General features: G+C 44.0%; 3 protein-coding genes and 1 long non-coding RNA gene across 5 annotated transcripts in view; 2 read left to right on the plus strand and 2 right to left on the minus strand.

The window, feature by feature from the left end:
* Positions 1-2,139: 2,139 nt before the first annotated feature.
* On the plus strand, positions 2,140-28,287 carry snap25a (synaptosome associated protein 25a; the record flags this gene model as incomplete). Of its 2 annotated transcripts, none has more annotated exons than XM_083643695.1 (7): positions 2,140-2,211; positions 6,824-6,865; positions 15,563-15,611; positions 18,944-19,061; positions 24,215-24,334; positions 26,179-26,323; positions 28,219-28,287. In XM_083643695.1, 7 exons carry the CDS (start codon positions 2,140-2,142, stop codon positions 28,285-28,287), a joined length of 615 nt encoding a protein of 204 aa, XP_083499821.1. The 2 variants fall into 2 exon arrangements, with proteins under 2 accessions (XP_083499821.1, XP_083499820.1); XM_083643694.1 differs by lacking the exon at positions 18,944-19,061 and adding an exon at positions 19,312-19,429.
* A 14,317-nt stretch (positions 28,288-42,604) lies between these two features.
* Positions 42,605-57,486, minus strand: LOC310782499 (saccharopine dehydrogenase-like oxidoreductase; the record flags this gene model as incomplete). Its single annotated transcript, XM_083643174.1, has 12 exons — positions 42,605-43,001; positions 43,152-43,233; positions 43,611-43,722; positions 46,502-46,558; positions 47,935-48,054; positions 51,377-51,494; positions 53,213-53,343; positions 54,917-54,966; positions 55,414-55,543; positions 55,763-55,843; positions 56,622-56,734; positions 57,294-57,486. The coding sequence occupies 12 exons, from the start codon at positions 57,484-57,486 to the stop codon at positions 42,902-42,904; spliced, it is 1,287 nt and encodes a 428-aa protein (XP_083499300.1). The 3' UTR covers positions 42,605-42,901.
* Positions 57,487-138,220: 80,734 nt separating this feature from the next.
* On the minus strand, positions 138,221-139,243 carry LOC310782296 (integrase/recombinase xerD homolog; the record flags this gene model as incomplete). The annotated part of the gene is made up of 1 exon (XM_083642972.1): positions 138,221-139,243. The coding sequence occupies one exon, from the start codon at positions 139,241-139,243 to the stop codon at positions 138,221-138,223; it is 1,023 nt and encodes a 340-aa protein (XP_083499098.1).
* A 3,701-nt stretch (positions 139,244-142,944) lies between these two features.
* Positions 142,945-144,179, plus strand: part of LOC310782826 — a 5,276-nt gene continuing 4,041 nt past the window's right edge. The window contains exon 1 of the long non-coding RNA XR_014553048.1: positions 142,945-143,141. This is a non-coding gene — a long non-coding RNA (uncharacterized lncRNA). The remainder of the gene's footprint in view (positions 143,142-144,179) is intronic.

Consider the following 144,179-nt stretch of genomic DNA (forward strand, 5'->3'; position numbering starts at 1 on the left):
TTGTGAAGCATCAGGGCTACAGGGCTAACAGGTGGTTTGTGAAGCATCATGCAGCTACAGGGCTAACAGGTGGTTTGTGAAGCATCATGCAGCTACAGGGCTAACATGTGGTTTGTGAAGCATCAGGGCTACAGGGCTAACAGGTGGTTTGTGAAGCATCATGGCTACAGGGCTAACAGGTGGTTTGTGAATCATGGCTACAGGGCTAACAGGTGGTTTGTGAAGCATCATGCAGCTACAGGGCTAACGGGTGGTTTGTGAAGCATCATGGCTACAGGGCTAACAGGTGGTTTGTGAAGCAGCATGCAGCTACAGGGCTAACAGGCGGTTTGTGAAGCATCAGGGCTACAGGGCTAACAGGTGGTTTGTGAAGCATCAGGGCTACAGGGCTAACAGGTGGTTTGTGAAGCATCATGCAGCTACAGGGCTAACAGGTGGTTTGTGAAGCATCATGCAGCTACAGGGCTAACATGTGGTTTGTGAAGCACCAGGGCTACAGGGCTAACAGGTGGTTTGTGAAGCATCAGGGCTACAGGGCTAACAGATGGTTTGTGAAGCATCATGCAGCTACAGGGCTAACAGGCGGTTTGTGAAGCATCATGGCTACAGGGCTAACAGGTGGTTTATGAAGCATCATGCAGCTACAGGGCTAACAGGTGGTTTGTGAAGCATCAAGGCTACAGGGCTAACAGGCGGTTTGTGAAGCATCAAGGCTACAGGGCTAACAGGTGGTTTGTGAAGCATCATGCAGCTACAGGGCTAACAGGTGGTTTGTGAAGCATCATGCAGCTACAGGGCTAACAAGTGGTTTGTGAAGCATCATGGCTACAGGGCTAACAGGCGGTTTGTGAAGCATCATGGCTACAGGGCTAACAGGCGGTTTATGTGTCTCTGTGGCTAATCCTCTAAACTCCCAGTCAACCCGCCTGTCTGAGACCGCCTGGCATTTCTCTGCCTGCAAACATCAATCGCCTGCTCTCTTCTCATTCACTCCCAAACAAACACTGCTGCTGCTGCTGCTTCCTAATCCTCCATTCTACCAGCTGCAACTGCAAACAAAGGCGAGGGAGACACGCAGCTCCCTATTGGATATAAAGGCGAGGGAGACACGCAGCTCCCTATTGGATATAAAGGCGAGGGTGACACGCAGCTCCCTATTGGATGTCCTGCTTTGCTTTGCTTTTCAAAGTGGGACTCCCCGGAGATCCCAGAGGCTCAGCACCATACTAAATAGTCCATGGGTTTAAATACGGCTTCACAAATGTCCCATTTGTCGCATGTCACTAATTCTCCCATCGTTGTCGTTACTCTGCAGGAGTGAATTTTATATTTCACATTTCCATGTGTAAGGGTTTAGCACCTTGCTCAAGGGCACTTCAACAGGACACATGACGGTTATTGTTATTATTGTTGGGGGGGGATAGGAAGTGACAATTCAGAAATGAGAGAGTCCCTCTAATCGCAAGGCCAACTTCTGCAGAATGCATGTGACCAACAACCCATAGATAGAAAGCCTCCTGTTAGACCCAGGCCAGTAGTTTACTGGTAATGAGGCAATTTGTTGAAATGTCATTTCAATGTCAATAAGGAAGAGTTTTCTTAGTGTAGAATTAGACTGAATTGGACTAGAACAAGTCTCAAGGTATCAGCCTGCGCTCTCTCGATGTAGAACAATGTGCGTCCTCTTCATCGTTAAGCTCATAAATTCTCAGCCAACTCTGGCCCGTCTGAGGCGCACATTCTTCTGCAAACATCAGACGACTGCTTCCCTTCTCATTCAGACCAAGACAAACGCTGCTGCTAATGCGTCTAAATCCTCTGTCTGTAAAGCATCCCTGTGGATCAGAGGACTGCGGTGCAGTAATCATGATGTTGCGGGTTTGAATCCTGCACTTGATCTTTGGTGCATGTCACTCTCTTTGCTCCTGTGTAGCGCTGCACTGCCAGGGTTATAGGGACTTTGATTCCCATATTTACTGTATGTTTGAAAGCTATGTTTGTTGGCTTTGTTGTTTGTGACTAAAAGTGTTGTTGTTGTTGTTGTGTTGTCTCTTTCCCTGTTTCCAGTCCTCCCCGGATTCCCATTAGGATCTTCTCTTCCCTGTTGGAGACCAGCTCCACCCCCCACATCCAGCAGCCATGGCAGAAGACGCAGACATGCGCAATGAGCTGTCGGATATGCAGCAACGTGCGGACCAGCTGGCCGATGAGGTAAGAACAAGCCATTCTGATCGCAGCAGTTTGAGTTTTGATGGCATGCTCTTGCACAGCTGCACAGCTGCACAGCACACACACACACACACACACACACACACACACACACACACACACACACACACACACACACACACACACACACACACACACACACACAATACAAAGTAAGAATCACTCAAAAATTAGGGAACAAAAAGACTAATGGCGGCTGTTCCTTACCAATTATGAGGCTATATTGAAAATATGAGTGAAAGGGAGGGTAAATGCGATATATCTGTCCCCAAGGACATAATTAATCTCCTCCGCAGCCAGGCAGACAAAGATTCATCCAGACCATTTCTGTATTGTCAACTGTTTTCTACAAATAAAAACTGATTATATTCAAATGTTTCACACACAAACTGTCTCATACTCTACTTTCAGCACCGAAAATGGCTGTTGTCATTTCCAAATTCATGCTTTGCTGTATTACATTACATTCACGGAACAGCAGTCCAAAGTGTTGGTTTATTTATCGCAGCTCTGCCACCTGTGTCCTATTTCTGCTCGGTCTTAAAACTATATTTTACTCCAATAAGAGCAGGGAAACACGGAAGTAGCATCATTATCATATGACATTAGCACATTAGCACACACCATTACCGCAGCACATTTTAACCTTTCCACAAGACTCTGCTTCAAAACATGCTGGAATACATAACAATAGACATTTCACACGGCTATTAGCCAGAGTTTGTGTCAGTGTAGCAGTCCTAAAGTAGCAGGTTTATTTTCACGCAGCGTTTCACTTCAGGGTGGGTATAACCAAAACAACAAACAAAAGAGCTACAGAAGCTAAGCTAACTTGCTTAAAGAGGAAAAACAAAGGAACATAGGCAGTTAACCTAACTCCCTAATAACTAGGGATGTTCATTTTGAAAAATTTCCATAATCGAAAATCTGGAAAATTAACGATCAATTATCGATTAATCGATTATCGATAGCGTAATAATAATAATAATATATATATATATATATATTTTTTTTTACTCTGGTCTGGTAATAACGTTGCGCGTTCTTGGCCAGCTATAATGGCGATGCCGCTGTGTAGTAAGAATATCAGACACTAGCACTGTGGCCAGGTAAACAAACATGTTACATGTCAGGTTACATTATGTAAGGCAATCAGCGTCTTCCAGCTTAGCTGACAGCACAAGAGTCAAATCAACAGGCCTGAGCCTCACTGAGGTCCGCAGACCGCCGTTTGTTTGTGTACCCGGCGCATGCCGGTGTGAATTCCCCATGTTTAAAACAGTTTTGTTGGCACAAAGGCCCATGCCCAGCCAGAAAACTAGAGACTATATGAAGCTCCACCTCAAGTTAGTCGGCTGTGCAATGGAGTGGGGCGAGGAGGAACGAATTCCACCCAAACCTAGTCCGCAAAAAAAAAAAAAAAATTTTTTTTTTAATAATAACAATGATCGATTAAATTCCTTAACGATCAATTATCGATTTTCGATAATTGATGAACATCAACCTATCCCTAACACAAACAGGAGAAAACAAGGCGTACAAAAAAGGCTACCCACCCCTACAGACTGCGAGCTGCTAGATATGTATTACATTATGTACACTGGCACAAATACTGGAGCCTACAAGGTCAAAAAAGTCTGGTTGGGAGCGAGATTGAGTATCTGCCAACATTAGGCTGTGAAAAAGAGGAGCGGATCCGTCAGGTCCGTAAGAAACTCTGCAAGTGATGTGATCCATTCTTCTGTTGATTTATTGTATGCTAGAAGAATGCTTGCGCTGTAAAGTGGAGACTCGTGGGTACCCATGCTAGAACCCATTTTCATTCGGACATCTTGAGGTGAGAGGTCAAGAGACCCCTTTGAAAATGGCTTTCTCACCAAAATTAACCTACATTTTGAGCATTATTTAGCCCCCTTCCTGACAAGCTAGCATGACAGGGTTGGCACCAACGGATGCCTCTTAGGTCTTATAGTGTCATATACCAGAAACTTCACTCTGGCATTCAAACTCAGCCTGCTGCAGCCATTTGATGAGGAGCACAGCGGGAGAAATGGTTAAAAAGAGCCTTGGCAGGTATAGAAGAAGAGCGAGCCCATGGCACCAGCTGTCCTCAGGGCTTTTATCCCAGAAGCTGGCATCCACTGACCAACCAGCTCCCAGGACACGCCCCTCCAATCACCTGTCTGACGAAACCCCACCTGGAAGCAATCACATACTCCAGAGAGGGCACAGGCAGGGAGACAGAGAGACCTGCCAACACACAGACACTCCAAAATACACATATGTCCCCACTGGGTCATAACAGTGTGTCTCTCTGTGTAGGAGACACACAAGCTATACTGCTGTGTGTGTGTGTGTGTGTGTGTGTGTGTGTGTGTGTGTGTGTGTGTGTGTGTGTGTGTGTGTGTGTGTGTGTGTGTGCACGTGCACGTGCATGTGTGTGTGCAAGAGAGCCTCAGCGGCCTGGAGGAGTCCAGCCCACACCCCTTCAGTGTCACATATGACTCACACTGGCAGGGCTGAGCAGAATATTAAACAGAGACATGCAAACATGGGGGTTGCACAAGATGGTGGCGTCAGAACAACAGTTTCCCCTATGCTCCACTGATTTATGCTGCGTTCCATTTGCCTCAGAACTTGGAAGTCTCAGCTGGGACGTCACACTGGAGTTGACCGTGCTCCAGTAACACAGTCGGAAAACCAGCCAGGCTTAGCTGTAGCCAGGCATTGTTAGCAATAACAGTTGATAACAATGCATTGCTTGGTAGTTTGCGCATACAAACATGAGATCATGAGATCAGATCACACGACACAAAACCATTTGTCAGCGTCAGATTAGGTGAGGTTGCCCCGACTGTCAAAATAGGAAATCTGAGTTCAGGTGACGTGTCCGTGAACTGGGAAATTCCCAGTTCCTAGTGCAAATGCTTTTGACTCTAAGTTGGACCATAATTTACTAAATGAACTACTGCATTGAAGAAGACTTGAAACTACAGCAATTGAGACCATAAACTCATTAGGAAAGTGTTTACCGGTAATAAATCAAGTGAGAAGTCGGATAAGTACCATTACTTCTACAATGGGACTTATGTTTGCAGCCATATATAAAAATTCATCCCCAGTACAGTTGCCATGAACAGTGAAATTATAGACCAAAACCGTTTTGGAACCAGGCTGTAAACATGTTTATTCCGGCTGTAAAGTCAGGCATTTTAACATGGGGGTGAATGGGGAATGACTCCCTTTTGCAGCCAGCCTCAAGTGGCCATTCGAGGAACTACAGTTTTTGATACTTCCGCGTTGGCCTCACTTTTCAGAACAGAAGGTTGGGACTTGTTCCTCCCTCATTCGAATCCGACCCCCTCCCCTCCCCCCTCTCCAGGCCCCCCTCCCCCCTCCCCTCCAGCGGGCCACAGTGAGCCGTGGACATGACGTCCTCACAGTGTCCCTGCGTGAGGGCCGAGACATCACGGAGCGCCGTCCCCGCCAGCAGGCTGAGCTCTGCAGCTTCACCCTTCTTTAAAGGGGGAGTTGGAACCGAACGTGCAGCTTTCTAAGAACAGCTGCCCGCCGCACAGTCTACTACAGAGTAGAGACAGGATCAAAGAGTGGCTTTATTACGAGGATGTATTTTATTGGCAGTGTCCTTGGTGAATTATTAGATGTTGAAATGTGTTGCAAGGCGCTTTTGATCCCAAAATATCGTCATGTACTGTAGTAGCCTTGATTATGGTGACTGCTAACATAATGTGTCGTCAGCTTGTTTTATCCTCTCACAAATCACTCACTGTTATTGCTACTTTAAAGACTCCTGCACCGCAAGGACGGCCAGAACAGTACAGACAGTCTGGCTGCTGGAGTTCACGCTGAGTTCATGTCAATAAATGTTAGATATTGATCCTTCTGTGTCCCGGTGATTGTTCAAATCGGTTCCAATTTGTTGTGATACCCGCTTGCCTGTACACAATATCATGAACAACATGCATAAACTGACACGCTGACACACTGACACACTCACACAATGAATCAAATTTGAACTGATTGATGAATTTGTGAGTTTTTATGGTATCTAAACTCCAGGAAGACTGTCACCTCAATGAACACAATAGGAATTTGAATAAACATAAACTTCTCACAGAATTCAAAGCCTACAAAACCAATAGCCTACATTTACAGATTTTGTGTTATACAGTGGTTGTCAAGTGGCGAGGATATAAACATGTTATTGATGCACCGATATGAACATTTTGGCCGATATGATAACCAATATTAACATTGCTGTTAACCGATATTTACCTATGTCAATATGATCTGTATAAAAAACAGATCATCATTTCTATGATCATCAAATTGTGCACATACTGAAAAACTCATGTAAACACAGTGAATTTGAAAAAGTAATGTCTTTCTTTATTTCCAAAACATTTGGAAAGGCCCATAAATCATAGATTTACCCCAATGTTTGCTCTCAATATGACTTTTTTTGCTAATAATTTCATGATGACTGCCACTGTTTGTCATATACGTTTTCAGAATGTGTCCTTTGTGCACTAATAATAATAATGTTAATGTATCCTCTCTTATTTCTCCACAGTCACTGGAGAGCACTCGTCGTATGCTGCAGCTGGTGGAAGAGGTAAGAGAAACACAGAACATTTCCAATTCTGCTTGTTCTTTACAGTTTGATTAGATAACATTAAATATGACACAAGATGTGACACAGCAGGGATGTGAACTTAATGAGCGTGAAAGTCTATCATTAACGGATACACTCAGATACAAGTGTTTTTTTTATTAAAAAAAAGGCCCTATCTTAATGAGCATCCGGGAATAGCTGCAATACATTCTGTCAGTGGCAGTGCAGTTGTAGACACACACGTTTATATTACAACAGGAGCAGCTCCATGATTCAAATGATTGTAACGACTGGACAGTGAGAAAATGTAACAAAATGTGACACATCTGAGTCTGCGGTATCCAATAGAACGATCATTCCCCTCATTTTGAGAATAATCGAGGAATTATTGAAAGGAGAAAACGGCACCCAGTCTATCAATCAATTTCTCACACTTTTTTTTATACTTACAGTATAACTCATAATTTGCATGTATTATTTAATGTTGTTGCTGTCTTTAAATTGAAAGGTTTGTTCCAAATTAAGGTATGCAACTAAAACAAATGTACAGTACTTTGCCATGGCTAGTTGGTAATCTGTAACCTTGCTTGCAAGATGGATAACCTCGCGAGATCAAAAGAGATTCTCTCGACGTAATGGTTTAGTGAAACGTAATGTGAAGCTAAACCGTCCATCTGGCAGCGTCAGGTTAGGTAATCTGAGTCCTTGGTTGAGAAAAAATATATACTCTGCAGACTGAATCCTTGACATGTTAGAAATACTGAATTATCAGATAATGATATTTTCCTTAAAAAATAATAAGAAAAAATAAATGCATTGTTTTGTAGTATAACTACTCATTTACACTGTAATTATAGAAATAAGGGAGCTATTCATAGTTACTGTACAATGTCCCCAGTGTTTGCTGTCCAACAAAGAACACCATGCAATGCGGTCAAACCTGCAGTTCACAATGGCTGCTTCAAAGCAGAGCCTAACACTGCAGCAACATGCATGAAACATACAAGGGCAACACAGAGTTCTCCTCACAGGGGCGGACTGAGTCTGTCCTGTTGCACAAAGGACAGCACAAGGTCCTTATTGTCTCGGGATACATGGTTGCACTACAGTAATCTGTAAAATATTTAACATGGACTAAAAATAATTTTAACCTTTACCTCACACTGAGCTATGACACAGAATGAGATTTGGCACAGATGAGTCCTTCTTTCATCTCATCTGTTTGTGACTAAGCTGATAATATTCTGCACACCAGGGATTTAGAGACTTGAAACAAGGCAGAGTGGGGTGATTTGACTGCTTTCGTGCTTTGTTTAGGCCCACTGACAAACCAGTGATGGAACTGGCTAAGAGATTTATACCGTATAAATTATGAGACAATAATTACAGTTAAAACTAGAAGACAGCAAACCTCTTGACAATGTTGAACAATTGTCAACAACTCGCTGTTACACCCAAATACGTCATTCCTACCACTTAAATTGTAAGTTGATAAGTTGACTTGATTCGTAGACCCTGCAAACAAACCTTGAGGATCTGTGTCTATCTCTGACACTTTCAGCCTGTCCTGGAAAATGACAAGATGGGTCAATTTTCAAGGTGGTTAAAACAACCGATGTTCAGGAAATGCTGCCTTTTGCGGTCGTGTGAGTAAATGAATGCGAGTCGGAACTCGGGAGCTGTAGTAACCAGGAAGTAGCAGCGACCTCTGGCGGTCTTTAACCTAACGGCAAGTATTTTTAACCGTAACCCAAACCCAAACCCAAAAGCTAACCGTAACCAAGTTGTTTTACTTGCCTAAACATAATCAGAAAAACGCGGCTTCATTTTCAACCAGGAAATGCCGTTGAGCCACTTTACACCGACCCTCTCCCGCTGTCACCACCTCAAAAAATTATGAAAAGACACGGGGACACATCATATATCGTTTTGGGAATCATTGGAAAATGACTTATTCTGTTGTTTCGGTAAATTCATACTTATGGCTAAAATGAATAAAAACGCTAATCGTCAAATGGCAGAAATCCCAGATCCAGATCATCCAAGACAGACAGACAGACAGACAGACAGTCAGACAGACAGTTAGACAGACAGACAGACAGTCAGACCGACAGAGAGACAGACAGACAGACAGACCGACAGACAGTCAGACAGACAGTTAGACAGACAGACAGACAGTCAGACCGACAGAGAGACAGACAGACAGACCGACAGAGAGACAGACAGACAGACAGACAGACAGACAGACAGACAGACAGACAGACAGACAGACGGACAGACGGACGGACGGACGGACGGACGGACGGACGGACGGACGGACGGACGGGACAGACAGACAGACAGACAGACAGACAGACAGACAGACAGACAGTGTTGGGTCAGGTGACAGAGGACTGGTCACCCTCTTCCATCCATTAGTCTGGCAGGAGGAAGCCAGGCATGAGTCAACCGAAAGATGCTGTGAATCACACATCAAAGGAAATGATGCAATCCCTGACTGAACTGCTCACGTCAGAGGGACACACACGCATGCACTCACACACACATGCACGCACACAAACACACACACACACACACACACACACACACACATGCACGCACGCAGGCACACAGACACACACAGACACACACTAACACGCGCAGATGCACGCACATACACACACAAAATATTGACTGTAATTCATTTTTTTCTGCTTGCGTATAATGAAATCCTATTGCAATCTAGAAGCTCTGGCAATATTGCTCATGTAATATTCATGGCAATAAAGTATACTGTCTTGAAGTGAGATACAGAGAGAGAGAGAGGGAGAGAGAGAGAGAGAGAGAGAGAGAGAGAGAGAGAGAGAGAGACAGAAGAGGCAGTGCATCTATAGTCAGACAGACTGGCAGATGAACTGCGCTGAATTCGAGAGAGAGAGAGAGAGAGAGAGAGAGAGAGAGAGACACCGCATGAGACAGGCCAGTGAGCGATGGAGGAAAAGGAGAGAAAGAAAGAAAGAAAGAAAGAGAGGGAGGGATAGAAGGAGCGCAGTAGTGAGAACAGCTGGCGGGGAGGGCTGACAGGCTCCTGGCGCAGATCTCAAGGTCATATCGATCATCAGTCGGCATCTCTCACCGCCCGGCTCCGCCCAGACCACTCCCACAGACGGCCAGGAACGCAGAGGGAGAGACGCAGAGGGACAGAGAGAGAGACAGAGGGGGACAGAAAGAGGGACAGAAAGAGGGACAGAGAAAGGGACAGAGAGAGAGACAGAGAGAGGGACAGAGAGAGAGACAGAGAGAGAGGGACAGAGAAAGGGACAGAGAGACAAAGAGAGGGTCAGAAAGAGGGACAGAGAAAGGGACAGAGAGGGAGACAGAGAGAGGGACAGAGAGAGAGACAGAGAGAGAGGGACAGAGACAGAGAGACAAAGAGAGGGTCAGAAAGAGGGACAGAGAAAGGGACAGAGAGAGAGACAGAGAGAGGGACAGAGAGAGAGACAGAGAGAGAGGGACAGAGAAACGGACAGAGAGACAAAGAGAGGGTCAGAAAGAGGGACAGAGAAAGGGACAGAGAGAGAGACAGAGAGAGGGACAGAGAGAGAGACAGAGAGAGAGGGACAGAGAAAGGGACAGAGAGACAAAGAGAGGGTCAGAAAGAGGGACAGAGAAAGGGACAGAGAGAGAGACAGAGAGAGAGGGACAGAGAAAGGGACAAAGAAAGGGTCAGAAAGAGGGACAGAGAGAGATTTCAGATTTCAGATTTCTTTTATTCACACACTTGAAAAAATATACAACTTGAGAAATGAGTGTAAACCAGAGTGTGCAAATGGGAACCCCGAGGAAGCTCTCTGAGCTTTTGGTGGGGACCCACAAGAAACATAAATTATGACATTAAATAAACAATTATCATACAATACAGGACAAACAAACAAAACAAAACAAGACAGGGTTCTGGCCTAATACCCCCACAACATATGATACAAGACATAAGACAGACAAGACAATTCCCAGTCAGTTTCAAATCAAATATGTGTAAAAGAGGAGACATTTTTATGGTTTCATCGAGCTCGTTCCAGATCTGCGGGCCCCTACACGCAACGCCAAGACTGGTACATTTCAATTTCCTAGGTTTACCAAGGATTCAATGTTTTTTCCTGGTGTCGTGTGCATGTAGAGGCAAGCAGACTGGAAGAGACAGACAGAGAGAGAGGGACAGAGAAAGGGACAGACAGAGACGGACAGAAAGAGGGACAGAGAGAGAGAGACAGGGGGAAGGAGAGAGGGTGAGGAGGAGCATAAGAGAGAAGGGTGAGACGAACTTTGGGTAGAGGACGGAGACAGGCGACAGGCAGCTGAGAGTGAAAACAACACGGGGTGAGAAAATGGAGGATAGAGGGTGAAGAGAGAGAGGAACAGAGTGAGAGAGATGAGAGAGGTTTGACTTGATCAGCCCAATGATTGACGATCATCTCCTGTCAAAAACTAAAAGCCCGCAAACTGGCCGCCCATCTGCAAATTATGGCAGAATGATCAAGGTATGCAGGGCCATGGGATTTGCATCAGGAAGCCACAATGAACCAACCATCTGCTGTTCTCAATGTGGGATCCGGGGGCGACCAGAGATCCTTGAGGGGGTTCCAGGGGGTCCCCAGCAAATCAATACAATGTTAAACTGCACCATTATTTAATTTACAAGAAGTGAACACAATTAGAGAATGGAGAAGAATGAATGTTTTGATTGCATAGTTGCACTGTTACCTCTCTATAATACAGGCAGTCATGGAATTCTGAACGAAATCCTATCTAACAATAAAAGGTCTGAGAGACAACATGTCATCAATTGTGGGTCCGTGTCTCTGATGTGGACTAAATTAGGGGTCCTTGATATGAAAAAGGCTGAGAGTCACTGCTGCATGGCATGCTCCTGGCTGATTATTCCTGGGAGTTTCCCCCTGGGACACATTTCAGCTACCGTGGGATCCCTCAGCTACTGTGGGATCCCTCAGCTACCGTGGAATCCCTCAGCTACCGTGGGATCCCTCAGCTACCGTGGGATCCCTGTTGGAATGAGACATGCTAAATTGCAGAATTAATTCATACACTGCAGAGTTTCCTCTCAAACATCAATGCTGGCTTTCCTCCTAAACTGCTGAGGCGGCGCGGGGTGTGCAGAGGTGCGTTCGTGCATTCAAGGGTGTGTGTGTATATGTGTGTGTGTGTGTGTGTTTGTGTGTATATGCACTGACACACACACACACACACACACACACTATAATCCTTTTTATTCCTATCAGGCCGAACCAGGTGCCACGTCTTAGCGGTGCAGTATGCTGCTGTACTGTATTTCTAAGACTTGTGTATGGGCTGGTTTCGCTATCCTCCCCCCTCTTCATACACTCTTTCTACCCAGCGTCAATACCCTACACCACCTAATACATAGTCTGTCATTGGCGAATAGCTTTACTGTTGAATGGCCATGCAGAGCTGTTCAGTTGTTTCGCAGTCATGGAGTAATTCAAGTGAGTTTTGTTTTTAATGCTCAAGAGGTACCGCAAGGAGAAACAACAGCCTATCGCCCCACTACATCCCATATAGAAATCAAAAATAAATTCTGCGTTGCTTACAAGATAAACGCATTAATAATCCACTATGCAGAGGTCTAATAAATGCTGAGAAAGGTCTTCAGTTAAAGGTTAAACTGACTTCAAAAGATTTAGATACTGTGTTATTAATGGTGTCAAGGAAATCCAAAGGCAGTGTTTTTATTATTATGAGGAAACCTTCCTTTGGTGTCAGCGTTATTATTGTTAACCCCTTGAGGGCTATTTGCCATGTTTTGTGCTTAGGCTTTAATAGCCAGGATGACCTTTGACCTTCTAATCAATACCGAGCCACATGCTCATATTGGGGGAGCAACATCCTCTAATGCAGAGGTTCTCAAATGTTTTTCATCCAAGGACCCCTTATAACAGGGGTGTCAGACTCATATTAGGTCGAGGGCCGGATTTGTTCAACTGAGACCTCATGGGGGCCGGATTTTTTTTTTTTTACTAAAATCAATTCGACTCATTTACCCATTTACTTCACAAAATAAATACTGCTCTTTCCATTTCTCTTGAAACTGCCTGCATTCCGTGTCAACCTTTCTCTTTTTCGACAGCATCTTGTTGATTCCTTTGTTTTTTGGTAGGTAGCCGAATGCGCGATTCAATTCCAGCGTGGCATCATGGCGGCTTTGTTTACACCTGATGACCTACTGACATACTTCCTTGTAGTGCAGGTTAATTAACTTATGAATGAACTCTTAGCTTGCTTATTAGCCACACGTAGTTCATGATAATGGGGTGCGAATTTAATAACAATAATAATAAAAAAATAAATAAAAATAAAATAAAAAATAAAAATAATAATAATATTCCAAAACATCTCGCGGGCCGGATGTCTGACATCCCTGACCTAGATTATTATTGGGGATGGGAGGGAGGGTTTCGTTTTACTTTTTTGTGTTTTTCTATGTGGATGTTTTGTTGGTTCAATGAACAAAAACCAATAAACACAGAAAAAAGTATACAACTATCTCATATTAGTCTATAGGCAACACTTAGAGAGCTATCATGTCTTTTTAATAGACTTGCCAGCAATATTGTACAAAAATATCACTGGTGGTTTTTATGCCCCGTGTTTATCATGTTTCACTGATGTCATCTTAGGTTGTGGTATCATTCCTGAGACGACCAAACAAAGCTTACATTTCATGGAAATAACAGATCAATCACAAAGCTTGAATTTCTAAACACACGAGTCGTTATGTTACAGTTTTGTAATTCTCTACCTGGACCACACAGTGCAGGACTCCAACAACATGTTTTATATCACGGAAAGGCGTGCTATCATTTACCATGGATTTTGAATCAATTTCATGTTTGCAACTTTTCTCCTGTTGCCAAACAATATGACATCTGCAGCAGGGGCGGTTCTAGGCCGTTTTTGGGTGGGCTTTAGCCCACCCAAAAATAGTCTCAGCCCACCCAAAAAAATAGAGGCAAAAAAAAAGTTTTTTTTTTTTTTTTTTTTCCTCTCCAAATCCATGGTGGTCATTAGTAGCAGTTTCTGACTACACTCAATGCGCTGTGTGCGTGTTTCCCCCCCCCCCCCCTCTATGTTCTTAGGGTGGGCTGAGACAAACATTTAGGGGGGTTCAGCCCACCCGAAAAGTTTCTAGAACCGCGGCTGCGCAGGCGCTCCCTCCTCCATCTATCTGCCTAATCCCACATCACTTCACACAGGTCACACACAGTACAGCAGCGAACTGGTCCTCCACAGTCCACACAATCGTTCTCCCCACTCATGATCAATGAAACTGTGAGGTGAGCATTGAGCAGAGTCGTTAGTAGTTACTTAATTAGCGCATATTGATATGCAAATTAGCGCGTAACGTTGTTTCGTAGGCTAAACAAAAGAACTTGTGGCTGTGCCTGCCAGACAAACAGGTGGACTGGAGGAAGGTAGGTAGGCTACCATGGCACCAGCCAGCCATGTCATGCTAGCTTGCAGTAAAGTGGGTGTAAATGGATGCAATGTTTTTTGAGAAACATATGGGCATAAGTGACAAACATATTTTCAAACGGGTCCCTTGTTATCTGAATGAAATTAAGCCCTTCAGAATCGCAAGTGGCTCCTTTACACAGCCTGTCTGATGTGATGATGATGATAGCTTAACATGCGTGCATGGCATGCTATTCCCTTTTCTTTCCTTCTTTCCCTATTTTTGCACGCTGTGGTGGTGGTAGCCTACCAACTTCCAACCAGTCAGATCTTGTTTTTTCCCACAATAATTTCATAATACCATTTGTAATGCCACCGTTGTAGTGCTGTTGTTCAAAATTAAAGTACATTTTCTCAGATTTATTGGTGTCTTTCTAGTCACACAATTTAATAGTCAGTGTTTCCCATACACTGATCTATTTGTGGTGGTACACCCTACATAGATTTTGACCCCCACAAATACTGCCACATATTAATTTCAACTAGTTGACTGCAAACTCCTGCTTTAGTGCTTACAGTATATTATTATCTTGTCGGAATATTATTCCAGCCAATAAGTTAGGAAGTTCCCTTTTGATATAATTTTACTTTTGTTTTGCCTACAAAGCAAAATGTTACTTTACTTGAAACTCCCCTGAAGTGATTTTGGTATTATTTATGCAAGCATAATTCTACCATATAGAACCTGTATGCAGAATATATATAGTATATATAGGGAAACAATTATTTTTTCATCGCTGTAAAACCACAGAACGGTAAAGAAGATATTGATGTGTGTAGTTCTTCATAGATCTAGTCTCTTCATTTTGATCTCAAAGTGCGCCAGTTTGATCCATTTTTACTTGAAACTGTACAAAATTTTCTTCCGGGGGGGCATGCCCCCGGACCCCCCTAGGGGTTCAGCGGTCCATCACCTTTGGGTGGGCTGAGCCCACCCAAAGCTCTGATGCTAAAACCGCCCCTGATCTGCAGTGAGAAAGCAAAGGTTCTCAATTATCCAATCAGATTTGATAATGTTAAAAAGTGGAAAGGGCAAATGGCAACACATATTTTGGCCAGGGTGATTCTCCATGTTGTTGTATCCCTTACTGATCTGTGTTTCGTTCTCTTCCTCCTTCCTCTTCCTTGACTCCGCCCCTCCTTTCTTCCCGGTGGTTTTTGGGGGACTAGAGCAAAGATGCCGGCATCAGGACTTTGGTTATGTTGGACGAGCAGGGAGGTAAGTCTACAAGAGGGGAGATGGCATTGAAAACATATAGCTGTTCATAATGAAGCTCTTCATGCAAAACAACATTGGTATGATGATTCTAAAATCAGAAATAAGTAATAAAACCTTATGTATTTTAGAGCAAAGCAATGACATTTATTTATAGATAGAAATGTTGGTGTTAAGAAACGTATGGTATCAAAACATTTGTGAATGGATGGATTGTTTCATGTGCAGTTGCTTGTATTCATTTAAATGCATTTCCAAACTAATTCATTTTTCCCCCTGATTCCCCCCCTTTAAGTAATTGACAATTTGGATTCTTATTTAATGCATGGTTTCTTTTTAGTATCCTTTGGTGAAGGGCGCCAGTTCAGCTAACACTTTGAGAAAGTTATTTTCGTTTCACACTTTCTTTCAGCTAAACTTCTTTCCTTTAACCTTTGTTTCCTTTGTTTCCCTGCTAACATTTTTCTTTTTTTGGTTCGCCTAACCACATGTTTCATTTGCCAGCAGCTTTTTATTTTTTATTTGCTAACAGCTTCCTTTGCCAAAGACCAAAAAAAAAAATCTGTCCAAATCTTGAAGTGCCAAATTAACATTAACAGATCCACTGAAGAATAATTAATGCCAGCCACTGCAGTGCCAAAACAGCTCAACATCAACATCAATTAAATTATTTCTTGTCCATAAAAAGGTTAGGGTGGCTAGTTTGTCACTATGACAACCAATGGCAGGGTGACTTTTATAGCCTGATCCTGGATCTGTTTGTGCTGCGAATCACTGAGTAAAACAGTTCAGGCATTTGATTTTTTTTTATTGCAGCCATGTTTGTGCCACAATCTGGCCCCATAAACATTACTAAGTAACCTTGAATGCGATGCCAACAGCTCTTTAACGTTTGGGCCCTTCACCTTAGTGCATGTTTTGCAGGGCGGAGCTTTAATAATCATTCATTCCAAATGAGTGGCAACAACATGGCTCTCTATAATATGGTTCTGGTCAAAACATTATTTCTATAGATAAATGGCACGCCCAAACAGGTCTGAGAACAGCCAGACAGTCTTTCTTTAGATGAAGGGCACGCCCCAAACAGGTCTGAGAACAGCCAGACAGTCACCACCGCCCAGCTGACATGCCATATAGATATGGAAGAGGTGGATAAAACAAAACGATCGATTTAGCTGGTAACGACAAAACATTCACTCACTCTCCTATCAATCCATGATGAGTTACGTTTTGTACAATCCCTGGTTTGATGCAGTTTGCTGATGGGCATGAATTGTTGATATAAGCCTACAACCCATACAGTATTCCACAACATGGTCTACATTCATTGAACGCAACACATTGGTTGCACTGCTGCTGTTTTGGTTGGTTGTCGTGGAAACGTGGGGAAGGTGTTAATTGCACCAGCACTGCTGTTGCCCCAGGGGGATGAAAGCTCTATACCTTGTCCGCCCCTGTATCTTCTGCTCATCCATCTATCCCTCCATCCCCCCCTCCTCCGCAGTTCTAAAGGATCACCACTCCAAAGTCAATCGCAACGGCTGACTGGACAGGTGGCTGCAAGGCTCAGCTGACCTGTAACCCAGCTGTATTGACTCTTGTGCAGGCAGAAAAGGCCTGTAGGTGTAGACCACTTGAGGCTGGATAGTTATTGAAGTTAAAAGTGTGTGTAGATTTACGTTGAATGAAATAAGGAAGCAGTCCGAAACAAATACCTTTTTAGCTTCACTGACCGGGTCTCTTTTGTTACAAAGACTTCTTAAGGAGCGCAACAGCGGCGCTACCCCACTTGACTGGTGCTTGTATGTAATTATAACACAACAGACTCATGCATAGACGATTTCTTGGTTGAATATATTTACATAAATGCATGCTAACCAGGGATTCTACAAATCTGAAAAAAGTCAATGAACTAGTTTATGAATCCGCCCCATATTTGACTGCGCCACATCTTTTTCCACACTGCTTGCTCTATATCTCCTCAACCACAAAAAATAGGGAAATGATAGTGTTCCATACAGTATAACACTAGTTTCCCTTCCACCAACCCACCATCCACCACCTCAGCATGACAAAGGCCCTGCCGCTCACACACCAGGATCCAATCATACTTCAAGTCCTTTCAATTGCTTTGAACATTTTGCTACTGCAAAGCCATACAGGTTTTTTCCTCAATTTTTTGCGGGCCAGTTTTGTGTCAGGCAAGTTTAGTAGATCACCGAAAATGGTACTTGAAAGAATTTTAAGTATACGGTAGTCTCTTGACTTTTAAAAAGGTACATTCACAATGCTCATGTCTTAATCCATAGCCCATACTGACCATGTCGCAGCTCAGCAGTCTTTCTCACTTCTAGTCCTGTTTGGTTTCAACCAAGGACGAACATGAACGATCCCACTAATCGATGTGGTTTTGCAGACTCGCTGAGCTATTGAGTCATTTTGTGCTAGGGGCTCGGTCAGAGATGAACAGATTTGAGGTCGTCGCACAGTGAGGTAAAGTTGGTCATTTTTAATGTGGGTGCTGTTTCAACACAGACTAAAAATGACCATGAACAAAAGCTGAGAGTCTGTTCTTTTGCCTCAAGATCATCTTAAAATACACTAGATGACTTGAAAGCAAAAGCAAAAAGTAGCTCACTGTCCTAAAACGTCTTTGTAAAGTTTTGCATGATGCCAAGTAATGCCAGCGCAAACGAGTCCCAAGGGAGATTCTTTATCAAATTATTCTACCCGGGGGAATTTAGCGACGATTGCTAAATTATGAATACACAGTCAACAAGGATTTTTAACTGCAAAGCAACAATCTCTTCTTTTCTCATTCCCAACACTTTGACCCTCAGCAAGTGTCACAAGGCGAGGCACGAGCAAAATCACTAAATGTCAACATTGAAAGATTTCTATTAACTGAATTCACCTTCAATTTATTACATCGTATTGAAAAGTGATTTCGCCGCTATCTTCATTATTTTGATTCTGTGCTCATACACCATTCTCAGGCCTAAAGATCCAGTGAGTACACACAATTGTATTGCAGCATACCAAATCGATGCACACACACTCGATAGAAATTCACTTTAGTTCACGCCACAGACACACAACAGGCACACGGCACACACCCACACCCACACACACACACACACACACACACACACACACACACACACACACACACACACACACACACACACACACACACACGCACGCACGCACACACACACACACACACACACACACACACACACACACACGACTCAATGACTGCTCATCATAACTCATATTTCTGTCAATCAAGTCAATGAAATTCATTCCACTACTGTCATCTTTGTCCTGACCAGAGCAACTCGATCGTGTTGAAGATGGCATGAACCATATCAACCAAGACATGAAGGAAGCCGAGAAAAATTTAAAAGATTTAGGGAAATGCTGTGGGCTTTTCATATGTCCATGTCACAAGTAGGTACTGACCACGTGCCCCAAAGGTTCTTTGCATATGTGGTGGCGTCCAGTTTTTCTTTTTTGTCCCCTTTCTTTTCCCCCTTTCTTTCGTCACAGTGAGTGTCTGAAGTTGTTGTCTTCTCTCCTTTGTCCTCTCTCTCTCTCTCTCTCTCTCTCTCTCTCTCTCTTCCTCTCCTCTCCTCTTCCTCCCTCTCTCTCTCTTCTCGTGCATCGTTCTGTGGGGGATAAATGACTTGTGTTTAATCAGAGCAACTGGAGCGCATCGAGGAGGGAATGGACCAAATCAATAAGGACATGAAGGATGCAGAAAAGAATTTGAACGATCTAGGGAAATTCTGTGGTCTTTGCTCCTGTCCATGTAACAAGTAGGTCATTTAGTGCTTAGTCAACTGCTTGCCTGCCTGCCTGCCTGCCATTCAAAATAAGACAAAAGTAATATCTTGGAAAAAAAAACCCATCTAAACGAGGTAGAAGTGACATCACGATGGCCATCAGCCAATAGTCCGCTCTGCTCCAGCTGCAGCTACACAACTGACTCCGCCCTCTTTCACATTCACACACATGGGAGACCATGATGTGCTCTTATATATGTTCCCCATTGCTAATATGTAAATGAAGACACCCAGACACATACAGTAGATAACTGTGGGCACACACATGCAGCCTTGGGTTCTTATGGTGCTTGCTCTACTGGACTGACCTCAAGCCATATCCCAGAGTCGTCAGCTCCACGCCTGGCCTGGGCATCCCGTGGGTCAGAGCCGTCACTAAAATGACTGGCGTCTGACAAGTAGCACGGATGCTTCCAAATGTCAATCTGCACCTAAGCTTATTTACTCTATAAACCTCAACCTGAACATAGTGTAGCATTCCCTTCCCAGTTGATATCGCCTTTACACAGGCAAAGCAGATATACAGACTGGGAAGACCCGAATCTAATAAACCCAAGCTCAAAAAGACCAGTCCTCCACACAAGCTTTCCTCCACTCAGCCAAGGCCGTAGCTCATCAACAAGTGCCTCTCGAAACACCCTTCTACCAAGTGCCCTATTCTCTAAGCCTCCACTTCTCCACACCCCTTTACAACGGGAGTCATCTTCATACAGGTGTAGCCATCATAGAAGTCCCACTTTCTTACCCTTCTCCACCCCGAATAGGACTTTGAGATTCTTCAATATTAATGGGGGGGCCATTGCAGGGGGATGGAGGGCGGACTTCTACAATGGATACCCCTGTAGCTTATCTCCCCTCGTCTGATGTTCAAAAACACAACAACAACAACAACAACAACAACAACAACAAAAGTTTAAACTAAGAAAAGAGCAGGGCCAGGCTTCCCAAAGCATCTTGGCACTCAGATCATCTCAGCACGCTGACTCACAGAGGGGAAATGCACTCAGATCTTCTCAGCACGCTGTCTCAGAGAGGGAAACGCAATGATCTTGGGCCTAAAATGCCTTTTGGGAAGCCTGGTCCAGGACTGTTTGACACTTCTCCTCATCTGCATGATCTCTACTACCACCACGCCGCTCTAACATCCAGTAGATCCTCACACCTTCTGCAGGAAACGAGACCTTTTTGTTTCCCCCTCAACAACACCCCCCTCCCCCCACCCCCATTTTTGAACCACCAAGTGCCAATGACATGGAATGACTGGCGAGCATGACCCTTTGAATGCTCATGCATGCATGACGGTGCAACTCATAATAGCAATGCTACACATGATGACATATATATGCTAAGATCATGATGCTGGTACTATTAACGATTATGATGGTGATGGTGATGATGGTCAAATACCTTTGTGTTTCATTTAACATGAGCAATACAGAGCACTTTTTCTGGTAAACTGAATAACTGGGTTTAAAATTTATCATTTTTTAAATTATTTTAAAATAATCTCAATTACAGTCAAATCTCTCTGAAACCAAACGTTGAAAACAAAACAATAGTGAAAGCTGGGTCAGGTTAAAAGTACTGTAGATGCATTTTCAAAAAAGGTAATAATTTTTATTAAGATAAGTGTGATGTAAAAGTGTCCGTTATAAATATGTATACCGTTATAAAGGGGGGGTGTTGTATATCTGGTATAAGTATATGTAAACCACACTGGATTGTGAACAATATATATATTGGCTATGAGTCAGATATTTTTTTACCGATCTATATAAGTGAAACATATGGGGCAAGTCACAGTCAAAAGGAAAAGTTAGACAATAATTGAACAAAAATTAATGGAAAATAACTAAACAATACAAACATACATTAAATAAACGAACAGAACAAAAGTTGCAGAGACGTGAGGATCGGGAGAGCAACAAGCCCGAGTATAACGGGCCCAGGGGCACTCCCTCAGCCTAACGACCCGAAAACCACCAGGCTCCTGCAGGGCCAGGAGAGTGGGAAGTCCTCACATACTATCAGTAGAAAAATCAAGACTCGCATGGACATTTTGCTGTGTGCATCACTTTTACGCTGATTACAGCCACGATTTGGCATCATGACTGATTTTCCAGATTGGACAGAATCCATGCTATCAATAGCCCATAAAGAGAGACAAAGAAAATAAATTGCAGTCCTACTGATTTGATAAAAGAAAAATAAGATAAAAACAACAGCAAGCAGGAAGATGAAAGACAGATCACTAGTCTGATGCTAGAAGGAGACAAAAATGAGGGACACTCAGTTCTTCACGCACTTAGGAAGCCAAAGAGAAAAATGGAGGAGTGGAAACAAAACAGGAGTGAGCCGTGTTGTGAGAAAGAGCTGGAAATTGGGTTATTAAGACACGATGTGGTCCCATTCATTCTGTAAAAAAACGGGGGAACACGGTGCCTCTGCTGCGCAGGCACAGTACTGCAGTGTCCCCTCGCCTCCCTCCGCGTGACGACACGGCCCACTGCTGCTTTGTTTTGCTCTCTGGTTCCTGCAGCACCACTAAATTAGCCATTATCCTGCACCGGCTCCTCCACACTTACTTACTGTTAGCTAACCTCCCTCTCCCCTGAGGGAACTCACTCACATGTAGGTCAGCCATATCAGACAGAGGCACGATAGCCTGCCGGGAGTGTTGACTCAAACTGAACGCACAGATATAGATGGATGCGAGAGGGATCTTTCTCCCCACTTCTCACTAATTGAGATGTTATTCCCCCTCTAGACTCTCTCTCTTTGGCACTAATGCCTTCGTCGTCCCGGCCTGCTGTCCATCAGAATTTGCTGACTCCTGGCTTTTTTTTTTGGTCTTAATGCCTTCGGATTACGGCTGTCTGTATGCCCGGTGTTACCGGATTTTGAATGGTGGATAGATCAACTCGCAGGTCGCTCTTGGAATGAATTACCGAAGATGGGATGAGTTCATTCGCATCGGCGAGATCCGTATAATCTAATCACATCATCATCTCAGTTCAATCACAGGAAAGCTGATTAGAGAAAAGCGCATTACTGTATCTCCATTCTGAGACCGCAGAGAAGCAAATAGCACGGCATAACAAACTGAGTCTCAAACGGGAGGAGAGGTGAGAGGAGAACAGGGGAGGACTCAGACAAGAGGAGCGTGTGTGTGTGTGTGTGTGTGTGTGTGTGTGTCTGTGTGTCTGTGTGTCTGTGTGTCAGTGGGGACGGGGGAGCTAAGCGAAGCCTTGCCTGAGTCCATTTCTAATAATAAATCCAGTGTAGGAGGCTGAGCCATCCCTGATTACAGCCAGCCAGAACACATTCTCACAGCTCTCCAAGGTTACACCAAACTCAGCAGCCGATGCAACAATGCAGGCAAAGAAAATATAGAATATCCTTGAATGGACGTGTGTGTGTGTGTGTGTGTGTATGTGTGGGTGTGTGTGTGTGTGTGTGTGTGTGTGTGTGCGTGTGTGGGTGTGTGGGTGTGTGTGTGTGGGTGGGTGGATGGGGGGGGGGGGGGGGGGGTGGTAGAGAAACAAATATCTAGTCAAGGTCCTGCCTGTTTCCATTTTGACTGGAAATACTATATGACTCTGCAGGAACGTCAGTGTTAGATTGACAGGTGGAAAGTATAGTTTTGAGTCACATGACTGTATGGCTGGGCAGAGCTCAGTAGTTTCAGTTTCCCCAGGTGGTGTGAGCTGGCATTTACAAAGCCGTGTAGCGGAGCGGCGGTTACAGATCATGTTGGCACAGCTGTATTTGTCAGTACGTGCGTTCTTCTCCGCCTCAGATAGAGGCTAAAGATTAATCTCATGCTTTGGAACTGGCAAAATCCTCATCGTACTTTCCACTCCTCTGCCTTACCGCTCGACAGCCCGGTTTGTCCAGAACTGATCGTTTAAAACTTTAAAAATATTTAACAAAAACAAAAAACGAAACAAAAAAAAACAGGGGGGCGTTACTATAGTAACAGTAATAGTTAAGTTAACCATGGTGTTATTCTCCGTTGACTCTTTCCAGTTTCATGTTTTGTTTCCTTTTTATATTTTCGCAGTTTGTTCTTCGCATTAATCGTCGTCCCTCCTAATGGTGTGACAGTCCTGTACACTCTGTGTTGTGTGTCTGCCAAAGAGCTTGTCTCCTCTCTGTTTTCTGTCACACGGGACATTTAACAGTGGATGGGGGGGGGGGGGGTCGGGTTTACATTGTAATAACACAGAAGTGCCAGCAGGTTGGTAAAAAAAAAAAGGAAAAAGAAAACGAGGGCGGGGGGGGGGGGGCGCATAGTCACACACTGAGTCATCTCAACTGTTGCAGCTATCATGCTTAGATTATACAAAAAGAAAGAAAAAGATTCCTGCTTGAGAAAGGTATGTGATTTAGCATACAAGGCTTCACCAGTATGTTATATACCTACGAGATATAACATCGCACATAATTACTATTGTGAATTGATATCAACAGAATGAACCTACCCAACCAATCCATGCCTGCTATGCTTTGCTTGACTTAGTCTTAGTCCCCACTGTTACTCATATATTGATGTGCTGGATGCATGATACCAAAGAGCACCTTTGTGTCAGCTGATATATGCTATAATACGCTATATTGACATAATGCTGCTGCTGTACCTCAAGTCCAAGGCTCTTTGTAGATCTCACTAATGGGAAGCCAGCCTGGTTGAGGTAAATGATGACTCGTATGGTTCAACTGTTGAGTAACGTCTTCCCCGTGGTTGCCGGTGGCCAGGATGAAGACCGGAGGCAGCAAGGCCTGGGGGAACAACCAGGACGGGGTGGTGGCCAGCCAGCCCGCCCGCGTGGTGGACGAGCGCGAACAGATGGCCATCAGCGGAGGCTTCATCCGCAGGTGAGAGGGGGATGAGAGGATGAGGGGAGACCCGGGCTTCATGCAGGTAAATACAAGCCTGAAATGGAGAATGGTGGGAGGAAGAAACAACGAAGTGTGTGTGTGAGGAAATACTGTATGAGTGACCCTGTGGGGAGGTGAAGACATTTTCGGGTGTAAGGGAAGCATGGAGCTAGGACCAGCGGCAAGTAGGAAGACAGAAGCAAGGTTGTACCAAAAGTAACTACATCTTGCGCCAACATGGAGATCCAGTGGTTAATTCGCTGTCCACAAATAATGTCTCAATATTGAAGAACCAGGCTAGAAAAAGAGAGGTATCTGATGAGAAGACTGTTGGCCTATAAGCCTGCACCGTGGCTCCTGCTTTACATCGCTGGCTTGATGGGGAAGCTGAGCAGGGCTGACTGGTTAGTCCTTCGATGGGAGACTGCATGGTGCTGGGAGTGATGTTGGAGAACCAGGAAGTGCTCTTCCCTTTGGTCTCATGAATAATATCCCCAATGCCCCAGGGCAGAGACAGGGACTCTGTTCTGTGAGTGAGCACCATCTTTTGGATGAGACGTTAAACCGACGTCCTGACTCTCTGTGGTCGAAAAAGATCCCTAATAATAATAATAATAATAATAATAATAATGGTAATAATAATAATAATAATAATAATAGTTGGTGTGGGTGTAGGTCAATTCAGTAATGTTAAAGTGAATATGGAATATTTATTTCCAAATGTAGGTACCTTGGGCAAATATCTTCATCAGGTTATGCCCCTCTCAGCCAGCAGGCCAATTGAGCAAAGCAACCAATGTTAATATGAAACTACTAGCCGCGCTAACGCATTTGCATGTACGAGGTTACTACAATTGCTAGTGGACAAATTAGATGCGTTTATGAGAAGGCAGTGAGTGTTAGCTGCAAGCAAACAAGCCGACATTATCTGGACACAAAATCGATAAGATGTATCAGTGGGGGAATTATTAGTTCCCAGTGAAAACGGCACATCAATTAAGCATGATTATTGAAATCTTTTGAGACAAACATACATTTAGAATCGCAATCGTTTGTGGTGCTGAGCTGAGCATGTAAGAATAAAGTGGAGATTTTTTTTACCTAACAATTACAGAATACAGAATATATGAATACTCAATGTACCTGGACATATACAGTGTCTGGCCACTCTGGATCTGACCCTGCAGTCCGTACTTTTGGTTGGGGAAACGGTGGAATCACTGTAATGCAAATTCTGTTACAGTGTTGAATAAAGTTTATTAGGGATATTATGCAACAAGGGTCTTCGCAGCGGCTATGGTCAGATTCGGAGGTGAAATATGGATGAGAATGGGGCAACATGGCAATATGTGGTGTGTGTGTGTGTGTGGGGGGGGGGGGGGGGGGGGGGGGGCAGGGGGACAGGGGCGCTTATGTCCACACCATCTAAATCAGTCAATCTCAACCTTTCTCATATCAAGGACCCTCATTTAGTTTGCATTAGAGCCACAGATCCGCATTTGTGTCTCAGACCCAAATCTTTTTATTGCTAGATATGATTTTGTGAAGAGTCCCATGACTGTATTGTAGGTAGAGCGATAACAGTGAAACTATGATCAAAATAGTCGTTCTTCTACATTCTCTAATTGTGCTCACTTCTTGTAAATGAAATAACGGTGAAGTTTAACAAATCATCCGTTTGCTGGGGGACCCCCCTCAAGGACCCCCGGTTGGTCCCTGTACGCCACATTGAGAACCACTAGTCTAAATCTACCTGTGTGTGTGTGTTTGTGTGTGTGTGTGTGTGTGTGTGTGTGTGTGTGTGTGTGTGTGTGTGTGTGTGTGTGTGTGTGTGTGTGTAGGGTAACAGACGATGCCCGGGAAAATGAGATGGACGAGAACCTGGAGCAGGTGGGCGGCATCATCGGTAACCTGCGTCACATGGCCCTGGACATGGGCAACGAGATCGACACCCAGAACCGCCAGATCGACAGGATCATGGACAAGGTACACACACACACACACACACACACACACACGCATGCACGCACGTATGCACACGAGGCAAGACCTATATACTTATATTTATATAGCTTTATTTGGGCCACCCTTTACTAAACAGAACATTTTATGGCATTTTAGTTTTATTATACGTAAGGTTAATCATGGATTTTGCTAATAAAAGCAAGAAAACAAGCAGTTTCCTTGAGGTTGAATGGGGATGTTTGGACCAAAAACTAAAATTAGAGGATAAGTTTTGAGGGAATAAGAGTACCCTTAGGGGCCGTGTCCACAGAAAGCTGCCGGTGCCTTTCTGCAAATCATTTTCTATGGTAAAGGTGCGCTAGGAGCACTCCTCTTCCCAGCATGGCACCTGGTGTAAAGATGTGCTAGGAGCACTCCTCTTCCCAGCATGGCACCTGGTGTAAAGATGTGCTAGGAGCACTCCTCTTCCCAGCATGGCACCTGGTGTAAAGATGACTAGGAGCACTCCTCTTCCCAGCATGGCACCTGGTGTAAAGATGTGCTAGGAGCACTCCTCTTCCCAGCATGGCACCTGGTGTAAAGATGTGCTAGGAGCACTCCTCTTCCCAGCATGGCACCTGGTGTAAAGATGACTAGGAGCACTCCTCTTCCCAGCATGGCACCTGGTGTAAAGATGTGCTAGGAGCACTCCTCTTCCCAGCATGGCACCTGGTGTAAAGATGTGCTAGGAGCACTCCTCTTCCCAGCATGGCACCTGGTGTAAAGATGTGCTAGGAGCACTCCTCTTCCCAGCATGGCACCTGGTGTAAAGGTGCGCTAGGAGCACTCCTCTTCCCAGCACGACACCTGGTGTAAAGATGTGCTAGGAGCACTCCTCTTCCCAGCACGACACCTGGTGTAAAGGTGTGCTAGCAGCACTCCTCTTCCCAGCATGGCACCTGGTGTAAAGATGTGCTAGGAGCACTCCTCTTCCCAGCATGACACCTGGTGTAAAGATGTGCTAGGAGCACTCCTCTTCCCAGCACGGCACCTGGAAGATGTGCTAGGAGCACTCCTCTTCCCAGCATGGCACCTGGTGTAAAGGTGCGCTAGGAGCACTCCTCTTCCCAGCATGGCACCTGGTGTAAAGGTGTGCTAGGAGCACTCCTCTTCCCAGCACGGCACCTGGTGTAAAGATGTGCTAGAAGCACTCCTCTTCCCAGCACGGCACCTGGTGTAAAGATGTGCTAGGAGCACTCCTCTTCCCAGCACGACACCTGGTGTAAAGATGTGCTAGGACCACTCCTCTTCCCAGCACGGCACCTGGTGTTTCAGTGCTCTCGGCAACTGGCATTTTTTTTGGCAGAGTGCTCTGGGCGCCTCAAGCAGAAAAAAGTCCAACTTTTGTCACTTTTTTCGACCGATCAATCAAAATCGAGGAAGAGGCGGGACTGCACGTCTGTGCACTTTGGAAGTGCTCAGGGCATTCCTATTTTCGATATCCAAAGAGCTCCGCCATGAAAAACAAAAAACAAAACACTTGGACATGTGGACATGCACGGTTAAGGAGATTTATAATCTCAGTGGCACTACATGGTGAAGTAAAATAACATGAAAACACTTTTAGCCAATGTGAAACCAAATCACATCTTTTAGGAATGGTGGCATCTGCTCTCTTAAGCTCATGGCACACCAATCAAACATTCTCCAACAACTGCCAACATTGTTGTTGCCAGTTGTTGGAGAATGTTTGATTTGTGTGCCATGAGCTTTATTCAAAGCTACAAGGAACAAGGCTATACAAAACAACCCACAATCAAACTGTTCCAGGCTGTTTTTTATATGCTATTACTGTATGCTGGCTAAAACGAAAGCCAACTAACGCTCTCCCCCCCCCCCCCCCCCCCCCCCCCCCACACACTCTTTCCTCCACCCAGGCTGATTCCAACAAGACCAGGATTGATGAGGCCAACCAGCGCGCCACAAAGATGCTGGGCAGTGGCTAAACTCAGAGCCCAAATCCCCCCTGGCCCCGCCCCGCCCCCCCCCCCCCCCCCCCCCCCCCCCCCCCCCCCCCCCCCCCCCCCCCCCCGCGCCGCACGTCAACAGGCGCCCACATGCTTTCATCATGGTATTGACCTTCTAGGTTTGCACACATGCACATATCACCTCCTCTCCCCATTGTAAATGTTGTTCTGTGTCGTCTGTCGAGCTTTTTCAAGATGATTGTCCTCGTAAAAAGATGATTTCTTATACTCCGTATATCATTCTTTCCAAAGGTTGTATATAGTGCTGACTTGATGGCTCTCTAGCTCACCTGTGAAGTTTTTATTCTCTTTATCGAAAAATATATATATCATATATTATAATATATCATATATAATATATATATATAAAAGTACACTGCTCTGGATGACAAGTATATCATAGGAATGCTATACAAGCTGTTTGTTTTTGTTATTTTTTTTCCCCTTTTCAGTATCTCAGTATCGTCTTAGTAAAACTGTGTCATTCCATTTAGGCTACTGTCATGCTCCTTATTTTGATGTTGTCATGACAAAGGGAGAAGACTGATGGAAAAACATGAATAAATTATATATCAAGGTATACAGAGGAATGGGATTGCAAAGAGCACTTACAATCAAAATGGCAGTCTTTGGTTCATTTTTCTTCATCGCAATCATAATGAGTTACTGTTTAGACAATGTGCAACTTAGACTCTCTGTAGCTGTATTAGACATTGCATTCCAAGTGATGTGAATTGTGCGTTCTCTGCATGACAAATGGTAGATTTTAGAGTCTTATAAATAAAACCTGTCTGAAAAATATATCTAAAAAAAATGATAACATGGCAGTAGCAAATTGACAAAGCGCATGCTCAGTATTAGGACACAGTTGATCGTTCCATATTCCTGCAAGTTTGCAATAGTCACTCTTTCTGTCTCGATATATTTACCGACTGTGACCATCTCGTTGTAAAGTAATGCAAAAGGGATCAAAAAACCGAAGCGATAAAGATGAAAAAAAATGAGGACTTGGGGGTTATATTGCAAAAAAATAACCTGTTTTCTAAATGATTATGCAGTTCAGTGATGAAGATGTTGATTACGTGCTGAAAGGTGGGGACTGGTTGTGTACTGTAACATAGGTTTTGGATGCTCTGAAAAAAATAAAAATAAACGTTTGCAATGTAAAGCAAAGACGCATATTTCTGAGAGACCTTACTTTTATAAGAAGACTGTACCTGTAAGTTTATTCTCCCCGTGTGGTTTGTTATTGGTAAAAAGAAAAATAACAATGATAACTATACTCTGAAACACACAAAAATACATACAAAAGGGTTTTTTGTTGCTTCTGTACTTTAGAGCTATGCACACCAAATCGCCAAAATGTCGAGTAGTTAGAGTACGATGAATAAATACCTAAACCTGAATGACACAATAGGTTAAACTGTGAGATTGATGTCCTCAACGCATGTAATATTAAAGACTCCCTCTCTGTATCCTGTCAGTGTGTGAAGTGGTGGACATTTTGTAGCTAGCTGAATTGATTAAAAGTAATAAACCCTAGTCGCACCCGTGTCTGTCTTTATTTGGTCCAGTCTCCAGTCTATCCGTATTTCAATAATGAGAGACTAGAGACAGGTAGAAGGTACAGATAAACTTTTAATGATAGTAATTAGATTTGGCGAATGGCTCCATGATATGATGACGGATCTTCCTGAGATGAGCGGAAGACGTCAGCGATTTATAGGATAGAGAATTCCCCCATAGGGAATTAATCAGGAGCCATGACAATGGTGGTGATCAGGGGAGGAGGTGGGGCGAAACACTGCTTCGATGAGGTTCAGCAACTGAGAGGTGACAGCACATAGGTGAGTTACAACACAGTGAGATACATGGGCATCTTTATACAACTCATTCAGATGATTGGCCAACAGAAAAGACGAGGGAAATGAGCTGATTGGGTATAGGCCAGAGAGAGGGAAACCGTGGGGGACAGTGATTGGACAAGGAATGAGGGGGCGTGTATATTAATGACGTAACAGTTAGGGGTGAGGCTGCAGGAAGGAGAGAGAAATAAAGGGACCATGTAATTTAATGAATGAATGATACAATATGGGGGATTGTCTATGTAGTCTACATTATTGAAAATAGTCCAAGACATCATTAGGCATTTGTCTGTCCAAAAGTGCAATGAGCAGGCTTCCTGTCGAGGAACGTTATTGTTTACTAGAAAATACCATTCATTCAATTCAGTTTAAGAACTCATGTCCCCTTTCTTTCTGTCCTTATCGTTCTCAACAAGCATCATAACCTTAAAAAAAGATCATGATTAACACACTGACAAACAACAATAAGGTAAGATTTGAAATATGATAAGGTAGTATGCAGCTATTAATTTGCTAATGAAAATGTATTCACTCATAATTATTTGAAGTTTGTATAATAACTCCATTTTAGAAGAAAAATAAATACATGTCGTTCAATTTTTGTGATCCTAGAGGATCCAGTGCCATTTTTGTCAACAAAAGACTAAGTTTCATAATGCTTTTACTTTACCCATAAGTCTAAACCCACTGATGTATTCACCACACTCAAGAGCTCACAATTATGTACAAATGTATGTTCATCATTTCATATTCCATGCAAACAAATCAGCACAAAACCGCAATTTAATAAACCCTGCATGTTTTTTTTAAAGCATGCAACATTTAGCTTATTCAGCAAGTTAACCTGGTTTCACAAACTTGACATAATTACATTTCTATTATGAGAGACCAGTGGGTAAAATTTAACAAGCAAGCTTTATTGACATGGCAACTAGTTTTGGCGTAACGACTCCATGATAAGATGACGCTCCTCTTGTGGTGAGAGAGGAGGGCATCTGCTCATACAAGGATAGAGAATTCCCCCTCCCCTAGGGAATTCTTCAGGAGTCAAGACGTGGGTGGTGGACTGGGGAGGTGGGTGGAGCGAAACACAGCTCCGGAGAAGACGATCAGCCCGAGGTACAACCAGCCACTGAGATGAACAATCAGGAAAGAGCATGATGACGTGATGATCACGGCTACTGCTCATGTCCTCTTCGATGATTGGCTCAGCAGATGGAGATGTATGACATCACAGATGACATCACAGCAGCAAGTATGACATCACCGATGACATCAGCAAGTATGACATCACCGATGTTTTGACAGATGTCATGGGCTGGTTGGCTATTAGGATGGGGTGATATATGGTGATGCGACTGGGTCTTCATTCATGAAACTCGGTCCGTAAGACCCCATTTAGTTGATTGCATTGAGTCATTGAGTAAAGTTTAATTAGTCTGATATTTTGTTGATTCAAGAAATGAAATTGAAATAATGGACTCTGTCATCTTCAATATTCAGACTTGAGGGATGTTAGAAACGTTCATATCAGCCAACACCACATCACAGAAAAGGGTTTGGTCTATCTCCTCCTTTGTGTTTGGTATAGATTTAATAAGGTAAATCCATAAAGGATAATGGCTTTTTAGCTGGATTCACATCATCAGTGCACGTCTCTAATATTTTGTATAGTGAGTGAATATAAACGTGTTAGTTGCACACTTCTTTTTATCTACTCACACTTTGTATGCAACTTGAGCGCATGTGTAAAAAATAATAAAATACACATTTACGACCAAACCCAACTGTGCGGCTACTCCCAGGCGTCGCAGGAGAAAGATGTTTCCAAGATCAATTGTGGCAATGAATTGTGAAATTTCGGAGTGGATTTTCCTTTTGACTGGTTTTGTGCTGCAGCTGGCTTCCTGTGTGACCTGCGCCGCGGAGCTGAGCCACATGCCACAAGAGAGATGAGTGTGTTGGGTGGCATTGAATAATTAAGATGCATTGTCTATCCTCCACTTGTTAATTAAATCCTGATAGCCAGTAATACAGGAGAAAATACCTAAACACACACACACACACACACACACACACCTGTATAAATGCGCACACACGCACACACTGGAACAACTCCAGCATCACTGCCACATATACACACTTACCCTCTCTCTCTCTCTCTCTCTCTCACACACACACACACACACACACACACACACACACACACACACACACACACACACACACACACACACACACACACACACACTTAAACATTATTTTAACAGCCACACAAACACACACAGCATCATCCATCATAGTTGATCAGTGTCTCGGGAAGCGGCCCAGCCAACGTATTAGACTGACTCTGCTGCTGTCCACAGAGAGCACCACAGAACTACAGACACTATACTCACACTAGCTATCAGGGCTGGAAAGACTACTCCTACTCAAATACAAGCAGGCTACTTTTACCTTGCTTTGATTTTTTTTATTTTTTTTATTTCACCTTTATTTATACAGGGATATCTCTTGAGAGCAAGCTCTCATTTTCAAGAGAGCCCTGGTACAGAGGAACACATACACAAAGTTTCAAGTTACAGACAGACAATCAAAACAACATTAAGAATGTTAGGAATGATCTTTTCCTTGCAATTCTAAAAGGACAAGAGGATAAGAGTTCAAACTTGATTCTTTTAATTGGAAGAATCAGAAATGACAAAGTGCACAAAGTAGTCAGATAGCTCTTCTGGTCTTTGCTGACTGTGAATGGCTCCACACTTGGCCAACTTACATTGGTCAAGTTTCTGATGCTGATCGAGAAACAGGTGTGATTTAAAATGCAACGAAGCACACTAAAAGGCTAATCGGTACAGTAACAGGAGTAAATGTAATTAGCATATCAAGAGGAGCGTCATCATATCATGGAGTCATACGCCACGCTTAATGTTAAACTTAAAAAATTAAACTGTTTATTGGTTCAATAAAGTGTATTAATCTTTCCTACGGGTCTCAATTAGTTACGTCTTATTGTAGGTAATATGTACTCATGGTAAAGTGGTGCTGTCATCCTAGATCTTCACTACAGACTATTATGCTCTCCATATCTCACCAACACACTCACAGCTTCAACACCATATGTAATAAGAACGTGGGGCAGCATACACTATTATGCACAACTGAAACTGCATTCTCAAGGACAATGGTGTATTAAAGCAGCTACGAGCAACTTTTTCGATTGTTATTAAACAGTATAAATTTAATATCAATGCATCACATCTTACCTCTAATAGTCGACGAGACCAAAGCCGTGTGTATCTGAGATTGCTCCCTTAGGTGATTATTAAGTCTATAGTCTGTCTAAACTCGCGCCAACAGGGGGCTCTCTAGAGCGACCGGACCGGGTAACCCGGAAGTGAAACGCGGAAGTGAAACCAGGAAGTGAAACGCAGCTGCCTTTTTACGCCGTTTGCGCTGCCTAGCAACATAACATAAACAATGTGAACGCCACGCATACTCGCGGGAACATCTCTCGTTATATTCTAACAGGTTTTTTGGAAGTTATTTTGTGGTTATGGCCGAAGTGGCTGCTGCAAACCGTTTCATTTCAATTCCTGATCTGCCCTGGCTACAGACACACTAACACTGGCCGATTCACTCGGGGTTCAAGCGAGACTACTCTGCGTTGGTATCGTGGACTATTAGAGGTAAGATGTGATGCATTGATATTAAATTTATACTGTTTAATAACAATCGAAAAAGTTGCTCGTAGCTGCTTTAAGCTTTAAAGGCATTCATTTAAAGAGGTCATAGTGACCTTGAAGTTTGACCACCAAAATGTAATCAGTTCATCCTTGAGTCCAAGTCGATGTTTGAGACAAATTTGATGAAATTCCGTCAAGGCATTCCTGAGATGTCGCGTTAACAAGCTTGAAAATGGCGTTCGAGAGGTCACAGTGACCTTGACCTTTGACCACCAAAATCTTATCAGTTCATGCTTGAGTCCAAGTCGATGTTTGAGACAAATTTGATGAAATTCCGTCCAGGCATTTTTGAGATATCGCGTTAACAAGCTTGAAAATGGCGTTCGAGAGGTCACAGTGACCTTGACCTTTGACCACCAAAATCTAATCAGTTCATCCTTGAGTCCAAATCGATGTTTGAGGCAAATTAGATGCAATTCCATCAAGGCAAAAAAGTTCAAATCTGTGGATGAACTGCGTCAACTGAAGTATGTGTAGATCTATGGTACTAAAAATAGTGTTCCTTTCCTGCTGTGTCAGTTAGTTAGTTAGTTATTTATTTTTCAAAGTGTCATACACCTTAAGGTGCCCAGCCCACATGGGCTTACAAGACACTAGTTTCAAAACATACAGGAGCAAGAAAAAGAAAATGAAAGAACACTCCTTCACTGTGTCAGTGAAGGAGAAAATATAGCAATGGTTTTGGGGAGTCTATCAGACCTGACACCTACTATACAGGTAATCATTCAAATAAAGTAGTATAAACAGTCAAAACAAGCTCAAAGTAAGCCAATTCTTAAAGGGTATAGCTCAAACTCAGAAGTGATTGTTGGATGTAAATCCATAATTATTTTTATACTTCAAAGGACACTTGAAAACTTTATTTCGCGTTGCCAGAAACTTTTTTGTTCCAGATCAAACTACAGTGCACACTTGCCTGAGTTACAGCATGAAAAAATTCCTGAGCAGAGAAGGAAACATCCATGAAAACAAGTGCTGCAATAACACGCAACCTCTCTCTGTCTGTCTCGAGTTCATCCATTATTCAGTAGGATAAAAATACCACTGCTCAAAGCAGACGAGAAGATAGTACAGGAATACTATGGATTGCTGGTGTTTTTAGGAGGCTGCAAGGCATTCTGTCTCACCATCTTATGATGCTCATTGGATTAGCTTGCTTGTTTTTCCATGTGTCCCTCTGTCAACATTAGGGATGTTCGATATTGGCTTTTTTACCGATATCCGATATCCGATAATGTCCAACTCTTAATTTCCGATACCGATATCAACCGATATCAATATAAGCAGGCTTTTTTTTTCACCAAAATTTCAGGTAACAAGTTACATAATGTAGCCTAATGTAGCTGAAGAGTTTAATATATAATATGCATGTTGTGTTAAAGTTACAAGTGTTATTTGGGCAGTGGTGGGCCAACGGTTAGAGAAGCGAGCTTGTGACCAGAAGGTCGTCGGTTCAATCCCCGGGACTGGCAGGATAAATCTGGGTGGGGAAAGTGAAAAGGCAGCGCTTGCCCCTCCCTCATTACCACCACTGAGGTGCCCTTGAGCAAGGCCCTTAACCCCAACCGCTCCAGTGGAGCTGCTCAGTGGCCAACAGATCAGACTGTGGTTGTACTGGTCAGCTTCCAGTTATGAATGTGTGTGTGAATGTGAACAGGGCGCTCCTGAAAAAGAGAGCATTGCTCTCAGTGAGATTCCCTCTGTATAAAAAAAAGAAAAAAAAAGAAAAATTATCGGCATGAAAACCGATACCGATATTGTCCGATATGAATTTTTTATGCTAATATCGGCCGATAATATCGGACATCCCTAGTCAACAGCGATTCATTTGAAAACCTCACTGCCTTCCCAACGTCAAACGCAAATAAAGCAATTTTAACAACTTTGTCTATGTTTAGGCAAGTAAAACAATAAGTAAATAACAAAAAGGTTGAATGTGACTGACTCATGTATAGACTTTGGAAACGCTGGGAATAGACCCTTCTCACGGGGGCTTCCATGATTGGAATTTGGAAACCCTCATTCTGCCTTTTCGACACAAAATGGCCCCCGTGAAAAGGGGCTATTGAACACCCGCCCCTCCGGTGTGAAAGGCAACATGCCTATGACATGCCTATGACATGCCTATGACATGTAGAACTTTAATATTCACATATCTAGAAACGTGATAATGCAACAAGGTATTTCGGCTCAGAAATGTTCATACTTTCCGTATCCGTGGATTGCAGAAACATTGTATTCTGGCGAGCAGGCTGCCTCTGGGACAAACATGAAGCCGTGACCTTTGACCTAGAAGGGCTCTACGAGTCTGGCAGGGGTGCAGGATGCTGCAGCACTCTGACCACACTGCACCCTAACAAAACTTCTCTTGGCATCCCAAACAGTCCATTTGATCCACACACACACACACACACACACACACACACACACACACACGCGTGCGTGTGTGCACGCGTGTGTGTGTGTGCGTGCGTGCGTGCGTGCGTGTGTGTGTGTGTGTGTGTGTGTGTGAGAGAGAGAGCGAGCAAGAGAGACAGAGAAAGAGAAAGAGAGTATGTGGACGGGAAGAAATAATCTTAATATTTAGCTCAAGGCCAGTTTAGCATGTATTTAACAGTAAAATAGCAAGTGGCATTAATTACTGTACAACTCCTCAGATGTGGTTTTTGCGGTGTAGAACTGTCTGTCAGAGGGAGGGAAGGAACGAGAAGGGAGACCCACCCTAGACCCTACCTCTACTCTACCTCCCCTGTACCCTCACATTCCCACTGCTCTCCTTCCCCTGCGCCCCCCCACCTCTCCTTCTCTGTTCTCTCCTCCTCTCTGCCCTCTCCTCCTTCTCACATTCCCCCTGCTCTCCCTCCCCTGCACCCTCTCCTTCTCTGTTCTCTCCTCCTCCACATTTCCCATTTCTCCCCACCCTCGCCCTAATCCGGGCCCGTATCCTACTCCCTCCCCTCCCTCAACCCTAGACCCTATCCCTACCCTGGTTCTCCCTCCCCTGCACCCTCATCTCTCCTCCCCTGTTCTCTCCTCCTCCACATTTCCTATTTTCTCCCCACCTCCCCCCTCTCCTCCCTCCCTCCCTCCACCCTAGACCCTACCTCTACTCTACCTCCCCTGTACCCTTCCACCTCTCCTTCTCTGTTCTCTCCTCCTCTCTGTCCTCTCCCCTCTCTCACATTCCCACTGCTCTCCTTCCCCTGCGCCCTCCCACCTCCCCACATTTCCTATTTTCTCCCCACCTCCCCCCTCTCCTCCCTCCTCCCTCTCCCTCCCTCCTCCACTCTCCTGTTTTCTTCAAATGTTCAAATGTTATCTTTATTCTGTATATTCTTGTTATTGTGTGTTAGCTAGAATCAGCTAGACATACTTTCTGTGAAGCCCTCTGAGACATGCTTGTGAATTAGGGCTATATAAATAAACTTGACTTGACTTGACTTGAGAGAGAATAAAAAAATAAGTAATATTACTGTGCGGTCAGAACATTTATACAGACACAGAGTACAGCACAATTTCCCCTCCCAAAACTCAGGGGTAATACAATGTGTCTTTATTTAGTCCGACTATAAAGCCACCTGGGACAGTTATTATTGAACAAGACTTGTCTCACTGCTCCACAATGTTTCCTTTTACATCTTCATTTACTGACTTGATACAGCAAGAGCAGCAGCAATGTAACAATGTACAACCACAGTGCATAGGCCCTTTTCACAGCAACCATGTTCAGGTGGTAAAGCAGGAAGTAAAGCAGGTATAACCAATACCATTAACGAGGGCCCTGGCACTGGAACACCTCTTAATGGTATTGGTTACACCTACTTTACTTCCTGCTTCACCGCCTCAAAACGGGTGCTGTGAAAAGAGTCTATTCATGAGTTGGGGCTTCAGTGCCTTGCTTTAAGGCACATCAGCAGTAGATGGCGGGTAAACCGTGGGGGTCAGTGTTGGGCAAGTTACTTTCAAAATGTAATATACTACATATTACTAGTTACTTTCATTTGAAAATAATAAGTTACTTTTACTGTGTAGAGTAACTTGTTACTTATTACACTACTTTTGCATTACTTTCACCAAAATAACAGCAGTAGCAGAATGACATCGCCGCCCCGGAACCATCCCGAAAAATAATTTCAACCGTCTTGAAGTCAGTCCAAAATTTGAAATGTTATCCCTTTCCTTTGTTATTGTCATCTATAGTGGCTATTTGCATAAAAACACACAATTTGATTAGGAAATGGTTGTATCTTTATTTAAGTGCGTCAAGGCACATCAGCAGTAGATGGAGGGTAAACCGTGGCAGTTCTAGGACTTTTTAAATGGAGGCGGGGGGTACGTGTAAAAACAAAGTTGAGACTGAGAGTTAATTTGATTTGTAGTGTGTCCAGTAATTATTTAGATGGAAAATGGAGCCTGGACTGGATTGTGAATAAATGTGGAAAGAATAAAACTTACGTGATTGGAAGTGGGAAACCTTCATTAATGTTTTGTTTGCACCTGTGGTTACCCTGCCTTTTTTGACACAAAATTGCCACTGTGAAAAAGGCCCAATCAGTATCTCTCTCCCTCCTCGCCTGTGTGCAACTTTTGTTCTGTTCTTTTGCTTTGTAGTAGTTTGTGTTGTTTAATCCTGAATTTTAGCTAATAAGTTACTGTTCTAACTTTACTTTGACATGTGACTCCCTCCTTTGGTTACTTCCTTGAGCCGGGTTGTAACAATGTTTTAAAAGTTGAGCTGTCAACTGAAGCTATGCCATTTGTTATGACAGTTACTTTTTTGTGTGTGTGTGTGTGGAGAGAGAAGTGATTTTCTTTATTTTTATTTTCTTTTAGTCTTCCACAGTTCTGGCATAAAAATAACTGCACTTGTCATAAGGTGAACCTTATTCTGAAGGCTGTGCATTTGTAAATTGGCAGTCTGGTGGTTCTGTCCTGAAGGTTGGTTCTGCTGATTAAAAATGGAAAAAATGAAGAAACATTGGAATTACAAATTTGTAATTCTAATTCTTCTTCATATCAGAAGGAAAACCAGAGAAGTTGTGTATACAGTGTGTGTGTGTGTGTGTGTGTGTGTGTGTGTGTGTGTGTGTGTCTTTCCGTGGCCGATCCCCCAAGCGTCCCCCTCACTGCATGACTGTGCTGTATCTGTCATTCTATCTGCTCTCTGACTCTCATCTAATTCCCTGTGACTCGCTAGGCCTTCCCTTCTCTCAGCCAAGTCACTCTCGAGCGCCTATCACTCCTTTTTTTTTATCAGCGTGTCTTTTCCACTCTTCCTCCCGCAATCTCTATTCTCTCACTTACCACCCCTCCTGTGTGTCTGCAGTGTCTCTGTCTCTCTCTCTCTCTCTCTCTGTCGCTGACACAGTCTGGGACTCAGTTTGTCAGACTCAGCAGATGCAGCCTGGAGATATAACAATCTCCTGCCACACACACACACACACACACACACACACACACACACACACACACACACACACACACACACACACACACACACACACACACACACACGCACGCACGCACGCACGCACACGTCAACTCTATCTCCTCTCACACACACAGTCATGCAGACATGTTCTGTAAACAAAGCCTGTTGTGTTGTGTCTGTTGCCAGGTCCTAAGGTCACAACATGCAGGACCCTCAGTAATATGATGCATGCGTGTGTGTGTGTGTGTGTGTGTGTGTGTGTGTATGACCAAGATTTCAATTCAGTGAGCATTTATTGGCATGACAAACAACAGTATGTAAATATGTAGGCTACATACTGTGTACATAAGTTAACAAGATGCTAATAATGACAAGATGCTAGAAGAAAAGTAGTACTTAGTGAGAATATGTGATATCTAATCGTGTGTGTGTGTGTGTGTGTGTGTGTTATCTCATAAGTTCATTATGTATGCATGTATGCATGACTCTGCGTGTGTGTGTGTGTGTGTGTGTGTGTGTGTGTTATCTCATAAGTTCATTATGTATGCATGTATGCATGACTCTGCATGTTTGTGTGTGTGTGTGTGTGTGTGTGTGTGTGTGTGTGTGTGTGTGTGTGTATTGTATTTCTCTAGGGCAAATGTTCACATAAGGATAAAATGCAACATGTTGCCGCTCCTCGTGTCTTTTAATGGGTTAATTTTGGGACAACACCTATAAGGGTTAAAGTTAGACTTAGGGTTAGGTTTAGGGAGGGTATACGTTCTGCCACATGCAGTGAATGTTAAGCCCATGTCTTCTAAAGTTTTTTGTGCCATTATATCTGATTAGCACACCCTCAGTGAGAGGGGGACTGATCGGTCCAATCAGAATGGAAATCTGCAGACTCTTGGCCCTCCATGGTACGAGTGGAGAGGGTTAAGGTGAGGGTAAGGGAATGAATGTAGTCAGTGAAGGTCCTCACAATTATAGGAATACAAGTGTGTGTGTGTGTGTGTGTGTGTGTGTGTGTGTGTGTGTGTGTGTGCGCGCGCGCGTGTTTTCTAGAGGGGACATTCTCAAATTAGATTGGCTCAGTCAGAATATAATGCAACCTACCCGTCCAGCTTTTACAGCGAGGGAGGGGCTGAGTGGGAGGGAGGAAAGTGATGGAGAGAGTGAGAGGGAGGGAGAGAGTGAGACAGGGAGGAGGAGGGGAGGAAGGAATCTTATGTAAGACTATGCTGTGTTATGTGAACATGAAGCGGTCTCATCCAGAGAGACGATCAGGAAAAGAGAGGCCAGTGAGCCGGAGCGAAATGAAACGGATGCAAAATCAAATACAGTAAAAGTTCTTGAATCAGAGGTTCGGCTTACTTGAATATAAATGTTCTACATCAGAAACAGAAAACAGAGATTCAAAGATGGAGAGCAGTGGGCAGAATAGGAGAGAAAGAGACAGAGGCAAGACTGAAACAGAGGGAGAGAGAGAAAGAGATGGATGACCAAGCAGACAAGAGTCAAGAGGAGGAGAGAGTGAACCTTACTGGATTTACGCGAGTTCATGAGATCACGATCACACGACAAACAAACCATCTGGCAGTGTCAGGTTAGCGAGATGGAAGGTGGGCTGCAGTTTCTTTAACATCCTGATCTGCAGGGTGGAGTCTGATTTGAGATTCAGAATGAAAAGGAAGGCAGGAGAGGGAGAGAGAAAGACAAGCCGTTGGGGGAAGAGAGAGAGAGAGAGAGAGGGGTGAAGATCATTAGCTAGACAGTCAGTTCAATTCAAGCCAGATAGATCCCTCAAGGGTCAAGGGTTAAGCCGGGCAAGGTAAGGAACATGAGGTGGAGAACTGCGCAGCCACAATGGCGAGTGGGAAGACCATGCGGGGGCTGGCGAGAGGGGTGGCGCTGCTCTCTGCTATGCTACGCATAGGGAAACCACTGCAATCTCTCCCTCTCTCATTCGTGTACACCAAAACACCCCCCCCCCCCCCCCCCCACACACACACACACCTCCAAGAGATTATCCTCACACCTGCACACGCTGAGCAAGCTCTCTCTCTCTCTGTATATGTTTTCTCCCTCTCCTATGAGAGCCATTTTATTGGAGTGGTGGTGACAGCTGGGGGAGGGGAGATAGATACAGATAGAGTCTAGATGAGAGAGAGAGAGAGCTATGAGAAGAGAGAGAGGGCTATGAGTCACGCTGAGAGAAAAGAGAGAGACAATAGCTGCCAGCATCTTTTAACCTTGGTCGTCTATTCACAGAGCCGGTGCGTCTGTAGTGCGTCTGCTACCCCACGATAACCTTCTTGTGATCCTGTCCCTGTTTAGTCTCACTCTCCACCTGCACACACGCACGCACGCACGCACACACACACACACACACACACACACACACGCACGCACGCACGCACGCACGCACACGCACACACACACAGTCATTTCAATTAAGGCCAAACAATGTGTCTGCATTCTGAAAGGCAGAAAATGACCTCTACTGTCATGTAAGGTCTGTGCCATGTAAATATTAAGTGATGAAGAGCCGGGCAAACAGCGGCACCAGGTGGCGGCAAAGGGTTTCCACAAGTGGGAGGGAGACTACGGCCTCTTCCAGCTACCGCCATGCTTCCGGCTTGGCTGGGTTTGAACACACAACTAATAAGCACTGGGTTATAAATTAGTAATACATCTTGTGTGTGGATTGTCAGTCCTTGTTTTTCAAAGGTAGCTGTAGGGTAAGGGATTCAAAACTAAAAAGGCCAGGAAGAAGGGTAAACTGACAATTGTTTTTCATTTAAAAATGAAAATGTCCATGACTTTTCCTTGACACACGTTCTGTATAAACCAAAGTTGCTGGAGTTCCAAAAGGAAATAGTAGTCATTTGATGTAGTCCATTTAATCAAATGATTCTATAACATTTTATTATTATTGAATGTGCTGCTTTTTAATCTTCCCTTACATCTCCAAAATCCACTCGCTTTTCATTTCTAGTGTTAGAATTAGGTTTAGGTGAAAATGTAGGCTTTATGGTAGGCCTTTAAATCAATGCCCTCCTACTCTCTTGTGTGTGCGTGTGAGTGTGTGTTCTGATGTGAACGATGAGGCATCTTGTTAACAAACGGCAACATAACTCATATGAATTTGTTTTTATTGTTTTCTTTCAATAATTTAAATCTACTCATGAAGTACAAAGAACAAAAAGTACTTTTAAGGTCCTTAATCTGATTTGTAACAAAATCACAAGACCATTATACATAATGTCACTCTCGCGCACATGCACACGCACGCGCGCACATGCACACACACCAGAGGGTGTGGCCAGAGGGTGAAAGCCAACATGCGGTGTCGTTGAGCAAGACAGTGTGGTAACATAATGCCTGTAATGTGTTGACATAAGTGCTTTCATTTCCATAAAGCAGGACAGGAAGGGATTTCATCACTGGCTACCACTGTACAAATTCTGTACAGATGAAGGGTCGCGGAACCTCTACTACACTGAATACCACAACACTATGGTGACTGCAGGGTGGAGTGACTTGTTCACTGCGGTCTAGTCGAGACTCTATGGGTAGCTTCTGACTGAGAACTTGATGCCGTGCTTATGGAGGCGGTCGATGAGGGTGGTTTTAGAGAAGGCAGCTCCCGGAGAGTACACGCCTCCCCTGTCAATAACAACACACACACAGAGAGAGAGAGGAGGAGAGTGAGAAGCTGGAGACGCACCTTGAGAGAATGATGGAAAGACTCCTGCAATGCCACTGATGTCTGACAGAGGGAGACAAAGACAAAGAAGGAAAAGAGACTCAACTGACCTTCTGGGGAGAGAGTGCAGTTCATTCAGCAAGGTGATGGCTGCCTGTACTATAGCAGACACTGTTGCTACATAACCAGGCTCTGTTAACCAAGAAACAGGGGGGAAACATATGCATGAGTTAAAGCAAAGAAATGCACTTAAAGCACTCTAAATTGAGTAGTTCCCCTATTTAGTGCATGTAAATACTGGTCTTCTGGATCACGTTGTGTATATGACACTAAAGCTTTCTCCCTATTGAAGATGCAGGAGGGCTTTGAAAGGAAAAAGACTCATACTATTAAAGAGCATTACTGATTGTTTGTTACAATGTTGCTGTTTGTTTAGGTAGCAATGACAACTGCCATGATAATGCAATGGACGATACAAGACTTCCACTATAGCTATAACTGTATTATACTGAACATGAACAAAAGAAAAGCCTAATACAGTAGCACAAAGTCCGTTCTGGTGGCTTTACCTGCTCCTATGACCTGAGTGCAGATCTTGTCATTGGGTCGGCTATGTGAAGGCTCTTTCCCCTCAGAGTAGCCCTCCCCGAAAAAAGTTAGGCTGAAACAGGTGCCTTCTATCTGAGAGCAGGGGGAAAGAGTGATGAGAAAGGGACTGGACGAAAATCGCATACGTACCATCCGCCCCCCGTGCGATGAAAAAAGAATTGTCTGCCTCTTCTACTCCGCAAGGGTAACTATAGAAACCGGCCGGGCGCTGTGTGTGTGTGTGTGTGTGTGTGTGTGTGTGTGTGTGTGTGTGTGTGTGTGTGTGCGCGTGTGAGCGTGTGCGTGCGCGTGCGTGCATATGTCAGTGCCTGCTATAGTTGCTACAGGTTGTTGAGCTAGCCCGTTCGCCAACAGTTTGCCATGCATAGGCTCTCTTGGTTATGTCTGGATAACTGTTGGAAAAGCAGTTGTAGGAAACCACAGATTGCAATAAACAGCTTTTCAGCCATTTATAAAGATCAGTGACAACAAATCAAGCTGTCATTTCCTTGGTCAGACTCGGGGAACAAGACTGTGATGCACAGTTGATTTCACTACTGTTGACACGACCATGTCGATTGGATAAAGGTGTCTGCTAAATGGCATACTGATACTGTAATGCAATGTCATCTAACATGTTGTCCATTGGTTGGTGAATTGTGTGGCAGAATACTGTGCGGAGCAGGCCAAAAGTTAAACACACTTCAACTCTGTAGCTGAGCTAGCGGGCGGACAGTAGCACGCGCGTACAAGCACGAACATGACTTTTTCATGGGAGCGAGTCCACGTCCCGCTCCGCCTACCAATGTGCCCACGCCCTCCACCTCTCCCCGTAGCCTGGGTCCAGACCGTCGAAGCCCCGCCCGCTCCACAGTTGTAGATGGAAATGAGTTTACGAGTTGACGATTCAGTCTGAATATCAGGTTACGCCGCCCCGTGCACCTCTCGTTGAAAATGAAAGAGGACCAGGCGATTTTCGTCCCCCGTGTAAAAGCCCCTTAAGAGAGTGAACTAGTCGGTAGTAGCTGCGTTTACATGCACACCTTTTCCTCAATCTGATTTAAATCACTCGGTTTGAAGATTTCGGGTCAACTGTTTACACAGGAGGTGATTTAATACGATCTGGTGTTTACCCAGAGCATGCGCCAAAGCGTTGAATACAACTTGACAGGTCTGCCAAGTGCCAACTCTCGCATTGACGGTGAGACTCAAGCAATTGACACTTCTCACATACTCTTCACACCACAAGTACATTTTCTCGCAGTGAAAAATTCATACTGTAAATTATACCGGGAACATAAAGCGTGAATTATGCCAGACATATGGACCGTCGCACGCAAAATGAGAGACACGGAATCCCGACGAGAAAACGTTTTAAGGATTTTATAGCCTTGGGAAATCTCCACTTTGTCCGCATGCATAATTAGAAAATAACTCTTCTGTCAGCAGCTCCTCTCCTCTCTCACTGCAGCAGGCAGGAGGCCCCCTTACGCCAAGACAGAGAGCATCATGGGCATGCGCAGAAAGAACGCAGCCAGAGAGTCATCAGTTCCACCGTTTATATGATAACATTTTTCTCTTGATCGGTTTATGAAAAGGTTTAAACTACCCCCTGCAACCATATGAAATTTCAACCGGTTTGGGCCCGTTTAATCTGATTGTTATGGATCATTTTTAATCTGTTTGGGCTTTTAAACCTATTTCAATCTGATTATTTTGCTCCATGTAAGCGTGCCTATATATTGTGTGAGTGGTTCAATATTCAGCGCTACTATGAAACTACCATTATATACTTTACTTTATTTCATATCTAGCGAGACAGGCAAGTAATATTGTTCCGAGCAGTGAAGTAAGCCACGGCCCCCCCAGGGTTGCCGTTTCCAAGCCTGTCCGAGCGCCAGGTCGTGCGTGTGGCGATGTGTGTTGTGACTGTGTGACAAAGGTTGCTTCCTGGTTGTATTGCAGCTGTGGGACCGTGCATTTGCGGGTTTTTGTTTCAGTGCGGTCAGTCGGCTGTGGCTCGCTCTGCATGTCTCCACGGCACAGACTGTCTAGTGCATTGGTTCCCACTGGGGGTCCGCGGGTCTCCGCCTGGTGGTCCGCCAGATAATAGCTTCTTTTTTTCCCCTCTTTTTTTTTTGAGTGCCTTTACAACAGGGTTACTCAACTTGCTTTGCCCGGGGGCCACTTTCGTGAAATGATAGAAGGCCAGGGGCCAGTTAATAAACAATCAATATACATTTTTCTGTAGCGGATTGTAGGTTTTTGGGGTGTCAGCCGGAGTTTAGTCTGACAATGTTGTGCACACCGGATAGTTAGTTAGGTTAAGTACATACATAAGTGCCTGGGTAGCGAGCAGACAACGGTATTTGACAATTTAGCAGCTAAATCATAGATTATTGAAAGATATATTCCAGACTGAAATGCTATAAGTATTGGGCAGGAGTATTGGCCAGAATGACATGAACATTTGGACACTTATTCAGCGGGTATCTTGCATGTTGCGTTCAGGTGCACGCAACTTTTTTTTTTTTTTTTTTTTTTTGCAATTCCATCGCGGGCCACACAACCGCCAGTTGAGTATCACTGCTTTACAAGATACACAAATCTTTATGATTGATGATAGACAGGAAAGGGAACCCGATATAAACAAATATGTTTAAAGTAGGCTACAAGAGCAGTTCATAGTTATTAATCAAATCAATATTTCTTTACCACTACATCAGCATTAACAACACTACCTGAATCTATAGGTTTCATTTGATTTGACAGCTCTCATCTGGAGCCACTGGACAACAGCCATTTTGCATCCCCTGCCTGGGAGGAAGCAATTCAATTCAGACAGAACCAGTGAACACAGTAACTGACTCACCTGCTTCATGGTTGGACCAGACTTTGTGAACAAGCCAAAGGAGAAGAACGACGGAAACTACGGGCAAGTCAAGAACTTAATATCAGCCACTTAATCTATACACACAGTAAAGTTACATAATTCTGCTCGCAACAGACCATCATTTATGCAAACTTAATTAACTATAATTTTATACTCAATATTCAAAATAATAAGTCCATCCACAGTCTATATAAATACTTTGCTATTGCTGGAATTGCAATGCTGATGATGCAACCTGAAGCCATTAAACTGCATAATCTAAATACTATTTGCAAGTAAATGCTGCCATATTCCGCTGCTGCATTTAAGTTGCTTTGGAGATGAGTTTTAGCTCAACGTCCGTCACACATAACTGCCACATTCATCCACATTTAAATACTTGGAATTAGCCTCCTTATGTCAGGGTGTTTGTGTCATCTTAAAAATGTTCCTACTTAAAATGACCTCCATTTAAGAGGAACTGGGATTATCTGCTTTCCTCTAGGCATCACCTGGAACATAGGCTACGTTCACACAGCCATCCTTAGTGCTTGAATCTGACTTGTTGCTCACATCTGATTTCTTTGTGTGGCTGTTCACACAGACTTTTTAAAAGTGGCCCATATCCGACTCCAGTGTGAACAGATCACGGACATGAAGTGACCCGCATGTGCAGAAGAACAACAATAACGTCACACGCAGCGCACTGCTGTTCTACGTAAACCCAGAAGAAGACAGCAGTAAACAATGCGGTAGCTGACGATGTTGTTTCATCTGTTGTTCACGGTTTAATTTCAATGCCCGCGTGTTGGTCCTCCCACTCCCTCCTCCCGCCAGCGCAGAATAGTGACGAATGTCGCTCTGGAATGACGTAAAAGTCACATTGAAGTGGTGGATGTTGCCAGGAAAATTTTTGATATTGAAGACATTTCGGGAGATGACTTGACGAAAACGCTGAATGAAGCGTTCGCTTCGGCCTAGATGAGTGGTCTGGGCCGCAGTATGGATATTGGGGTGAATGGGTGCATTTTGGATGGACACTTTTTATTGATATTGTATTTGCACTATAGTTTTAGCAATACAGTAGGTGGCGGTACTGCACCATTTAAGGATGCCAACTGCCATAAAACTCAACAGAAGAAGAAGAAGTCACATTGAAGCATTAAGTCAGATATGGGCCAGATGTCTGTTCACACCGGAGTCACTTTCAAAAACATCAGATTCGAATCTGATGTTTTACCACATTTGAAAGTAGCCCAGGTCGTCTTTAAAAAAGTCACTTTCAATGTGACTTGTACTGTTCACACAGTCATGAAAAAGACTGATCTGAGTCACTTAGGGGGGAAAAGATTAGATTCAAGCACTAAGGATGGCTGTGTGAACGTAGCCATAGTCACACATAATAATAAGTCAAATGGCTGCGGTGTACCTACCGTGGTGAGGAGTTTCCTGCCCAGGCTGAATTTGACCATGAGCCAGAAGAGCAGGCCGCCACAGCCCAGCTTGACTACTGAGAAGAGGCCACCGACCCCGACGTAGGCACTGTACTGGACCTGTGGACGGAGGGAGGGAGGGAGGACAGATGACGACAGAGGAGAGAAGATGGGAAGACAAGAAGTGCAAGTGCAGCGGTAGATTCCCTGCCTTCCAACACGGGGGTCACAGGTTCAAGCCCCCGTGTTACCTCCAGCTTGGTCGGGGGTGCATACAGGCACAATTTGGCCCTGTCTGCGGGGGGGGGGAATCCGGATTAAGGGTATGTGTCCTGGTCACTGCGCTAGTGCCTCCTCTGGTCGGTCGGTCGGTCGGGGGAGAGGGCAACTGGGGGGGAGCAGCGTGATCCTCCCACGTGCTACATCCTGCCGGTGAAACCCCTCGCTGTCAGGTGAAAAATAATCGACTGGCAAGTGCACATGTATCGGAGGAAGCATGTGCTAGTCTATAACTCTCCCCAGATGGGCAGAGGGGGTGGATGGAACCCTATGGATCCCAAGTGGCGCAAGGCTTGAGTGTCTGACACTAGCCGGCTAACTCTGTTTACATTTTAAAAACTGCGACGGTTCACACAACTTTAACACGAGATGCATATATTATACATCAAACTCTTGAGCTAATTCTGCTCTCACTCAGAATGTCAAAATATAAGCGATGCGATGTATAGTTTTTGAGATATTAACGTTTGTTTGGCACAACTCTGCCGCGGGGTTCCGCATTTCTGGGTGGCAAGTGACGTCACGCTGATTCGTCCTTTAAAAAAAGAAGGGAAAGGTCAGATAAGGTGAAGAAATAAACTGAGGGAGGAAGGTGAGTGGGCAGGGAAGATAAAGGGGAGCTAGTTGGAGGAAGAGGAAGAGAGAGAGAGAGAGAGAGAGAGAGAGAGAGAGAGAGGCTGGAGGGAGAGATGAGATGTCAAAGTGAATAATGAGTAGGGGGGAGAGAGTGATGAATCACTACATATGAGTCATCACAGTCCCACTCTGCTGGTAGATGGCAGCCTACGATTCATTCATTCATTCATAAGATTCATTTCATTAAGGCCTGTTTCTCTGGCTGCCATCAAAATGTGTGACGGCGGCTGGAGCGGCTGACCTAGTTACAGGTACTGGAGGAAAAACATGAGAGAGAGAGAGAGAGAGAGAGAGAGAGATGAAAGGAGGGAGTGCTCTGGCAGAGGGAGAGAGATCAAGGTTAAGAGAGAGAGAAAGATGGAGGAAAAGGGAGAGAGGGTAAGCTTGTTGCTTGCATATATTGTATAATCTGTGTTAATTCTCTGTACTGCTTTGGCAATATGAGTTTCTAACCCGCCATGCTAGTAAAGCTTACCGCTATTTGAATTTGAGTAAGCAAGGTTGAGCAAAGGAACGACAGAAAAAGAGACCAAAAAAGAGAGAAAGAGATCATGCAGACATGAGCAGAGCTGCTTAGTTCAGTAATTGGTCCTCTTCCCAAAACATTTGTTTGCTCTCCCCGGCCAGTGCAGCGCTGCAGGAAGCAGCGGCTGTCAGTTATAATAGCCAAGATAAGGACAGTGTGACATTAATTAAGAGGTAGAGAGCTAACGATTAATCGCCAAACAGTTTATTACAGAGTATTTTTTTTTTTTTTTTTTGTACTCCATTTTACCTGATGAAGGTCTGAGCGACTGAAACGTTGTAATAAAGTTTGCCAGTTAATGGATAGTGTGTTGGAATTATTTTCTTCTATTAATTTTTTTTAGAAAGAAAAAAGTCTCTGTCACTCTGTCTCGTGCCTTCTGGTTCTGCACTTCACTGTCGGGATTCTGGGCAAAAATATTTGACTGGTACTCTAAGGCCTACAAAATAACCCTTCAGCCGGAGGCAGAACTTTGCCATCTTCGGCTGCTCGGAGACCTCTCTGGACTTCCCTACAGCTGTGCAACAGTCTCTGACACTGGAGACAATTGTTGCCAAAAAAAACTAATTTTGATGGAATATAAATCACCCTCTTCACCCTCTTTCCAATTGTGGTTGACGGACATGATCTCTGTTATATGGATGGAGAGACTCAGGTCCCTAAGCACCAAGTCAATAAAAAAAGAATCGAACTATTTGGGACCCGTTTCTAGCCTGCCTCGATGAGGTTAGGGGCAGCAGGTGACTTGCTCAGCTAGTTCCTCATTGACCTCTTACACAACATCTCTTAGAAGCACATAAGCACCCTATCCAGCTGGTAGCATGATATTATATTACAAAACTGTAATATTGAGTGTCACTGTGGCATGTATTTTTGTTTGTTTTTTGTTTTGTTTTCCCCCTGGGTCTGAGCCCGTTTGTTTGTCTTGTTCTGTTTCAGGAAAACTTGAATAAAATATTGAGGGGAAAAAAGTCAAAATTCTCTGAGTACAGCTTCTTAAATGTGAATATTTCCTGGTTTACTCCGCTATGACAATAAACTGAATATCTCAGGGTTGTGGACAAAACAAGACATTTGTCAGCATGGGCTTTGGGAAACACTGCTTGACATGTTTCAAGATTTTCTGACATTTTATAGACCAAACAACTACGTAATCGATTCATTGAGAAAATAATTGACAAATTAATCGATAATGAAAATAATCGTTAGTTGCAGGCCTATTAAGGGGAAACTATCATTCGATGGCATAAAATACAACATACCAAAAGGTATTTCTGAGGGACACGGATAGCACCGAGATATTAGCGGCTCTCGATCTTCCCGGTCCTGAGATACGCTTCGACAGAGCGACAAATTCCAAGGAATGGCCAATTTTTTTTTTTTTTGCCTCAAACAGGGAATGCCAAATAATTGATTGCATGGACATGTCACAAAGTCTCGTTTGATCTCACCTGAGGGTTGGAAAGCACATGAGCTGTTAGATGAAGAAAATTTGCATTCGCTTGTCAGACGGGCAATGATAACCTTCTCAAAATTAATTTGTTCATGGTTGTTGGATTTTTTTACTACATGAGCCAAATAGTAAGGCACACGCATAAATAAACAAGGTTTGAGCTTCCTCCATACAGGGGGCTTATTGCTTAAGTATAACATGCATGTAGGGCGTCCAGGTAATGTAGCAGTAGATTCCCTGCCTATCAACACGGGGGTCGCAGGTTCGCACCCCCGTGTTACCTCCGGCTTGGTCGGGCTTCCATACGAAGCCGGATTGGGGGTATGTGCATGTCTCATATATTGCTGTATGTCGCAACTATGTCTTTTCTCTAGTATGCATTCTTCTGTAGGGTAGTGGCCACAATAACTACCATGATTACCAGTTAAAATGTGATATAAAATCATGATTATTTGGTTTAATTTCCGAGTAACCAAAACCAAAACTACCATCTACAATCGCTGTGATACACACGGGAAACACTGTCTCGGATTGTTATGGGCTCTTACTGGGGACTGCTGCTCCTCCTCGTAAAGGAAACGCTGGGTTCTCTTCACCACCGACGGGTCCGAGCCCATGAAGGGGATAGCATACTGTTCAATCTCCTTACTGAAAAACACATAGCCCCTGGACACACACACACACACACACACACAATTACACAGAGAGAAGTCGGTGTAATCTCCACTCACCAAATCTATCTCTGGGCTTGCAGCATCAGCACACACAGTAGAATTCAATGCAAGGCAAGCTCATTTTATCCATTGATAGTCCTCTAAATCTGTCTCTGCATCCCTGCCGGTGGCCTGTGTTCCAATAAAGTCTCATTACTCGGGATGCAAGTCAGTCCACCAGACATTCATAGTCTGAAAATCGTTGGCGAGCTGCGGAATCCTTGTACCTCCAAGTGTGCATTTTGTTGATGTTGTTTTTTTTACTGTCAGTTTACCTTGTATCTCACACTCTTGGACCAAGTTATCACTTTGTTGGTGTAGAATCATTCAAATTATGGATATCTCATTTTGGAATCTTGAAATGTAGATTAAAGTGTTAAAAGAAGTCAAGTCAAGTCAAATTTATTTGTATAGCACATTTCATACACAGATGCCGTTCAAAGTGCTTCACATAAAATGGATGACATAAGAAAAGAAAAAAAAAAGAGGATAAAATAGACATTTCATAACAGCTTTGTCTTTATACTGTAGTTTGGACGCCAAGCATACCCTCTACTGGTACCTTGCGTCTTCTGTTGCCCGTACATGCCACAGCATTGGGTTTGCATAAAATCAGATAGAGGCAATTCAAAGTGCTTCACATAAGATGGTCGACACAAGAAAATAAGAGAATAAAAGAAGAGGATAAAATTGACATTTAAAAGCATCACAACAGAGTAGTTGCAAAAATAGTTAAAAACTTACAGAGGAATAAAAAACATTTTCAATCTGTCAGCAGTTAAAAGCGACGGTAAACATAAAAGTCTTTAGTCTATTTTTAAAAGTAAGTAAAGTTGGGGCAAATCTGATGTCTTCAGGCAGACTGTTCCAGCTAGCAGAAGCATAGTGGGTGAATGCGGCTTTCCCATGATTTGATTTAATCCTAGGGACAGTTAGTAAGCCGGACCCTGCTGACCTGAGAGGTCTAGACGGTTCATAGCGTGGGAGCAATTCAGCGATGTATTTTGGGCCTAGGCCGTTAAGTGCCTACTGTTGTAGACTAGTAACAGTATTTTAAAATCTATTCTATGACACACTGGCAACCAGTGTAAGGACTTAAGAACTGGAGTAATATGATCAGCTTTCTTAGTCTTTGTTAGAACTCTAGCGGCAGCATTCTGAATGAGCTGGAGTTGTCCAAGTTCTTTTTTGGAGAGACCAGAGAAAAGGCTATTACAGTAGTCTAACCTACTGTAGATGAAGGCATGAATTAGTTTTTCTAGATCCTGTCTGGACATGTAGCCCCTAATTCTTGCTATATTTTTAAGATGATAGAAAGCTGATTTTCTGATTGACTTAATGTGGGAGTTGAAATTGAGATCGGAATCAATAATAACGCCAAGATTTTTAACTTGATCCTTTGGCTTCAGGGATAGAGACTCAAGGTGTGCAGCGATTTTAAGCCTTTGTTCTTTGGGACCGAAGAAAAGAAAATACATCACTGCCTTTGGGAAACTCACATCTTTCACATCACAGACTTTTATGAGATACAAGGTTTTCTTAGCACACAGAGAAAAATCACCTTACCTTTTAGTTGACTCGTCAGTGCCCCACATTCCAATAAAAATGTCATTACTTGAAAGCGAAGTGTTTTTGCCAGACAGTGATTTCCCCCAGTTATTATAACCATACCTATTTTTGACTCTGGCGCCCCCCACAGGCAGTGGCTTGTGGCCAAACTTCTTCCTCAGCTGGCGGAGGGAGGCGCTGTCTGCTAAGCCGTACACTGCAGACTGCCAGGTGGCATCGTGGCCGGAGACCCCCTGCAGAGAGAGCAGACACAGCAGCGCTGACTTCAACTGACTTGCAAATCAATCGCAATGCAGAAAGTGGATGATGTTCAAAATTCTGATTTTAAAGAACTGTCATATCCAATCAATAACAAAACATTTGGAATAGAACCAGGGACTCGAGTCGTTTATCTTCACTCCAATTAGGTTACTTTAATTTTCATATGAAATGATATGTAAAGCCTTTATATGAACTTTGCATTTCACACTGATGAATGACTTTTTGTAACTAGTCTGGTTCTCTCAGCTAATGTTTGTCTGTATGGTACATGTTGCGGCAACTGTTGTTACTGAGTGGTCACTTTATAAAGCCTGCCTGAAGACCAAATTTCCCCTCAACATTTCACTCGAAAACAATAAAAAGTGGATTTTTTTTTAAATCTGCAGCCCCCCGATCCCTTAGACCCCCTGGCGCTCTATTCATTCGATTCTATTCAACTATTCAAAGCAGTGTTAGGAATACTGAAGAAACCTCCATCTTGTTAGGAATACCTGAATAAACCTCCATCTTGTTTTTGTTACATATCGGCATATAGTTTCAAAGGAAATTGTAGTATTTTCAGAAGGAACAAAATCTGCCAATGGGATGTTGGCCAATCGAATTTCTGGATGTTGCTTCTTCCAGGAGTTGAGAAAAAAAAAATCCAGCTGACACGCATAAATCATATCCCCTCTCCTACACACAGAATACATCTGTTCATGTGTACATATTGTTCTTTAGCCCTTTATTTTATTTCTTTCCCCAGAACTTCTCCAGAATATTATAAAGCAACTATGACGTGCACTCCTTGACACTGGTTGCTGGGAATTTTGATCCAGGAAACCTGTTCTGCTATTGCACTCATTGCAAATCGCTCTGGATAAATCCCTAAAATTATTATTTTTTTAATTTAAACATGTATTTCAGTTGAATTCCTTTGTTTACATAACCTGACACTGCCAGATGGGGGTGGTATTGTGTTCACTGCCCCCGTCTGGCAGCATCAGGTAAGTGTTTACATCCTCGATTCAGAAAAACCTCAAGTTTACAGCTTCCATGATTAGTAGGCCTTAAAGTCACATCCATTCACTGCATCGTTAAAAGGAATGGTTCCCTAATCAATCTCAACAACACTTTAGTCTTTAAGTCAGGGTGGAGAGCATTGACTGTCTATAAATATGGACGACGCGTCTCTCTTTCCTACCGCTATGTAAAAATGAAGCAATTTTTTTTATCCTCAAACTATTTAAAAACAAACTTTCAGAAAAATTTGCACTTCAACATACATCAGTGTGATAAGAACTACCTAAAATGACAGAAACCATCTTTGGGAAAAATGTCTTTGACGTGTACTCTTATTGTTTCGTTTGGCTCCCGCTAACATGGAGGGGGGCAGGATGACCTATACTGCAGCAAGCCACCAGGGCAAGGCATCACTTTTTGGGAGCTGACATGATGTCCATAATTATATACAGTCAATGGTGCAGAGAGATATTGTAAAAGACTCCATCTCCCATCATGCAGTGCAGGAAGGAGCTGGGATTGTTCAGTCTACCATGAGTCTACCTCAGGTCCGCTGGTAATAGTCAGGAAGCTCTCCACTGCTGTCAGCGTTCCTGAAAACAAACAGCAACACACAGCTGAAGATTCCAGTTAAATACAATCAAATCATTGTGCTCAATTAGAAGTTCAACAAAGATGAATTTACTAACATTAGCCTTTGTATAAACTGGGACAAATAAGTATTACCTTTTGTTTCATCTAAAATTTGCGTAGGTCTCTACAGCACTGTATGATAAATGTTACATACTGTATAAACAGCTACATAAACATTATGAAAGAAACATTAAAAAACAAAACTTACTTACAAACAAGATGTCAATCACTACTTAGGCCTACTTGAGCGCATAAGAAACACAGCGCTGGGTGTGTTTTTTGTGTGTGTGTTTTAGTATGATTATTAGTGTATGCTTTGACAAATTATGTTGATCGCACAGAAACATTGGTGGTTGGGACTGGAACAAGACTTTTTTCTTTAGTAGATGAGCTCTTCAGTTTCCTACCTTTGAACTGTTGTTTTGTGTAGAGAATACCCAAATCTGCCGGTATGGAGTCGAAGCCACAGCTGCCAATCACATACACTCCCCTGTCCAAGGCCTTACTGTGGTACTCTAGCTGCATACGCTCCAGGAACTAGAGAGGATGGACACACGCACACACATGAAATGAACACACAGTTGTACGCACACAGCATGAAGTCAGAGAGCAGACACACACATACTGCTGCATCATTCCAGTCTACTTTAAGTATGGTATTTCAGTAGAAGTATTCAAACAAATACCAAGAAACAAACATGAAGATTAACAACCACAGTAAACACCATAAAAAGGGACGTTTAAACTACTGCCCACCTGAGGCTCTCCGCAGATGTCCATGTAGTGAGCTCCATTTTCTATGCAAGCTTTGACCACCGGCTCACCATAAAACCTGTACTGAGAAGAAGAGAAAGAGAGGATAGGGGCATCCGGGATCGTGCAGGGGTAGATTCCCTGCCAGTAGCTGCCAACACGAGCGGCACGGGTTCCAGGCCTCGTGTTACCACCGGCTTGGTGGGGCAACCGTACAGGCACAATTGCCATGTCTGTTTTTTCCACTTCCTCCACAATTTTCCACTGTTGTTGTGAGACGGGTTGACGTCTTCTATGCAGTGTGTTTTTGCGTTAACGTTATTAGCAAAGGGAAGTGACGGTGGCAGGAGAGGTGTGCTGTACAGGAAGCTGGGGGGAAAGGTAGGGCTGTTAGACTCTGGGTTCCCAGATTGCTGTGTTAGTGACTGTGGAAAATAACAAGTGCTCTGAGAACGCATTATTTGGCCCCAGTATTTTTTATGGGGTCGGAGGTGGGCCGCGAAAGGTTTTGAGATTTTCATGTGGGCCCTGAGTTGGAAAAGGTTGGGAACCGCTGTGCTAGTCTACTCTCCCCAGATCAGCAGAGGGAGCAGAGCAACAACCGGGACAGCAGGGGGTATTGGCCAACTGCAATTGGGGAGAAAAATCTGGGGAGCAGGGTGGGGAGATGATTACTACAACAACAAGAATTGGCGCTGTCCTGCTGGCTGAGCGGGCCAACTGACATGTACAATGCACTTACGATGTTATTGGTTCAACTCCAACTCACAATTTGAGTAAAATGTCACCCATCCCCTACGACTCCTACGGTTTCCTGGGTTTTATAGTCTCACAAAGCCACAAGCTACTATTAAATACTTACTGGTCCCACACAGTTGAGAATTACCAGCCCTTGTTGGCACATGACTGCCAGCGATTCCTCGATGGACACATCAGCAACAATGATTTCAATGTCCATTCGCAACTCTGGCATAGCTGGAAACAGAGAGGAAAAGTCATTATCTGCAAATCGCACCATGGACATATATAGCCTAAACCTATGAATATTTAATAAGATACATATTTGTGTTAGACTACTTCAATAAACTGTACAATTACAATATAAAATGCATTTCCTCCAGCCTAAAATTACTTTTTCATAATACTGAGTGATTAATAATGTAGCCTATTAAAGGAGAATTCCGTTTTTTTATACTGATTATGCTTTAGTGCAATGGTTCTCAAGTGTGCCTAAGATCCCCAAAAAACATGTAAATACTGTGACGTTTCCAGTAACTTGTTACTAGGTCAATGTTGAGTTACTGCAACCAAACTACAATTCTACTCGATGCAGAAGAATAGAACCATTTTTACTTGTAAATAACCACACACAAACAACGACGACGACAGCTGACTGCAGCCTCTGACAGTCACAGTGTAGCCAATCAGTATAGTAGTCAAACAACGTGTGATGTGATGTGACATTTGATCGTTAGTTCACAGACACCACCACTCTGTCTTATCTGTCTTGTCTTGGTCAATGGGCGGCACATACACAGCCTCCGGGCGACTTGGTTCAATACTCCTTCTAGACGCTGTCTGCTTCTCCCGGCCACTGCCCATTTCAGAGAGCCGCCGGGCCCCTCTGCGGCGCACCGGGCCACCTCCTCCGCCACAAACTGCCCGGTAAAGCCAGAGGCACCGAACACGATGATGTGGTACGGTCTGCTAGAGGTTACAGCCGCCATTGTGCGTTACAGTTTAAAGGGCTCGGCTCAGCTGGTAGTTCCGGTTCTCTCAGCTGATTGGCTGGAACACACAACGTCAACGTTGTCAAATGACACACTTGTGGCATCTATCAATCCGCCAAGCATGTGCCACAAAAGTCTATGGCCACAAACCTTGTTGGTGTGCGAGTATTGCAGAAGTACTCGCACACATTCTCGCACAAAACTCGATCATACTAAAGTAATGTGACTGTTCTGCAGCAGAACAGTCACATTACTTTAATATGATCGTTCTTTGATAATTACATTGATGGTGTTACTCCGCCTTTCGTTGTAGGCCTACCCAGATTTGCGCACATATGAACCATATCATGAACCAAAACACAGTAGTGTACTAGTGACTGCAGCAGTATGAGGTATACAAATGTCAAAATATAAGCGATGTGATGTAGATTTGGTGGTGTAGAGGGACATCTTGTGGCAGAATTCGAGTATTGCACTTTGAGCTGTTCCACGTCCCACACATTCTGCTCTCTACAGGGCGCTCCTCCTCCCCATGGATGTATTAAAAGAACGGCTCCTCCCCCACAGCGTGACCATCCGCCATTATGTACTTTGAATTCACAGAGGCAACATCTCCGTACACATAGAGGTAAGAGTTCACGTTTAAATATATTTATGCCATAAAATCGAGTGATGGGTGAGGATGAGGGGGAAATTGCGAGGGAGTGAAATTGAAAATTAAGACTAGAGCAGTTGAAAACGCTAGTTCCAGTGAAAACGCGAAGGAGTCTGGAGAGAATCCTGTTGGAATGAGAGCAGTGACGAGGAACGTTTGTGGAGTGGGAGATCTAAAGTCTCACGAGGAGCAGCATGGTTATAATTGATTGTCCAAGTGACATAACAGGGATAAGCCCACCATATAACAGAGTATAGAGATCACAGCTGTGTGGAATGCTTCCTTCTTGGACGTGAAGCAAGAACAAAGGCAAATTTGGCCCAGGACCACGTGCGGCGTGTAGCAATAGTGGGGGCAGGCGTACCTGTGACTTGGACACATTATCAAGATACAGCTGTGGCGAAAATGTAGCGAAATGCCTTGCTATCAACTGTTATTGCTAACAATGGCTAGCCTGGCTAGTGACTGGATCTGACAATGAGCTGACTCGCAACAGTGAACTTCCCAGCTGCAGTTTTCTGCAAATGGAACGCTAACAAAACTGATGTGATGTCATTGCCTCCACATCCCAGTTATTTTGTGATAAAGGAATGCACCATTAACCAGAAATAGCAGCCATTTTGGTTCTTCAGTGGAAAAAGCTATGGGTTTAGAATGGGGATTTCACTTAAATGCATCAAATAAGGTCTGTGGTTAACACAAGTTTATGGGAGCACAAATTTCAGTTCAGCAGGATAATCATCACAAACATTAATCACTGTTATGCCTTTTGAAGCATTTTCTAAAAAATCGTTAAAAAAACACATTTATGTTCCAAACTTCCAAGTCATAAAAGTTATTCACGTTTGTAAAGATGCACAAGCTACATCGGAAATATTACTTTGACCCATCTAAAATCATGTAACTCGTGACCTAGTTCCCGTGTCCGCCTGTTCCTAATCGCGCGTTCCTTTATCGCAAAATAACTGGGATGTGGAGGCTAAATGACATCACATCCGTTTTGTTAGCGTTCCATTTGCAGAAAACTTGAGCTGGGAAGTTCACTGTTCATTGGTTAGATCCAGTCGCTAGCCAGGCTAGCCATTGTTAGCAATAACAATTGACAACATGGCATTTTGCAGCATTTTGCGCATACAAACATTGCAGCCACACAGATAGAAGTTAGGCAGTGCTGTGTGTACAGCTGATTAAATGCGACACAAACAAAACAGAAGTGCTAAACAATATTACTACGATTACTACTACTGTTGTTGCGCGGCGCAGCCATCTTGGATTTTTGAGGTTGGGGCTGCTGAGTCTTCGTGCGTTCCTTTATCGCAAAATAACTGGGATGTGGAGGCTAAATTACATCACATCCGTTTTGTTAGCGTTCCATTTGCAGAAAACTTGAGCTGGGAAGTTCACTGTTCATTGGTCAGATCCAGTCGCTAGCCAGGCTAGCCATTGTTAGCAATAAAATTGACAACATGGCATTTCGCGGCAATTTGCGCATACAAACACTGCAGCCTCATGTCCACACAGATAGAAGTTAGGCAGTGCTGTGTGTACAGCTGATTTAATGAGACACAAACAAAACAGAAGTGCTAAACAACATTACTACGATTATACTACTACTGTTGTTGCGCGGCGCAGCCATCTTGGATTTTTGAGGTTGGGGCTGCTGAGACTCCTACGAGTTTGGAATGGGACATACCAGCTCTGATGACGTCACCGCCCAGCTCATGACCTTTGAAGTCGTAAGATTATCAGTCCCCAGTTATAAAGGAATGCACGATCTCCTACGAGTTTGGAATGGGAAATACCAGCTCCGATGACGTCACCGCCCAGCTCATGACCTTTGAAGTCGTAAGATTACCAGTCCCCAGTTATAAAGAAATGCACGATAATTTAGCCTTCCTACATGAAATGCTGTTGTAGTGGAGGCCAGCGTCTTCGTAGGCTACCTGGCTCAGGCTAGACTGCCGTAACATGTGGCACGAGTCACATGATTTTAGATGCGTCAAAGGAATATTTCCGGTGTATCTTACACATTCTGTGGCCAGACGAGTTAAGTTAAGTTATCCTTTATTTATCCCCATGGGGAAATTCATCCTCTGCATTTGACCCATCCTCTAGGAACCTTCCTAGAACTAGGAGCAGTGGGCAGCCGCAGTGCAGCGCCCGGGGACCAACTTAGTTATTTCGCCATTGCCTTGGTCAGGGGCACTGACAGGAGTATTAACCCTAACATACATGTCTTTGATGGCGGGAGGAAACCGGAGCACCCGGAGAAAACCCACACGAACACGGGGAGAACATGCAAACTCCACACAGAAAGTTGTAATATATTGTCGTGTCATGGTGTCTTTGTGTCATTAATAAACCAGAATCAGAATTATTTTATTCTGCCATAGTATGTGTGCACATACACTAGGGATGTTCATCAATTATCGAAAATCGATAATCGATCGTTAAGGATTGGAATCGATCCTGTGGCATTTGGATCGATTTTTTAATTATTAAAAAAAAAAAAAAAAAATTTTTTTTTTTTGGACTAGGTTTGGGTGGAATTCGTTCCTCCTCGCCCCACTCCATTGCACAGCCGACTAACGTGAGGTGGAGCTTCATATAGTCTCTAGTTTTCTGGCTGGGCACGGGCCTTTGTGCCAACAAAACTGTTTTAAACATGAGAAATTCACACCGGCATGCGCCGGGGACAGCAGTGTTGGAGAGGAGACACATTGAAATAAAGAGTTCATTGAGGAGAACACGTTGTCTTTCGTATTTTCTGCCATAGGCATTCATTTTGTTAAAAAAAAAAAAAAAAAAAAAAAAAAAAAATTGAAAATATTGAAAATTTTCTAAGTATTAATAAAATCGATAATCGATAATTGATCGTTAATTCTCACCGATTATCGATTTTGGAAAATTTTCAAAATGAACATCCCTAACATACACGGAAATTGTCTTGGTGTAGAAGGTGCACACACATTACATATTAGATATATAAACCACTCAGTACAATACAAAAAAGAAAAATACAATAACAACACAATAGATATGCATACGTTTAAACATTATACAAGGTATGGACAGAGTATTTAGAGCCAAATGTGGCAGAGTACAAATTTAGCAAGGCAAAGTGACAGTTACAGTACAAGGTTGGCAGTAGTACAGTTTCCAGAGTTGACAATTTTAGCAAAATATATACACGATACAAGTAAGAGTTAGCAGGTTCTATTTACAGGTTATATGCATGGATTGCATCGTATTGCACATAGAGATGTAACGGTATGAAAATCTCACATCACGATTATTGTGACCAAAATTATCACGGTTATCGTATTATCACGGTGTTAGTAAGAAATTGCTGAAAATGTTCAAAAAGTACTGAGAGACTCACTGAAATCATTTTACGGCGTTTTACATTGAAAACTCAGACCCGAAAAGGATTGATACTCACTGAAATCATTTCTCAAAGGCTGCACGTTTGCATCTGGGAGACTGTTGCCAACTTTGGTTGACGGTCGGACAGTATTACCATGTTTTTCACTGCACGGTAATCACGGTACCACGGTTTTAACGATAATGAAAATTTGAAACGGTACGGTTATCGTAAGGAATTTTATCACGGTTATCATTAAAACCGGTTATCGTTAACATCCCTAATTGCACATGTTAACTGCCTAGGGTGGTGGTGGGAGGTGCAACATCAGTGCAGGATCACAGTGCATTGTGTGTTTGTGTGAGTGTCTGTCTGTGTGAGTAACATAGTGGAGGGGGAGAGGTTTGGAAGAGATTCAAGTTATTTTTGTATGATTTTTTGGTACTCCTATTTTACAGTGAAGTCAACTGCGAGGAGCTTGTTTTCCCACTAAAAGGGGGCGGGAGCACACTCATTGCCAACCTGCACGCATTTTTGTCAGTTAAAACTACACAAAACGGCGTTGATGCCTGTGAACTCAATGGTGCACATGCAATATCTAAGCGTGTCCTGTGTTGTGAATCCTACTGCACCCTGTGCTGTGGCGATAATCTGACCAATCCAATCAATGAAAGGAATGAGTCTAGCCAATCAGAGGCAGAGAAGGGCGGGTCATGACTTTGCCTTCAACTGTATGCTTCAACTCCTTGCCGTGGGAGTGTAAACACAGTTGTTGTTTTTCGCCTCTCAAACATGGCTGCTGCGGTCTTCATAGTACTCAAACTATTTCCCCAAGGTTGGCAGGTCTGCATTGCCGATCTATCGTATACTGACGCACATAAACACGTTCAGCCGTGCATCCGCTGACGTAATGTCTCATCCTACGGGGTGAATACGATTGAAACACCACCCCGTCGGGAAACGTGAGGGGATGTCACCAAGCGACCCCGAAATAAGTGTCCTTTCCGTGACATTGTGACTGACTGAGTGACTGACTGACTGACTCGGTGAAAAGGGCTCCTGTAGACCAGCGTGTCTGTTCTGACTTAACCCTGGCTAAGTGTAGTGTGAAAAGCCTTGTAGATTGCTAATATTTGTATACCTTCAAACCTATTTATGATTATCTCAATACATTTTAACTATCTTCAATTTTGAACAATTTCCCAAAGAGTTTGAGACCTCAATTAGTAATTAAATTGTATATGACTGATTTAATTTAACCAGGTATGTAGTGCTATCTGGGGAACTGGGGTGCACCTAGTGTTATAAGAGGAACAACTCCCCCCCTATTTTACTATTGTAAAGACAAACCCTTGGAGAAAAAGTGTGGGAGCTCCGCTCCCCTGCGCTGCGCTCCCACAGCACTACACCCCTGAATTGAACCTTGTTGTACCTACAGAGCTGCTTGGTGGGAGGACAGACATCTGGCGTAGGAGGGCAGGAGCATTGTCCAAATGAATTCTTCAGAAGAAGGGGTGAGAAAAATATCACTGTTGTATCACTGACATTGAAACACACACACACACACACACACACACACACTGTGCCCCCCTGTTCTAATTCTTTCTTTGTCTTCTTCTTCTTTCTGGAAACAGAGAGACACGAAGAGACCCAAACACATTCACACTGGAGAGAAGCCCTACCACTGTGACCAATGTGGAAGCAGTTTCAGTCTGTTATGTAACCTAAAAACACATCAACGCATTCACACTGGAGAGAAGCCCTACCACTGTGACCAATGTGGAAGCAGTTTCAGTGTGTTAGGTAGCCTAAAAAGACATCAACACATTCACACTGGAGAGAAGCCCTACAACTGTGACCAATGTGGAAGCAGTTTCAGTCAGTTAGGTCACCTAAAAAGACATCAACGCATTCACACTGGAGAGAAGCCCTACAACTGTGACCAATGTGGAAGCAGTTTCAGTCAGTTAGCCTAAAAACACATCAACGCATTCACACTGGAGAGAAGCCCTACAACTGTGCCCAATGTGGGAGCAGTTTCAGTCAGTTAGGTCAACTAGAAATACACAAACACATTCACACTGGAGTGAAGCCCTACCACTGTGACCAATGTGGAAGCAGTTTCAGTCAGTTATGTAACCTAAAAACACATCAACGCATTCACACTGGAGAGAAGCCCTACAACTGTGACCAATGTGGAAGCAGTTTCAGTCACTTAGGTCAACTAGAAACACACAAACACATTCACACTGGAGTGAAGCCCTACCACTGTGACCAATGTGGGAGCAGTTTCAGTCAGTTAGGTCACCTAAAAACACATAAACGCATTCACACTGGAGAGAAGCCCTACCACTGTGACCAATGTGGAAGCAGTTTTAGTGTGTTAGGTCACCTAAAAACACATAAACGCATTCACACTGGAGTGAAGCCCTACCACTGTGACCAATGTGGAAGCAGTTTCAGTCAGTTAAGTAGCCTAAAAACACATCAACGCATTCACACTGGAGTGAAGCCCTACCACTGTGACCAATGTGGGAGCAGTTTCAGTCACTTAGGTAACCTAAAAACACATCAACGCATTCACACTGGAGGGAAGCCCTACAACTGTGACTAATGTGGGAGCAGTTTGTCAGTTAGGTAACCTAAAAACACACAAACACAGGCACACTGGAACGGGCTCTTGGTGTGACAGCTGTAAAAAAATGTTCCCTCAGTCATCTGGTCTGAAGAAACACAGCTGCATCTAACCTGCTGAAGAGTGCCTCCACTGTCTGCAGGGGGAACAAACTTCTCTCTGTCCAACCAAACATGTAATGAATCAAAGTTCAGTGACAGCAGAGTCTGACTATGCATAATTATGTTTGTTTCTCAGCCATACATCTTCACATTGCAATGCTAGAATGTCATTACAAAGTAAATGGAGAGCTTGTGAAACTGTGATGGTAGAATACAGCAGAATAACATGGAGTTAATATCACCATTATTTTTTTCTGACCCACCATACAGAGCGTGATATTTTGTATTAATATTGAATTCAGATATATTGTCCCTAAAGTTTACTAACATGAATTAAACAAGAACAGTGACATCAACAAAAGTGAGTTCATATAAAGGGACTATGAATTTAATCAGTTTCTGATGAAGATGTTTGGTTGAAATGTTAATAAACTGACCTGGGAGCTTTATTTTCTGTGTGTGGACTCTATTTATTTTCGAAGTTTATCATGCATTTGTCCTGCAGCTGAGCTGATGTGTGCAGCCTACTTTATTCTACAATGAATTTAAAGCTCTCTCTTCAAGTGTATTACTTCTAGCCTGGCATTAACTAAAGTGATTTACATCACAACAAGCATTACCTATGACATGAATAATCTGTGGCAGCATATTTGAATATTAAAGTCTTCATCTATCATTTAATTGATAAGGTACCGCTCAGATGTTTTTGTTGCCAACAGTATGGATGGACATGTCGCTGCAGTTTGTAAAAGAGTGAGGAGATGTTGAAGGTTTGGGATGGAGAAATGTACTTGGGTGTTGCAAGCCGCCAACAGTGGCCCAAACCCGGGTAGAGGAGATCCAGGCAGTGGTGGGGTCGACCTGGGTGTTGCAACCCGCCAGCAGTGCACCAAAGTCGGGTAGAGGGAGATCCAGGGCATGTGGGGGTTGAACCCCTACATACAGCGTGCTTCTACCATGTACCTCCTGCAAGCCGAAGAGGATTACCAGGCGTCCCTGGAACCGGAGGAGGAAGACCTCCACAACCTCCTGTTGCTTCATCCTTTTCTCTGACGCAAACCTCATCTTCCATTCCCATGGCTTCCACCTCCAAGCAGCCCACCAGGCTCACAGTATACAGGAGGAAGAAGAGGACCTCCAAGTGAATGGTATACAGGAGGAAGAGGGAGCAGCAGGGCAGAGAGCTCCTCCGCCAGCAGCAGACCAACCTGCAGCGCAACCCCGGGTGCTGGGGGCAGCCTGGAGACCCCCGTGTCATCTTGTGGCAAGGCCAGGGACATGGATACCGGGCACGTCTACTACAAGGGCCAGTTCTACTGCGCCCTTAGAGACAGCCCGGGTGGGAGGAATGTGGACCAGTGGCTGGCACAGCAGAGGAAGCCAGGAGACCTTGGAAAGGTGCCCAGGTGCCTTCTGTGTGGCCACCTTGTGCTGGGCACAGCCAGCAAGCACAAGGTGGACGACTTCTGTGCCCAGTATAGCTGCTAGTCTAAAGAGCTGTGGCTGGCTGAGAGGAGAGTAGGCCACAGACATTTTGCTGTTTTATTGCAAGTATTTGTTTTTTCTTGCTTGTATTTTGGCTTTGTTTTCCTGTGTGTGTCATTCTAGTCTAGTTATAGGTCGGGTTTCTAAATATTATTCTTTGGTCGGTTCTTGCTGTGTGTTTACCAAATAAACATTCTTTATTTCTACCCCTCTGTCCTGTTCTACCTCTCTTTCATGATTACAGTTTTTAATCAACTGTTTTGTATTTATATCATCACATAATAAAACAAGGATGATCAGAAAAATATTTGCCATATGATAGGATAGTCGTAGGCACATTACACCTAGCCTGGGTAAACCCAGCCGCCACGTGACCTCATTACCTTGTGACTTGTAAGCAGGGTAAGCCTGAGAGCAGGTCACTGGGGGCTGGGTTTACCCAGGCTACATTACACCTTGCCTAAAAGACACCATGATACATATTCAGAATAGATTTTGACTCGACTGTATGAATAGGAAGCAGGGCATTTCTCCCCCTGGAAATAGGTTCAAATGTAAAAGGTAAATAGGGTACATATTAACATGTAAATAAGGGGTTTGCCTGGCATTGTGTTATGAGCAGGGGCTTTTACGCTTATCGGGAAATAGGCATTTCTAGGTAGCTGCCCATTTTTATACACCACTTGCACTAGATGTTCAAAATGATTCAAGATTCATACTTTGCCTGGGATCCACCTTTGCAAAAATGACAAGAGGCCAGGGGCCAGTTAATAAACAAACAATAATATTCATTTTTCTGTAGCGGATTGTAGGTATTTGGGGTGTGTCAGCTGGAGTTTAGTCTGATAATTTTGTGCACACAGGATAGGATAAGTTAACTTAGTACATAGTACCTGGGTGGCGAGCAGGTGGCGATATTTGAGAGCCACTTGGCACCCTATCGCGGGCTGCATCTGGCCCCCGGGCCGCAAGTTGAGTGTCACTGCCCTAAAGTCATGTTTTCAGATGTACGGGAAATATTATAGTATGAATTTAATAATAATGTGTGTTATATGGGCCCCCCCCCCCCTCCCTTTTTTTTTTAAATTAGCCAATCTTGTTAAAATCCTTAAAATGACATCTACTCCTCCCTCATAATTAAATTCCAGAATCTATGAATATGCAAATATATTCATCCTGAAAGTTTCCCTGCTGGACACAACATGTCTCCTACTTCACTGTAAACTTAAAAGTCCATTCTCAGTGTGTATGTGTACTGGAGACTTCAGGTGTCCACATCACACTTTTGTAAGTTGAATATTGGACAGGGATTTGCTTCAAAAGTTGTGATGTAACAAATCATGCTCATAGGCCCACCCCTAAAAATATGATTTTCAATGAGCACAAAGAAACTTTCCACTTCCAGCAGGATGTGAATGTGAAAAGTTAAACAGCCTTCTAGTGTCAAACTCTGCACAAACATCATTCTATAACCAATTTAAAACTAACTTCACTGCGGTGCATCATCCTGCACAGTGAAGCTCAAGCATCCAACTGAAGAAACAAGAAGAAAACGCAAGGCAAATGTGTTCTGGTTGATATTATTTTGTATTCCCTTGCGGGTACAACATAAATATTCAAACATATAAACATGAATTGCATAATGCAACACTTGTTGGTAAACAATATCCGCAGTGACAATAAGGAGGTAACATTCATCACTTTACAACCATCTTGAGCTGAAAAGGAGGGATAAAGTCAGTTGACATCAGTAAAAATGTCAATACAAGGCAGTGGCTAAAGGAACATGCTGATCAGATTTCATTTTAATATACAATATTAAAATGTAGTGTTTTTTAACTATTAGTTTTTCTTATTGAAAGACTGTGTGTATTTTGTCATACCTGACAGTTTCGACTGCTGCTTCCTGCAGTCTTCCTCAGAGACGTCACGTGATGTTGTTGTGACGTGCTGTATGGCTGGTTTATGAGGGGTTGGCCATCCCACCTGGATAGGTAGGATGACCATGCCCCCTGCTGGCCGGTAGTTTATGGAGGAGGACTGTGTCCCAGGTGTGGGATAGCATGTAAGCCCCCTCATCCCGGTTCACAGTCAGGGGTGCACGTTTCCGTATCTCCATTGCTTCCCTGATCCAACGGTGGTATTTGTTGCTTTCCGATCCGATGACCTTGGCCTTCTCCCAGTCCATGATGTGATTCTCTCTTTTACAGTGATCCGAGATGGCTGATTTCAGATTCTCCTGGTCTGCTTTCTGTTTTGTTGCACGTGTGAGCGCTCCAGTTGTTTCCTTTTCACACTCTTTCTGGTGTTCTTTCTTGCGTGTGCCAAAAGCTCTGCCCGTTTCTCCAATGTAAGTCTTATTGCATGATAGGCATGGGATCTCATATATTACGTCACACTTCTTGATGGGTTCAATGCGGTCCTTGGGGTGCACCAGCATCTGGCGTAGCTTGGTGTGCGGCTTCACCGGTGTGCTTATGCGATGTTTTCTCATCGCCCTCTGTACTCGCTCTGTGAGCCCCCTGATGTAGGGAAGGGTGACCATGCCCAGGCTTTCTGGCTTGGTTGTGTTTTTCCTCTTTGTTTCCCCTTTGTTTATGTTCTTCTGGACTGCTTCCTTTCCCTTTGTTATGGCCCAACCTGGGTAGTGACACTGGGTGAGTGCATGTTTTATGTGTTTCTCTTCCTCCTGTCTATCTTCTGGGTCTGTGATGATGCTGGTGCGGTCGTACAGGGTTCTAACTACTGATAATTTGTGTGCTGTGGGGTGCTCTGATGTCCATAGTAGGTATTGGTCTGTGTGTGTTGGTTTCCTGTATATCTTTATTTTTATGTTTCCCTCTTGTGTGTGTTGAATTTTCATGTCCAGGAAGGCTATGGCTCTGTCTGTCTCTTCTTCGTGTGTAAATTTGATGTTGCCAGTGGTGTCAATAGAGTTGAGATGGTCCGTGAGTTCAATGGGTCAAGTGTGTGTCCCGTTTTTATTTTTTCCAAAATGTCGTCGACGTATCTCTTCCAGAGAGACAATCTGCATTGGCCGGGGACAGTTGCAATGGCCTTCTCTTCCAGATCTTCCATGAAGAATCCACTCATGATGGCTGACAATGGATCACCCATAGCAAAACCCTCCTTCTGCCTGTAGGTCGTCCCCTTGAACTGGAAATACGTGGATTTGGCTACAAAAGTTAATAGGTTGGCTATGTCTTCCACTGTTAGATTTGTGCGTTTGCGTAGTGTCCTGTCTGCTCTGAGCCGGTTCTGTACTATATTTAATGTGATGTCTATAGGTGTTTTTGTGAATAGTGAAACTACATCATGTGATATGAGGATTTCGTCTGTTTCTACTTTCATGTTACTCAAGTCCTGTGCCAGCTGTTTTGAGTTCTTGCAGTGTTGTTTTGTTAGGCCTAGGAGCGGTTTTATTAGCTCGACTAGGGCTTTTGACAGGTTGTATGTGACTGATCCTATGCTGTCTACGATTGGGCGAAGCGGAGTTCCAGTTTTATGGATTTTGGGTGTGCCATATATACGGGGCGTGATGTTGGCTGTGGGTACCAGGTGGTTGTACATGTCCTTGTCTATCTTGTTTTCATCTACTAATGGTTTTAGTAGTGCCTTCAGTTTCTTTTTCTTTTCCTCTGTAGGGTCCTTTTTGAGGACTTCATATGTGCTCCTGTCTCCTAGCATTGCCTCCATTTTTTGCTCATATTGTTCTGTGTTCATGACTACTGTGGTTCTGCCCCCAAGGACCGCATTGAACCCATCAAGAAGTGTGACGTAATATATGAGATCCCATGCCTATCATGCAATAAGACTTACATTGGAGAAACGGGCAGAGCTTTTGGCACACGCAAGAAAGAACACCAGAAAGAGTGTGAAAAGGAAACAACTGGAGCGCTCACACGTGCAACAAAACAGAAAGCAGACCAGGAGAATCTGAAATCAGCCATCTCGGATCACTGTAAAAGAGAGAATCACATCATGGACTGGGAGAAGGCCAAGGTCATCGGATCGGAAAGCAACAAATACCACCGTTGGATCAGGGAAGCAATGGAGATACGGAAACGTGCACCCCGGACTGTGAACCGGGATGAGGGGGCTTACATGCTATCCCACACCTGGGACACAGTCCTCCTCCATAAACTACCGGCCAGCAGGGGGCATGGTCATCCTACCTATCCAGGTGGGATGGCCAACCCCTCATAAACCAGCCATACAGCACGTCACAACAACATCACGTGACGTCTCTGAGGAAGACTGCAGGAAGCAGCAGTCGAAACTGTCAGGTATGACAAAATACACACAGTCTTTCAATAAGAAAAACTAATAGTTAATAATAGATAGACGAAATGAACTTATTTGGATTATGTAGTGTTTTTTGTTGTTGTTTATAATGTGTTACCTGATCCAGCCAGAAAACAACCGTTGGTCCATAAAGCTCTGCTTTCAGAACAAAATAACGCAACACAACATAATCCGTGTACAGCAGGCATTCAAATCCCAATACAGATGAAAGAAAGCATTGTTGTGCCTACGTGCCAATGAGCAATTTGAAGCCATACACGTGTAAACACTCAGGGTGGATAGGAAACTTTCATAAACAATGTACTTCATCTAATGTTTGTCAATTTGTTCATGCTGCAGTGCCAATGCTCCAGTTCCGGTACCACAGAGAATTACACTCCAATATGTCTTGAATGTAGACTGTGTTTAAATGTAGACTGGTGTGATGCATCCATACCCAATTTAGATGCATCTCCTGTCTGCACTCTTTTTTTAATGTCTAAAGATGGTTATTCTTTATGGAGCGTGATCTCTATGATATAAGAATGCTTGCAGCTTATGCTCTATTAAAACGGTGTCTGATAAAGACTGCATATCCCATGTTGCACTGGAGTTTGCCATATGAAGTATGTCACCCCACATCATCAGCACATGGTTTTCAGTGAATTCATTCTTCTGAATCGTCCATTGTAGCTCTTCCAGGGCCTCACAGCCTTGAATCTTTTAGTTCACAAGTTCAAGATCAGTGCCCAGTTGCACAAAGCACCTTAGGTTAAGATTTCTCTTAGAGTCAGAGTTAAGCTGTCCATAAAATAGAATCGGCTTCACAAAACACCTTTAAATCTTGTGCTTATGTTTTCCTTAAAATGTTTAACCTTATGGAGAAGATTTAAAGGTGTTTTGTGCAGCCGATTTTATTTTATGGACACCTTCTGACTCTAAGGGAAATCTTAACCTGAGGTGCTTTGTGCAAGGGGGGCCCAGGTCTCAAATGATCAACTGTCCCCCCTTTGCCTTGAGTACCTGGTAACTGACACATATCTCAATCAGTCCATCCATCAGTGGAGCTTCTGAGCCATAAGATGATTTGCTGATGCATTTTCTGTTGAGTGAGTCCCTTCACTCAGATGCCATCCAGAAGAAGTCAAAGCATTAAACAGTCTGGATGGATCCTGTGTCCTGTTTTGATGCCAAATTGCAGATTTGAATCTGGCTCATGAACTTTGTCACACATAATGTAAACCCCAACTGTCCATTCTATACTATCCAATGTACCACGACACCAATGTCATAAAAAAGGCCTACCCAGATATGCGCACATATGAACCATATCATGAACCAAAACACAGTAGTGTACTAGTGACTGCAGCAGTATGATGTCAAAATATAATCGATGTTATGTAGATTTGGTGGTGTAGTTGTCTCTACTGGGCGCTCCTCCTCCCCATGGATGTATTAAAAGAACGGCTCCTCCCCCACAGCGTGACCGTCCGCCATTATGTACTTTGAATTCACAGAGGCAACATCTCCGTACACATAGAGGTAAGAGTTCACGTTTAAATATATTTATGCCATAAAATCGAGTGATGGGTGAGGATGAGGGGGAAATTGCGAGGGAGTGAAATTGAAAATGAAGACTCTAGAGCAGTTGAAAACGCGAAGAAGGAGTCTGGAGAGAATCCTGTTGGAATGCAGAGCAGTGACGAGGAAAGTTTGTGGAGTGGGAGCTCTAAAGTCTCACGAGGAGCAGCATGGTTATAATTGATTGTCCAAGTGACATAACAGGGATAAGCCCTCGATATAACAGAGTATAGAGATCACAGCTGTGTGGAATCGGAATGCTTCCTTCTTGGACGTGAAGCAAGAACAAGGGCAAATTTGGCGGCGTGTAGCAATCGTGGGGGCAGGCGTACCTGTGACTTGGACACATTATCAAGATACAGCTGTGGTGAAAATGTAGCGAAATGCCTTGCTATCAACTGTCATTGCTAACAATGGCTAGCCTGGCTAGTGACTGGATCTGACAATGAGCTGACTCGCAACAGTGAACTTCCCAGCTGCAGTTTTCTGCAAATGGAACGCTAACAAAACGGATGTGATCCCAGTTATAGCAATGCACCATTAACCAGAAATCGCAGCCATTTTGGTTCTTCAGTGGAAAAAGCTATGGGTTTAGAATGGGGATTTCACTTAAATGCATCAAATAAGGTCTGTGGTTAACACAAGTTTATGGGAGCACAAATTTCGGTTCAGCAGGATAATCATCACAAACATTAATCACGGTTATGCCTTTTGAAGCATTTTCTAAAAAATCGTTAAAAAAACACAAACCTCCAAGTCATAAAAGTTATTCACGTTTGTAAAGATGCGCAAGCTACATTGGAAATATTACTTTGACCCATCTAAAATCATGTAACTCATAACCCGTTTGTGCCTAGATCTCGTGTCCGCCTGTTCCTAATTTAGCCTTCCTACATGAAATGCTGTTGTAGTGGAGGCCAGCGTCGTCGTAGGCTACTTGGCTCAGGCTAGACTGCCGTAACATGTGGCACGAGTCACATGATTTTAGATGCGTCAAAGGAATATTTCCGGTGCATCTTACACATTCTGTGGCCAGACGAGTTAAGTTAAGTTATCCTTTATTTATCCCCATGGGGAAATTCATCCTCTGCATTTGACCCATCCTCTACTACAGGGGTGGGCAATTATTTTTCATGGGGGGCCACATGAGAAACCCAGATTGTTGCCGGGGCCGAACAAATATTGTCATGCCGTAACCCATGGATGGGTAACTTTGATGATAGAGAGGGCCACAAAAAATGTCCTTGCTACCAGGTTTAGCTGAGGGCCGAACGGCGCCAGCGTGAAAAATTTGGTGCATTTGAAGCCACGTTTAGAGGAATAACTAATTTTAAATTAACAGTTGTGATGTCATTATTCAGTCTTAACACATTGACTGCCAGCCCTTTTTTCAATGCTGTAGGTAGGTTCTGCCAGGTTTTTTTTTGAGGATTCTGGCTCATTTTACAAGAGCCGAGGATTCTTTTCTGCTAAGATTTTGTGAACACACAATATCTCAAAACAACTAATAGAATGTGTGCTTTCTCTGTCTAAAAGAGTTAGTTTGTAGAGTTAGTAGTTATGTAAGCATTAGCAGTTGAATACAGCATGGTTTCAGCGTCAGAAAAATTATTCAGAGATAAACGGCTTTTTGTGAAATTCGATAGAACAGTCACTTTAACCATTCATTTTTGGCATCAGTAAGACCTAAACAATAGTTTTGAACAGTAATTTCCTCCATAACAGCAGGAAACTCCCCTCTGCTTCCAACTCCTCCCTCCGTGGGCGTTCTTCTTGGCTGCAGCCAGCGGCCGTGTCACAAGCTTGTCACCAGTCTCACTGCTTTGCTGCTGCTGTGCGGCTGTGCCTGTCTGCGCGGCCGCTCTTTGAGGAAGTCTGGTTGGACTCGCTCGCTTCTTGGAGTTTTGGTTGAGAGCTTTGATGAAGCTTTTGCGATTCTGGTCATATTTATGCTGCGTGTTTCAAAGTGTGTTCCATCCGTAATCTATTATGCAAATTTGCAATCCCGCACTGCCAGCAATCAGCGCGAAAACGAAAGCGTTTTCGCCAATCCATTTTCATGAGAATGGCTTCGTCACACTGCTTTTTGCTTGCCTTCCTCTAGTCAGGAGTGCACTGTCGCCACTTAGTGGGTCGGTAAAATAGATTATACACATTCAATACCTCCAATTCTGGTATAGGAGACGTAAAAGGGGTTGATCGATGTCCCACCGTCAAATTTTTTTTTTTTTTATGTAAGCCGAGATATCTCGTCTTTGGCACTCAACGGTTGGATTCTGTAAGCCGAGATATCTCGTCATTGGCACTCAACGTGTTAACCACCAATATTTCATCCTTTTCTCACGCACTCCTATGTCACCACCTGCTCTCAGGGCTTGAAATTAACTTTTTTGACCACCTGCCAATATGGCTGCTAGATTTTAAAGTTACCAGGCAATTAGAATTTCCACTAGCCAAAATGTTTTTCTTGAAATAAATCAGAATATGAGTGGGTTAATTTAAGCATAAGTATCAGTAACTGGCCCGGGATGATCAAAGCCTGTGTTGCGGGTCACACGAACAAAAATGCAGTCTTGAAGCTAAATAAATCCAAAACCAATGAGTTAATTATTTAAATTTCTAATTCAATGTAGCCTTTTAGTCATAAAGATTATTGAAAAATATTCCATATTCCAGACTGAAATGCTATAACAGAAGTGGAGTATTGGCCAGAATGACATGAACATTTCGACACTTATTCAGCGGGTATCTTGCATGTTGCGTTCAGGTGCACTGTGTAAAAAAAAAAAAAATTGGCAATTCCATCGCGGGCCACACAGGTGGCGCCCGCGGGCCGCCGTAGTTTGCCCATGTATGCTCTACTAGGAACCTTCCTAGAACCAGGAGCAGTGGGAAGCCGCTGTGCAGTGCCCGGGGACCAACTTAGTTATTTCGCCATTGCCTTGGTCAGGGGCACTGACAGGAGTATTAACCCTAACATACATGTCTTTGATGGCGGGAGGAAACCCACACGAACACGGGGAGAACATGCAAACTCCACACAGAAAGTTGTAATATATTGTCGTGTCATGGTGTCTTTGTGTCATTAATAAACCAGAATCTGAATTATTTTATTCTGCCATAGTATGTGTGCACATACACGGAAATTGTCTTGGTGTAGAAGGTGCACACACATTACATATTAAATATATAAACCACTCAGTACAATACAAAAAAGAAAAATACAATAACAACACAATAGATATGCATACGTTTAAACATTATACAAGGTATGGACAGAGTATTTACAGCCAAATGTGGCAGAGTACAAATTTACCAAGGCTAAGTGACAGTTACAGTACAAGGTTGGCAGTAGTACAGTTTCCAGAGTTGACAATTTTAGCAAAATATATACACGATACAAGTAAGAGTTAGCAGGTTCTATTTACAGGTTGTTATATGCATGGATTGCATCGTATTGCACATAGATGTAACGGTATGAAAATTTCACATCACGATTATTGTGACCAAAATTATCACGGTTATCGTATTATCACGGTATTAGTAAGAAATTGCTGAAAATGTTCAAAAAGTACTGAGAGACTCACTGAAATCATTTTACGGCGTTTTACATTGAAAACTCAGACCCGAAAAGGATTGATACTCACTGAAATCATTTCTCAAAGGCTGCACGTTTGCATCTGGGAGACTGTTGCCAACTTTGGTTGATGACGGTCGGACAGTATTACCATGTTTTTCAATGCACTGCAATCACGGTACCACGGTTTTAACGATAATGAAAATTTGAAACGGTACGGTTATCGTAAGGAATTTTATCACGGTTATCATTAAAACCGGTTATCGTTAACATCCCTAATTGCACATGTTAACTGCTTAGGGTGATGGTGGGAGGTGCAACATCAGTGCAAGAGCACAGTGCATTGTGTGTTTGTGTGAGTGTCTGTCTGTGTGAGTAACAGAGTGGAGGGGGAGAGGTTTGGAAGAGATTAAAGTTATTTTTGTATGATTTTTTGGTATTCCTATTTTACAGTAAAGTCAACTGCGAGGAGCTTGTTTTCCCACTAAAAGGGGGCGGGAGCACACTCATTGCCAACCTGCACGCATTTTTGTCAGTTAAAACTACACAAAATGGCGTTGATGCCTGTGAACTCAATGGTGCACATGCAATATCTAAGCGTGTCCTTGCGTGTGTTGTGAATCCTACTGCACCCTGTGCTGTGGCGATAATCTGACCAATCTGACCAATCCAATCGATGAAAGGAATGAGTAAATGGTAAATGGTAAATGGCCTGCATTTATATAGCGCTTTTATCCAAAGCGCTTTACAATCAGTAGATAGTCTACATTCACCCATTCATACACCGATGGCGGCAGGCTGCCACGCAGGGTGCCTACACACCATTGGGAGCAAGGAGGGTTAAGTGTCTTGCCCAAGGACACAACGACAGCAGCTGGGAGGGAGCGGGGATCGAACCGCCAACCCTTGCGTCATTGGCCGACCCGCTCTACCTCCTGAGCTAAAGCTGCCCCGAGTCTAGCCAATCAGAGGCAGAGAAGGGCGGGTCATGACTTTGCCTTCAACTGTATGCTTCAACTCCTTGCCGTGGGAGTGTAAACAGTTGTTGTTTTTCGCCTCTCAAACATGGCTGCTGCGGTCTTCATAGTACTCAAACTATTTCCCCAAGGTTGGCAGGTCTGCATTGCCGATCTATCGTATACTGACGCACATAAACACGTTCAGCCGTGCATCCGCTGACGTAATGTCTCATCCTACGGGGTGAACACGATTGAAACACCACCCCGTCGAGAAACGTGAGGGGATGTCACCAAGCGACCCCGAAATAAGTGTCCTTTCCGTGACATTGTGACTGACTGAGTGACTGACTGACTCTGTGAAAAGGGCTCCTGTAGACCAGCGTGTGTGTTCTGACTTAACCCCGGCTAAGTGTAGTGTGAAAAGCCTTGTAGATTGCTAATATTTGTATACCTTCAAACCTATTTATGATTATCTCAATACATTTTATTCTTCATTCTATCTTCAATTTTGAACAATTTCCCAAAGAGTTTGAGACCTCAATTAGTAATTAAATTGTATATGACTGATTTAATTTAACCAGGTATGTAGTGCTATCTGGGGAACTGGGGTGCACCTAAGCCGTTTTCCCACATGAGCTTTGTACCGCTAAATGACCGGAACGTGGTCTAATGCCTGCATGTGAGAAAGTTGTCGTGCCGGTATAAGCGCGAGCCCGTCATTGCGGAGATTTCACCAGTTTCGAGCCAGTCAGAAGAGCGGTATGCGCGATAGCGGACTTAAGTGTAGAACGGGTCCAGTCATTTCCCGCGACACTCTCATGGGCGAGGTGTACACACGTTGCTTAATGTTCCAGCGGGCATAATCTAATCATTCGCGCACATTAAAGCAAACTGGCGAAATGATCTTGTGATAATAATGTGTGGGCGTGCTGATTTTCCCCTCTCTCCTCTCCTCTCTGCTGCCTGCTCGCTCTCTGTGGCCACAGTCCTCCTCCTCCTTCAGTCACAGCCCGACAGGGGCACAAGACGAAGCAAATGCACGAAGCGAAATGTGGAAGTATTTTGCTTACGTTGCCGACAGCGAAGGGAAGCCCAGACACATCAAACGAAGCCAGTCTGTAAAAAGTGCTTCAACGCGACGCAGGTGAACGGATAAACAACCAAACTTATTTCACCATTCGGAGTTTTGCCGACACGTCACTCCCCACCCGCTCTGTAGTGCCGCCCCGCCCCCCAACATACAGGCAAATTCGCTGATAGATTCCCACATGCGCGAGCCGAAGTGTGAAGGGAAATGTCCGATATTGACTTACAGGTAATTTTCCGGTACGCATGTGGGAAAACGGCTCTAGTGTTATATGAGGAACAACTCCCCCCCTATTTTACTATTGTAAAGACAAACCCTTGGAGAAAAAGTGTGGGAGCTCCGCTCCCCTGCGCTGCGCTGCGCTCCCACAGCACTACACCCCTAAATTTAACCTTGTTGTACCTACAGAGCTGCTTGGTGGGAGGACAGACATCTGGCGTAGGAGGGGAAGAGCATTGTCGAAATGAATTCTTCAGAAGAAGGGGTGAGAAAAATATCACTGTTGTATCACTAACATTGAAACACACACACACACACACACACACACACACACACACACACACACACTGTGCCCCCCTGTTCTAATTCTTTCTTTGTCTTCTTCTTTCTGGAAACAGAGAGACACCAAGAGACCCAAACACATTCACACTGGAGTGAAGCCCTACCACTGTGACCAATGTGGGAGCAGTTTTAGTGTGTTAGGTAGCCTAAAAACACATCAACGCATTCACACTGGAGAGAAGCCCTACAACTGTGACCAATGTGGGAGCAGTTTCAGTCAGTTAGGTAACCTAAAAAGACATCAACGCATTCACACTGGAGAGAAGCCCTACAACTGTGAACAATGTGGAAGCAGTTTCAGTCAGTTAGTTAGCCTAAAAACACATCAACGCATTCACACTGGAGAGAAGCCCTACAACTGTGACCAATGTGAAAGCAGTTTCAGGCACTTAGGTCAACTAGAAACACACAAACACATTCACACTGGAGTGAAGCCCTACCACTGTGACCAATGTGGGAGCAGTTTCAGTCAGTTAAGTAGCCTAAAAACACATCAACGCATTCACACTGGAGAGAAGCCCTACCACTGTGACCAATGTGGGAGCAGTTTCAGTCAGTTAGGTAACCTAAAAGGACATCAACGCATTCACACTGGAGAGAAGCCCTACAACTGTGACCAATGTGGGAGCAGTTTCAGTCTGTTAGTTACCCTAAAAACACATCAACGCATTCACACTGGAGAGAAGCGTTACCACTGTGAACAATGTGGAAGCAGTTTCAGTCAGTTAAGTAGCCTAAAAACACATCAACGCATTCACACTGGAGAGAAGCCCTACCACTGTGACCAATGTGGGAGCAGTTTCAGTCAGTTAGGTCACCTAAAAAGACATCAACGCAGTCACACTGGAGAGAGAAGCCCAACAACTGTGCCCAATGTGGGAGCAGTTTCAGTCAGTTAGGTCACCTAAAAAGACATCAACGCATTCACACTGGAGTGAAGCCCTACAACTGTGACCAATGTGGGAGCAGTTTCAGTCAGTTAGCCTAAAAACACATCAACGCATTCACACTGGAGAGAAGCCCTACAACTGTGCCCAATGTGGGAGCAGTTTCAGTCAGTTAGGTCACCTAAAAAGACATCAACGCATTCACACTGGAGTGCAGTGGTGGTGTCGACCTGGGTGTTGCAACCCGCCAGCAGTGCACCAAAGTCGGGTAGAGGGAGATCCAGGGCCTGTGGGGGTTGAACCCCTACATACAGCGTGCTTCTACCATGTACCTCCTGCAAGCCGAAGAGGATTACCAGGCGTCCCTGGAACCGGAGGAGGAAGACCTCCACAACCTCCTGTTGCTTGATCCTTTTCTCTGACGCAAACCTCATCTTCCATTCCCATGGCTTCCACCTCCAAGCAGCCCACCAGGCTCACAGTATACAGGAGGAAGAAGAGGACCTCCAAGCAGCCCACCAAGTTAACGGTATACAGGAGGAAGTGGGAGCAGCAGGGCAGAGAGCTCCTCCGCCAGCAGCAGACCAACCTGCAGCACAACCCCGGGTGCTGGGGGCAGCCTGGAGACCCCCGTGACATCTTGTGGCAAGGCCAGGCACATGGACACCGGGCACGTCTACTACAAGGGCCAGTTCTACTGCGCCCTTAGAGACAGCCTGGGTGGGAGGAATGTGGACCAGTGGCTGGCACAGCAGAGGAAGCCAGGAGACCTTGGAAAGGTGCCCAGGTGCCTTCTGTGTGGCCACCTTGTGCTGGGCACAGCCAGCAAGCACAAGGTGGACGACTTCTGTGCCCAGTATAGCTGCTAGTCTAAAGAGCTGTGGCTGGCTGAGAGGAGAGTAGGCCACAGACATTTTGCTGTTTTATTGCAAGTATTTGTTTTTTTCTTGCTTGTATTTTGGCTTTGTTTTCCTGTGTGTGTCATTCTAGTCTAGTTATAGGTTGGGTTTCTAAATATTATTCTTTGGTCGGTTCTTGCTGTGTGTTTACCAAATAAACATTCTTTATTTCTACCCCTCTGTCCTGTCTTTCATGATTACAGTTTTTTAATCAACTGTTTTGTATTTATATCATCACATAATAAAACAAGGATGATCAGAAAAATATTTGCCATATGATAGGATAGTCGTAGGCACATTACACCTTGCCTAAAAGACACCATGATACATATTCAGAATAGCTTTTGACTCGACTGTATGAATAGGAAGCAGAGCATTTCTCCCCCTGGAAATAGGTTTAAATGTAAAAGGTAAATAGGGTACATATTAACATGTAAATAAGGGGTTTGACTGGCATTGTGTTATGAGCAGGGGCTTTTACGCTTATCGGGAAATAGGCATTTCTAGGTAGCTGCCCATTTTTATACACCACTTGCTGCACTAGATGTTCAAAATGGTTAAGACCCCCTAAAGCAGGGATACTCAACTTGCTTTGCCTGGGATCCACCTTTGCAAAATGACAAGAGGCTGGGGCCAGTTAATAAACAAACAATAATATTCATTTTTCTGTAGTGGATTGTAGGTATTTGGGGTGTGTCAGCTGGAGTTTAGTCTGATAATTGTGTGCACACAGGATAGGATAAGTTAACTTAGTACATAGTAGGCTACCTGGTTGGCGAGCAGGTGTCGATATTTGAGAATTTAGCTGGAGCTCAGTCAAACTTTATAGTTTTCATTGTGAATTAGAAAATAGCCAGGGGGCCACTTGGCACCCTATCGCGGGCTGCATCTGGCCCCCGGGCCGCAAGTTGAGTGTCACTGCCCTAAAGTCATGTTTTCAGATGTACGTGAAATATTATAGTATGAATTGAATAATAATGTGTGTTATATGGGTTCTCCCCCCCCCCCCTTTTTTTAAATTAGCCAATCTTGTTAAAATCCTTAAAATGACATCTACTCCTCCCTCATAATTAAATTCCAGAGTCTATGAATATGCAAATATATTCATCCTGAAAGTTTCCCTGCTGGACACAACATGTCTCCTACTCCTACTGAATATTGGACAGGGATTTGCTTCAAAAGTTGTGATGTCGTAACAAATCATGCTCGTAGGCCCACCCCTAAAAATGTGATTTTCAATGAGCACAAAGAAACTTTCCACTTCCAGCATGATGTGAATGTGAAAACAGCCTTCTAGTGTCAAACTCTGCACAAACATTATTCTATAACCAATTTAAAACTAACTTCACTGCGGTGCATCATCCTGCACAGTGAAGCTCAAGCATCCAACTGAAGAAACAAGAAGAAAACTAACAAAGCAAAACGCAAGGCAAAATGTGTTCTGGTTGATATTATTTTGTATTCCCTTGCGGGTACAACATAAATATTCAAACATATAAACATGAATTGCATAATGCAAGACTTGTTGGTAAACAATATCCGCAGTGACAATAAGGAGGTAACATTCATCACTTTACAACCATCTTGAGCTGAAAAGGAGAGATAAAGTCAGTTGACATCAGTAAAAACGTCAATACAAGGCAGTGGCTAAAGGAACATGCTGATCAGATTTCATTTTAATATACAATATTAAAATGTAGTGTTTTTTGTTGTTGTTTATAATGTGTTACCTGATCCAGCCAGAAAACAACCGTTGGTCCATAAAGCTCTGCTTTCAGAACAAAATAACGCAAGACAACATAATCCGTGTACAGCAGGCATTCAAATCCCAATACAGATGAAAGAAAGCATTGTTGTGCCTACGTGCCAATGAGCAATTTGAAGCCATACATGTGTAAACACTCAGGGTGGATAGGAAACTTTCATAAACAATGTACTTCATCTAATGTTTGTCAATTCATGCTGCAGTGCCAATGCTCCAGTTCCGGTACCACAGAGAATTACACTCCAATATGTCTTGAATGTAGACTGTGTTTAAATGTAGACTGGTGTGATGCATCGATACCCAATTTAGATGCATCTCCTGTCTGCACTCTTTTTTTAATGTCTAAAGATGGTTATTCTTTATGGAGCGTGATCTCTATAATATAAGAATGCTTGCAGCTTATGCTCTATTAAAATGGTGTCTGATAAAGACTGCATATCCCATGTTGCACCGGAGTTTGCCATATGAAGTATGTCACCCCACATCATCAGCACATGGTTTTCAGTGAATTCATTCTTCTGAATCGTCCATTGTAGCTCTTCCAGGGCCTCACAGCCTTGAATCTTTTAGTTCACAAGTTCAAGATCAGTGCCCAGTTGCACAAAGCACCTTAGGTTAAGATTTCCCTTAGAGTCAGAGTTAAGCTGTCCATAAAATAGAATCGGCTGCACAAAACACCTTTAAATCTTGTGCTTATGTTTTCCTTAAAATGTTTAACCTTATGGAGAAGATTTAAAGGTGTTTTGTGCAGCCGATTTTATTTTATGGACACCTTCTGACTCTAAGGGAAATCTTAACCTGAGGTGCTTTGTGCAACGGGGGCCCAGGTCTCAAATAATCAACTGTCCCCTCTTTGCCTTGAGTACCTGGTAACTGACACATAACTCAATGAGTCCATCCATCAGTGGAGCTTCTGAGCCATAAGATGATTTGCTGATGCATTTTCTGTTGAGTGAGTCCCTTCACTCAGATGCAAACCAGAAGAAGTCAAAGCATTCAACAGTCTGACTCTGGATGGATCCTGTGCTGTTTTGATGCCAAATTGCAGATTCGAATCTGGCTCATGAACTTTGTCACACATAATGTAAACCCCAACTGTCCATTCTATACTATCCAATGTACCACGACACCAATGTCATAAGAAAGGCCTACCCAGATATGCGCACATATGAACCATATCATGAACCAAAACACAGTAGTGTACTAGTGACTGCAGCAGTATGAGGTATACAATGTCAAAATATAAGCGATGTGATGTAGATTTGGTGGTGTAGATGGACATCTTGTGGCAGAATTCGAGTATTGCACTTTGAGCTGTTCCACGCCCCACACATTCTGCTCTCTACTGGGCGCTCCTCCTCCCCATGGATGTATTAAAAGAACGGCTCCTCCCCCACAGCGTGACCGTCCGCCATTATGTACTTTGAATTCACAGAGGCAACATCTCCATACACATAGAGGTAAGAGTTCACGTTTAAATATATTTATGCCATAAAATCGAGTGATGGGTGAGGATGAGGGGGAAATTGCGAGCGAGTGAAATTGAAAATGAAGACTCTAGAGCAGTTGAAAACGCGAGAAGGAGTCTGGAGAGAATCCTGTTGGAATGAGAGCAGTGACGAGGAAAGTTTGTGGAGTGGGAGCTCTAAAGTCTCACGAGGAGCAGCATGGTTATAATTGATTGTCCAAGTGACATAACAGGGATAAGCCCTCGATATAACAGAGTATAGAGATCACAGCTGTGTGGAATGTGTTGGAAATTGCAACAATTTTGTCTCCTCTATTATTAAGTACGTATACATGTTTGCAGGCTGCAGAATGTGCAGCTGCGAGTGGAGACTTCCTGTCCTCGGTTAGGCTGCAGAATGTAGGCTTCCTGTGCAGCTGCAAGTGGAAACTTCCTGTCCTCGGCCCGTTTCAAAGAAAGTGAAGAGATAGGCGTACGGTTTACAAGAAGCATCACCATACGGAGCAAGGAAACAAACAAAATCCCCACGAGTGTTCTTTGGGTGGAAGTCGGGTTTCAAAGGGGGGCAGCGTATATAGAACGCTGCTCATCTCAACCCTGTGAATAAAGTAAATCCCATCGAAATTTAGGTGAGGGGAAGGAAAAAGAAATAAGCGACGAATATCTGATTGTAGCAATATTGCAAAATCTGGCAGAGGAGTGACCGTGACTCTGAGGAAGATTTTGAGATGTTAGTTTTGAAACTAACTGTGACCCTGTTGACCTATATTTCCCAGCGAGCACAAAACGTTTTTTCAACGTTGATTTTTAGTTGAAATCTGGGTGATATTGGGTTTGAACGTCTAAGACCTAATTTCACCCTCTTTTCAACCGGCTAAAATGCGGTTACAACGTCAACGTGTAAAAAAACACAATTTGGTGCATCATATTGTTAAAACATTTGTTGTAGCTTGGAATAGAGGCAATATTGATAGTGTGTGAATTGGCATTTGTCCATTTTATTGTGTAACTGAGAGTTGAAATCTGGTCTATACGAAAACTACATTTCAACGCATTTTATGTCACATGAAATATCATAAATATGGGACTATATAGGCTATGTGGTGCCAGCAAAAAGCTTCCAGGACACAACTATGGTTAATAGTTTAGCGCAATACTATAAAATAATGAATTCAGTTCCTGCAGCAACGCAGTAACGCAAGTACTTACTTGCTAGCTATACTAACCGTGACTGACTAGACTAGACCAAAGCAAGTCTGCACCGGTCTGCACCAAGTGCGGAACGAGGTGCTCTGGGCACGCTATGTTATTGTACAGACTGTATACGAGGCTCTGTGTACCTCCTCAGTCTCTGGTGTTAAATGAAGTTAACCTCTGAAGCCATAGGCTACAGCCTATAGACAACACACACACACAACATAATTTTAGTCTGTTACATTAATATAATAGTCTCGTACACACATCACATAAAATAACTTGTCCTCCGATGTCGACAATCATGTAGTCTACAAGTTGTGTGCGAGATAGAGTATATATGTGCCCAGCTCTCTACAGAGTATAAGAAAATATATAGCTCAGCGCGTAGAGCGGACTGGCTTGAATGTGGGAAAGCGGGGTTCGAATCCCGTGTGCGCTGCTGAATTTTTAATTTAATTTCCTGGTGAAATATGGTCTAAATCTGAACGTTCAATAAACGTCTGCAAATAGTGGGTGAAAAAACTTTCACTTTCAAACCTTCCTTGCACGTTTTTTCAACGTTGACCCTAAACGTTTTTTAAACGTCTTTTCAACCGAAAAATGCTCGCTGGGTTCAAGCATAGACTGCTGAACTCCTATACGCAGCTGACGTGTTCTGGAGTGCCTTTTATCTGATGCACTAGACCGGAGAGCAGTTGCATAGAAGCACAGCCCCCCCCCCCCCCCCCCCCAGGGCTGTAGTGGTGGCTAAACGCACGTAAACGGCGTTTACGTACCTTTTTCAATGCTCTGCAGCGTTTAGGCACCTTTTAAGATCGTTTACTCACATGTTTAAATCGTTTATGCACACTTATTATTGCACGAGTTTTAACACGTTCGCGTAAACTCCGTTGATGCGGAGACCACGCCAAGCACGTCACACACCAAAAGAAAAGAAAAAAGATTACACATGGGCATGGCACTGACCAGGATCTCCGCGAACTGTAGCCTATTTTTGTGGAGCGCTCCGCGGGAAAGGTACACGGCCCCGGTCACGTTGGTGCCTTTATCGAGCTGTGCTTGCCTGCCCAGACAGCGCTCCCTTCAAACAACTTAACGGTGCCATTGTGCCAGCGATGCGCAATGCGCATTTGGAGAGCAGCTCATGGTGAGCTGAACATAGGTAAGGTTGGCTAAAAATGTGTGTCCGGAGTGGGGAAAATCATATAGGCTCACCGTTTTACAACTGAAGAGTGAATCACTGGTGTAAGAAACATGATTGATTTCCCTCTGATCAAGTAAAGTTTGTAACATTAGGTGCGTGCGAGTCGACTTGAATAGTCCAGGTGCTACTGTATAAAGCCAATATAATACGACCATGTTGAAAACTATCTAGAAACATACTGGTGTTTGTTGTGCCGAGATCTGTATAAATAAATATTGGCTGACTAAAATTTAGTGGCCAGAGTGGCAGAACCACTTTTATTTCCATGTACAGTAGGCTATGTTGTCTACCTATCCTTGCCCAATGTGTTTGTCGACAGTTTGAATTACGGTATATATTGGTATTCAAGAATCACAGATTCAATCTGTCTACATACTTTTAGCTATAAAGCTGAAGCTGACAATCACAGGTACAGTGTGTGTGAGAGAGAGAACTATATTACTCTTCAAACTGTATATACTGGGTTCATACAAGGTCCTTTAAAGTAGGCTACCTACTGTATAATTTAACTTTTCATACCTGGAGAAATTCAACAAATGTTCAATAAATACATTTTATATTGATTGTTTAGGCCTAATTATTTGTAAAGTCACAACACATTAGAGATGTGTGTAGTTCATTTTGCTCTCAAATGCACCAGGTTGATGAATTTTACTTTAAAATTTAAAAAAAAATCTTCCGGGGGAGAATCCCCCCGGACCCCCCTTGAGGGGCAAGGCCCATCCCATAGCCAGCTACTTTTTCTATCTGGCTGGCTACTCAGAAATGTGGGGGAACCCCCTGATATACCTTATAGAGCTATATGATTCAGATTAAGTTGTTCTATATACTCTCATATTTTGTCTTGTATATCGGTCACGGAAGCTTATTTATCCGCCGTTATAACACTGCCGGTGCCGCGTGAGAAAGCTGCCTCGAGTCAAAAGTATAGTTTACCCACCTTTTTTTTTTACCACTACAGCACTGCCCCCCCCCCCCCCACAATGTGCCCACAAGTAGGGAGGTAAATGTTTCAGTGAGGAGGTCTGACAGCGTACTCCAGACTGAAATAGCCATAACTCTCCGCAGCAACTCCGTGCTCGTTCATCAAACAATCACAACTCCACAATATTACTTTCTGTGTAGAGCAACTCGTTACTTATTACACATGCTTCCTTCTTGGACTAGCCCCGAGACGAGACTCTTACTGTTAGCTTAGCTACCGCTCGCTGCCAGAAAAGAGTCCCGTTTGCTTCAATGGACCACCATGCGACTTTGGATGAAAATAGGCATTTATGAGCAGCGTCAAGCTTTCTAACCCCGCCGCCGAGAAGCTATGAACCCTTGTTCTCAACTAGGTGGCTTTGAAATGTTTCTGTGGCACTTGGAAATACGTGCGCGATGCTTATGTAGACAGCTTGGGAGCGAAAGTCGCATGGTGGTCCATTGAAGCAAACAGGACTCTTTTCTGGCAGCGAGCGGTAGCTAAGCTAACAGTAAGAGTCTCGTCTCGGGGCTATTCTTGGACGTGAAACAAGAACAAGGGCACATTTGGCCCAGGACCACGTGCGGCATGTAACCGTGGGGGCAGGCGTACCTGTGACTTGGACACATTATCAAGATAAAGCTGTGAACTTAAACTTTTAAAACGTACAACTGACCACAATAAAAAATAATAATAAAGAGAGTTTCCGTCAGCTTACACTTGACACTAACCTCACGTCACCTCCAGGCTCTCTCCCAGAGGAGAATAGAGTGCCGCAGGGAGGATGTATTTTTATAGGCTTATCGTGTATTCCTTTATAACTGGGAACTGGTCATCTTACAGTTCATGAGCTGGGACGGTGACGTCACTAGAGCTGGTATTTCCCATTCCAAACTCGTAGGAGCCTCAGCAGCCCCGACCAAAAAAATCCAAGATGGCTGCTCCGCGCAACAACAGTAGTTATAATAGAGACAGTCGGCATGTGTGGGAACGCCCACAAAATGTTATACGGCTGGCGCGCGAGTGGGGTAAAACGGCCCATATATCTCAATGGGCTGACTCACCAAAGGACGGGGCTGCCGGCTCTACACTACACAGGATTGGGGATATAGCACAGGTACATAGACATCTGTTCAGATGTGCGTTTACTGCGGGGGTTAAATCCCTGATCGTGTCTGCCTGGGCTGGGCTAGCAGCTAAATACTTACTCTGCTGAATGGATAGAACGGGAGGATTTACCCCACCCTGACCACGCCCCCAGCCAGCTAACCCAGCGTCTCTGACGAGACATCGCCTCAACCTATTGTAGTAAATGCTATTATTATTATTTAGCACTTCTGTCTTGTTTGTGTCTCATTAAACCAGCTGTACACACAGCACTGCCTAATTTCTATCTGTGTGGACATGTTGCTGCAATGTTTGTATGCGCAAAATGCCACGAAATGCCTTGCTATCAACTGTTATTGCTAACAATGGCTAGCCTGGCTAGCGACTGGATCTGACAAAGAGCTGACTCGCAACAGTGAACTTCCCAGCTGCAGTTTTCTGCAAATGGAACGCTAACCAAACTTTTAGCCTCCACATCACAGTTATTTTGTGATAAAGGAATGCACCATTAACCAGAAATCTCAGCCATTTTGGTTCTTCAGTGGAAAAATCTATGGGGTTTTAGAATGGGGATTTCACTTAAACCCTTTTGCCACATGCGCTTTGTACCACTAAATGACCGGAACGTGGTCTAATGCCTTCATGTGGGAAAGTTGTTTTCCGGTATAAGCGCGACCCCGTCGTCGCGGACATTTCACCAGTTTCGAGCCAGTCAGAAGAGCGGTATGCGCTATAGCGGATACAAGTGAGAAACGGGTGCAGTCATTTTCCGCGACACCGGTCCTGGGCGAGGTGTACACACGTTGCTTAACGTTTACTTCCAGCGTGCATCATCTAATCATTCGCGCACATCAAAGCAAACTACTTCCACATTTCGCTTCGTGCATTTGCTTTCTCTACATACTGTACATACAAGCGCTGGGCAGCTTGCAAGGCTCTGCCATTCTCGCTGTGTCTGTCCTGTGTCAGGCTGCTGCGAAGTGCGGAGGACTGAGCAGAGAGGGGAGGGGGGAAATCGGCTGTGTTTATTAGTCCAACACCCCACCCCGCCCCCCAACATACCAGCTATTTGACGACTAGATTCCCACATGCGAGCGCTAAGGTGTGAAGGGAAATTCCGAGAAATATCCGATATTGACTTACAAGTAATTTTCCGGTACGCATGTGGAAAAACGGCTTTAAATGCATCAAATAAGGTCTGTGGTTAACAAAAGTTTATGGGAGCGCAAATTTCGGTTCAGCAGGATAATCATCACAAACATTAATCACTGGTTTGCCTTTTGAAGCATTTTCTAAAAAATCTAAAAAAAAAACACATTTATGTTCCAAACTTCCAAGTCATAAAAGTTATTCACGTTTGTAAAGATGCGCAAGCTACATTGGAAATATTACTTTGACCCATCTAAAATCATGTAACTCATGACCCGTCTGTGACCTAGTTCCCGTGTGCGCCTGTTCCTAATTTAGCCTTCCTACATTAAATGCTGTTGTAGTGGAGGCCAGCGTCGTCGTAGGCTACTTGGCTCAGGCTAGACTGCCGTAACATGTGGCACGAGTCACATGATTTTAGTTAAGATTTTTAAGTTAAGTTATCCTTTATTTATCCCCATGGGGAAATTCATCCTCTGCATTTGACCCATCCTCTACTAGGAACCTTCCTAGAACTAGGAGCAGTGGGCAGCCGCAGTGCAGCGCCCGGGGACCAACTTAGTTCTTTCGCCATTGCCTTGGTCGGGGGCACTGACAGGAGTCTTAACCCTAACATACATGTCTTTGATGGTGGGAGGAAACCGGAGCACCCGGAGAAAACCCACACGAACACGGGGAGAACATGCAAACTCCACACAGAAAGTTGTAATATATTGTCATGTCATCATGGTGTCTTTGTGTCATTAATAAACCAGAATCAGAATTATTTTATTCTGCCATAGTATGTGTGCACATACGTGGAAATTGTCTTGGTGTAGAAGGTGCACACATTACATATTAGATATATAAACCACTCAGTACAATACAAAAGAGAAAAATACAATAACAAGCAACACAATAAATATGCATGAGTTTAAACATTATACGAGGTATGGACAGAGTATTTACAGCCAAATGTGGCAGAGTACAAATTTAGCAAGGCAAAGTGACAGTTACAGTACAAGGTTGGCAGTAGTACAGTTTCCAGAGTTGACCATTTTAGCAAAATATATACATGATACAAATAAGAGTTATATTTACAGGTTATATGCATGGATTGCATTGTATTGCACATAGATGTAACGGTATGAAAATTTCACATCACGGTTATTGTGACCAAAATTATGATGTTATCGTATTATCACGGTATTAGTAAGAAATTGCTGAAAATGTTCAAAAAGTACTGAGACTCACTGAAATCATTTTACGGCGTTTTATATTGAAAACTCAGACCCGAAAAGATTTGATACACTCACTGAAATCATTTCTCAAAGGCTGCACGTTTGCATCTGGGAGACTGTTGCCAACTTTGGTTGAGGACGGTCGGACAGTATTTACCATGTTTTTCAATGCACTGTAATCATGGGACCACGGTAATCACGGTACCACGGTTTTAACGATAATGAAAATTTGAAACGGTACGGTTATCGTAAGGAATTTTATCATGGTTATCATTAAAACCAGTTATCGTTACATCCCTAATTGCACATGTTAACTGCCTAGGGTGGTGGTGGGAGGTGCAACATCAGTGCAGGAGCACAGTGCATTGTTTGTGTGAGTGTCTGTCTGTGTGAGTAACAGAGTGGAGGGGGAGAGGTTTGGAAGAGATTAAAGTTATTTTTGTATGATTTTTTTGTACTCCTATTTTACAGTGAAGTCAACTGCGAGGAGCTTGTTTTCCCCCTAAAAGGGGGCGGGACCACACTCATTGCCAACCTGCACGCATTTTTGTCAGTTAAAACTACACAAAACGGCATTGATGCCTGTGAACTCAATGGTGCACATGCAATATCTAAGTGTGTCCTGTGTTGTGAATCCTACTGCACCCTGTGCTGTGGCGATAATCTGACCAATCCTATCGACGAAAGGAATGAGTCTAGCCAATCGGAGGCAGAGAAGGGTGGGTCATGACTTTCAACTGTATGCTTCAACTCCTTGCCGTGGGCGTGTAAACAGTTGTTTTTTTCCGCCTCTCAAACATGGCTGCTGCGGTCTTCATAGTACTCAAACTATTTCCCCAAGGTTGGCAGGTCTGCATTGCCGATCTATCGTATACTGACGCACATAAACACGTTCAGCCGTGCATCCGCTGACGTAATGTCTCATCCTGCGGGGTGAATACGATTGAAACACCACCCCGTCGGGAAACGTGAGGGGATGTCACCAAGCGACCCCGAAATAAGTGTCCTTTCCGTGACATTGTGACTGGCTGACTGACTGACTGACTCTGTGAAAAGGGCTCCTGTAGACCAGCGTGTGTGTTCTGACTTAAAGGAGAATTTCGTTTTTTTTTAACCTGGACCCATCTCCTGGCATTAATTATGATTCGACCACTCACCCAGTGATGTCCGTGGCGTTTCTGGCCGTCCTAGCGTTGTTTTGAGATCAATAGCGTCCAAGTCAGTTGTAAAATGGAGCTGATTTGGGGCCAAGTGTGAGCCTGTCTTTCCTGCATCTAAATAGCTATTTTTATTCCCGTTTTCCCCAAATATCATCATAATCTGATCCCTCAACATCCACCACAGTGATATTTCGCCCCAGGCCATTTCCTGGAGTCGCACAGGGATCAAATTACCTCAAACGTGATCTCGGTCACCAAGTCTCGTGAAGTCCCGCGATACTTTCCTGCCGACTGGCCAACGACAGGTAGGACGCTTTGCGGTGGTGGTTTTCATGGTGGTTTTAGCGTAACCTATGTGGGGTTTGGCATAACCTTCGTTATTTCGAATCCCACATAGGTTACGCCAAACCCCACATAGGTTACGCTAAAACCACCACCGCAAAGCGTCCTACCTGTCGTTGGCCAGTCAGCAGGAAAGTATCGCGGGACTTCACGAGACTTGGTGACCGAGATCACGTTTGAGGTAATTTGATCCCTGTGCGACTCCAGGAAATGGCCTGGGGCAACATATCACTGTGGTGGATGTTGAGGGATCAGATTATGACGATATTTGGGGAAAACGGGAATAAAAATAGCTATTTAGATGCAGGAAAGACAGGCTCACATTTGGCCCCAAATCAGCTCCATTTTACAACTGACTTGGACGCTATTGATCTCAAAACAACGCTAGGACGGCCAGAAACGCCGCGGACATCACTGGGTGAGTGGTCAAATCATAATTAATGCCAGGAGATGGGTCCAGGTTCAAAAAAACTGAAATTCTCCTTTAACCTCGGCTAAGTGTAGTGTGAAAAGCCTTGTAGATTGCTAATATTTGTATACCTTCAAACTAGGGATGGGCATTTCTAGCAAAAACACTATTCGAAATTCGCTGGCCAAATTCGAATTTAATTCGAATTTCGAAAATAAATAAAAAAATGTAAAAAAAAAAAAAGAAAAAAAAAAAAAAAAAATTTTTTTTTGTGAGTGAAATGTTGCATTGTCTCCCCTGATTCTAAGTCTACGGCTTTATTAATTAATATAAAAAGCTTCTGCTGTGGATTTTTAGCTCAAACAAGCATTGCACCACTGAAGTAAAGAACATGTTACATGACATTGACATTTTCGAAAATAAAAAACAGTTTTGACAATCATGAGTGGTTCATTAAATATTTAGTAGGCTCAGGTCTGAGTGCCAAAGGGGTGCCAAAGTCACCCCCTCTCCCTCTTCATGGGATTTCATCTGCCATTAATTTTTCCATAAACCTTGCTTAAAATGCTTATAAAAATTGTTTTACTTGCTCAAACCAAGCGATTTGACTATACTTAGAATCAGGGGAGACAATGCAACATTTCACTCAAAAAAAAAAAAAAAAAAAAATTTTTTTTTTTTTTTTTTTTTTTTTCGAATTTCGAATTTCAATAATAAAAGTCGACCTTGATAATAACAACGATTATTCGAAAATTCGAAATTCGATGCCCATCCCTACTTCAAACCTATTTATCTCAATACATTTTAACTATCTTCAATTTTGAACTATTTCCCAAAGAGTTTGAGACCTCAATTTGTAATTAAATTGTATATGACTGATTTAATTTAACCAGGTATGTAGTGTCAGTGTTTCCCACAGGATTTTGAGTATTTGTGGTGGGGGACCGCAGACCCCCTAGGGGGGTGCGGGGGCATGACCCCCCCGCGAGATTTTTTTAAACATTTTAAAGTAAAATGCATGAATTTGGTGTACTTTGAGAAAGCTTAAGAGCTAAATTAAAAGGCTAGATCTATGAAGAACATGTCATCATTACTGTGCTGTGGGTTTACAATGACAAACTAAATTTCTCCCTATAGGTCAGGGATACTCAACTTGCTTTGCCACTTTCGTGAAATGATAGAAGGCGAGGGGCCAGTTAATAAACAAACAATATACATTTTTCTGTAGCGGATTGTAGGTTTTTGGGGTGTCAGCCGGAGTTTAGGCTGACAGTGTTGTGCACACCGGATAGTTAGTTAGGTTAAGTTAGTTAGGTTAAGTACATACATAAGTGCCTGGGTAGTGAGCAGATGGCGGTATTTGACAATTTAGCAGCTAAATCATAGATTATTGAAAGATATTCCATATTCCAGACTGAAATGCTATAACAGAAGTATTGGCCAGAATGACATGAACATTTATTGGACACTTATTCAGCGGATATCTTGCATGTTGCGTTCAGGTGCACCGTAAAAAATATATATATATATATATATATATTTTTTTTTTGGTCAACATCTTATTGTGGCGGTCAAAATATTATTGTGGCGGCCCGCCACAAATTCCTTTATGTATGGGAAACACTGGGCTATCTGGGGAACTGGGGTGCACCTAGTGTTGTATGAGGAACAACCCCCCCCCTATTTTACTATTGTAAAGACAAACCCTTGGAGAAAAAGTGTGGGAGCTCCGCTCCCCTGCGCTGCGCTCCCACAGCACTACACTCCTGAATTGAACCTTGTTGTACCTACAGAGCTGCTTGGTGGAAGGACAGACATCTGGCGTAGGAGGGCAGGAGCATTGTCGAAATGAATTCTTCAGAAGAAGAGGTGAGAAAAGTATCACTGTTGTATCACTGACATTGAAACACACACACACACACTGTGCCCCCCTGTTCTAATTCTTTCTTTGTCTTCTTCTTTCTGGAAACAGAGAGACACCAAGAGACCCAAACACATTCACACTGGAGAGAAGCCCTACCACTGTGAACAATGTGGAAGCAGTTTCAGTCGGTTAGGTAGCCTAAAAACACATCAACGCATTCACACTGGAGAGAAGCCCTACCACTGTGACCAATGTGGAAGCAGTTTCAGTCGGTTAGGTAGCCTAAAAACACATCAACGCATTCACACTGGAGAGAAGCCCTACCACTGTGAACAATGTGGAAGCAGTTTCAGTCTGTTGGGTAGCCTAAAAAGACATCAACGCATTCACACTGGAGAGAAGCGCTACAACTGTGAACAATGTGGAAGCAGTTTCAGTCTGTTAGGTAACCTAAAAACACATCAACGCATTCACACTGGAGAGAAGCGCTACAACTGTGACCAATGTGGAAGCAGTTTCAGTCAGTTAGGTAGCCTAAAAAGACATAAACGCATTCACACTGGAGAGAAGCCCTACAACTGTGACCAATGTGGAAGCAGTTTCAGTCAGTTAGGTCACCTAAAAAGCCATCAACGCATTCACACTGGAGAGAAGCCCTACAACTGTGCCCAATGTGGAAGCAGTTTCAGTCTGTTATGTAACCTAAAAACACATCAACGCAGTCACACTGGAGAGAAGCCCTACAACTGTGACCAATGTGAAAGCAGTTTCAGTCACTTAGGTCAACTAGAAACACACAAACACATTCACACTGGAGTGAAGCCCTACCACTGTGACCAATGTGGGAGCAGTTTCAGTCAGTTAAGTAGCCTAAAAACACATCAACGCATTCACACTGGAGAGAAGCCCTACCACTGTGCCCAATGTGGGAGCAGTTTCAGTCAGTTAAGTAGCCTAAAAACGCATCAACGCATTCACACTGGAGAGAAGCCCTACAACTGTGACCAATGTGGAAGCAGTTTCAGTCACTTAGTTCAACTAGAAACACACAAACACATTCACACTGGAGTGAAGCCCTACCACTGTGACCAATGTGGAAGCAGTTTCAGTCAGTTAGGTAACCTAAAAACGCATCAACGCATTCACACTGGAGAGAAGCCCTACCACTGTGACCAATGTGGAAGCAGTTTCAGTCAGTTAGGTCACCTAAAAAGACATCAACGCATTCACACTGGAGAGAGAAGCCCTACAACTGTGCCCAATGTGGGAGCAGTTTCAGTCAGTTAGGTCACCTAAAAAGACAACGCATTCACACTGGAGTGAAGCCCTACCACTGTGACCAATGTGGAAGCAGTTTCATTGTGTTAGGTGACCTAAAAAGACATAAACCCATTCACACTGGAGAGAAGCCCTACCACTGTGCCCAATGGGGGAGCAGTTTCAGTCGGTTAAGTAACCTAAAAACACAACGCATTCACACTGGAGAGAAGCCCTACAACTGTGACCAATGTGGGAGCAGTTTCAGTCAGTTGGGTAACCTAAAAACACACAAACACGGGCACACTGGAACGGGCTACTGGTGTGACAGCTGTAAAAATATGTTCCCTCAGTCATCTGGTCTGAAGAAACACAGCTGCATCTAACCTGCTGAAGAGCGCCTCCACTGTCTGCAGGGGGAACAAACTTCTCTCTGTCCAACCAAACATGTAATGAATCAAAGTTCAGTGACAGCAGAGTCTGACTATGCATAATTATGTTTGTTTCTCAGCCATACATCTTCACATTGCAATGCTAGAATGTCATTACAAAGTAAATGGAGAGCTTGTGAAACTGTGATGGTAGAATACAGCAGAATAACTGAGTTAATATCACCATCATTTTTTTCTGACCCACCATACAGAGCGTCATATTTTGTATTAATATTGAATTCAGATATATTGTCCCTAAAGTTTACTAACATGAATTAAACAAGAACAGTGACATCAACAAAAGTGAGTTCATATAAAGGAACTATGAATTTAATCAGTTTCTGATGAAGACGTTTGGTTGAAATGTTAATAAACTGACCTTGGAGCTTTATTTTCTGTATTTTCTCTATTTATTTTCTAAGTTTATCATGTATTTGTCCTGCAGCTGAGCTGATGTGTGCGGCCTACTTTCTTCTACAATGAATTTAAAGCCTATCTCTTCAAGTGTATTACTTCTAGCCTGGCATTAACTAAAGTGAATTACATCACAACAAGCATTACCTATGACATGAATAATCTGTGGCAGCATATTTGAATATTAACGTCTTCATCTATCATTTAATTGATAAGGCACCGCTCAGATGTTTTTGTTGCCAACAGTATGGATAGACATGTCGCTGCAGTTTGTAAAAGAGTGAGGAGATGTGGAAGGTTTGGGATGGAGAAATGTACTTGGGTGTTGCAAGCCGCCAACAGTGGCCCAAACCCGGGTAGAGGAGATCCAGGCAGTGGTGGGGTCGACCTGGGTGTTGCAACCCGCCAGCAGTGCACCAAAGTCAGGTAGAGGGAGATCCAGGGCATGTGGGGGTTGAACCCCTACATACAGCGTGCTTCTACCATGTACCTCCTGCAAGCCGAAGAGGATTACCAGGCGTCCAGCAGCAGACCAACCTGCAGCGCAACCCCGGGTGCTGGGGGCAGCCTGGAGACCCCCGTGACATCTTGTGGCAAGGCCAGGCACATGGACACTGGGCACGTCTACTACAAGGGCCAGTTCTACTGCGCCCTTAAAGACAGCCCGGGTGGGAGGAATGTGGACCAGTGGCTGGCACAGCAGAGGATGCCAGGAGACCTTGGAAAGGTGCCCAGGTGCCTTCTGTGTGGCCACCTTGTGCTGGGCACAGCCAGCAAGCACAAGGTGGACGACTTCTGTGCCCAGTATAGCTGCTAGTCTAAAGAGCTGTGGCTGGCTGAGAGGAGAGTAGGCCACAGACATTTTGCTGTTTTATTGCAAGTATTTGTTTTTTCTTGCTTGTATTTTGGCTTTGTTTTCCTGTGTGTGTCATTCTAGTGTAGTTATAGGTTGGGTTTCTAAATATTATTCTTTGGTCGGTTCTTGCTGTGTGTTTACCAAATAAACATTCTTTATTACTACCCCTCTGTCCTGTCTTTCATGATTACAGTTTTTTAATCAACTGTTTTGTATTTATATCATCACATAATAAAACAAGGATGATCAGAAAAATATTTGCCATATGATAGGATAGTCGTAGGCACATTACACCTTGCCTAAAAGACACCATGATACATATTCAGAATAGCTTTTGACTCGACTGTATGAATAGGAAGCAGGGCATTTCTCCCCCTGGAAATAGGTTCAAATGTAAAAGGTAAATAGGGTACATATTATGTAAATAATGTTAACATGTAAATAAGGGGTTTGACTGGCATTGTGTTATGAGCAGGGGCTTTTACGCTTATCGGGAAATAGGCATTTCTAGGTAGCTGCCCATTTTTATACACCACTTGCTGCACTAGATGTTCAAAATGGTTAAGACCCCCTAAAGCCGGGATACTCAACTTGCTTTGCCCGGGATCCACCTTTGCAAAATGACAAGAGGCCAGGGGCCAGTTAATAAACAATAATATTCATTTTTCTGTAGCGGATTGTAGGTATTTGGGGTGTGTCAGCTGGAGTTTAGTCTGATAATTTTGTGCACACAGGATAGGATAAGTTAACTTAGTACATAGTAGGCTACCTGGTTGGCGAGCAGGTGGCGATATTTGAGAATTTAGCTGGAGCTCAGTCAAACTTTATAGTTTTCATTGTGAATTAGAAAATAGCCAGGGGGCCACTTGGCACCCTATCGCGGGCTGCATCTGGCCCCTGGGCCGCAAGTTGAGTGTCACTGACCTAAAGTCATGTTTTCAGATGTACGTGAAATATTATAGTATGAATTGAATAATAATGTGTGTTATATGGGTTCCCCCCCCCCTTTTTTTAAAATTAGCCAATCTTGTTAAAATCCTTAAAATGACATCTACTCCTCCCTCATAATTAAATTCCAGTCTATATGAATATGCAAATATATTCATCCTGAAAGTCCCTGCTGGACACATGTCTCCTACTTCACTGTAAACTTAAAAGTCCATTCTCAGTGTGTATGTGCACTGGAGACTTCAGGTGTCCACATCACACTTTTGTAAGTTGAATATTGGACAGGGATTTGCTTCAAAAGTTGTGATGTCGTAACAAATCATGCTCGTAGGCCCACCCCTAAAAAAATTATTTCTTAATAATACTTCTTAATTTTCCATTCCACCACCACCATTTGCATTTCTTTTCATTCCTTCCTCTTTCCCCATTCCTCTAAATTCAACCCACATTTCAATTCTCTTTTTTTACACACATTTCAATTTACCAATAACCCCCACATTTACCTTATTTCGTTTTCCCTCTTTTCTTTACACTCATCTTCAATTCAACCCACATATAATTTAAGTTCGACAATAACCCCCAACATTTACATCATTCTTTTTTCATTATCTTCATTTAAACCTTTTTTTCTTATTCACATTATCCCACTTCTAACACCAATGTAACGTATCGGTGATACGCCAAAGAACGGAGAGTTGTAGTTGGTACAGGTTCTTTATTCACAGGCTTCTTTAGCTCCTAGCAGCTAGCTCACAACGCTAGCTCCACACACAACAACCGGTCTCAGCTCGCTCCATAGCTAGACTCCCATCCGGCCTGCGGCCGCTGGTCATATATACCCCCTTTCCCTTAGGAACACACCCACACACATTAGTTCCTAGCTACAATCCAGACACTTATGTTGCACATCACATTACAGGTAATACCTGGATTACCCGAAACGCTACAATATCATGAACCAAAACACAGTAGTGTACTAGTGACTGCAGCAGTATGATGTCAAAATATAATCGATGTGATGTAGATTTGGTGGTGTAGAGGGACATCTTGTGGCAGAATTCGAGTATTGCACTTTGAGCTGTTCCACGTCCCACACATTCTGCTCTCTACTGCGCTCCTCCTCCCCATGGATGTATTAAAAGAACGGCTCCTTCCCCACAGCGTGACCGTCCGCCATTATGTACTTTGAATTCACAGAGGCAACATCTCCGTACACATAGAGGTAAGAGTTCACGTTTAAATATATTTATGCCATAAAATCGAGTGATGGGTGAGGATGAGGGGGAAATTGCGAGGGAGTGAAATTGAAAATGAAGACTCTAGAGCAGTTGAAAACGCGAAGAAGGAGTCTGGAGAGAATCCTGTTGGAATGCAGAGCAGTGACGAGGAAAGTTTGTGGAGTGGGAGCTCTAAAGTCTCACGAGGAGCAGCATGGTTATAATTGATTGTCCAAGTGACATAACAGGGATAAGCCCTCGATATAACAGAGTATAGAGATCACAGCTGTGTGGAATCGGAATGCTTACTTCTTGGACGTGAAGCAAGAACAAGGGCAAATTTGGCGGCGTGTAGCAATCGTGGGGGCAGGCGTACCTGTGACTTGGACACATTATCAAGATACAGCTGTGGCGAAAATGTAGCGAAATGCCTTGCTATCAACTGTCATTGCTAACAATGGCTAGCCTGGCTAGTGACTGGATCTGACAATGAGCTGACTCGCAACAGTGAACTTCCCAGCTGCAGTTTTCTGCAAATGGAACGCTAACAAAACGGATGTGATCCCAGTTATAGCAATGCACCATTAACCAGAAATCGCAGCCATTTTGGTTCTTCAGTGGAAAAAGCTATGGGTTTAGAATGGGGATTTCACTTAAATGCATCAAATAAGGTCTGTGGTTAACACAAGTTTATGGGAGCACAAATTTCGGTTCAGCAGGATAATCATCACAAACATTAATCACGGTTATGCCTTTTGAAGCATTTTCCAAAAAATCGTTAAAAAAACACAAACCTCCAAGTCATAAAAGTTATTCACGTTTGTAAAGATGCGCAAGCTACATTGGAAATATTACTTTGACCCATCTAAAATCATGTAACTCATAACCCGTCTGTGCCTAGTTCTCGTGTCCGCCTGTTCCTAATTTAGCCTTCCTACATGAAATGCTGTTGTAGTGGAGGCCAGCGTCATCGTAGGCTACTTGGCTCAGGCTAGACTGCCGTAACATGTGGCACGAGTCACATGATTTTAGATGCGTCAAAGGAATATTTCTGGTGCATCTTACAAATTCTGTGGCCAGACGAGTTAAGTTATCCTTTATTTATCCCCATGGGGAAATTCATCCTCTGCATTTGACCCATCCTCTACTAGGAACCTTCCTAGAACTAGGAGCAGTGGGCAGCCGCTGTGCAGTGCCCGGGGACCAACTTAGTTCTTTCGCCATTGCCTTGGTCAGGGGCACTGACAGGAGTATTAACCCTAACATACATGTCTTTGATGGCGGGAGGAAACCGGAGCACCCGGAGAAAACCCACACGAACACGGGGAGAACATGCAAACTCCACACAGAAAGTTGTAATATATTGTCGTGTCATGGTATCTTTGTGTCATTAATAAACCAGAATCAGAATTATTTTATTCTGCCATAGTATGTGTGCACATACACGGAAATTGTCTTGGTGTAGAAGGTGCACACACATTACATATTAGATATATAAACCACTCTGTACAATACAAAAAAGAAAAATACAATAACAACACAATAGATATGCATACGTTTAAACATTATACAAGGTATGGACAGAGTATTTACAGCCAAATGTGGCAGAGTACAAATTTAGCAAGGCAAAGTGACAGTTACAGTACAAGGTTGGCAGTAGTACAGTTTCCAGAGTTGACAATTTTAGCAAAATATATACACGATACAAGTAAGAGTTAGCAGGTTCTATTTACAGGTTGTTATATGCATGGATTGCATCGTATTGCACATAGAGATGTAACGGTATGAAAATTTCACATCACGATTATTGTGACCAAAATTATCACGGTTATCGTATTATCACGGTATTAGTAAGAAATTGCTGAAAATGTTAAAAAAAGTACTGAGAGACTCACTGAAATCATTTTACGGCATTTTACATTGAAAACTCAGACCCGAAAAGGATTGATACTCACTGAAATCATTTCTCAAAGGCTGCACGTTTGCATCTGGGAGACTGTTGCCAACTTTGGTTGATGACGGTCGGACAGTATTGCCATGTTTTTCAATGCACTGCAATCACGGTAATCACGGTACCACGGTTTTAACGATAATGAAAATTTGAAACGGTACGGTTATCGTAAGGAATTTTATCACGGTTATCATTAAAACCGGTTATCGTTACATCCCTAATTGCACATGTTAACTGCCTAGGGTGGTGGTGGGAGGTGCAACATCAGTGCAAGAGCACAGTGCATTGTGTGTTTGTGTGAGTGTCTGTCTGTGTGAGTAACAGAGTGGAGGGGGAGAGGTTTGGAAGAGATTAGTTATTTTTGTATGATTTTTTGGTATTCCTATTTTACAGTAAAGTCAACTGCGAGGAGCTTGTTTTCCCACTAAAAGGGGGCGGGAGCACACTCATTGCCAACCTGCACGCATTTTTGTCAGTTAAAACTACACAAAACGGCGTTGATGCCTGTGAACTCAATGGTGCACATGCAATATCTAAGCGTGTCCTGTGTTGTGAATCCTACTGCACCCTGTGCTGTGGCGATAATCTGACCAATCCAATCGATGAAAGGAGTGAGTCTAGCCAATCAGAGGCAGAGAAGGGCGGGTCACGACTTTGCCTTCAACTGTATGCTTCAACTCCTTGCCGGGAGTGTAAACAGTTGTTGTTTTTCGCCTCTCAAACATGGCTGCTGCGGTCTTCATAGTACCCAAACTATTTCCCCAAGGTTGGCAGGTCTGCATTGCCGATCTATCGTATACTGACGCACATAAACACGTTCAGCCGTGCATCCGCTGACGTAATGTCTCATCCTACGGGGTGAACACGATTGAAACACGACCCCGTCGGGAAACGTGAGGGGATGTCACCAAGCGACCCCGAAATAAGTGTCCTTTCCGTGACATTGTGACTGACTGACTGACTGACTGACTCGGTGAAAAGGGCTCCTGTAGACCAGTGTGCTCCGCACGTGGTAAAAATAAGTCGTGTGTGTTCTGACTTAACCCTGGCTAAGTGTAGTGTGAAAAGCCTTGTAGATTGCTAATATTTGTATACCTTCGAACCTATTTATCATTATCTCAATACATTTTAGCTATCTTCAATTTTGAACAATTTCCCAAAGAGTTTGAGACCTCAATTTGTAATTAAATTGTATATGACTGATTTAATTTAACCAGGTATGTAGTGCTATGTGGGGAACTGGGGTGCACCTAGTGTTATATGAGGAACAACTCCCCCCCTATTTTACTATTGTAAAGAGAGAAAAAGTGTGGGAGCTCCGCTCCCCTGCGCTGCGCTCCCACAGCACTACACTCCTGAATTGAACCTTGTTGTACCTACAGAGCTGCTTGGTGGGAGGACAGACATCTGGCGTAGGAGGGCAGGAGCATTGTCCAAATGAATTCTTCAGAAGAGGTGAAAAAAATATCACTGTTGTATCACTGACATTGAAACACACACACACACACACACACACACACACACACACACACACACACACTGTGCCCCCCTGTTCTAATTCTTTCTTTGTCTTCTTCTTCTTTCTGGAAACAGAGAGACACCAAGAGACCCAAACACATTCACACTGGAGAGAAGCCCTACCACTGTGACCAATGTGGAAGCAGTTTCAGTCATTTAGGTCACCTAAAAAGACATAAACGTATTCACACTGGAGAGAAGCCCTACCACTGTGAACAATGTGGAAGCAGTTTCAGTCAGTTAGGTCACCTAAAAACACATAAACGTATTCACACTGGAGAGAAGCCCTACAACTGTGACCAATGTGGAAGCAGTTTCAGTGTGTTAGGTAGCCTAAAAACACATCAACGCATTCACACTAGAGAGAAGCCCTACAACTGTGACCAATGTGGAAGCAGTTTCAGTCATTTAGGTCACCTAAAAACACATAAACGTATTCACACTGGAGAGAAGCCCTACAACTGTGACCAATGTGGAAGCAGTTTCAGTGTGTTAGGTAGCCTAAAAACACATCAACGCATTCACACTGGAGAGAAGCCCTACCACTGTGACCAATGTGGAAGCAGTTTCAGTCATTTAGGTCACCTAAAAAGACATAAACGCATTCACACTGGAGAGAAGCCCTACAACTGTGACCAATGTGGAAGCAGTTTCAGTCAGTTAGGTCACCTAAAAAGACATCAACGCATTCACACTGGAGAGAAGCCCTACAACTGTGCCCAATGTGGAAGCAGTTTCAGTCTGTTATGTAACCTAAAAACACATCAACGCATTCACACTGGAGAGAAGCCCTACAACTGTGACCAATGTGGAAGCAGTTTCGGTCACTTAGGTCAACTAGAAACACACAAACACATTCACACTGGAGTGAAGCCCTACCACTGTGACCAATGTGGAAGCAGTTTCAGTCAGTTAGGTCACCTAAAAAGACATCAACGCATTCACACTGGAGAGAAGCCCTACAACTGTGCCCAATGTGGAAGCAGTTTCAGTCTGTTATGTAACCTAAAAACACATCAACGCATTCACACTGGAGAGAAGCCCTAAAACTGTGACCAATGTGGGAGCAGTTTCAGTCAGTTAGGTAACCTAAAAACACACAAACACGGGCACACTGGAACGGGCTACTGGTGTGACAGCTGTAAAAAAATGTTCCCTCAGTCATCTGGTCTGAAGAAACACAGCTGCATCTAACCTGCTGAAGAGCGCCTCCACTGTCTGCAGGGGGAACAAACTTCTGCAACTGGGCACTGATCTTGAACTTGTGAACTAAAAGATTCAAGGCTGTGAGGCCCTGGAAGAGCTACAATGGATGATTCAGAAGAATGAATTCACTGAAAACCATGTGCTGATGATGTGGGGTGACATACTTCATATGGCAAACTCCGGTGCAACATGGGATATGCAGTCTTTATCAGACACCGTTTTAATAGAGCATAAGCTGCAAGCATTCTTATATCATAGAGATCACGCTCCCTTGCTTCATCCTTTTCTCTGACGCAAACCTCATCTTCCATTCCCGTGGCTTCCACCTCCAAGCAGCCCACCAGGCTCACAGTATACAGGAGGAAGAAGAGGACCTCCAAGCAGCCCACCAAGTTAACGGTATACAGGAGGAAGTGGGAGCAGCAGGACAGAGAGCTCCTCCGCCAGCAGCAGACCAACCTGCAGCGCAACCCCGGGTGCTGGGGGCAGCCTGGAGACCCCCGTGACATCTTGTGGCAAGGCCAGGCACATGGACACCGGGCACGCCTACTACAAGGACCAGTTCTACTGCGCCCTTAGAGACAGCCCGGGTGGGAGGAATGTGGACCAGTGGCTGGCACAGCAGAGGAAGCCAGGAGACCTTGGAAAGGTGCCTTCTGTGTGGCCACCTTGTGGACGACTTCTGTGCCCAGTATAGCTGCTAGTCTAAAGAGCTGTGGCTGGCTGAGAGGAGAGTAGGCCACAGACATTTTGCTGTTTTATTGCAAGTATTTGTTTTTTTCTTGCTTGTATTTTGGCTTTGTTTTCCTGTGTGTGTCATTCTAGTCTAGTTATAGGTTGGGTTTCTAAATATTATTCTTTGGTCGGTTCTTGCTGTGTGTTTACCAAATAAACATTCTTTATTTCTACCCCTCTGTCCTGTCTTTCATGATTACAGTTTTTTAATCAACTGTTTTGTATTTATATCATCACATAATAAAACAAGGATGATCAGAAAAATATTTGCCATATGATAGGATAGTCGTAGGCACATTACACCTTGCCTAAAAGACACCATGATACATATTCAGAATAGCTTTTGACTCGACTGTATGAATAGGAAACAGGGCATTTCTCCCCCTGGAAATAGGTTCAAATGTAAAAGGTAAATAGGGTACATATTATGTAAATAATGTTAACATGTAAATAAGGGGTTTGACTGGCATTGTGTTATGAGCAGGGGCTTTTACGCTTATCGGGAAATAGGCATTTCTAGGTAGCTGCCCATTTTTATACACCACTTGCTGCACTAGATGTTCAAAATGGTTAAGACCCCCTAAAGCAGGGATACTCAACTTGCTTTGCCCGGGATCCACCTTTGCAAAATGACAAGAGGCCAGGGGCCAGTTAATAAACAAACAATAATATTCATTTTTCTGTAGCGGATTGTAGGTATTTGGGGTGTGTCAGCTGGAGTTTAGTCTGATAATTTTGTGCAGACAGGATAGGATAAGTTAACTTAGTACATAGTACCTGGGTGGCGAGCAGGTGGCGATATTTGAGAATTTAGCTGGAGCTCAGTCAAACTTTATAGTTTTCATTGTGAATTAGAAAATAGCCAGGGGGCCACTTGGCACCCTATCGCGGGCTGCATCTGGCCCCCGGGCCGCAAGTTGAGTGTCACTGCCCTAAAGTCATGTTTTCAGATGTACGTGAAATATTATAGTATGAATTTAATAATAATGTGTGTTATATGGGTCCCCCCCCCTCCCCTTTTTTTTTTATTAGCCAATCTTGTTAAAATCCTTAAAATGACATCTACTCCTCCCTCATAATTAAATTCCAGTCTATATGAATATGCAAATATATTCATCCTGAAAGTTTCCCTGCTGGACACAACATGTCTCCTACTTCACTGTAAACTTAAAAGTCCATTCTCAGTGTGTATGTGCACTGGAGACTTCAGGTGTCCACATCACACTTTTGTAAGTTGAATATTGGACAGGGATTTGCTTCAAAAGTTGTGATGTCGTAACAAATCATGCTCGTAGGCCCACCCCTAAAAATATGATTTTCAATGAGCACAAAGAAACTTTCCACTTCCAGCAGGATGTGAATGTGAAAAGTTAAACAGCCTTCTAGTGTCAAACTCTGCACAAACATCATTCTATAACCAATTTAAAACTAACTTCACTGCGGTGCATCATCCTGCACAGTGAAGCTCAAGCATCCAACTGAAGAAACAAGAAGAAAATGCAAGGCAAATGTGTTCTGGTTGATATTATTTTGTATTCCCTTGCGGGTACAACATAAATATTCAAACATATAAACATGAATTGCATAATGCAACACTTGTTGGTAAACAATATCCGCAGTGACAATAAGGAGGTAACATTCATCACTTTACAACCATCTTGAGCTGAAAAGGAGAGATAAAGTCAGTTGACATCAGTAAAAACGTCAATACAAGGCAGTGGCTAAAGGAACATGCTGATCAGATTTCATTTTAATATACAATATTAAAATGTAGTGTTTTTTGTTGTTGTTTATAATGTGTTACCTGATCCAGCCAGAAAACAACCGTTGGTCCATAAAGCTCTGCTTTCAGAACAAAATAACGCAACACAACATAATCTGTGTACAGCAGGCATTCAAATCCCAATACAGATGAAAGAAAGCATTGTTGTGCCTACGTGCCAATGAGCAGTTTGAAGCCATACATGTGTAAACACTCAGGGTGGATAGGAAACTTTCATAAACAATGTACTTCATCTAATGTTTGTCAATTTGTTCATGCTGCAGTGCCAATGCTCCAGTTCCGGTACCACAGAGAATTACACTCCAATATGTCTTGAATGTAGACTGTGTTTAAATGTAGACTGGTGTGATGCATCCATACCCAATTTAGATGCATCTCCTGTCTGCACTCTTTTTTTAATGTCTAAAGATGGTTATTCTTTATGGAGCGTGATCTCTATGATATAAGGATGCTTGCAGCTTATGCTCTATTAAAACGGTGTCTGATAAAGACTGCATATCCCATGTTGCACCGGAGTTTGCCATATGAAGTATGTCACCCCACATCATCAGCACATGGTTTTCAGTGAATTCATTCTTCTGAATCGTCCATTGTAGCTCTTCCAGGGCCTCACAGCCTTGAATCTTTTAGTTCACAAGTTCAAGATCAGGGCCCAGTTGCACAAAGCACCTTAGGTTAAGATTTCTCTTAGAGTCAGAGTTAAGCTGTCCATAAAATATAATCGGCTGCACAAAACACCTTTAAATCTTGTGCTTATGTTTTCCTTAAAATGTTTAACCTTATGGAGAAGATTTAAAGATGTTTTGTGCAGCCGATTTTATTTTATGGACACCTTCTGACTCTAAGGGAAATCTTAACCTGAGGTGCTTTGTGCAACGGGGGCCCAGGTCTCAAATGATCAACTGTCCCCCCTTTGCCTTGAGTACCTGGTAACTGACACATAACTCAATCAGTCCATCCATCAGTGGAGCTTCTGAGCCATAAGATGATTTGCTGATGCATTTTCTGTTGAGTGAGTCCCTTCACTCAGATGCAAACCAGAAGAAGTCAAAGCATTCAACAGTCTGGATGGATCCTGTGTCCTGTTTTGATGCCAAATTGCAGATTCGAATCTGGCTCATGAACTTTGTCACACATAATGTAAACCCCAACTGTCCATTCTATACTATCCAATGTACCACGACACCAATGTCATAAAAAAGGCCTACCCAGATATGCGCACATATGAACCATATCATGAACCAAAACACAGTAGTGTACTAGTGACTGCAGCAGTATGATGTCAAAATATAAGTGATGTGATGTAGATTTGGTGGTGTAGATGGACATCTTGTGGCAGAATTCGAGTATTGCACTTTGAGCTGTTCCACGCCCCACACATTCTGCTCTCTACTGGGCGCTCCTCCTCCCCATGGATGTAGAACGGCTCCTCCCCCACAGCGTGACCGTCCGCCATTATGTACTTTGAATTCACAGAGGCAACATCTCCGTACACATAGAGGTAAGAGTTCACGTTTAAATATATTTATGCCATAAAATCGAGTGATGGGTGAGGATGAGGGGGGAATTGCGAGGGAGTGAAATTGAAAATGAAGACTCTAGAGCAGTTGAAAACGCTAGTTCCAGTGAAAACGCGAAGAAGGAGTCTGGAGAGAATCCTGTTGGAATGAGAGCAGTGACGAGGAAAGTTTGTGGAGTGGGAGCTCTAAAGTCTCACGAGGAGCAGCATGGTTATAATTGATTGTCCAAGTGACATAACAGGGATAAGCCCTCGTTATAACAGAGTATAGAGATCACAGCTGTGTGGAATGCTTCCTTCTTGGACGTGAAGCAAGAACAAAGGCAAATTTGGCCCAGGACCACGTGCGGCGTGTAGCAATCGTGGGGGCAGGCGTACCTGTGACTTGGACACATTATCAAGATACAGCTGTGGCGAAAATGTAGCGAAATGCCTTGCTATCAACTGTTATTGCTAACAATGGCTAGCCTGGCTAGTGACTGGATCTGACAATGAGCTGACTCGCAACAGTGGACTTCCCAGCTTCAGTTTTCTGCAAATGGAACGCTAACAAAACTGATGTGATGTCATTTAGCCTCCACATCCCAGTTATTTTGTGATAAAGGAATGCACAATTAACCAGAAATTGCAGCCATTTTGGTTCTTCAGTGGAAAAAGCTATGGGTTTAGAATGGGGATTTCACTTAAATGCATCAAATAAGGTCTGTGGTTAACACAAGTTTATGGGAGCACAAATTTCAGTTCAGCAGGATAATCATCACAAACATTAATCACTGTTATGCCTTTTGAAGCATTTTCTAAAAAATCGTTAAAAAACACATTTTATGTTCCAAACTTCCAAGTCATAAAAGTTATTCACGTTTGTAAAGATGCACAAGCTACATCGGAAATATTACTTTGACCCATCTAAAATCATGTAACTCATGACCCGTCTGTGACCTAGTTCCCGTGTCCGCCTGTTCCTAATCGTGCGTTCCTTGATCGCAAAATAACTGGGATGTGGAGGCTAAATGACATCACATCCGTTTTGTTAGCGTTCCATTTGCAGAAAACTTGAGCTGGGAAGTTCACTGTTCATTGGTCAGATCCAGTCGCTAGCCATTGTTAGAAATAACAATTGACAACATGGCATTTTGCGCATACAAACACTGCAGCCTCATGTCCACACAGATAAAAGTTAGGCAGTGCTGTGTGTGTACAGCTGATTAAATGCGACACAAACAAAACAGAAGTGCCAAACAATATTACTACGATTACTACTACTGTTGTTGCGCGGCGCAGCCATCTTGGATTTTTGAGGTTGGGGCTGCTGAGTCTCCTACGAGTTTGGAATGGGAAATACCAGCTCCGATGACGTCACCGCCCAGCTCATGACCTTTGAAGTCGTAAGATTACCAGTCCCCAGTTATAAAGGAATGCACGATAATTTAGCCTTCCTACATGAAATGCTGTTGTAGTGGAGGCCAGCGTCTTCGTATGCTACCTGGCTCAGGCTAGACTGCCGTAACATGTGGCACGAGTCACATGATTTTAGATGCGTCAAAGGAATATTTCCGGTGCATCTTACACATTCTGTGGCCAGACGAGTTAAGTTAAGTTATCCTTTATTTATCCCCATGGGGAAATTCATCCTCTAGGAACCTTCCTAGAACTAGGAGCAGTGGGCAGCCGCAGTGCAGCGCCCGGGGACCAACTTAGTTATTTCGCCATTGCCTTGGTCAGGGGCACTGACAGGAGTATTAACCCTAACATACATGTCTTTGATGGCGGGAGGAAACCGGAGCACCCGGAGAAAACCCACACGGACACGGGGAGAACATGCAAACTCCACACAGAAAGTTGTAATATATTTTTGTGTCATTAATAAACCAGAATCAGAATTATTTTATTCTGCCATAGTACGGAAATTGTCTTGGTGTAGAAGGTGCACACACATTACATATTAGATATATAAACCACTCAGTACAATACAAAAAAGAAAAATACAACAACACAATAGATATGCATACGTTTAAACATTATACAAGGTATGGACAGAGTATTTAGAGCCAAATGTGGCAGAGTACAAATTTAGCAAGGCAAAGTGACAGTTACAGTACAAGGTTGGCAGTAGTACAGTTTTCAGAGTTGACAATTTTAGCAAAATATATACACGATACAAGTAAGAGTTAGCAGGTTCTATTTACAGGTTATATGCATGGGTTGCATCGTATTGCACATAGAGATGTAACGGTATGAAAATATCACATCACGATTATTGTGACCAAAATTATCACGGTTATCGTATTATCACGGTATTAGTAAGAAATTGCTGAAACTGTTCAAAAAGTACTGAGAGACTCACTGAAATCATTTTACGGCGTTTTACATCGAAAACTCAGACCCGAAAAGGATTGATACTCACTGAAATCATTTCTCAAAGGCTGCACGTTTGCATCTGGGAGACTGTTGCCAACTTTGGTTGATGACGGTCGGACAGTATTGCCATGTTTTTCAATGCACTGCAATCACGGTACCACGGTTTTAATGATAATGAAAATTTGAAACGGTACGGTTATCGTAAGGCATTTTATCACGGTTATCATTAAAACCGGTTATCGTTACATCCCTAATTGCTAGGGATGGGCGCGAGTACTCGGGTACTCGAGCACTCGTTCATAACGTCAGTATTCGAGTAACGTTTCTGCTGTTCGGGTACTCGCCCCACTCCCCACCCCTTTAAAAATGGTATAGAAGATCTATGCACGCATCGTTATGTGGATCTGGCAGCAACCAGCAGCAAACTGCACGGCCGGGCGTCATGTCAGCCAGAATGTACAAGTACGTCATCCGCTTTTCAGCCACAGTTTCACGCCATATAACATCACAACGAGTATTTTGATACAAGGTTTGCTGCTTCATTCGTTGAAATACTTTTTCTCCTCCAACGTGCATCAATAAGCTATTTACTTTTGTTTAAGTAACATTATTTTGAAAGTTTTAACCGGAAGTTTTCCAGCTCATCCCGAAAATGGTGGCTGGAGATATGCTCCCGCACGCTTCTTCACAGCGCACGCCCGATAAAACTCATTCAAAACATTGCACTAGTTTAGCATTACTGACTACACTGTCGTTTCCCATAACGTTAGTCACAAGAAATGTGGAGAAATAATCACTTTTTGGGAGACAATCGCTTCATGGTGATCACTATTCAGCTGCAGCTGTAACGTTAATCACACTGGTCAGTTTTCACTTTTTGGCAGAACACCGGACCTTGTAATCCGTGGATTTACGTTAATGTAACAGTGATCATAAAGTAAAATGGATGATACTGGACAATAACCTGACATTGCTGGACAAGACATGGAAATGCCTTCGCTTGTTTCACAACGTGTCTGCTCCAAAGCGCTATGCCATCCATCCAACCATCGGAGATAGGCTACTGTCTGAGGTAGGCTTTAGATGTTAGCTTAGCGTCACCCAATATCAGTCAGTTCCTCTCCTGACAAAAAATGCTCCAGGTAGCGCTTCTTCCATGCAAAAATGCAAACGTAATGTGTGAACAGCCCCCCACACAGCAGATTACCCCTGCTCAGTCATTACCATAGTAATGACACAGAACCCCCCCCCCCCCCCCCCCCCTGCGCGAGTCCGTAATAGAAGGAGAGTACTCGACTATTCAAATTGCTTAAAATGCCCATCCCTACTAATTGCACATGTTAACTGCCTAGGGTGGTGGTGGGAGGTGCAACATCAGTGCAAGAGCACAGTGTATTGTGTGTTTGTGTGAGTGTCTCTGTGTGAGTAACAGAGTGGAGGGGGAGAGGTTTGGAAGAGATTAAAGTTATTTTTGTATGATTTTTTTGTACTCCTATTTTACAGTGAAGTCAACTGCGAGGAGCTTGTTTTCCCACTAAAAGGGGGCGGGAGCACACTCATTGCCAACCTGCACGCATTTTTGTCAGTTAAAACTACACAAAACGGCGTTGATGCCTGTGAACTCAATGGTGCACATGCAATATCTAAGCGTGTCCTGTGTTGTGAATCCTACTGCACCCTGTGCTGTGGCGATAATCTGACCAATCCAATCGATGAAAGGAATGAGTCTAGCCAATCAGAGGCAGAGAAGGGCGGGTCATGACTTTGCCTTAAACTGTATGCTTCAACTCCTTGCCGTGGGAGTGTCAACAGTTGTTGTTTTTCGCCTCTCAAACATGGCTGCTGCGGTCTTCATAGTACTCAAACTATTTCCCCAAGGTTGGCAGGTCTGCATTGCCGATCTATCGTATACTGACGCACATAAACACGTTCAGCCGTGCATCCGCTGACGTAATGTTGAAACACCACCCCGTCGGGAAACGTGAGGGGATGTCACCAAGCGACCCCGAAATAAGTGTCCTTTCCGTGACATTGTGACTGACTGAGTGACTGACTGACTGACTCTGTGAAAAGGGCTCCTGTAGACCAGCGTGTGTGTTCTGACTTAACCCCGGCTAAGTGTAGTGTGAAAAGCCTTGTAGATTGCTAATATTTGTATACCTTCAAACCTATTTATGATTATCTCAATACATTTTAACTACGGTATCTTCAATTTTGAACAATTTCCCAAAGAGTTTGAGACCTCAATTTGTAATTAAATTGTATATGACTGATTTAATTTAACCAGGTATGTAGTGCTATCTGGGGAACTGGGGTGCACCTAGTGTTGTATGAGGAACAACTCCCCCCCTATTTTACTATTGTAAAGACAAACCCTTGGAGAAAAAGTGTGGGAGCTCCGCTCCCCTGCGCTGCACTCCCACAGCACTACACCCCTGAATTGAACCTTGTTGTACCTACAGAGCTGCTTGGTGGAAGGACAGACATCTGGCGTAGGAGGGCAGGAGCATTGTCGAAATGAATTCTTCAGAAGAAGAGGTGAGAAAAATATCACTGTTGTATCACTGACATTGAAACACACACACACACACACACACACTGTGCCCCATGTTCTAATTCTTTCTTTGTCTTCTTCTTCTTTCTGGAAACAGAGAGACACCAAGAGACCCAAACACATTCACACTGGAGAGAAGCCCTACCACTGTGACCAATGTGGAAGCAGTTTCAGTCAGTTAGGTCACCTAAAAAGACATCAACGCATTCACACTGGAGAGAAGCCCTACAACTGTGACCAATGTGGAAGCAGTTTCAGTCAGTTAGGTAGCCTAAAAAGACATAAACGCATTCACACTGGAGAGAAGCCCTACAACTGTGACCAATGTGGAAGCAGTTTCAGTCATTTAGGTCACCTAAAAACACATAAACGTATTCACACTGGAGAGAAGCCCTACAACTGTGACCAATGTGCAAGCAGTTTCAGTGTGTTAGGTAGCCTAAAAACACATCAACGCATTCACACTGGAGAGAAGCCCTACAACTGTGCCCAATGTGGAAGCAGTTTCAGTCTGTTATGTAACCTAAAAACACATCAACGCATTCACACTGGAGAGAAGCCCTACAACTGTGACCAATGTGGAAGCAGTTTCGGTCACTTAGGTCAACTAGAAACACACAAACACATTCACACTGGAGTGAAGCCCTACCACTGTGAACAATGTGGGAGCAGTTTCAGTCTGTTAGGTAACCTAAAAACACATCAACGCATTCACACTGGAGAGAAGCCCTACAACTGTGCCCAATGTGGAAGCAGTTTCAGTCTGTTATGTAACCTAAAAACACATCAACGCATTCACACTGGAGAGAAGCCCTACAACTGTGCCCAATGTGGAAGCAGTTTCAGTCTGTTATGTAACCTAAAAACACATCAACGCATTCACACTGGAGAGAAGCCCTACAACTGTGACCAATGTGGAAGCAGTTTCAGTCACTTAGGTCAACTAGAAACACACAAACACATTCACACTGGAGTGAAGCCCTACCACTGTGACCAATGTGGGAGCAGTTTCAGTCTGTTAGGTGACCTAAAAAGACATCAACGCAGTCACACTGGAGAGAGAAGCCCAACAACTGTGCCCAATGTGGGAGCAGTTTCAGTCAGTTAGGTCACCTAAAAAGACATCAACGCATTCACACTGGAGTGAAGCCCTACAACTGTGACCAATGTGGGAGCAGTTTCAGTCAGTTAGCCTAAAAACACATCAACGCATTCACACTGGAGAGAAGCCCTACCAATGTGGGAGCAGTTTCAGTCAGTTGGGTAACCTAAAACACACACAAACACGGGCACACTGGAACGGGCTACTGGTGTGACAGCTGTAAAAAAATGTTCCCTCAGTCATCTGGTCTGAAGAAACACAGCTGCATCTAACCTGCTGAAGAGCGCCTCCACTGTCTGCAGGGGGAACAAACTTCTGCAACTGTGAAGGCTGTGAGGCCCTGGAAGAGCTACAATGGACGATTCAGAAGAATGAATTCACTGAAAACCATGTGCTGATGATGTGGGGTGACATACTTCATATGGCAAACTCCAGTGCAACATGGGATATGCAGTCTTTATCAGACACCGTTTTAATAGAGCATAAGCTGCAAGCATTCTTATAGAGATCACGCTCCCTTGCTTCATCCTTTTCTCTGACGCAAACCTCATCTTCCATTCCCGTGGCTTCCACCTCCAAGCAGCCCACCAGGCTCACAGTATACAGGAGGAAGAAGAGGACCTCCAAGCAGCCCACCAAGTTAACGGTATACAGGAGGAAGTGGGAGCAGCAGGGCAGAGAGCTCCTCCGCCAGCAGCAGACCAACCTGCAGCACAACCCCGGGTGCTGGGGGCAGCCTGGAGACCCCCGTGACATCTTGTGGCAAGGCCAGGGACATGGATACCGGGCACGCCTACTACAAGGGCCAGTTCTACTGCGCCCTTAAGAACAGCCCGGGTGGGAGGAATGTGGACCAGTGGCTGGCACAGCAGAGGAAGCCAGGAGACCTTGGAAAGGTGCCCAGGTGCCTTCTGTGTGGCCACCTTGTGCTGGGCACAGCCAGCAAGCACAAGGTGGACGACTTCTGTGCCCAGTATAGCTGCTAGTCTAAAGAGCTGTGGCTGGCTGAGAGGAGAGTAGGCCACAGACATTTTGCTGTTTTATTGCAAGTATTTGTTTTTTCTTGCTTGTATTTTGGCTTTGTTTTCCTGTGTGTGTCATTCTAGTCTAGTTATAGGTCGGGTTTCTAAATATTATTCTTTGGTCGGTTCTTGCTGTGTGTTTACCAAATAAACATTCTTTATTTCTACCCCTCTGTCCTGTCTTTCATTAGTTTTTTAATTAACTGTTTTGTATTTATATCATCGCATAATAAAACAAGGATGATCAGAAAAATATTTGCCATATGATAGGATAGTCGTAGGCACATTACACCTTGCCTAAAAGACACCATGATACATATTCAGAATAGCTTTTGACTCGACTGTATGAATAGGAAACAGGGCATTTCTCCCCCTGGAAATAGGTTCAAATGTAAAAGGTAAATAGGGTACATATTATGTAAATAATGTTAACATGTAAATAAGGGGTTTGACTGGCATTGTGTTATGAGCAGGGGCTTTTACGCTTATCGGGAAATAGGCATTTCTAGGTAGCTGCCCATTTTTATACACCACTTGCTGCACTAGATGTTCAAAATGGTTAAGACCCCCTAAAGCAGGGATACTCAACTTGCTTTGCCCGGGATCCACCTTTGCAAAATGACAAGAGGCCAGGGGCCAGTTAATAAACAAACAATAATATTCATTTTTCTGTAGCGGATTGTAGGTATTTGGGGTGTGTCAGCTGGAGTTTAGTCTGATAATTTTGTGCACACAGGATAGGATAAGTTAACTTAGTACATAGTACCTGGGTGGCGAGCAGGTGGCGATATTTGAGAATTTAGCTGGAGCTCAGTCAAACTTTATAGTTTTCATTGTGAATTAGAAAATAGCCAGGGGGCCACTTGGCACCCTATCGCGGGCTGCATCTGGCCCCCGGGCCGCAAGTTGAGTGTCACTGCCCTAAAGTCATGTTTTCAGATGTACGTGAAATATTATAGTATGAATTTAATAATAATGTGTGTTATATGGGTCCCCCCCCCTCCCCTTTTTTTTTTATTAGCCAATCTTGTTAAAATCCTTAAAATGACATCTACTCCTCCCTCATAATTAAATTCCAGTCTATATGAATATGCAAATATATTCATCCTGAAAGTTTCCCTGCTGGACACAACATGTCTCCTACTTCACTGTAAACTTAAAAGTCCATTCTCAGTGTGTATGTGCACTGGAGACTTCAGGTGTCCACATCACACTTTTGTAAGTTGAATATTGGACAGGGATTTGCTTCAAAAGTTGTGATGTCGTAACAAATCATGCTCGTAGGCCCACCCCTAAAAATATGATTTTCAATGAGCACAAAGAAACTTTCCACTTCCAGCAGGATGTGAATGTGAAAAGTTAAACAGCCTTCTAGTGTCAAACTCTGCACAAACATCATTCTATAACCAATTTAAAACTAACTTCACTGCGGTGCATCATCCTGCACAGTGAAGCTCAAGCATCCAACTGAAGAAACAAGAAGAAAATGCAAGGCAAATGTGTTCTGGTTGATATTATTTTGTATTCCCTTGCGGGTACAACATAAATATTCAAACATATAAACATGAATTGCATAATGCAACACTTGTTGGTAAACAATATCCGCAGTGACAATAAGGAGGTAACATTCATCACTTTACAACCATCTTGAGCTGAAAAGGAGAGATAAAGTCAGTTGACATCAGTAAAAACGTCAATACAAGGCAGTGGCTAAAGGAACATGCTGATCAGATTTCATTTTAATATACAATATTAAAATGTAGTGTTTTTTGTTGTTGTTTATAATGTGTTACCTGATCCAGCCAGAAAACAACCGTTGGTCCATAAAGCTCTGCTTTCAGAACAAAATAACGCAACACAACATAATCCCAATACAGATGAAAGAAAGCATTGTTGTGCCTACGTGCCAATGAGCAGTTTGAAGCCATACATGTGTAAACACTCAGGGTGGATAGGAAACTTTCATAAACAATGTACTTCATCTAATGTTTGTCAATTTGTTCATGCTGCAGTGCCAATGCTCCAGTTCCGGTACCACAGAGAATTACACTCCAATGTGTCTTGAATGTAGACTGTGTTTAAATGTAGACTGGTGTGATGCATCCATACCCAATTTAGATGCATCTCCTGTCTGCACTCTTTTTTTAATGTCTAAAGATGGTTATTCTTTATGGAGCGTGATCTCTATGATATAAGAATGCTTGCAGCTTATGCTCTATTAAAACGGTGTCTGATAAAGACTGCATATCCCATGTTGCACCGGAGTTTGCCATATGAAGTATGTCACCCCACATCATCAGCACATGGTTTTCAGTGAATTCATTCTTCTGAATCGTCCATTGTAGCTCTTCCAGGGCCTCACAGCCTTGAATCTTTTAGTTCACAAGTTCAAGATCAGGGCCCAGTTGCACAAAGCACCTTAGGTTAAGATTTCCCTTAGAGTCAGAGTTAAGCTGTCCATAAAATAGAATCGGCTGCACAAAACACCTTTAAATCTTGTGCTTATGTTTTCCTTAAAATGTTTAACCTTATGGAGAAGATTTAAAGATGTTTTGTGCAGCCGATTTTATTTTATGGACACCTTCTGACTCTAAGGGAAATCTTAACCTGAGGTGCTTTGTGCAACGGGGGCCCAGGTCTCAAATGATCAACTGTCCCCCCTTTGCCTTGAGTACCTGGTAACTGACACATAACTCAATCAGTCCATCCATCAGTGGAGCTTCTGAGCCATAAGATGATTTGCTGATGCATTTTCTGTTGAGTGAGTCCCTTCACTCAGATGCAAACCAGAAGAAGTCAAAGCATTCAACAGTCTGGATGGATCCTGTGTCCTGTTTTGATGCCAAATTGCAGATTCGAATCTGGCTCATGAACTTTGTCACACATAATGTAAACCCCAACTGTCCATTCTATACTATCCAATGTACCACGACACCAATGTCATAAAAAAGGCCTACCCAGATATGCGCACATATGAACCATATCATGAACCAAAACACAGTAGTGTACTAGTGACTGCAGCAGTATGATGTCAAAATATAAGTGATGTGATGTAGATTTGGTGGTGTAGAGGGACATCTTGTGGCAGAATTCGAGTATTGCACTTTGAGCTGTTCCACGCCCCACACATTCTGCTCTCTACTGGGCGCTCCTCCTCCCCATGGATGTAGAACGGCTCCTCCCCCACAGCGTGACCGTCCGCCATTATGTACTTTGAATTCACAGAGGCAACATCTGCGTACACATAGAGGTAAGAGTTCACGTTTAAATATATTTATGCCATAAAATCGAGTGATGGGTGAGGATGAGGGGGGAATTGCGAGGGAGTGAAATTGAAAATGAAGACTCTAGAGCAGTTGAAAACGCTAGTTCCAGTGAAAACGCGAAGAAGGAGTCTGGAGAGAATCCTGTTGGAATGAGAGCAGTGACGAGGAAAGTTTGTGGAGTGGGAGCTCTAAAGTCTCACGAGGAGCAGCATGGTTATAATTGATTGTCCAAGTGACATAACAGGGATAAGCCCTCGATATAACAGAGTATAGAGATCACAGCTGTGTGGAATGCTTCCTTCTTGGACGTGAAGCAAGAACAAAGGCAAATTTGGCCCAGGACCACGTGCGGCGTGTAGCAATAGTGGGGGCAGGCATACCTGTGACTTGGACACATTATCAAGATACAGCTGTGGCGAAAATGTAGCGAAATGCCTTGCTATCAACTGTTATTGCTAACAATGGCTAGCCTGGCTAGTGACTGGATCTGACAATGAGCTGACTCAGTGTCAACAGTGAACTTCCCAGCTGCAGTTTTCTGCAAATGGAACGCTAACAAAACTGATGTGATGTCATTTAGCCTCCACATCCCAGTGATTTTGTGATAAAGGAATGCACCAGAAATAGCAGCCATTTTGGTTCTTCAGTGGGAAAAGCTATGGGTTTAGAATGGGGATTTCACTTAAATGCATCAAATAAGGTCTGTGGTTAACACAAGTTTATGGGAGCACAAATTTCAGTTCAGCAGGATAATCATCACAAACATTAATCACTGTTATGCCTTTTGAAGCATTTTCTAAAAAATCGTTAAAAACACATTTATGTTCCAAACTTCCAAGTCATAAAAGTTATTCACGTTTGTAAAGATGCACAAGCTACATCGGAAATATTACTTTGACCCATCTAAAATCATGTAACTCGTGACCTAGTTCCCGTGTCTGCCTGTTCCTAATCGCGCGTTCCTTTATCGCAAAATAACTGGGATGTGGAGGCTAAATGACATCACATCCGTTTTGTTAGCGTTCCATTTGCAGAAAACTTGAGCTGGGAAGTTCACTGTTCATTGGTCAGATCCAGTCGCTAGCCAGGCTAGCCATTGTTAGCAATAACAATTGACAACATGGCATTTTGCAGCATTTTGCGCATACAAACATTGCAGCCACACAGATAGAAGTTAGGCAGTGCTGTGTGTACAGCTGATTAAATGCGACACAAACAAAACAGAAATGCTAAACAATATTACTACGATTATGGTGCGTTCCTTTATCGCAAAATAACTGGGATGTGGAGGCTAAATGACATCACATCCGTTTTGTTAGCGTTCCATTTGCAGAAAACTTGAGCTGGGAAGTTCACTGTTCATTGGTCAGATCCAGTCGCTAGCCAGGCTAGCCATTGTTAGCGATAAAATTGACAACATGGCATTTCGCGGCAATTTGCGCATACAAACACTGCAGCCTCATGTCCACACAGATAGATGTTAGGCAGTGCTGTGTGTACAGCTGATTTATTGAGACACAAACAAAACAGAAGTGCTAAACAACATTACTACGATTATACTACTACTGTTGTTGCGCGGCGCAGCCATCTTGGATTTTTGAGGTTGGGGCTGCTGAGACTCCTACGAGTTTGGAATGGGACATACCAGCTCTGATGACGTCACCGCCCAGCTCATGACCTTTGAAGTCGTAAGATTACCAGTCCCCAGTTATAAAGGAATGCACGATTACTACTACTGTTGTTGCGCGGCGCAGCCATCTTGGATTTTTGAGGTTGGGGCTGCTGAGTCTCCTACGAGTTTGGAATGGGAAATACCAGCTCCGATGACGTCACCGCCCAGCTCATGACCTTTGAAGTCGTAAGATTACCAGTCCCCAGTTATAAAGGAATGCACGATAATTTAGCCTTCCTACATGAAATGCTGTTGTAGTGGAGGCCAGCGTCTTCGTAGGCTACCTGGCTCAGGCTAGACTGCCATAACATGTGGCACGAGTCACATGATTTTAGATGCGTCAAAGGAATATTTCCGGTGCATCTTACACATTCTGTGGCCAGACGAGTTAAGTTAAGTTATCCTTTATTTATCCCCATGGGGAAATTCATCCTCTGCATTTGACCCATCCTCTAGGAACCTTTCTAGAACTAGGAGCAGTGGGCAGCCGCAGTGCAGCGCCCGGGGACCAACTTAGTTATTTCGCCATTGCCTTGGTCAGGGGCACTGACAGGAGTATTAACCCTAACATACATGTCTTTGATGGCGGGAGGAAACCGGAGCACCCGGAGAAAACCCACACGAACACGGGGAGAACATGCAAACTCCACACAGAAAGTTGTAATATATTGTCGTGTCTTTGTGTCATTAATAAACCAGAATCAGAATTATTTTATTCTGCCATAGTATGTGTGCACATACACGGAAATTGTCTTGGTGTAGAAGGTGCACACACATTACATATTAGATATATAAACCACTCAGTACAATACAAAAAAGAAAAATACAATAACAACACAATAGATATGCATACGTTTAAACATTATACAAGGTATGGACAGAGTATTTACAGCCAAATGTGGCAGAGTACAAATTTAGCAAGGCAAAGTGACAGTTAGAGTACAAGGTTGGCAGTAGTACAGTTTCCAGAGTTGACAATTTTAGCAAAATATATACACGATACAAGTAAGAGTTAGCAGGTTCTATTTACAGGTTGTTATATGCATGGATTGCATCGTATTGCACATAGAGATGTAACGGTATGAAAATTTCACATCACGATTATTGTGACCAAAATTATCACGGTTATCGTATTATCACGGTATTAGTAAGAAATTGCTGAAAATGTTAAAAAAAGTACTGAGAGACTCACTGAAATCATTTTACGGCATTTTACATTGAAAACTCAGACCCGAAAAGGATTGATACTCACTGAAATCATTTCTCAAAGGCTGCACGTTTGCATCTGGGAGACTGTTGCCAACTTTGGTTGATGACGGTCGGACAGTATTGCCATGTTTTTCAATGCACTGCAATCACGGTAATCACGGTACCACGGTTTTAACGATAATGAAAATTTGAAACGGTACGGTTATCGTAAGGAATTTTATCACGGTTATCATTAAAACCGGTTATCGTTACATCCCTAATTGCACATGTTAACTGCTTAGGGTGGTGGTGGGAGGTGCAACATCAGTGCAAGAGCACAGTGCATTGTGTGTTTGTGTGAGTGTCTGTCTGTGTGAGTAACAGAGTGGAGGGGGAGAGGTTTGGAAGAGATTAGTTATTTTTGTATGATTTTTTGGTATTCCTATTTTACAGTAAAGTCAACTGCGAGGAGCTTGTTTTCCCACTAAAAGGGGGCGGGAGCACACTCATTGCCAACCTGCACGCATTTTTGTCAGTTAAAACTACACAAAACGGCGTTGATGCCTGTGAACTCAATGGTGCACATGCAATATCTAAGCGTGTCCTGTGTTGTGAATCCTACTGCACCCTGTGCTGTGGCGATAATCTGACCAATCCAATCAATGAAAGGAATGAGTCTAGCCAATCAGAGGCAGAGAAGGGCGGGTCATGACTTTGCCTTCAACTGTATGCTTCAACTCCTTGCCGTGGGAGTGTAAACAGTTGTTGTTTTTCGCCTCTCAAACATGGCTGCTGCGGTCTTCATAGTACTCAAACTATTTCCCCAAGGTTGGCAGGTCTGCATTGCCGATCTATCGTATACTGACTGACGCACATAAACATGTTCAGCCGTAATGTCTCATCCTACGGGGTGAACACGATTGAAACACCACCCCGTCGGGAAACGTGAGGGGATGTCACCAAGCGACCCCGAAATAAGTGTCCTTTCCATGACATTGTGACTGACTGACTGACTGACTCGGTGAAAAGGGCTCCTGTAGACCAGCGTGTGTGTTCTGACTTAACCTCGGCTAAGTGTAGTGTGAAAAGCCTTGTAGATTGCTAATATTTGTATACCTTCAAACCTATTTATGATTATCTCAATACATTTGAACTATCTTCAATTTTGAACAATTTCCCAAAGAGTTTGAGACCTCAATTTGTAATTAAATTGTATATGACTGATTTGATTTAACCAGGTATGTAGTGCTATCTGGGGAACTGGGGGTGCACACCTAGTATTATATGAGGAACAACCCCCCCCTATTTTACTATTGTAAAGACAAACCCTTGGAGAAAAAGTGTGGGAGCTCCGCTCCCCTGCGCTGCGCTCCCACAGCACTACACTCCTGAATTGAACCTTGTTGTACCTACAGAGCTGCTTGGTGGGAGGACACATCTGGCGTAGGAGGGCAGGAGCATTGTCCAAATGAATTCTTCAGAAGAAGAGGTGAGAAAAATATCACTGTTGTATCACTGACATTGAAACACACACACACACTGTGCCCCCCTGTTCTAATTCTTTCTTTGTCTTCTTCTTCTTTCTGGAAACAGAGAGACACCAAGAGACCCAAACGCATTCACACTGGAGAGAAGCGCTACCACTGTGACCAATGTGGGAGCAGTTTTAGTCAGTTAGGTCACCTAAAAACACATCAACGCATTCACACTGGAGAGAAGCCCTACAACTGTGACCAATGTGGGAGCAGTTTCAGTCAGTTAGTTAGCCTAAAAACACATCAACGCATTCACACTGGAGAGAAGCCCTACAACTGTGACCAATGTGGGAGCAGTTTTAGTCAGTTAGGTAACCTAAAAACGCATCAACGCATTCACACTGGAGAGAAGCCCTACAACTGTGACCAATGTGGGAGCAGTTTCAGTCACTTAGGTCAACTAGAAATACATCAACGCATTCACACTGGAGAGAAGCCCTACAACTGTGACCAATGTGGGAGCAGTTTTAGTCAGTTAGGTAACCTAAAAACGCATCAACGCATTCACACTGGAGAGAAGCCCTACAACTGTGACCAATGTGGGAGCAGTTTCAGTCACTTAGGTCAACTAGAAATACACAAACACATTCACAATGGAGTGAAGCCCTACCACTGTGAACAATGTGGAAGCAGTTTCAGTCAGTTAGGTCACCTAAAAAGACATCAACGCATTCACACTGGAGAGAAGCCCTACAACTGTGACCAATGTGGGAGCAGTTTCAGTCAGTTAGTTAACCTAAAAAGACATCAACGCATTCACACTGGAGAGAAGCCCTACAACTGTGACCAATGTGGGAGCAGTTTCAGTCAGTTAGTTAGCCTAAAAACACATCAACGCATTCACACTGGAGAGAAGCCCTACAGCTGTGACCAATGTGGGAGCAGGTTCGTTGTGTTAGGTGACCTAAAAAGACATAAACGCATTCACACTGGAGTGAAGCCCTACCACTGTGACCAATGTGGAAGCAGTTTTGTTGTGTTAGGTGACCTAAAAAGACATAAACGCATTCACACTGGAGAGAAGCCCTACCACTGTGCCCAATGTGGGAGCAGTTTCAGTCGCTTAAGTAACCTAAAAACACATCAACGTATTCACACTGGAGAGAAGCCCTACCACTGTGACCAATGTGGGAGCAGTTTCAGTCAGTTAGGTCCTCTTAAAAGACATCAACGCATTCACACTGGAGAGAAGCCCTACAACTGTGACCAATGTGGAAGCAGTTTCAGTCACTTAGGTCAACTAGAAACACACAAACACATTCACACTGGAGTGAAGCCCTACCACTGTGACCAATGTGGAAGCAGTTTCAGTCAGTTAGGTAACCTAAAAACGCATCAACGCATTCACACTGGAGAGAAGCCCTACAGCTGTGACCAATGTGGGAGCAGTTTCAGTCAGTTAGGTAACCTAAAAACGCATCAACGCATTCACACTGGAGAGAGAAGCCCTACAACTGTGCCCAATGTGGGAGCAGTTTCAGTCAGTTAGGTCACCTAAAAAGACAAACGCATTCACACTGGAGTGAAGCCCTACCAATGTGGAAGCAGTTTCATTGTGTTAGGTGACCTAAAAAGACATAAACCCATTCACACTGGAGAGAAGCCCTACCACTGTGCCCAATGTGGGAGCAGTTTCAGTCGGTTAAGTAGCCTAAAAACACAATGCATTCACACTGGAGAGAAGCCCTACCACTGTGACCAATGTGGGAGCAGTTTCAGTCAGTTGGGTAACCTAAAAACACACAAACACGGGCACACTGGAACGGGCTACTGGTGTGACAGCTGTAAAAAAATGTTCCCTCAGTCATCTGGTCTGAAGAAACACAGCTGCATCTAACCTGCTGAAGAGCGCCTCCACTGTCTGCAGGGGGAACAAACTTCTCTCTGTCCAACCAAACATGTAATGAATCAAAGTTCAGTGACAGCAGAGACTATGCATAATTATGTTTGTTTCTCAGCCATACATCTTCACATTGCAATGCTAGAATGTCATTACAAAGTAAATGGAGAGCTTGTGAAACTGTGATGGTAGAATACAGCAGAATAACATTGAGTTAATATCACCATTATTTTTTTCTGACCCACCATACAGACTCAGAGCATCATATTTTGTATTAATATTGACATATTGAATTCATATATATTGTCCCTAAAGTTTACTAACATGAATTAAACGAACAGTGACATCAACAAAAGTGAGTTCATATAAAGGAACTATGAATTTAATCAGTTTCTGATGAAGACGTTTGGTTGAAATGTTAATAAACTGACCCGCGAGCTTTATTTTCTGTATTTTCTCTATTTATTTTCCCAAGTTTATCATGTATTTGTCCTGCAGCTGAGCTGAGCTGATGTGTGCGGCCTACTTTCTTCTACAATGAATTTAAAGCCCATCTCTTCAGTGTATTACTTCTAGCCTGGCATTAACTAAAGTGAGTTACGTCACAACAAGCATTACCTATGACATGAATAATCTGTGGCAGCATATTTGAATATTAACGTCTTCATCTATCGTTTAATTGATAAGGCACCGCTCAGATGTTTTTGTTGCCAACAGTATGGATGGACATGTCGCTGCAGTTTGTAAAAGAGTGAGGAGATGTGGAAGGTTTGGGATGGAGAAATGTACTTGGGTGTTGCAAGCCGCCAACAGTGGCCCAAACCCGGGTAGAGGTGATCCAGGCAGTGGTGGGGTCGACCTGGGTATTGCAACCCGCCAGCAGTGCACCAAAGTCAGGTAGAGGGAGATCCAGGGCATGTGGGGGTTGAACCCCTACATACAGCGTGCTTCTACCATGTACCTCCTGCAAGCTGAAGAGGATTACCAGGCGTCCCTGGAACCGGAGGAGGAAGACCTCCACAACCTCCTGTTGCTTCATCTTTTTCTCTGACGCAAACCTCATCTTCCATTCCCGTGGCTTCCACCTCCAAGCAGCCCACCAGGCTCACAGTATACAGGAGGAAGAAGAGGACCTCCAAGCAGCCCACCAAGTTAACGGTATACAGGAGGAAGTGGGAGCAGCAGGACAGAGAGCTCCTCCGCCAGCAGCAGACCAACCTGCAGCGCAACCCCGGGTGCTGGGGGCAGCCTGGAGACCCCTGTGACATCTTGTGGCCAGGCACATGGACACCGGGCACGCCTACTACAAGGGCCAGTTCTACTGCGCCCTTAAGGACAGCCCGGGTGGGAGGAATGTGGACCAGTGGCTGGCACAGCAGAGGAAGCCAGGAGACCTTGGAAAGGTGCCTTCTGTGTGGCCACCTTGTGGACGACTTCTGTGCCCAGTATAGCTGCTAGTCTAAAGAGCTGTGGCTGGCTGAGAGGAGAGTAGGCCACAGACATTTTGCTGTTTTATTGCAAGTATTTGTTTTTTTCTTGCTTGTATTTTGGCTTTGTTTTCCTGTGTGTGTCATTCTAGTCTAGTTATAGGTTGGGTTTCTAAATATTATTCTTTGGTCGGTTCTTGCTGTGTGTTTACCAAATAAACATTCTTTATTTCTACCCCTCTGTCCTGTCTTTCATGATTACAGTTTTTTAATCAACTGTTTTGTATTTATATCATCACATAATAAAACAAGGATGATCAGAAAAATATTTGCCATATGATAGGATAGTCGTAGGCACATTACACCTTGCCTAAAAGACACCATGATACATATTCAGAATAGCTTTTGACTCGACTGTATGAATAGGAAACAGGGCATTTCTCCCCCTGGAAATAGGTTCAAATGTAAAAGGTAAATAGGGTACATATTATGTAAATAATGTTAACATGTAAATAAGGGGTTTGACTGGCATTGTGTTATGAGCAGGGGCTTTTACGCTTATCGGGAAATAGGCATTTCTAGGTAGCTGCCCATTTTTATACACCACTTGCTGCACTAGATGTTCAAAATGGTTAAGACCCCCTAAAGCAGGGATACTCAACTTGCTTTGCCCGGGATCCACCTTTGCAAAATGACAAGAGGCCAGGGGCCAGTTAATAAACAAACAATAATATTCATTTTTCTGTAGCGGATTGTAGGTATTTGGGGTGTGTCAGCTGGAGTTTAGTCTGATAATTTTGTGCACACAGGATAGGATAAGTTAACTTAGTACATAGTACCTGGGTGGCGAGCAGGTGGCGATATTTGAGAATTTAGCTGGAGCTCAGTCAAACTTTATAGTTTTCATTGTGAATTAGAAAATAGCCAGGGGGCCACTTGGCACCCTATCGCGGGCTGCATCTGGCCCCCGGGCCGCAAGTTGAGTGTCACTGCCCTAAAGTCATGTTTTCAGATGTACGTGAAATATTATAGTATGAATTTAATAATAATGTGTGTTATATGGGTCCCCCCCCCTCCCCTTTTTTTTTTATTAGCCAATCTTGTTAAAATCCTTAAAATGACATCTACTCCTCCCTCATAATTAAATTCCAGTCTATATGAATATGCAAATATATTCATCCTGAAAGTTTCCCTGCTGGACACAACATGTCTCCTACTTCACTGTAAACTTAAAAGTCCATTCTCAGTGTGTATGTGGAGACTTCAGGTGTCCACATCACACTTTTGTAAGTTGAATATTGGACAGGGATTTGCTTCAAAAGTTGTGATGTCGTAACAAATCATGCTCGTAGGCCCACCCCTAAAAATATGATTTTCAATGAGCACAAAGAAACTTTCCACTTCCAGCAGGATGTGAATGTGAAAAGTTAAACAGCCTTCTAGTGTCAAACTCTGCACAAACATCATTCTATAACCAATTTAAAACTAACTTCACTGCGGTGCATCATCCTGCACAGTGAAGCTCAAGCATCCAACTGAAGAAACAAGAAGAAAATGCAAGGCAAATGTGTTTTGGTTGATATTATTTTGTATTCCCTTGCGGGTACAACATAAATATTCAAACATATAAACATGAATTGCATAATGCAACACTTGTTGGTAAACAATATCCGCAGTGACAATAAGGAGGTAACATTCATCACTTTACAACCATCTTGAGCTGAAAAGGAGAGATAAAGTCAGTTGACATCAGTAAAAACGTCAATACAAGGCAGTGGCTAAAGGAACATGCTGATCAGATTTCATTTTAATATACAATATTAAAATGTAGTGTTTTTTGTTGTTGTTTATAATGTGTTACCTGATCCAGCCAGAAAACAACCGTTGGTCCATAAAGCTCTGCTTTCAGAACAAAATAACGCAACACAACATAATCTGTGTACAGCAGGCATTCAAATCCCAATACAGATGAAAGAAAGCATTGTTGTGCCTACGTGCCAATGAGCAGTTTGAAGCCATACATGTGTAAACACTCAGGGTGGATAGGAAACTTTCATAAACAATGTACTTCATCTAATGTTTGTCAATTTGTTCATGCTGCAGTGCCAATGCTCCAGTTCCGGTACCACAGAGAATTACACTCCAATATGTCTTGAATGTAGACTGTGTTTAAATGTAGACTGGTGTGATGCATCCATACCCAATTTAGATGCATCTCCTGTCTGCACTCTTTTTTTAATGTCTAAAGATGGTTATTCTTTATGGAGCGTGATCTCTATGATATAAGAATGCTTGCAGCTTATGCTCTATTAAAACGGTGTCTGATAAAGACTGCATATCCCATGTTGCACCGGAGTTTGCCATAATGAAGTATGTCACCCCACATCATCAGCACATGGTTTTCAGTGAATTCATTCTTCTGAATCGTCCATTGTAGCTCTTCCAGGGCCTCACAGCCTTGAATCTTTTAGTTCACAAGTTCAAGATCAGGGCCCAGTTGCACAAAGCACCTTAGGTTAAGATTTCCCTTAGAGTCAGAGTTAAGCTGTCCATAAAATATAATCGGCTGCACAAAACACCTTTAAATCTTGTGCTTATGTTTTCCTTAAAATGTTTAACCTTATGGAGAAGATTTAAAGATGTTTTGTGCAGCCGATTTTATTTTATGGACACCTTCTGACTCTAAGGGAAATCTTAACCTGAGGTGCTTTGTGCAACGGGGGCCCAGGTCTCAAATGATCAACTGTCCCCCCTTTGCCTTGAGTACCTGGTAACTGACACATAACTCAATCAGTCCATCCATCAGTGGAGCTTCTGAGCCATAAGATGATTTGCTGATGCATTTTCTGTTGAGTGAGTCCCTTCACTCAGATGCAAACCAGAAGAAGTCAAAGCATTCAACAGTCTGGATGGATCCTGTGTCCTGTTTTGATGCCAAATTGCAGATTCGAATCTGGCTCATGAACTTTGTCACACATAATGTAAACCCCAACTGTCCATTATATACTATCCAATGTACCACGACACCAATGTCATAAAAAAGGCCTACCCAGATATGCGCACATATGAACCATATCATGAACCAAAACACAGTAGTGTACTAGTGACTGCAGCAGTATGATGTCAAAATATAAGTGATGTGATGTAGATTTGGTGGTGTAGATGGACATCTTGTGGCAGAATTCGAGTATTGCACTTTGAGCTGTTCCACGCCCCACACATTCTGCTCTCTACTGGGCGCTCCTCCTCCCCATGGATGTAGAACGGCTCCTCCCCCACAGCGTGACCGTCCGCCATTATGTACTTTGAATTCACAGAGGCAACATCTCCGTACACATAGAGGTAAGAGTTCACGTTTAAATATATTTATGCCATAAAATCGAGTGATGGGTGAGGATGAGGGGGGAATTGCGAGGGAGTGAAATTGAAAATGAAGACTCTAGAGCAGTTGAAAACGCTAGTTCCAGTGAAAACGCGAAGAAGGAGTCTGGAGAGAATCCTGTTGGAATGAGAGCAGTGACGAGGAAAGTTTGTGGAGTGGGAGCTCTAAAGTCTCACGAGGAGCAGCATGGTTATAATTGATTGTCCAAGTGACATAACAGGGATAAGCCCTCGATATAACAGAGTATAGAGATCACAGCTGTGTGGAATGCTTCCTTCTTGGACGTGAAGCAGGAACAAAGGCAAATTTGGCCCAGGACCACGTGCGGCGTGTAGCAATAGTGGGGGCAGGCGTACCTGTGACTTGGACACATTATCAAGATACAGCTGTGGCGAAAATGTAGCGAAATGCCTTGCTATCAACTGTTATTGCTAACAATGGCTAGCCTGGCTAGTGACTGGATCTGACAATGAGCTGACTCGCAACAGTGAACTTCCCAGCTGCAGTTTTCTGCAAATGGAACGCTAACAAAACTGATGTGATGTCATTTAGCCTCCACATCCCAGTTATTTTGTGATAAAGGAATGCACCATTAACCAGAAATAGCAGCCATTTTGGTTCTTCAGTGGAAAAAGCTATGGGTTTAGAATGGGGATTTCACTTAAATGCATCAAATAAGGTCTGTCGTTAACACAAGTTTATGGGAGCACAAATTTCAGTTCAGCAGGATAATCATCACAAACATTAATCACTGTTATGCCTTTTGAAGCATTTTCTAAAAAATCGTAAAAAAACACATTTATGTTCCAAACTTCCAAGTCATAAAAGTTATTCACGTTTGTAAAGATGCACAAGCTACATCGGAAATATTACTTTGACCCATCTAAAATCATGTAACTCGTGACCTAGTTCCCGTGTCCGCCTGTTCCTAATCGCGCGTTCCTTTATCGCAAAATAACTGGGATGTGGAGGCTAAATGACATCACATCCGTTTTGTTAGCGTTCCATTTGCAGAAAACTTGAGCTGGGAAGTTCACTGTTCATTGGTCAGATCCAGTCGCTAGCCAGGCTAGCCATTGTTAGCAATAACAATTGACAACATGGCATTTTGCAGCATTTTGCGCATACAAACATTGCAGCCACACAGATAGAAGTTAGGCAGTGCTGTGTGTACAGCTGATTAAATGCGACACAAACAAAACAGAAGTGCTAAACAATATTACTACGATTACTACTACTGTTGTTGCGCGGCGCAGCCATCTTGGATTTTTGAGGTTGGGGCTGCTGAGTCTCCTACGAGTTTGGAATGGGAAATACCAGCTCCGATGACGTCACCGCCCAGCTCATGACCTTTGAAGTCGTAAGATTACCAGTCCCCAGTTATAAAGGAATGCACGATAATTTAGCCTTCCTACATGAAATGCTGTTGTAGTGGAGGCCAGCGTCGTTTTAGGCTACTTGGCTCAGGCTAGACTGCCGTAACATGTGGCACGAGTCACATGATTTTAGATGCGCCAAAGGAATATTTCCGGTGTATCTTACACATTCTGTGGCCAGACGAGTTAAGTTAAGTTATCCTTTATTTATCCCCTTGGGGAAATTCATCCTCTGCATTTGACCCATCCTCTACTAGGAACCTTCCTAGAACTAGGAGCAGTGGGCAGCCGCTGTGCAGTGCCCGGGGACCAACTTAGTTCTTTCGCCATTGCCTTGGTCAGGGGCACTGACAGGAGTATTAACCCTAACAAACATGTCTTTGATGGCGGGAGGAAACCGGAGCACCCAGAGAAAACCCACACAAACACGGGGAGAACATGCAAACTCCACACAGAAAGTTGTAATATATTGTCGTGTCATGGTGTCTTTGTGTCATTAATAAACCAGAATCAGAATTATTTTATTCTGCCATAGTATGTGTGCACATACACGGAAATTGTCTTGGTGTAGAAGGTGCACACACATTACATATTGGATATATAAACCACTCAGTACAATACAAAAAAGAAAAATACAATAACAACACAATAGATATGCATACGTTTAAACATTATACAAGGTATGGACAGAGTATTTACAGCCAAATGTGGCAGAGTACAAATTTAGCAAGGCAAAGTGACAGTTACAGTACAAGGTTGGCAGTAGTACAGTTTCCAGAGTTGACAATTTTAGCAAAATATATACACGATACAAGTAAGAGTTAGCAGGTTCTATTTACAGGTTGTTATATGCATGGTTGCATCGTATTGCACATAGAGATGTAACGGTATGAAAATCTCACATCACGATTATTGTGACCAAAATTATCACGGTTATCGTATTATCACGGTATTAGTAAGAAATTGCTGAAAATGTTCAAAAAGTACTGAGAGACTCACTGAAATCGTTTTACGGCGTTTTACATTGAAAACTCAGACCCGAAAGGATTGATACTCACTGAAATCATTTCTCAAAGGCTGCACGTTTGCATCTGGGAGACTGTTGCCAACTTTGGTTGATGACGGTCGGACAGTATTACCATGTTTTTCAATGCACTGCATGCAATCACGGTAATCACGGTACCACGGTTTTAACGATAATGAACATTTGAAATGGTACAGTTATCGTAAGGAATTTTATCACGGTTATCATTAAAACCGGTTATCGTTACATCCCTAATTGCACATGTTAACTGCCTAGGGTGGTGGTGGGCGGGAGCACACTCATTGCCAACCTGCATGCATTTTTGTCAGTTAAAACTACACAAAACGGCATTGATGCCTGTGAACTCAATGGTGCACATGCAATATCTAAGCGTGTCCTGTGTTGTGAATCCTACTGCACCCTGTGCTGTGGCGATAATCTGACCAATCCAATCGATGAAAGGAGTGAGTCTAGCCAATCAGAGGCAGAGAAGGGCGGGTCATGACTTTGCCTTCAACTGTATGCTTTAGGGCTGCACGATATATCGTTTACACATCGACATTGCGATGTGCGCATGCGCGATAGTCACATCGCAGGACGTGCGATGTCAAAAGGAAATTAACTCGTCATGTTGCTTGATAAACTCTCACTTTAGGGGTAGCCTACTGAGTGAAATGCAGGCTCTCTCAAAGGAGAGAGACGCCCCGCTACTGTACTCACTCATTTAGTGCTTAGCTTCAACACAAAAACATGCACAGAGAGCAAAATTGAATTGTTTTTGCTTATGTTGGGTTGCTGACAGTAGCCCGTCTGTAAACGATGTGATTGCGGAGGCAGACTGTCCACAGCTTGCAGCGCACTAGTATACAGCAGGCTGGCTGCTGTAACTCAACATGTCCGTGGAGTGGAGATATTTACTCTTGAAACACCAAAAAGCAAGACCGCAACTTATGACACGAAGGCTAAAGTGATTACTGAGAAGTTGTCCGTGTATCACCGCAGCTCTCTCTCCCCCTCAGTCTGATGATGCATCAGATGATAGCAGTAACGTTACGGTAGAGGTAATCATACATAGCGACTCATTTACACAAAACATGTCGGTGAAAATAAAAAGACAATAGACATAGCTGGGCAATTAAATGTATATTTATTACTTTTCACGAATTAATTGTTTGTCACCGGTCGGCTGCATGTGAATCCTGCGTCTCTCTGTACTGCCCTGCGTGCGCTCAAAAACCGGAACTCCCCAAATGCGGAGCGTACCACTTGGTAGTTTCTGGAGGGGGGTCAGACCAAGTGTGTGAAGTAACCATGTGTGGAGTGGCAGCGGTGTTTCATTGTTGATTTATTGAAACGTTAGAAGAACGAAAGAAGTTGAAAGCAGTGATTATAATCAATTAAATTTAATGTTTTTCTGCAAATAGCATCATTGGGAGGTAGATTCTGGCACTCAATATTAGGGGTGGGCAATATATCAAATTTATATCCATATTGTATTGTGATTTGAGACTATATGGTCTTAGATGTTGGATGGTAATATGGTGATACAGCATACATGTTGTCTTTCCCTGGTTTTAAAGGCTGCATTACACTAAGTGAAGTATAGGCTAGTGACATTTTAAAGTAGAATGTCATAACTCACTTTTTCATGTATGTAAGTCATGGAAATCCATTGGTCAAAATGTGTATGCACCCTGATAGATGACGCTCTGAGGCCTACCAGTAGGTCACAGCCCAGTGGTTGAGAAACATTAAAATACCTAATTTCCCCTCCAAAATCAGATGGACTCCTCTACAAAATCATCCCAATCATTCTAGAAATATTATTTTCTTTCAAATAGAGCTAATCTGGTGAAAATCTGTATTTTTTCATATCGCAATATATATCGCATGGGCGGGGAATATCGCAATGTCAGTTTTTTCCAATATCGTGCAGCCCTAGTATGCTTCAACTCCTTGCCGTGGGAGTGTAAACAGTTGTTGTTTTTCGCCTCTCAAACATGGCTGCTGCGGTCTTCATAGTACTCAAACTATTTCCCCAAGGTTGGCAGGTCTGCATTGCCGATCTATCGTATACTGACGCACATAAACACGTTCAGCCGTGCAGCCGCTGACGTAATGTCTCATCCTACGGGGTGAATACGATTGAAACACCACCCCGTCGGGAAACGTGAGGGGATGTCACCAAGCGACCCCGAAATAAGTGTCCTTTCCGTGACATTGTGACTGACTGACTGACTGACTCGGTGAAAAGGGCTCCTGTAGACCAGCGTGTGTGTTCTGACTTAACCTCGGCTAAGTGTAGTGTGAAAAGCCTTGTAGATTGCTAATATTTGTATACCTTCAAACCTATTTATGATTATCTCAATACATTTTAACTATCTTCAATTTTGAACAATTTCCCAAAGAGTTTGAGACCTCAATTTGTAATTAAATTGTATATGACTGATTTAATTTAACCAGGTATGTAGTGCTATCTGGGGAACTGGGGTGAACCTAGTGTTATATGAGGAACAACTCCCCCCCTATTCTACTATTGTAAAGACAAACCCTTGGAGAAAAAGTGTGGGAGCTCCGCTCCCCTGCACTGCGCTGCGCTCCCACAGCACTACACCCCTGAATTGAACCTTGTTGTACCTACAGAGCTGCTTGGTGGGAGGACAGACATCTGGCGTAGGAGGGCAGGAGCATTGTCCAAATGAATTCTTCAGAAGAAGGGGTGAGAAAAATATCACTGTTGTATCACTGACATTGAAACACACACACACACACACACACACTGTGCCCCCCTGTTCTAATTCTTTCTTTGTCTTCTTCTTTCTGGAAACAGAGAGACACCAAGAGACCCAAACACATTCACACTGGAGAGAAGCCCTACCACTGTGAACAATGTGGAAGCAGTTTCAGTCAGTTAGGTCACCTAAAAAGACATCAACGCATTCACACTGGAGAGAAGCCCTACAACTGTGAACAATGTGGAAGCAGTTTTAGTCGGTTAGGTAGCCTAAAAACACATCAACGCATTCACACTGGAGAGAAGCCCTACAACTGTGAACAATGTGGAAGCAGTTTCAGTGTGTTAGGTCACCTAAAAAGACATCAACGCATTCACACTGGAGAGAAGCCCTACAACTGTGAACAATGTGGAAGCAGTTTTAGTCGGTTAGGTAGCCTAAAAACACATCAACGCATTCACACTGGAGAGAAGCCCTACAACTGTGAACAATGTGGAAGCAGTTTCAGTCAGTTAGGTCAACTAGAAACACACAAACACATTCACACTGGAGAGAAGCGCTACCACTGTGAACAATGTGGAAGCAGTTTCAGTCAGTTAGGTCACCTAAAAAGACATCAACGCATTCACACTGGAGAGAAGCCCTACAACTGTGACCAATGTGGGAGCAGTTTCAGTCAGTTAGTTAGCCTAAAAACACATCAACGCATTCACACTGGAGAGAAGCCCTACCACTGTGAACAATGTGGAAGCAGTTTCAGTCAGTTGGGTCACCTAAAAAGACATCAACGCATTCACACTGGAGAGAATCCCTACAACTGTGACCAATGTGGGAGCAGTTTCAGTCAGTTAGGTCACCTAAAAACACATCAACGCATTCACACTGGAGAGAAGCCCTACAACTGTGACCAATGTGGGAGCAGTTTCAGTCACTCAGTTAGCCTAAAAACACATCAACGCATTCACACTGGAGAGAAGCCCTACAACTGTGACCAATGTGGGAGCAGTTTCAGTCAGTTAGTTAGCCTAAAAACACATCAACGCATTCACACTGGAGAGAAGCCCTACAACTGTGAACAATGTGGAAGCAGTTTCAGGCTGTTAGGTAACCTAAAAACACATCAACGCATTCACACTGGAGAGAAGCCCTACAACTGTGACCAATGTGGGAGCAGTTTCAGTCAGTTAGGTCACCTAAAAAGACATCAACGCATTCACACTGGAGAGAAGCCCTAAAACTGTGACCAATGTGGGAGCAGTTTCAGTCAGTTAGCCTAAAAACACATCAACGCATTCACACTGGAGAGAAGCGCTACCACTGTGACCAATGTGGGAGCAGTTTCAGTCAGTTAGGTCACCTAAAAACACATCAACGCATTCACACTGGAGAGAAGCCCTACCACTGTGACCAATGTGGGAGCAGTTTCAGTCTGTTAGGTGACCTAAAAAGACATCAACGCATAGTGTGTTAAGTAACCTAAAAACCTGACGCAAACCTCATCTTCCATTCCCGTGGCTTCCACCTCCAAGCAGCCCACCAGGCTCACAGTATACAGGAGGAAGAAGAGGACCTCCAAGCAGCCCACCAAGTGAACGGTATACAGGAGGAAGAGGGAGCAGCAGGGCAGAGAGCTCCTCCGCCAGCAGCAGACCAACCTGCAGCACAACCCCGGGTGCTGGGGGCAGCCTGGAGACCCCCGTGACATCTTGTGGCAAGGCCAGGCACATGGACACCGGGCACGCCTACTACAAGGGCCAGTTCTACTGCGCCCTTAAGGACAGCCCGGGTGGGAGGAATGTGGACCAGTGGCTGGCACAGCAGAGGAAGCCAGCAGACCTTGGAAAGGTGCCCAGGTGCCTTCTGTGTGGCCACCTTGTGCTGGGCACAGCCAGCAAGCACAAGGTGCACGACTTCTGTGCCCAGTATAGCTGCTAGTCTAAAGAGCTGTGGCTGGCTGAGAGGAGAGTAGGCCACAGACATTTTGCTGTTTTATTGCAAGTATTTGTTTTTTCTTGCTTGTATTTTGGCTTTGTTTTCCTGTGTGTGTCATTCTAGTCTAGTTATAGGTTGGGTTTCTAAATATTATTCTTTGGTCGGTTCTTGCTGTGTGTTTACCAAATAAACATTCTTTATTTCTACCCCTCTGTCCTGTCTTTCATGGTTACAGTTTTTTAATCAACTGTTTTGTATTTATATCACATAATAAAACAAGGATGATCAGAAAAATATTTGCCATATGATAGGATAGTCGTAGGCACATTACACCTTGCCTAAAAGACACCATGATACATATTCAGAATAGCTTTTGACTCGACTGTATGAATAGGAAGCAGGGCATTTCTCCCCCTGGAAATAGGTTCAAATGTAAAAGGTAAATAGGGTACATATTATGTAAATAATGTTAACATGTAAATAAGGGGTTTGACTGGCATTGTGTTATGAGCAGGGGCTTTTACGCTTATAGGGAAATAGGCATTTCTAGGTAGCTGCCCATTTTTATACACCACTTGCTGCACTAGATGTTCAAAATGGTTAAGACCCCCTAAAGCAGGGATACTCAACTTGCTTTGCCTGGGATCCACCTTTGCAAAATGACAAGAGGCCAGGGGCCAGTTAATAAACAAACAATAATATTCATTTTTCTGTAGCGGATTGTAGGTATTTGGGGTGTGTCAGCTGGAGTTTAGTCTGATAATTTTGTGCACACAGGATAGGATAAGTTAACTTAGTACATAGTACCTGGGTGGTCAGCAGGTGGCGATATTTGAGAATTTAGCTGGAGCTCAGTCAAACTTTATAGTTTTCATTGTGAATTGGAAAATAGCCAGGGGGCCACTTGGCACCCTATCGCGGGCTGCATCTGGCCCCCGGGCCGCAAGTTGAGTGTCACTGCCCTAAAGTCATGTTTTCAGATGTACGTGAAATATTATAGTATGAATTTAATAATAATGTGTGTTATATGGGTGTCCCCCCACTCCATTTTTTTTTTAAATTAGCCAATCTTGTTAAAATCCTTACTACTCCTCCCTCATTAAATTCCAGTCTATATGAATATGCAAATATATTCATCCTGAAAGTTTCCCTGCTGGACACAACATGTCTCCTACTTCACTGTAAACTTAAAAGTCCATTCTCAGTGTGTATGTGCACTGGAGACTTCAGGTGTCCACATCACACTTTTGTAAGTTGAATATTGGACAGGGATTTGCTTCAAAAGTTGTGATGTCGTAACAAATCATGCTCGTAGGCCCACCCCTAAAAATTTGATTTTCAATGAGCACAAAGAAACTTTCCACTTCCAGCAGGATGTGAATGTGAAAACAGCCTTCTAGTGTCAAACTCTGCACAAACATCATTCTATAACCAATTTAAAACTAACTTCACTGCGGTGCATCATCCTGCACAGTGAAGCTCAAGCATCCAACTGAAGAAACAAGAAGAAAACTAACAAAGCAAAACGCAAGGCAAAATGTGTTCTGGTTGATATTATTTTGTATTCCCTTGCGGGTACAACATAAATATTCAAACATATAAACATGAATTGCATAATGCAACACTTGTTGGTAAACAATATCCGCAGTGACAATAAGGAGGTAACATTCATCACTTTACAACCATCTTGAGCTGAAAAGGAGGGATAAAGTCAGTTGACATCAGTAAAAACGTCAATACAAGGCAGTGGCTAAAGGAACATGCTGATCAGATTTCATTTTAATATACAATATTAAAATGTAGTGTTTTTTGTTGTTGTTTATAATGTGTTACCTGATCCAGCCAGAAAACAACCGTTGGTCCATAAAGCGTAAGGTTACATGATGTAACCATGGTTCTCTGAGTAGAGGGGTTTACCCTCCAATACAGAGATATGAATATATCTTGTATGGGAAGCTGATTACAAATGGAATCAGGTGACGTGAATAATTACTTTAAGACAATCCACCTGTGGACGTGGTTACACCCAAGCCTATAAAGCCCCTGTTAACCACGCCTACTTCGACTAAAGTTTCGATTGAACGAATCCCGAGCGGCCTCTGCTGGAGGGTAAACCCCTCTACTCAGAGAACCATGGTTACATCATGTAACCTTACGTTCTCTATCGTTATCGGGGTTTACCCTCCAATACAGAGATATGAATATATCTTGTATGGGAAGTGCTGTAAGACACACCGTGAGGGATAGAGCAGCACCAGCTCCCCCAGGAGGCTGAATCGTGGGAGCTTCGAATGAGACGTCACCACCACCAAGAGTGCTCTACAAAATCAACAAGTGCATCAACAACTACAGTATATACAAATGTACACTATGTACAAACCCCCCCCAAAGTCGGCCAGCTCCGCCAGACGCAGGATGCTGCCGGTTCGAGCCCTGGCGCCAGACGCTACCGAGGGCGAGTTGGCCCCGCAAGTCGCAAAGGCTCAACTAGGGGGGAGGTGAGGCCACTCAGACCAGCCCACACTGGGCTGACTGACAGGGAACCAAAACCATAAGTCACTACCGCCGGGCTCCGCCAAGCACTCGTTCACTGAACGACGTGCCTGCAGCCACATTGAATTGGTAGAATCGAGCAAATGTGGAAGGGGCCGACCAGGTGGCCGCCTCGCAGATCTCACCGAGAGACGCACCGCGCCACGCCGCCCAGGACGTAGCCATGCCCCGGGTCGAGTGTGCCCGCACCCCCGAAGGGAAGGGCATCCCAGCCCCCACATATGCCTGCTGGATAGCTTCCACAATCCAGTGGGAAAGACGGGCCTTAGACAGCGGCTGCCCCAGGCGGTCTGGCCTGAAACAGACGAACAACTGGTCAGTCTGCCTATGGCCCTGTGTCCGTTCCAGATACACTCTCAGTGTCCTGACCGGGCAAACCAGCGAGTGCCTGCGCTCCCCTTCCTCTGTCGGAGCAGAGTAGAGGGACCGGAGTTCTATGGCCTGGCTCGGCTGAGGGATGGACAAGACCTTAGGAAGGAATGCAGGGTTTGGTCGCAGGACTACCCCTGCCTCTTCAGGCAAAAATCTGCACAGGCCTTCATGCCCTGAGAGAGCATGGAGCTCCCCCACCCTCTTGGCCGTGGCCAGCGCCAACAGAAGGGCCGATTTGAAGGACAACCACTTTAGGTCCACTGACTCCAAGGGCTCAAATGGAGGTTCCTCCAGAGCCCCTAGAACCAGCTGCAAATCCCATGGTGGGAGAGACGGCCTACTGCGTAGGCCGACGCGTCTCCTAGCGCCCTTGAGGAACTGGGATATCAGCTTGTCTACCTCCTCAGACAACCGATACTTCCCAACTCGAGCTGCCTTGATTGCCGCCACCATACCCCTGAGGGTGGACGGCGACTTCCCGGCATCCAAAAGCCCTTGTAGGAACTGCAGAACGGCTGGGGCAGAGGATGTAAGCGGGTCAATCTGGTGCACCCTGCACCAGGCCGCAAAGGCCCTCCATCTGAAAGCATAGAGTGCTCTCGTCGATGGTGCCCGAGCCTCTTGCAGTGTACTGACCACCGAAGGAGACAGCCCCATAGCTAATAGTTCGGTCCCCTCAGGGGCCACGCCCAGAGCTTGAGCCCCTGGGGAAAGGGATGAACCAGAGCACCTTGTGCCTGGGACAGCAAGTCCCGCCGCACTGGAAGCTCCCATGGGGTACCGTCCAGCAGTGGCGGGATATCCGAGAACCAGGTCATGTGTGGCCAACACGGGGCCACCATGACCAGCCTCATCACCTCCAACCGTACCCTCTGTAGGAGGGCCGGGAGGAGAACAAATGGGGGGAAAGCGTACAGCAGGACGCGTGGCCAAGGGTGAGCCAAGGCATCCACTCCGAGGGGAGGATTGTCCTTCCCTAGCGAGAAGAACAGGGGACAGTGGGTGGATTCCTGTGATGCAAACAGGTCGACCTCTGCCCGTCCATAGCGGAGCCAAATCTCCGCGACCACCTGGGGGTGCAGCCGCCACCCCCCTGGGTCCGGACCCCCCCTGGACAGCTGATCTGCTGCCCAATTGTCCAGCCCTGGCACATGGACTGCCCTCAGGGAGAGAACCCTGGGGTATGCCCAAAGCCAAAGCCGACGTGCCAGCTCGCAAAGGCGAGGGGAAACCAACCCCCCTTGCCTGTTGATGTAAGCAGCCGCTGCCACACTGTCTGTCTTCACCAACACGTGTTGGCCTTGCAGGAATGGCAAAAAATGCCGAAGGGCCAGATGGACCGCTGTCAGCTCTAGCATGTTGATGTGCTGGGTGGTGTGAGGCTTGCTCCAGCGACCGCTGGCACCGTTTCCTCTGAACACAGCACCCCAGCCCGTCAGTGAAGCATCTGTCAACACCAGTTGACGATGTGTCACTGGGCCGAGCACACTCCCCCTGCTGAGATTCCCGTCGTCCTCCCACCAATGGAGGGCCGCCCGCAACCGCCTGGTGACGAGCACAGTGGAACTTAGGTGACTCCTGGGGCTCAAGCCCAGACCCAGGAGGCACCTTTGTACCGGCCGCATGTGTAGGAGGGCCAACGGGACAGCTTGGACCGAAGACGCCATCAGGCCCAAGAGGCGGAGACACAGCCTCCATGTGACTCCGGCCCCCAGCCTGAATTGGGAGAGGCAAGCCCTGAGGGATAGCTGCCTCTCCTGTGTCAGTGACAACAGCGCAGCCTGGGAATCCACCACTAGGCCCAGGAACTGCGTCTTCTGTGAAGGCTCCAGCCTGCACTTCCCCGGATTGAGCCGCAGGCCAAGCTGCTGCACGTGCTCCAAGAGGATGGACAGATGAGCCCGACACTGAACTTCTGAGCGTGCGCACAGGAGCCAGTCGTCTAGATAGTTCAGGATTCGTATCCCCTTCCGTCGCAGAGGCGACAAAACGGCGTCCATGCACCTGGTAAAGGTGCGGGGAGCCAAGGAGATTCCGAACGGCAGGACCCGAAACTCGTACTCCTTGCCGTCGAACGCGAACCTGAGGAACCGCCAATGCCCTTCCCAGATCGGAATCTGGAAGTAGGCATCCTTTAGGTCTATGGTGACAAACCAGTCCCCTCTGCAGATGGACTGTCGCACCCTCGGGATGGTCAGCATCTTGCACGGCAGACGCCTGAGATGTCTGTTGAGACCCCTTAGATCTAAAATGGGGCGTAGTCTCCCATCCTTCTTGGGGATAAGGAAATACCGGGAGTAAAATCCAGCCTGTTTGTTGCCCTGAGGCACCTCCCTGATGGCTCCCTTCTCCAACAGGGTAGAAACCTCGGCCTGGAGCACTGCCTTGTGCTCCGCGCCCACCACCGTGACAACCGTTGGGGTCCTCGAGGTCGGAGGCCGACGAGCAAACTGAATACGATACCCCTGGGTCATGGTCGAAACCACCCAGGGGCTCGCCTGCAGTGACCTCCAAGCCACAAGACCCACCCGGGCTTGCTGGAGGCAGGCTGGACGTAAACTGGCGTCAGGAAGAAGGCGGAGGCCTAGGCTTGCTGCCGCCTCTGCCTTGCTTGCCCCTGACCGGCCTCCTGACTGCGTTGCCGTGCCCACGGCGCGCATCCAGAGTGGCCCTCAGGTCATTTGGGCCCCAGCCCGACCTCTGTGTCTGTGCGGGGGCTTCCTTCCTCCTGCCCCCCGACTGTCTGGACCACCTGGGGGTCAGTGCATCGGAAACCTCCTTAGCACAACGACGGGCCTCCTGGCCCTGCTGCAACAAAGCAGTGGCACCAGGACCAAACATGGCTGATGGCGCAACCGGCAGCCGCAAGAGGGCTCTCTGGTCCTCTGATCGCAACTTGGACCGGGACAGCCACAGTTGGCGCCTTGCAACCCAGAGTGCCGACACACCCTTACCGGCAGTCGACACCTGCTCTTTCATCAGCTGTGACAAGACTGATGAAACCAGTTGTATCTCAGCATTGAGATGAGCATCGAACCCGGTGCTCAGCTCGCGGACCAGCTTTCTCTGATACAATGCTAGTATGGACCCAGTATTGGCCAACCGTGCCTGAACTGCTACCGGCCTATGCACCTTAGCCAGTGCGGCATCGAGCATCTTACAGTCCCCCGTTGGAGTAGTCGGCCCCAGCACTGGGCTGGCCGGGAACAAAAGAGCTGATATGGCTTGGTCCAGCTGAGGCAATGGGCCACAGCCCACCTTACCCCTATCCTGCATGGCAGACAGCCGCCTGTTGGTAGAGGTAAAGGAGAGTGCAGCCATGGGTGTTGCAAACCCAGCCTGCATTAGGTTCTCCACTTCCGGGAGGAGAGGCACCTCAAATGGCACCTCCGGACCTGGCGCGTCCTCATCATCGAAGCGCGAGGGAGGAGGGGCTTGGCCCGCGGCGGACTCCAGTCCCAAAGCTTGGGAAGCCCTGACCATCAGACCCTGGAATCGCTTGCGTTCACTGGTCTGTTCGCCCTCTGCAACGGACCCCTCAATGAGGCCCCCCTCATCTGATAACCCCTCTATGTCGACATCCTCCTCGACATCCTCCTGATCACCAGCCTCAATCCTGATGCTGTCATCTGGTAAAAATGTCCTAAGTAAGGGAAAGGGGCGGGGATCCCCTGAGGAACCACCCCCACTCCCCCCCGCTTTACGGTGCTTAACCTGCTGGGGCGGAGCAGACTGTGCTACAGCAACCCGCCTGCGCTTACCCCCAAACACACAAAGCCGAGCCTCCAGGGATCGTGCTGGCAAAATGAAACAATCCATACAGGAGGAGGGATTAGCAACCGCTTCAGAGGCATGTTCCTCTCCCAGACAACGCACACACACATCATGCCCATCTTCAGTGGGCAGCTGCACTCCACACACCACACAGACATGGCTCATAGATGCCATAGCTTCCTTTCCTTTTAATGATTTTATTTTGAAAGAAGAGAGGAAGTGCTAAGCCAGTGTAACTGCGCTTGCTGCCAACTTGACACACATGCACAGTCCACCAAACCTCGCGATAGGCCCCGCCATCGCGAGACTAACAACACGGAAGAGCTCTAAAAGTTTTAGCTCCAGTCTGTGTGTTTTGGTGTGTTTTTGTGTACCGTTGTTACTGCCCGGGCTAATTGTTCGCCAGACAGAAGCCGCGGCCAGAGAGAGAGAGAGAGATAGAGAGAAAGCTGACAACGAACCCGCGGACCTGCTCTCGTTGTCCTGATTAGGGAGCCGAGAGAGGACCAAGCGCCGCAGGACACGGAAGCCTCCAGAAACCTGGAGACAATATGTCAGCGCCGAGGAAGTTGTGTTTAGCGTTATATAGGAGACGGACAACACCCTCGCGGACCTGCTCTCACTGTCCAGTTACGGAGCCGAGAAACAAGACCGTCACCTAGCGCCCCAAGACATGGAAGCCTCCAGAAACCTGGAGACAATATGTCAGCGCTGAGAAGTTTGTGCTCACCCCGACAACAGCCGCCACGAGAGGCAATCGTCCTCTCTCCCACCACCGAAGGTAAGAGGCAAGGCTGTTTACGAGAGAGTCAGAATATAATAGATAAGATTTTTGATTGTCTCAGACAGAGCGACCACACGTCACGCTGCTCCAGTGAAATCGAAAAAGTCGAAGTAGGCGTGGTTAACAGGGGCTTTATAGGCTTGGGTGTAACCACGTCCACAGGTGGATTGTCTTAAAGTAATTATTCACGTCACCTGATTCCATTTGTAATCAGCTTCCCATACAAGATATATTCATATCTCTGTATTGGAGGGTAAACCCCGATAACGATAGAGAACTCTGCTTTCAGAACAAAATAACGCAAGACAACATAATCCCAATACAGATGAAAGAAAGCATTGTTGTGCCTACGTGCCAATGAGCAATTTGAAGCCATACATGTGTAAACACTCAGGGTGGATAGGAAACTTTCATAAACAATGCACTTCATCTAATGTTTGTCAATTTGTTCATGCTGCAGTGCCAATGCTCCAGTTCCGGTACCACAGAGAATTACACTCCAATATGTCTTGAATGTAGACTGTGTTTAAATGTAGACTGGTGTGATGCATCCATACCCAATTTAGATGCATCTCCTGTCTGCACTCTTTTTTTTAATGTCTAAAGATGGTTATTCTTTATGGAGCGTGATCTCTATGATATAAGAATGCTTGCAGCTTATGCTCTATTAAAACGGTGTCTGATAAAGACTGCATATCCCATGTTGCACCGGAGTTTGCCATAATGAAGTATGTCACCCCACATCATCAGCACATGGTTTTCAGTGAATTCATTCTTCTGAATCGTCCATTGTAGCTCTTCCAGGGCCTCACAGCCTTGAATCTTTTAGTTCACAAGTTCAAGATGAGTGCCCAGTTGCACAAAGCACCTTAGGTTAAGATTTCTCTTAGAGTCAGAGTTAAGCTGTCCATAAAATAGAATCGGCTTCACAAAACACCTTTAAATCTTGTGCTTATGTTTTCCTTAAAATGTTTAACCTTATGGAGAAGATTTAAAGGTGTTTTGTGCAGCCGATTTTATTTTATGGACACCTTC

This window comes from Poromitra crassiceps (genome assembly GCF_964638095.1).
Source record: "Poromitra crassiceps genome assembly, chromosome: 9".
Taxonomy (NCBI): domain Eukaryota; kingdom Metazoa; phylum Chordata; class Actinopteri; order Beryciformes; family Melamphaidae; genus Poromitra; species Poromitra crassiceps.